Source organism: Bactrocera tryoni, chromosome 4 (genome assembly GCF_016617805.1).
Source record: "Bactrocera tryoni isolate S06 chromosome 4, CSIRO_BtryS06_freeze2, whole genome shotgun sequence".
NCBI classification, from domain to species: domain Eukaryota; kingdom Metazoa; phylum Arthropoda; class Insecta; order Diptera; family Tephritidae; genus Bactrocera; species Bactrocera tryoni.
In genome coordinates, this window is record NC_052502.1 from 45,718,846 (window position 1) to 45,863,024 (window position 144,179).

General features: G+C 35.5%; 3 protein-coding genes across 6 annotated transcripts in view; 1 reads left to right on the forward strand and 2 right to left on the reverse strand.

The window, feature by feature from the left end:
• The first annotated feature begins 28,394 nt into the window (after window positions 1-28,394).
• Window positions 28,395-28,932, forward strand: LOC120774573. Its single transcript, XM_040104306.1, has 3 exons — window positions 28,395-28,477; window positions 28,540-28,707; window positions 28,774-28,932. Exons 1-3 carry the CDS (start codon window positions 28,430-28,432, stop codon window positions 28,930-28,932), a joined length of 375 nt encoding a protein of 124 aa, XP_039960240.1. The 5' UTR covers window positions 28,395-28,429.
• Window positions 28,933-39,937: 11,005 nt separating this feature from the next.
• Window positions 39,938-105,817, reverse strand: LOC120776175 (tumor necrosis factor receptor superfamily member wengen). The gene is made up of 5 exons (XM_040106788.1): window positions 105,515-105,817; window positions 73,144-74,043; window positions 71,137-71,347; window positions 47,973-48,110; window positions 39,938-41,623 (listed from the first exon to the last, which is right to left on the reverse strand). The coding sequence occupies exons 2-5, from the start codon at window positions 74,038-74,040 to the stop codon at window positions 41,535-41,537; spliced, it is 1,335 nt and encodes a 444-aa protein (XP_039962722.1). The 5' UTR covers window positions 74,041-74,043; window positions 105,515-105,817; the 3' UTR covers window positions 39,938-41,534.
• Window positions 105,818-113,663: 7,846 nt separating this feature from the next.
• Window positions 113,664-144,179, reverse strand: part of LOC120776174 (rab11 family-interacting protein 1) — a 47,046-nt gene continuing 16,530 nt past the window's right edge. For 2 of the 4 annotated variants that reach the window (XR_005705398.1, XR_005705399.1), the window contains 6 exons: window positions 122,433-122,577; window positions 120,373-122,339; window positions 119,562-119,707; window positions 119,337-119,497; window positions 114,473-114,599; window positions 113,664-114,149 (listed from right to left, as the gene is read on the reverse strand). Coding sequence is in view for 1 of the 4 variants with exons in the window: in XM_040106787.1 (XP_039962721.1) it covers window positions 114,143-114,149; window positions 119,337-119,497; window positions 119,562-119,707; window positions 120,373-122,339; window positions 122,433-122,577 (2,426 nt within the window). In the remaining 3 variants the exon portion in view is untranslated. The remainder of the gene's footprint in view (window positions 114,150-114,472; window positions 114,600-119,336; window positions 119,498-119,561; window positions 119,708-120,372; window positions 122,340-122,432; window positions 122,578-144,179) is intronic. The other 2 variants (XR_005705400.1, XM_040106787.1) reach the window with 2 other exon arrangements.

Consider the following 144,179-nt stretch of genomic DNA (forward strand, 5'->3'; position numbering starts at 1 on the left):
AATTATATAAACTCACAACAGAAATATGTCTTAATAAAATTATTTAATGCGAAATCGCAAATGAAAATCAAGCACGAAACTGAGATGCAGTAATCTGAAGGGACAATTCCTAAAATAATAACTTAATAAGTAAATGATGAACAAGGATACTCCGTAGTTAAATACCAAGGAAGAAGATAACTGAAATGTAACTAAAAGCTCGACACCTCAACAAAAGTGTAACAAAAACACCAGGCAATGCAATGAGAGATTAAATCCCACTGCTTCTGTCGCATTGCAAAGTAAGGAATTGAGGAAAAGTTATGAAAGCCACCCAAGAGCGTGCTAAATTACAAAAGAATGACACTCTAAAGGCTCCGCTGCGAATGTAAACTCGAAGTATAAAGCCAGAAGAAACAGATAAAAGGAGCGGAGCAGAAGAACCAACCGAAGATAAACTTTTGCAGTCATTCTGCAGATTTGAATCGAGTCTATTGTTCCCGAAGGTGTGTCGCTGAGCACTTTGCACTTCCTTATATTTAAGTGTGTATATTTGTATGTATGTATTCAAGTGGTGTGAGTATTTACACTCTGTTTAGTATATAAATTTGAGTTTTTTGTTGTGCTTTTGTTTTATTTGCTGCTAATTTGGTGGGCTTTGCCGCTGTCAGCGCATTAAATTGGCCGTTAAGATGCTAATGCGCGATTTCTTCGTCATTGTCCTCACACTCGAAGAGAGAAGAGGACAGAGAGAGAGTCTTAATGGTTCTTTGGATGCAGTTAAGCAGTTTATAGTTTGCGCTTAGCTTATACTATTTATGCTGTAGTGAGGGCAGATGGGAGGCCGAGGAGTGGACAGCAGATGATGGGTTTTAAGTGTATGTATTTGTTGTTAAGAAAAGGAGGCGTGATTACTAACTAATTTGCCTATTATCAACAAAAACTGTTCTTAAACATTGGGACAAAAAAGCACCCGGAAATTGTTATTAAATCCCCCGGTTAAATGATATTGTGAAAAAATGTATTTAGCTAAGTTGGTAGGACTGTCCTTAATTACTGTGTCATATATGAGCGCGATCTGTAGACCAGTTTGTTTACAGTAGCTGCTTAAGTCGGTACACCTCAGTGGTGCGTTGCGATTTTTACAATGGATGAAAATGTCGAACAAAGAATTTGTCTCAAATTTTGTATTTCTAATCAAATTTCATTGCGAATATTGGAAAAGGTCTACGGTGATTCTCTTTTATCCACAAAATAAACCTAAAAGTGGTACGAAGCCTTCAAAGTCGGTCGTTGAAGATATACCTCGTTCTGGACGACCTTCGACCTGTTCAACTGATTAAAATATTAAAAAAGTGAATAATATGGTGCTTGAAAATAGTCAGGCAACTGTTAGAAAAATGGCAAGAGAGCCCGACATCTTCCGCGAGTCCGTTCGAATGATTTTGGTGAATATTTTGGGTATTAAAGGCGTTCTTAGTCGACTGGTCCCGATAAAACTAATTTTTTTTCAAAAAGAGTACCCTAAACAGGTCTCTTTTGTCATGCTTGATCGTGCGAATTCCGATTCCACATTCATGGAGAGCATTATAATCGCCGAAGAGACATGGGTTTATGTTTGACATGCAAACAAGGCAACAATAATGGGAATGGAGGGGAAAAACGAGCCGAAACCAAAAAACAAAAACGCCGAAGCGGCTCAAAAGTCACGATCATGCTCATTTTTTTCGATATTCGTGGTTTGGTGCATCTTGAATTTGTTCCGGAGGGACAGACAGTCGATAAGGAGTTCTATTTGGCCGTTTTGAGGCGTTTGGTGAGAACATCCGTCGAAAACGTCCAGAATTATGGAAGAACAATTCATGGATTTTACACGATGATAATGCACCATCGCATCGAACCTGAAATTTAATATATGTATCAACAGGTTGCTGATTAGCTGTTCGTCAAGTGTCACGAATTCCGTGAAGGTCGTCCAAAATCAGCCGTTGTGCCAGAAAACATCGATGCCGTACGTGAACTGATAATGCAAGACCGTCATGTAACATACCTTCAGATAGAGGCATGCCTATGCATTTCTCCCACCAGCATACATTCGATATTGCATGAACACCTGGCCGTAAAAAAGGTTTGTTCTCGTTGGATCCCGCACAATTTGACAATCGCTCAAAAAAAGGCTCGTGTGGATTGGTATAAAGAAATGCTGAAAAAATACGATCGCGGTCAAAAGACGTTTATAAGATCGTCACAGGTGACGAATCATGGATCTATGCGTATGAGCCCGAAACAAAACAGCAATCGACAAAACAAAAAAAAATAAAAAAAAATAAAAAAAAAAAAAAAAAACATTTTCGTTGATAAATATGCCTATTTACATTATTAGGCCAGAAATATATATAGCAACCTACGTATGTACATATGTACATATGTACATATACTTTCTTTTCTAGGTGTTACAAGTATTGTGGCAAATTCAATATACCCTGTTCAAGAAGTTTTCCTTTGCATACCATTTATTTAGTTGTACTAAAACACGATTTTTTCGGTATACGATAAAGGCGAGTACTTTCGCCAGGTTTAGTATGGCACTGCTTGCAGCGACATCTGTGTGTGCACTTTCAAGGATTGCATATATGGTAAGCCATGTTAACAACCAAAGAGTGAAACCGCACATGAGATCGTAAATTAACGACAGAGAACGTATATAATAGACAGAGAACGTTTATAATTTATTATATTTTATTATAAACGTTCTCTGTTCTCTGTTTACGATATAAGTGCTTTATTTTAAACATGCCAACCGTTTGCAATTGAATACTGATCTCGGCACATAATTTAAAAATATTAGCTAAAATTAAAACATGAAAGTTTTATTAATTATGACCCACCGAGCTATGCCCGAAGTAGAAAGAGATGGTTGGCGTAAATCGTAAGTGAGCTGCGCGCAACACCCTAAACATTTATACGGATGGATTGGAAATGTACTATGGAGTCGATGCGAGCATATACTGTCCAGAGTTAAACATAAGCCAGCCTTTTAAGTTGCCGGGCCACTGCAGTATATTTCTAGCTGAGGTCTTTGCTATTGCGAAAGCCGCGGAGTTGTCCTCTAATGCACCTGCAGCCCATTTCAGAGCCAACATTTACGTAGGCCAAGCAGCAATCAAGGCAGTAACCTCGTATCGTATATCGGCCGGAAGTGTCTTGAGAAGCAGGGCAGCAGTGGCAAGTGTTGCCACAAGCAAGCAACTTCGCTTCTACTGGATGCCAGGTCACAAAGGCATCGAGGACAATAAAATAGTGGACGAGTTTGCCAAGAACGGTGTACGGCTAACACCCGGAAACGTGATCAACATTGGAAAACCCATCTATTGTCTATAGGACGATCTGGATAGAAGCATGGGTGCAAAACCCCAAAAGCCATGTGCAAAAAAATAGAGTGAAAGTACACAAAATTCCTATTGGCACTCAATAGAAGATTCTCTAGGAACATAATCGAAGTACTAACTGGACACTGTCTGGGTGGCAACACACGCCCGCAGAATGCGGCTGACAGATCGAGAAACCTGCAGGAAATATCTAGAGCAAGGCACCAGGGATCATCAATGGAGCATCTCTTGTGCACTTTTCACGCATTGGCAAGACTCCACGGTATGATACACTAGAGAAGGTATCGTTAGTGAGGTTACAGAGTCTCTTAAAGTCTTCAAACGCAGGCACTGTAAAGTATGACTACTCCTCATGGACTTAGTAACTGAACTGCATCTGGTATGGGACCTAAACTGGTCTATGCGTGGCTCATTGGCCTGCGAGATTAAACTAACCTTTATTAATTTTTTTAATCAATTTCTTTATCTACCCAAAACCAGTCATATCAACATCTTGTAGAGAAATCTATCTAAGAACGAAGGTTTGTAACCGGCAAGTTTTTTGGGGAGAAAATGACCTCTAAAAATGTTCAGATCGATATCTCAAAAACTGACAGACTAGTTCGCATATATATACAGACAGGCAGACTCGACTCAGCTAGTCATGTTTTTCTTTTATACATACTTATAAGGGTGTTACAAACTCTGTGCTAAACTTAATACGCCCTACTCAGGGTATAACTAGCAACCGAATGACCAATAGATAGAGGAACTCAAACTCTAAAAAATCACTAAAATACGGAAACACAGGAATTTAACAAAACACAGTAAAAATAAAATGTCGATAATATTCAGATATTCCCAAATACACACAAAAAATCTCATTCACTGCACGACCCCCGAATATTGAACTAAATTGATTTCTCAAAGGAGGTTTCGTAAATTTATTGTTGAGAAAATGAAATTTAAAACGCGGCTCAACAGCGGACAACATTTACATAAACATAAAGAGGGTCTGTGTATGTAAGTGGGCACATGTAAAAATTTAGCTTCGAAAGTTCTCTCACATATGCATTTCGTCTTTTCAAAACGAAAGAGGCAATGCAACGAAATGTGGTGAAGAGTCAAAAGCCATACTAATAAATATGCATTTGATAACTGAAATAAATGGGCTTAAAATGCCGCATTAAGCGCCTATTAACTACGAGACTTTAAGAACCTAATTACGAATTCATTAATGTACAGTTTCGAGTCGGCATCTAGACAGGTTTATGGGTTTGCTTGGTGGAAAAGTGAAACTCTCAGGTGCAGACAAGTGGTGCAGCAGGTGTTCAAAAGCCACCTAAACTATTTCGATAATCGAGTGTGTATATGTATGGTACGTTGTATTCGGTTAAATAAAATAACAACTTGCAACATTGTCACCTGCATATGTTGTTGTTAACAATGCAATTTATACAAGGTGTCACAGCGTATTAAGTTGTTATGTTTGAAAATTATTTGAAATCGTTTCAAACAGGAATATTTCTTGGTAGAAATACTAAAATCTATGCCTTTTTATTTACAGACTTCGGAGAAGTTCACATAGAACCGCTTCAACTGTTTAGATTCAGCTCTGACCAATTTAAATTTAGAGCGCACATTTGGCGAGTTAGAAATAGAATGTTAGAATGGAAACTGGATTGTAAGAATTATCAGTTTGTCTTGCACAACTTTTTGAAACCTACCTAACCTTAACAAACTCACCCTGCATTCCTTTCAAAGCACCAGCTGAAATAATGTTGGAAATTATTATATAACCGATACTTTAAAGCATTATCTTCAAAAAGGTATTTCTTAAACCGACGGTGCATTGCGCTAGTGCAAAAACGAATACTTGTCGGCCCATAATTTCGGCCTCTTTTTACGAAAGCTTCGCGCAAACGACGCATAGCACTCAAATAGTATTCCTTGTTGACAGTTTGGACGGTCAGAAGGAATTCGCAGTGCCCGAAAACTCGGTAATCGAAGAAAACTGTCAACATAACATTGATTTTTGAACTGCTTTTTCGTGGTTTTTGCGGCTTCGATTCACCTTTGCTGCGTCTGTTTCTAAGTCGCCAGCATAGATTACATTCCATGAAATCCTGGTAGCATTGTTTCAGGGACGTTAGCGCGACGCTGTTTTTCGAAAAAATTTAGCGATTTTTGAAACAAATCGCGCTTTTACTTTTCTTAGTGCCAAATGATCTTTCAAAATGGTTTTCACTGATCTTTCCGATATTCCAACGATGCCAGTAAGATCTCTGACTATTAATTGTCGATTCTTAAGTACCAATTCCTTTATTTTATTGACGTGTTGATCATCGTCCTAGTCGTGGTGCGTCGTCAACGCATTCTTTGAATAATTTGTACCAATCAAATACACTTGCTCACGACGAACAACTAGCAATGAACGATATGGTGCTTGAAAATCGTGAGGCAAGTGTTAGAGCGATGGCAAGAGAGCTTGACATCGCTCGCGAGTCCGTTCGAATTATTTAGATGGATATTTTAATTATGAAACGCGTTCTTGCTCGATTCGCCCCGATAAAGCTGAATGTCTTTTGCAGCGAGCCACTATTGTTACCAAATATAAAGCCAAAAATGCAATGAATACCATCGATCAACCACCTTATTTACCAGAATTGACACCGTGCGATATTTTCTTGTTCCCCAGACTGAAATTACCGCTCCATGGAACCCGTTCTCAATCGATCGAGGAGTTAAAACAAAATTCGCTGAAGGAGCTGAAGGTCATCCAAAAAATTGCTTATGAAAAGTGTTTCGAGAACTGGTAAAATCGTTGGCATAAGTACATATATTTCATCTGGTGGGGATAACTTTGAATGCAACAAAATAAATATTGATGAATAATAAAATATTTTATTTGGCGAATTAATTTTAAAATTTTCGGAGAATTTATCATACACATATACCATATGTGAAAAATAAATAAATTTTTTATATTTCAAAAGTAATATTAAGCCTTTTTAAACTATTCAGAAGTAGAGAACCTAGAAAAAGATTGACACTATTGATAAGAAAATGAGTGAAGATTAGACTCTTAAACAAAAAATTTCAGAGAAATTGAAACCCAATCAACCAAGCAAGAACCACAGATAACATGGAAGGCCATTATAAAGATTAATGTAAGAATAATCATACTATAATGGAGATATCTATTAGTTTTTCAAAGAAAATCCTCTCTGTAGTGTATGCAAAAAAATTCAACAAAAATTCAGATTCTGGCGCATGGCCGGAAAGCAGAAAAATTAAAAACAAAACTCTGATCTATGAAGAGTCAATATTTATATCAAGCAAAAGCTTTGAAATTCTTCCAGTAATCGTCCCTCTTTCCTTTCAAATTTGCTCATTTTACGCTTAAGAACTTTTTCCTTCGTCACCCTGTGTATAAAGTTACTATTAGATTGAACATTAGAGTTGAAAAAATATGTGCGATCTTAAGATAAGCGAACACCTATACTTTCCGTACATATGTATATACGTATGTACATATGTACATTCATATACTCATATATACGATCGATAAATCGTAATGCTGCGACAGCTACGGCAGAATTTAATTGAATTTGGTGCTTTATGAGCTCCGAGCTCCTGAATAGAAATTACGAGCTTACTTTTAAGTTCGTAAACATTCACGCGCAAATGTTTATGTGCTTTTTATTGACGTCTTTGTATGTACAACGCATATATATGTATAGTATGTATGTAAATCTAAACGTCTACATACATATTTATACATGGAGTAGTTGTTGTGATATTTTTACCTTGAGTTGGCCAGTTTCGGCAAGTTGTTTTATGAATGAATTACGAATTCTCAATTATATAATGCTCGCATGTACTATTTCGTCCGCACTTTTAATGCTAATTTCTTCGTACACACATGAATCCATAGTTACTATATATTATATATGTAGTACCAGCAAGTGTTAAGGTAGTTTTAATTTACATACTATGAATATAAACCTATGCAGCGTCATATCGCACCTAATTCAAGGCGTCTGTTGAAAAATTGTGTCAAAAGAATAGTTGTGAATGAAGATTATTTTGGTTGATTTTCAAGCAAATAAGATTTATTTTTAAAAGGGAACAAGGAATTTCTCTCAAATTTTGTATTTCTTAGTTAGAAAGTTGGTACAAAGACGGTCAACAGATCGTTGAAGACATGCCTCGTTCTGGACGACCTTCGACCTTTTCAACTGATGAAAATATGAAAAAAGTGAAGGATATGGTGCTCAAAAATTGTCAGACAAGTGTTAGAGAGATGGTAAGAGAGCTCGACATCTCTCGCGAATCCGTTCGAATGATTTTGGTGGATATTTTGGGTACGAAACGTGTTCTTGCACAAAGAGTACCGTAAACAGGTCTCTTTGGACATGCTTGACCGTGCGAATTTCGATCCCACATTGATGCAGCGCATTATAACTGCCGATGAGACATGGGTTTATGAGTTTGACAAGCAAACAAGTCAACAATCATAGGAATGGAGAACAAAACACGAGCCGAAACCAAAGAAAAAACACGTCAAAGCCACTCAAAAATCAAAGTGATGCTCGTTGTTTTTATACTCTCGCAACAAAGTTGCTAAGGAGAGTATTATAGTTTTGTTCACGTAACGGTTGTTTGTAAGTCCTACAACTAAAAGAATCAGATATAAGGTTATATATACCAAAGTGATCAGGGTGAACGAGTAAAAATTTTACGGAAGAAAGGTATATAATATTTTCTTAACACCCTGATGACATGTACGAAATATGGGTGAAATCGGTTCACAACCACGCCTTCTTCCAATATAACGCTATTTTGAATTCCTTGTGATGCCTTCTCTGTATAATATATACATACATTAGGAACCAATGATGATAGCGGAATAAAACTTTACACAAATACGGTATTTGAAAAATATATAAATGACGGATAATGAAATCTCGATTATAACTTTATCATGCGAGAGTATAAAATGTTTGGTCACACCCGAACTTAGCCTTTCCTTACTTGTTTTTATTATCCGTGGTTTGGTGCATCATGAATTTGTTCCGAAGTGGCAGACGGTCAATAAGAAATTCTATTTCGTCGTATTGAGGCGTTTGCGTGAGAACATCCGTAAAAACGGCCCGAATTGTGGAAGAACAATTCATGGATTATATGGATGATCGTGCACCATCGCAACGAGACGCGATTGTGACCGAATTCAAACCCAAAAACGCAATGAACATTGATCAACCACCTTATTTACCAGAATTGACCCCGTGTGATTTTTTCTTGTTCCCAAACTGAAATTACCGCTCCGTGGAACCCGTTCTCAATCGATCGAAGAGTTAAAACAAAATTCGCTGAAGGAGCTGTAGGTCATTCCAAAAAGTGCTTATGAAAAGTGTTTCGATAACTGGAAAATCGTTATATGGGGGCCAGGTCGGTAATGGGGATTCTCCCAAAACTGGACAAATTTTACGAACACAGCATTTTTTATTATTATTTACATACAAAACCAGTTCCTATAACCGGACATGAAAACTTTCGGATTGGACACCGACATTCTTCTGGCATTATTTCGTTCAAATTATAACTTGCTGATAACCGGACAAGATTTCATAAAAATTTACAAGAAAATTATGTACAATTTATTGTAGTTTTGCTTTATTTATTGTAGTTAGTTCTTTTCTCCCCAAGGAGCTACTCATTTGTCGTAGTCGCATCACTATAGAATATAGGATATAGCAAACAGATCGGTCGAAATCAGGATGGAGATCTTCATAAAGGGTTTTTGAGGATCGTTTATATTAAATTATGGGGCTAGACATACAGGACGTTTTCAGGTTTAGTTACGCATACTATATATAAGAAATAGGTAGGTAGTTTCGATTTCGACTTATTTTCACAACATTATTACTAGCCACTTGTATGCTCAAGAAGGGCAAAGTCATATTTAATGGTGCTTAAAAGGATCGAAAGCAAATATATGGCCCATACATCTTCTAACTGTACCTTTATCGACACAGAAGTTTGTGACTTCATGAAATTGTATATCAAACTTATTAGTTTAAATCCTTATAGTTCTTAAGATTATTTTTTATATTTGATGGTTTAAGGATGGAGGGAACACTTATTCGGCCTGCTGAATGGCAGTAAAAGAATAACGCCAGGACAAGGCGAACCAGATCCCAATCAATGATGATGGAGTATACGTTTCATTGCCCGAAGATGCAGAAGTTCAAATAGCAATTACCTTCTCCTCAACATCGCTTATAAGGTTTTAGCGAGCATATTGTGTGAAAGATTAAAGCCCATGGTCAACAAACTGATTTGACCTTATCAGTGTTGCTTTAGGCCTGAAAAATCTACAACTGACCAGATATTCACCACGCGCCAAATCTTATAAAAGACACTTGAAAAGAGGATCTACACATACCACCTCTTCGCCGATTTCAAAGGTGCTGTCTTTGTGCCGCTATCAGATGTTGCTATCGCCGAAAAGCTTATATGACAAGTCATATTGTCCGAATGGATTTAAAACACTCCAGCTCTGAAAGTATTCGACTATAACCGCGTAAGCGGTGTCTACGCCAATAAAAAAGAAGATTTTTTTTTGTTTCCGAAGTAGCTATGATGTTTTTGTTTATCTTTTGTGTACTGATGATCATTTATTTGGCCTCTGATAATAGTTTAGAACCTCAACTTAGTTAACTAAAAATAGTTGTAAATTAAACTTAGGAGCAGATGTCTCACTAATGAAGTACAATTCTTAAATGACCGTTACTCATAATACTGGTTGCCTGATTGATAATTACGACCTTTAACTTCCGCCCTTAGCTGAACTCATTACCCTACAACGAGTTACTACAACCAATACAACAACCCAAGATTAGTTAATGTTCCCCGCAAAAGGTCACAAACAGCAAAATGCATTAATGAAAATTATTGGTGGAACTAAGTTAGCATTTTTAAATACGCAAAACTCCTCACATGTTTACTACAAGCAGTGTTTACCCGTAAATTTCGGACAAAATATCATTTTCGACGGCCATAAAAAGGAAATGGCCATTTCCACTTCCGCTCTCTAAACAAGATCGCGAAATTGACACGTAAATAAAAAAATCATGAACTCAACAACAGCAAAAGCGATCGTAAAATAGAAAAACAAAAACAACAATAAATTTAAATATTTATACAAACAACCGAAGTGTGCGACCAATCAGAGCGCGTCCCTGCCAACATACACACAGACAACACACACGAACAACGCTGAAGAGCCACGAGATCCGTGTGACCTCGAAATATGCCGAAATAAGCGAAATTTTTAAAACAGAAACGTTCACCCTAATTAAAAAATTTACTCATACTCGAATGTGTGCATGTGCATACATACACACATATATCTGAAATACAACAATAGCAAAATTAAAATCGGCAAAGGCGAAAACACCTTCAATAAATCGATATGGTTATGGCTATGGAATGGATTGAAGAGGTGGGGTGTAGTGCAGCACTTGGGCGCCGTGATATGTATAAGCAAGTCCACATACGAACATACACATATGACTTGCCTATCTGCCCAATGTGGCAACACTTTTAGCAGTGGAACGCGCTTGGCTCTGACAAGGTGGTAATTGGACAGCAGCGGCGCGACGCAGAGGGCGGCAATTGCGGTGACGACAATTCGAATAGCTTCATTCACTAGTCATGTGTTTATAGATGTGCATGAATGTGAAAACAATTTGCGATTTGATTTCTAATTCCAAATGGTGCGCGTACATTTCCGTTAAAATCGAAAGATATAGACGCGTGCGTTTTTGTAATTACAAAAACAACAAAAAATTTATAAAATTGCGCGTCCAATGCAAAAAATGGGGGGAAGTCGAACACAACGCAACAAACACTTGAGGCCAGAAAAAGCAGCGTTAAGCCAGCAATATTGCAGCAAAGGAACTACTGTGTATGTATGTATATTTGATATTAGTAGAAGTACTGGTGGCACGTTGAGAATCCGCGCTGTCATCGCTAGCGTCATTAGCGTACTAACGGAAATTCAAGTCCATAATCGAAAAACGTGGCTGGGAGTGGCTAATGCCGGTAGCAGAAATGGATGAACAGAAAGGGAGGAAAGTGTTCAAAAGTTACAAATAAGAGGGGTTTAATTAACAAACCGAGCAGGTTTTATGAATAATAAAATAAATAATTATTTTACAAATCGGATGCTATATGTAGGCTTTATGGGGCGGCCAGAGTAACCCGAAGAACTACACGAATCTTATGAAAAATAATCGATTTAACTGGCATATGTGAGTTCGGCAGGAAAATGAAACATTTCAATCCTGCATTAATTCTCAGAGACATATTCAGGATGAAGTCTTTAACTTCGTTATATTTCAGGTAATTCCTCATGAAAAGTATTTATGAAAAACTTCTAAGCCAGTTTGCAGGAACTCTCTATTACTGAAATTATCATTCAATTAATATGATTGAATGAATGGACCCCTGTGTAGTTTGTAGTAAATAGGAAGATAATGACGGAAGGAGACAGAGAGAACACAAATGCACAGAGATCAAAAGAAAGAGAGCGATGATATAGATAGGGCGAGAGCGAGAAGGAGATAAAGATAGTAAGTAAATAAATAGAAGAATAAGGATGGATAGGTATAGAGATGCATACAGATAGAGAGAAATGGCGACAGAAAAAAATGGATATAAAACATTCAAAGTTTTTAGAATTCTTATTATTTTAGTGAATTCAATTAGCATAAATAGAATATAAAATTAATCACTTTTATTAATATCATCACTTCAGTTAATATCATGCGAACACAGGACACCAGCAGTTCAACTCAGATATTTTCTTAATAGAGTAATTTAACGCAATCCGTATCTAGTCCTAGATTTTAATAAGTATACCCTCAGCTTCGCGGATATGATATAAGAGTGTGTAGTAAATAAATCATGTTTTCCAATTTTTGTGAACTCGTTTTGTCGTATTAGAAGTCTCGTTCCGATCATTTGTTGTTTGAAAGTTGCGGATTTTTTAGGTCTAGACATTTTGGCACTATTTCTGTTGTTTTCAGCAATTTAAAATATTCAAATCGTCAAAAAAATGTCTTTGTTTTCACGAACATTCTCACACTATTATTTTTTACAACTTTCGACGTGGATTAACTCAGCAATCGTGCACCGACGAATTTTATTAAATTTTTGGCGATGAAGGTCCATCAAGCAACAGTGTTTTTTGATGGTATGGTGAATCCAATCGAGGTCGTAGATCATTCCAAGACGCATTTGGTGAAGGTCGTCTAAAAATCAGTTATTGCTCCGGAAACTATTCATGCTGTGCGTAAACTGATATTGCAAGATCTTCATGTGATCTATCGTGAGATTAAGACAAATATAGACATTAGAGTGACCAGCATATATTCAATATTGCATGAACACTTGACTGCAAACAATTGTTTTCACGTTGGATCTCACACAATTTGTCGATCCCTCTAAAAGGGTTCGCCTCGATTGGTAGACAGAAATGTTAAACAAATACGGTGCTTCGAAAACGTCAATGTCAATGTGACAGATGATAAATCATGGATTTATACGTATGAACCCGAAAGTAAACAGCAGTCTACTGTATGAGTGTTCCAAAATGTGCCGAATCCAACAAAGATTGTTCGCACATGAAGCATTTCCATGTAAATGGTTGTTTGTTTTTGGAAAAAGCGGATATGTCGCAACCATACCACTCGAATAACGCAAAAAGTGAATATTTAGTGGTACACAACTACTTTTTTATTTCCCAAAAGAAGCACATGACTCGTTTCTTTTAACTTCTTTGGCAAAAGTATTATCAAAATCATACCGTAGGCTTTAAATTAAGACTCCTGATTTTAAAAATTAAAAGTCCGTGATATAACGGATACTTGTTACTATTCAGAAGATTAAGGACATCATAATCGCACACTGACCTCAAGATTAACCTTAAGGCGGTGTCCTAGTCTAGTGTCATGAATGTAACGTAATTTCTGAAGGTTCGTAAAAAAAGCAATTAATATTTTTACAAGAAGACAAACAAAAATCAAAAAAAGTTAAAAATTAAAAAAAATTAAAAAACTAGCATCTAAAGGCGAGAGGGATCTCAAAAAATTGGCACATTACCATACACAAAATTTCAACCCTTCTAGCAATCTGAAAAATAGGATTAATCTAGAAAAGCGTTGCAATGACTGGTTCTACTGTAAAGTTGGATTTTTTTCACGAAATGCGACAGCCATTGAATGTTACTAATTTTTTAAATATAGTAAAAATTTAAATTAGGGATGCGGTTAGCTCCAGACATAAACAAGACCATAAAGAAAACACTCTAAAAATTTCAAGTAAATCGATCCAATAGAACCTCATAAATCGTAGTTATCGGTTTGAAAAGAACCGTTTCGGAAAAAACACGTTTAAAGTTTCGGCAACTGGCCGAACTAGTTTGGAATAGTTAAGCGTTTTTTATTTCTAGACTAGGATACCCCCTTTAATATGCCCAACTTGATGGAAACCGTATTTTCATACATAGTAGCTACTTTCGATATCACTATGGGTAGGCGTTTTTATCCTGTCCTAAGCGGGTTATCTCATTCTTCAAAGAATGCTTATCGAAATTTACATTTATTTGCATAAGGTAGGAAAACTGTTGTAATTGTGTCAACATTTTTTGACCAATTTGAAATCCACTACTTACACTACACCGGCAAAATGTACGAAAAGCCAAACTTGGATTTTTGCAAAAGAAATTTTACGCCAAACTATTTGAGTGAATCATACTGAGGTAAGCCACCAAAGGTGGCAACACAAAAGCAAAAGAAATCGCATTAGTCGGCTAATCAAACAACTATTTAGCAAACAGCAATAATTTGCAATATACCGATTCATAATATTGTACAACATTATATATATGTACATATACATATGTGTACATAATAATTAATATGAAGTTAATTCAGAGGTCTAACAGCTGTGGAACAATTAAAAAGTCATAAACATTTTAACTTTTTTCTCAAAATTTGCTGCAATTTTTTCTGTTCAAAGTACAAATTACAAACATACACTATTACAAACTTCCACACAAATACACCTTTACTTAGGTGCCAACACATTTATGCCCCACCACTTATGGGCGCTTGTGACCATTTGAAGCGATTTGAAGTGCTTGGCAACACTGTGATTGGTGGAATTGAAATCAATTTGTATTGGATTTTTCGTTGGCCATCTTTGGTTGTCGCAATGGACAGTATGTCGAAAACTGCTATAGGTACATATATGAATACATACATACATACATCGTCACATGAGCTTACTTAATCAACAGTTTTTGGGTGGGTACTCACATAAGGCGCGCTGGCACATTCCATTAGTAATCGAATAGAAATTGTCAATGAATTTTTTCATATTTGGCGGGCGCTGACCAAATTCCATATATATACATACATACATATGTACATATATACATATGTATATTGAATATATGTATATATTTGTATCTATGCATAAACTAATGTAATGAAATGTAGGTATGTAGCAATGTACATATATTATTTCACTGTCAAAATATCAATAAATTCGCTCTCGCAATAAATCTACAAATATATACACACACAAAAATACATTATATTTTCTAGTTGAATTTCAATGAGTTGCCAAATTAAAATTCTACAAATTAGCGATTTCAACAATTTGCGTATCAACTAACGTGTGGACATTATACACATCAGGCACATGATGTACATTCGTTTGGGTGTTTATTTTGCCAACTTAATGGGTGGTCGCATTTGAGTGAATTATTAAATGCATATAAATGTCATTAAAAATATACAGTATATATTACGACTTTTATGACTGATATTTATTTGGCAAGGGTGGATCTAAAATTGAAAACTAAATAAATTTTATACGAATATTAAGTTAATTTTCGGAAGCGAAACCAACTAACACTGTAAGTAGATCGGTCGTAATAAAAAACGTAAGATTCGGATGCACAGAACTCGATATCGATCGTACATTTTCTATGGAAGCTGTAGCTAGAGTAATCTGATCTGAATAATTTCTTAGGAGACTTCAATCCACACGTTCATTTTGTATGGTAGCTGTGCTACATTGACCCGACCTAAATAACTTCTTCGAATATTACGCCCCAGCCTTAAATAAAAACAAGAAAAAACGTTTACTTCAGTTGCACCGAAGCTAAATACCCTTCACAGGTGCATTTCTGTTAGTAACTATGTGTACAGTTTGTATGGAAGCTATGTATATGCTATAGTTAACCGATCTAAATATTTTCTTCGGAGATTACATTGTCGCCTTAGAGAAAAATATATACCAAATTTCGTTAATATATCTTATCAAATGTGAAAGTTGTCCATACAGAAACTTGATTCCGATCGTTCAGTTTGTATGGCAGCTATATGCTATAGTTAACCGATCTGAACAATTTCTTCGGAGATTACATTGTCGCCTTAGAAAATAATATATACCAAATTTCGTGAAGATAACACGTCAAATGTGAAAGTTTTCCATACAAGCATTTGATTCCGATCGTTCAGTTTGTATGGCAGCTATATGTTATAGTGGTCCGATATCGGCCGTTCCGACAAATGAACAGCTTCTTGAAGAGAAAATGACGTTTGCAAAATTTCAAAACGATATCTTAAAACTGAGGGACTAGTTCGTATATATACAGACAGACAGACGGACAGACAGACGGACATGGCTAAATCGACTCAGCTCGACATACTGATCATTTATATATATGCTTTATAGGGTCTCCGACGATTCCTTCTGGGTGTTACAAACTTTGTGACAAACTTAATATACCCTGTTCAGGCTATAATGATCTATACAATAAGTTCGCGTCTTGTTCGCATCGACCCAATTATTACAATAAATATGAAAATAAGCATATAAAAATTATAACAATAATAAATTAAATATTTTAATAAAACTCACCAGTTACTTTCTTATCACTTTGTCCACATTTATATAAGCTTTACTCTCATACTTTTAATTCGTAAATTCCAATTGAAATGCACACATCCTAATGTCATTGACACTCTTATGCTTAAAACCAAAAACGAACACACAAACACTCAAACAGTCAAAAAAATGCACCCGAGAACACCTGCAATAAAGAAAACAAAGCATATTTAGTCATATATTAACACAAACATAAATACAACATAAAAGCGAATGCCGAAATAACTCACTTTTTCATTGACTCATTTGACATCGTCTTCCTCTCTTCCCACTCGGCTAATTTACGACGCTTTCAACGCATTCACGAAGATGATCAATCATAAAAAACACTTTTAATGCATTTTATACATAGATAATTAACTAATATTTTACACCGCAATACTCACTATAGTTATTTCACAATTATTATTTGTTATGGTATTTCACTTGTTGGCATATTTTCTAAGTTTATATTGCACTACACACTTTTCTACTCGCTTCTAATTCCCCTCTGCACAACACAATTATTCTTTCACTAAAAGAAATGGAACACTTCTAAACGTCACTGATTAGCATAACTCCCGAATTAACACTGACCTAGTGGCGAAAGTCGCTGTTGGGGTGGGAGTAAGTTGAGTGATTCTGCGTGAACGGTTATTAGCAAAGATTGTCGCCGGTGACGAAAAACGAGTGACATTTATTTCGGATATTTTTCGTCTATACTTCATTGTTAGTTAGTGTTGTTGTAAACACTTGCAGTAAGCTTGTAACATTTTTAGCAAAGTCACGAGTGCCATTGTTTTTTATTATACGTTGTCCGTAGTCACGAAGATGTCAATACATACATACATACGCACAAATATGAATGGCCATTTTAAATAAAATTTTAAGAGCGTAATTACGAAAGCACCAAATTATTCGTTCACACTTTGACCCGCACTTTACAATTATGTTACCTATACACCACTTTTAACATTTTTATTCTTATGAAAATATAAGTAAATCTTTTTAAATATAGAATTAGAACTATTTCACAATTAACATTGACCTCACTGAGCCGTAGTTGGAATGGGAGTAAGATGAGTGATTATGCGTGAATGACTAATGAATGATGAGTGATTAGAAAAGTTCGACACCTCAGCCGACAAAAGTACGAAGGACATTTCACGTACTTACGCTGTTTTGTGATGAGACTAATTTTCGAGTAGGGTTTTTTATACAGCTGCATATGTACATTTTAGCGAGACTAGAAAGTCATCAAAATATTATTTGTGGTAGAAGTGGTAAATTCAAAATAATATAGTACTGATTTTTCACATACATACATATGTATGTATATGTATGTATATATATTAATAAATTTACGTACTTCAAGGTTGTGAATATTTCAATTCAAAAATTTTTAATTAAAAATTAAATTTTCAAGTTTTAGGTCTTTTTATATTTCTATAAAACAGTGTGAAGATAACCGAAATCGGACGACAACCACGCCTATTTTTCATATAAGGCAATTTTAGATTTCATATGATTATTTCGCTTTGCATGAATAGAGCCTTTGAAATAAGTCACCTTATGACCAAAAATTGTCCAAATCGTCCAAAACTGAGCAAGGACCGAATATGTGTACCCTAGTGCCTATAGTTGAATTTTTACCGAAAATATCGATCAATATGTGAGATATACATATGTATACATAATTGAAACGCATAGATAATCCTTTCCTGGTAATAGAATGTCTGAATATCAAAACTTGATTGAAACGGATCAATACTCTCATATACCTAAAATAAAAATTTTCGAATTCCCGGATGACTTTATATCGCATATATCGGCCAATATTTGAAATATCTGAATGAATATGAGAGGGCGTATTTTACTCAAAATAGTGTGCTTGGAATGAATGAAAGCTCGCACTAGATCCGATATACCAAACAAGCCTTATGAACTTGACTGCAAAACCTTTAATCCTTGCAAGTTACGAGGGTATGAAATGTTCGGTTTTACCCTAACTTAGTCTTTCCTTACTTCTTCCTTACTTGTTTCCACAAATATTATTACAATAACACCAAAAACCACAACTCTCAAATTAGCAATGACCTCGTGTGCAGCTTTGATTGGAGTGCGACACGGGTGCATATTGAGTTAAAGTGTGTGCTTGTATGTATACTCTAACATTTTTAATAACAGATATTGAGTAGTGAGTTATTTGCAAAGATCATCTCTTGAGACAAATAAATGCGAAGGTAATTTAATTGATTCGTGCGCATTTTTTGCTCATTCTTATTTCTTTTTGGTGGCTGCCCTCAACGTGGGATGATTTCGCAAGTGTTCGGGTGTCAAGTATTAAGTGCAAAAAAATATGTTTGGTGGTTAAAAATAATATTTAGTACAAAGTAGTGATTGAAATAAAAGTTAAGTAATTAATTAAAATATATGAAAATGAGTGTATTTACTTAATTTGGCGTTTAATGAAAGTTTATTAAAAGTCAATTAATTAGAAAGATTGTTAAATCAGCTAACAAGTGGTGCATGTGATTGCTGCGTATAATTCATTAGGTATATACAAACATATTAGGAAACGGTTTGTGTTGTGCAGAAGTGTTGTTGGAGATTACAAGTTAACTGAAGTGCCGTTTCCCGCATTAAGGTGAGTACACTGATGAATGAATTTTAATAATGATTAATATTTTTATTAAACACTTATACCATATGTTTATTTATTTATTTGTTTATTTGTTATTTATGTTTGTTTATTATACCATACATTATACAAATAGTGTTTTTGTAAATTAAATATTGGTTATATACATATGTATGTATGTATATTTACTTTTTGTGCTGAATTGAGGTGTGAATGTATTTTAAATTGATTTAATCAATTTTTACTAAAACTTAACTAAACATTTGGTCTATAGGTATGTATATCAAATTAGGATACACTCAGACCTCAATTCAGCAGTTTTTATTTCTGGGTCAATACGGGATGCTGTGGAAGGGTTTTTATTGCGGTGGAAAATGTCTTAAAAACTTTATATAATGGTTTTATTTTTGTTGTTTGATTTAATTTACACTTTAAGGTCTTAAAACTTGATTCAATAGATAGAATATCGAAACAAAATTATTTTCTTCTTTTTTCAACTTTAGCACCTAGAGCTTTAACTGCAACTTGTCTCTTTATGAAGAATTTACTGCCAATTGTTTTCCTAAAACATTGTACCTGTATTACAAGTTCGCCATTTTGCGCAGACAATTTTATGTAGACCCAAATCAATTTTTTGAGAAATGTACAGACTAGGTCCCGAAACGAAGGAGACCATGAAAATTATATTTTTTTAATCGTCTAATTTTGACGCAAAGATGGGAACTCCGTGAGCGGAAAGTAAGTTTTTTTCAAAACTGTACTTAAAAAAAACTATGGACACCCCTGTGTTGAACCGACTTGGATTATTTTTTGGAAGCAAGGCTGAAGGCCGCCAGTGCAAAAGAAAGTTTGCAGCGGTTCCCACAAAAGGGAATTCTATAATACCGCATTTGACTCAGATCCAATTCGGCCAAGGACTGTTATTTCGAGGATCTAATCCTGTTTGGATCGGTAATTAATACGTTAGTACTGTCATCACTTTTAGAGCAACACTTAGAAGCAGGGTTGCGCCGTCTCCTCTTGATATGTGCTGACAAAGGGTCATACATTTCGAGGTTCTCTAATTTTTTAAAGAAAAAACACAGACACTTCAAATTTAATGGAGAATGTTTATTGTCATCCGAATGAACATTGTTGGCATTTATTTTTTGAAGATTATCTCTTTCAAATGTTGGCTGTGGCTACGTCTCAGATGATTCATCCGTTGAGCCCAATTTTCGATGAAACGTTCGAGCATTTCGACTAGTAACTGGTGTGATGCTTTGCTTCTGGATCGAAGCGGGATTGTCCACATAGACTTTAAAATTTACATATCCCCTCAGGGAAAAGTCTAACGGTGTAATATTATACGATCTTGGTGACCAATCGACCTTACCAAAACGTGAAATTATCTGCTCACCAAAGTGTTCTTTCAATAAATCCATTGATTGATGCCATGTGTGGGTAGTGGCGACGTCCTGTTGAAACCAAATAACGCCGAGATCACAAGTTTCAATTTCAGGCATCATACATACCCATCGAGCCAAAAATTTACCTCATCGCAGAATAAAATTTGGCTCGAAAACTTCGGATCTTCTTGGAACTTTTCAAGAGCCCCTAGAGCGAAGCGATGTCGCTTGGGAAGGTCGAGCCGCTTCAGTTCTTGTACAAGCTGTATGTCTCAAAAATGTTAAATAAAGCCAAAAAGAAGTTAGCACCTCAACTACAAATTGTCTATCGAGTTTTTTTAATATGTATGTACATTAAGGAGTTTTTTTTTGGAACTATTAATTTTTTTCAGTCCCGTCACGAAATTTCCTTGGAAATACCCTACAAAAAATTCCCTGAAAATTTTAGCCCTTAAAATTAACATTAAGAACTGAACCAAGGCATGTAAAAATTTTCCATTGAAAATACTCTACAATCGTAAGCTTTTATCTTTAAATTCCTACAGATCAGAGGTATTTTATGGCATCGATCTGACTGTAGACGCATTTTTCTCAGAATTGTTCACTCTACAAAAGTGCCCAGTGCAGCAAAGTCGTAACTCACACCGGTGAGGTAGTACGGGGCTCAAAACCTGACTTTTCCACGAAATTTACATTTTTTGCATATACATATCTCGTAAATGACAAGAGATATGGAAAAAATGTACACGACAAACTTGTAGAAAATTTTATTTGCTACAAAAAAGGTCCATGGTCAAAATCGCTTTCATTAATACTTCTCGAGATATTCGACTTTTTAAGTAAGGCTGTATGGGACTTTCATAGATTTTTTATTACATACCATCTATGAAAATTCTATAAAGCCTTACTTAAAAAGCCGAATATGTCGAGAAGTAGCGGTCGGCAAAATCTCCCGCTGAACCCTCCCCGAGGCTGCAGACTGCCAATTGATACCACATTATCAAAAAGTAGACATGGACGGGCTAGCAATAGTTCGCCTCTTTTGCAGTAGTGAGGTATCTAGCTGAATTCAGACTTCATATTCGTTGCTCCTCAATAGCACAAAATCCAAATAGGGAGTCTTGCTGTGGTAAGAGGTAAAACAGGGCTGGATCAAAGCGAGGATCAACCTGGCTGAGTCTCGAATGGAGCTTACGGATACCTGACGCCTAAGATCGCCTTACTTGCGTAGCGCGGACTATGTGGAAGCATACATATCTTCCTCTACACACGTGGATCCAAATATAAGCCAAAGTAATAATAACAACTCTAATTCAAAAAAGTCTGGGTCTCCTGTAAAAAAGTCGGAAGGAGCTAGTTGTTTCCAGAAAAGAGCAGCGTTCGTGACGATCTCGAAAACAACTAGTATAAGGACAGGAGCGAAGCTTGATCCAGGTACAAGGAAGTTCAAGCTAAGGCTGGCTCCCAGAAAGCAACGACACCAAATCCTGCTGCCAAAGTGTGGCTGCCAAGGGGAGGGGGAGGAGGTGCGGGAGCTGCAAAAATTGTTGCTGCTGGTAGTGCATCTGTCAGGGAATAATTTTTTTTTAGCATCGAGCGACATGCAGCCTACTTGCTACAACCGTCAACAAAGGATAAGCTAAGGAAAGAGCTCCAGGAAGCCATTCACTACACCGAAAACTAAGGTCAAAAAACTAAAGTGGCGAAGAGATTGACCATGGATTCACGAAGGTGACGGTCGTAACCTATAAGTCAAACGCCGATGCAGCGTATCACTTATGTAATAGGAAGGTCTAGGATATAAAAATGCGTTCGACAACGATTGAATCTGTCTCCCATAAGTAATGAATGATAATTAGAAAGCTCTTTGCTTTATTTGTTAGCGACGTTTCTTGGATTTGTTTTTGATATAAACATTATTTGAACTCAAAATTTCAACGCGTTCGAGTTCTTGTAATGTAAACTGTATTAGTTGGTTGATACAGTTTTCGTATTAAAATTAAGTCTTCAACCAATTTCCTAGTGTTTTTCATATTATTTCATTGAATTCTAATATTCAAAAGACACTCACTTTCTTGTGAATCTAGTCGGCTTTTAAAAGTAACAGCGATAAGCATCAACTTCTGCCAGTTGTAATCGCACTACACGAATATAATAACATATATGTATGTAATTTGAGTGGATTTTTATCGGCCGCGAACATAAAAGGCCAAACACTCATCTTCATTCCAATCACCGATCTGCACTTCAAGAAAAACTAAATAGCACTTGCACTTCCTTCCGGTTTCCAAAATAAACGTGTTACACATACAACATCTGCGGCCCTGAATATGGTGTGTGTCCACGTGTAAGCACTGCTACAGCTGTGTGACCCTCTTCAAATATTCCAAACACAGGCGCGACAAGCGATCTATGATTTCCTTTGGCACCGAACGGACATCCATTCTATCGTTTGCCGTTGCTGCTTACGCTGTGATCGTCGCTATCAGCAATCTGGAGCAGCCATGAGACGTGCCCCCGGCAATGGCGTCGACACATCTTCAGTGTCTTTTGGCCCCTTTCGATTTCGATTTCCCATTGAGCGTGTCTCAAGCGCAGTCGCGGTGAACACATGCTTCCTGTAAATGTTTGCCTCACGAGATCGGTGCAACTGTGCACATACATACATATGTTTTTTATGTATGTATACGTATGTGTGTGTGTGTAGTGAGTAGGAGTATGCGAGCACGTGTCAATTGCATTCGGAAAATGTGCCATTTACATTGGTGCCACAGCAATTTTTTTAGAGCGTATACAAAATCAGTGGAAAAACAAGAGGAAACGGAAAAGTCAAGCGTACGTATAATTAGAAAAAGAGTATGTGAGGGAAAAAGGCGAAAAAACAACTGATGAAAAAGCGAGATGTTAAAAATAATTTAAATGACTTTGGCATGTGGCAGCAACTGCTACGCCTCCGGCAACAGCAAAACCCGCCGCCTGCGGCCAATGCCACAAGCCTGCTGTGCCGGCGACGACTGCGACTCAGCGGTACAGAGACATGGCGTGGCACCAGCGCTACTGGCACCAAGCATGTGCAACGTGCGCGGCGACATCACGAGCGCAGTCGCTAATGGTTGACTTTATAGACGGACGGAATTCTCTTGACTACAAAAAACATTTTTACTTTCCACTCTGAACTCAAAGCAATTCAACTTCAGTCCGTGCCAATATGTTGCAAGTTCCCAATTTGCATCTGTTGCATGCAGCTCATGCAAATACATTGGCAGGCATTTACTCTTTGTTTACAAACACATCCACACATGCAAGTTCATGTGTATGTATGTTTGTACCATATATGTACACTCATGTGCAATATATCATCTTCAATGTGACAGCGCACAATTAGCATTGCCAGCAACAGCAAGAGGAAACAGAGGAATAACGGCAGCCGAAAATGTTCAGTCGTTCCCAGTTTAGATTGAATGAAATGTGTAATTTATTATAAATTTTAATAAAATACTTCTTAGTGGGTTGAAGTTAGGTTATAGCTACGTTGGGCCTATTAGTTAAGTTCCGTCAAATCTGTTTATTATCCATTCTTCATATTTCAGTCAATATTTGTATGACTTTGAGCGTCTTTCCCAACTATGTTGTTATAATTTTTGGCCGTATAAAACTCCAGGCTCGTTTCGGTTATGTAGATTTACTGCTGTTGGTCTATTGCTAGCTATCGTTCTCTTTAGCTGAATAAGTCTTAACAGTCTGACATGAAGTTTTAGACAAGCAGGGTTGGCGTACTTTATCCCTTCTACCTTTCTACCCTTTCGTCTATCTTGAAACAAGTATTAACATCAACAACAATGTCAACCTCGAAATCCAACGCAGAATAACTCTGTCAAATAAGTGCTATTTCAGATTGAGTAAGCAATTGAGAAGAAAAGTCCTTTTAAGACGAACAAAGACCATGCTCTAAGTCACTCATTATTCCCCTCCTGCTATATGGTGCAGAGGCATGGGCGAAGAAAATATCTGATGAGTCAACGTTACGAGTTTTCAAGAGAAATGTTCTGCGAAAGATTTATGGTCCTTTGCGCAACGACGGATATCAGCGAACAAAGAGACAGCGGCTACACTGGCTTGGTAATGTTGTTCTTATGGATGACAACACTCCAGCTCTGAGAGTATTCGGCTCAGTACTTGCCAGAGGAAGCAGAGGAAGGCGAAGACCTCCACTCCGTTGGAAAGATCAGGTGGAGAAGGACCTGGCTGTATTTGGCATATGGAATTGGCGCCAAATTGCGAATATAAGAACCAACTGACGTGCTGTTGTTAACTTGGCTATAACCCAGACCCATACATGTATTAGACAGGTACTCGTCAATTCTTCGTCCTTGACGTTTACTAGTCTTTTTTTTTTGAAGTTCTGTCTCGTTTAAAGAGTCTGAAAAAAGAGGGTTTGAAAAACATATTTTTATCAATTTGTTTATTCATATACATATGTATATTTGTATACCCTGAACATGGTGTATTAAGCTTGAGAAGTTTGTAACACCAAGAAGGAAGCCTCGAAGACCGCATAAAATATTTATATAAATTATCCCCCGTAAAAAGCTGTTTCAAAGAAATTGTTCTGATCGGACCACTAAGACACATAGCTGATACAAATTTTTTATTTGTGTAGGGTATTCTAGCTTACTTTGTTTATAAAAATTTTACACTTCCTCAGTCAAAACTGGTTCCCACCTGCTTATTATTATCATATATTTTAAGGAAATTTCTATCTAAACGTTCATAAATTCGGACTCTTCTTTCAGTGAAATGACATATTTTATGGTCCATCTGATAATTTTTAGTTATTCTTCTTCTGTTTTACTGGCGTACCAGTCGTTTCTCCTTTTCGCAATTTGGCGCCAATTCGAAATACCAAGCGCAGCCAGGTCCTTCTCCACCTGAGCTCTCCAACGGAGTGGAGGTCTTCCTTTTCCTCTGCTTTCTCCGGCGGGTATTGTGTTGAATACTTTCTAAGCTAGAGTGTTTTCATCCATAAGGATGACATGACCTAGCCAGCGTAGCCGCCGTCCCTTAATTCGCTGAACTAAAAAAACATAAATCTTTCAGAACTTTCTATCGAAAACTCGTAACGTCGATTCATCAGATGTTGTCATCGTCCACATAGTAGGCCGGGAAGAATGAGTGTCTTACAGAGTGTGGTCTTTGTTCGACGTGAGTGTCCGAAAAATAACCTGTTAGCAAGAGTGATTCTGCATTGATTTTCGTGGCTGACATTGTTGTTGGTGTTAATATTGCTGCCATGTTAAATATTTAGTCACTACTGGTAGGTTAAGACCATTTACCACTAATATTGATCACATTGTGAGTTACCTCATTACAATAGTTGATGGGTTTAAATTAGCTAATGAAATTCGGTACTTTACGCTACTGATTTCCATTAGTCCGCTTGACTTTAAAGTAGATAATGTGGATAATTTATTGTAACATTTCGTATTCAAACCTGGCACAAAACCGTTTGGATCGTGTTTATTTATTCACATTTATTTAGTTTTATTTATGTGGTTTGTTTGCACATATTTACTTCTGTATATTGGAAAGCAATTCCAGTAATTGCAGCGCGTTTTAGTTTCGGTTCAATTATGTTCGTAGTGTTTTACACTTTTGTATACATGATTAATCATTTGGCGCTGTGGGCGAACGAGTTACGCATGTGGCTTTTCTGGGTTCAAAGCTCCGGTAAAACAGTATTATAAATATTTTTCATTTATTCGATGAAGAGTCATAATAAAATTGACCACTTTTTCTCCAACTCAATAGAATTTTTTGACATCCTTACGTCGCCATCTAGACTACTTATTAAAACCTTTATTCCTGCCTTTCAACAGTCGATGGAATCGAATCCTAAAATTATTTTCATGCATATATTTTAATCAAACAGGATGGGCTAAACCGGTTAACGTTAGGTAATATATTATTATTCTTTATTGGCGTGGTCATAACCGCAGTCCTTATTCCTTTCCTTTCCATAGATTTTCCGCAGAACATTTCTCTCGAAAACTCGTAACTCCGACTTATCAGACGTTGTCAGCGTCCAAGCCTGTGACTTGTAGAGTTTGATTTTTGGTCGTCGAGAGAGGACTTTATTTCTCAATTGCCTACTCGGTCCGAAGTAGCACCTGTTGGCAAGAGCGTTTCGACGCTGACGTTGTTGGTGTTAATGTTAGTACAAAGTTAGACGAAGTTAGCAACGATTTCGATGTTATGACTGTCAACAGTGACGTGGGAGCCAAGTCGCGAGTGCGACGACTGTTTGATTGATGACAGGAGATATTTCGTCTTGCTCTAGTTCACTACCAGAGTCATCTGTTTCGCTTCCTTATCCAGTCTGTAGAAAGCATAACTAACGGCTCGGTTGTTGAGGCAGTTGATGTCAATATCATCGGCGTACGCCAGAAGTTTTACACTCTTATAAAAGATTGTACCTGTTCGATTATGTTATGCAGCTCGAATTATTTTCTCCAGCGAAAATCTTTATATTAGGTATAAGGGAGCTAAGGGAATTATTAGTCCTATGAAACCTATTTTTGACATACCATTTTAAAAGAAGGATTATCCATTAATTTCAGTTATATATATCATACATTGACCGACATTTTCGATCAAAAGTCAACTATAGGTACCGGGGTCTAAATATCCGGTACCTAGGGGCTTGAACAGTTTTTATGGGACTTAAACAATTTTTGGTTCTCATAAGGGCCTCTCATACTATCTCGGTGGTGAGATTTAAGGAGGTATTCTTGTCTAGGATTTTAAAAAAATCGATTTTTTTTTATTAAGTTTAGACTTTCAAAAATATGACCTAGGAAAGATTTTTCAAAATTCGACTTATTTTCGGAGATACAGCCGATTTTGTGACGTGGCGTCTGTGTTCACTAGAATTGTCTCCTAAACTTTAAACGCGTTCTTTTCAAAACTGACTTTTTCGGAACGATACCCACGATTTCTCAGGTTCTACTGGACCGATTTACTTGAAAATTTTATAGAGTTTTCTTTATAGACTTGTCTATGGTTGGAACTAGCCCCATCCTCAAATTTTTATTTTTAGTTTTTTCTTTTAAATTCGAAATAGTCAGAAAAAGTGATCCAAAAAAACTGTTTTTTCGGTAGTTCCGGCCATTGCGACATTATTCTAGATTAATAATCTTTTTTTTGGCTTCAGATAACTAGGAGGGTTGAAATCATGGGTATGGTCACGTGGAAATTTTTAGAGACCCTCCACTTCGTCAGCTCATAATTTTTGAAATTTTTTACTTTTTTTTTGTTTTTTAACTTTTTTTCTGTACTCTTCTAAAATTAACAAATAACTAATAATAAAGTGGATAGTAAAAATATTAATTGCCTTTTTTTACGACACTTTAAAAATTACCTGAAATTTATGCTTCTAGACCGGAATAGCCCCTTAATGTCTTTGGGGTAATTAGTTATTGATTTATCGCGCTTTTAGTAGCAACTCAGCTCGTCATGCTGATCATTGATGTGTTGTACATATAATGTATGTACATATATAGTATATTATACATACATATACTCTGTTCAGGGTAGTATAAGTTTCCTCGGTGATACTGGACCAGCTTTACTTACAAATCATAGCTAGTCTTTCGCCCTTTGCGCGAGAAGATCGGCCTAATATTTACCAATAACCGTAATCGGCATTTCATAATTTATAACAAATTGTTCGATTACCAAACTACAATTACTATATATAGTATACTAATTATTAAGCACGCATATAAAAGCTTTTTAACCTCTCAATTATTCGAATGAGCTTTTCTGTCGTTTAATCAGCAAGCGCCTCCTTTGCGTGTACAATGTGTAAAATGTTGCGCTTTTCATTGATTTTTGTGATTTATACACTTTTTACGGGACGGTGGCAAAACTTCTTTGTCGATTCGGCCACAAAAATAACAAATATTTATTGCACATCTTTGGATAAGAATTATTCCGATTTCCAGCGATGTCGCCTATTTGTGCCGCGCCGAAACGAAATCTCAATGGATATACATGTGCGGGCCTATCAACTGCCAGTGAATAATATCAGTGTGAGTAAAACAGTTGTTGTTTAGGTTTCAAATTTAACAACGAACAAATTAACAAATTTCAGATAAATTTAAGCCTCTGGCACAGAACTAATTCCTTCCAACCATTTTTGTATAACCAAACGTATGATTATTGCAAATTTATGAAGAATCCAACGCGTATGCCATTTGTAAAGATATTCTTTGATGCCATAAAAAGGACTTCAAACATAAATCATACTTGCCCTTATAATGTAAGTACAGTTATGATGAAAATAATTGAAATTAAATTTCACTATTTTTGTTTGCTTGGCATACAGCATGACCTCATTGTGAAGGGCTTCGTAATGAATGATAGTATGTTTCGGCTGCTGCCTCTACCTGGGGGTACCTACATGTTCAAGTTGCGCGTGGCCACATTAAATGCTTGGAGAGCCGAGGTTGGCGTTCAGTTCTTATTAGACTTGAAGAGCAAATAAATATATTGAAAAGTGCTTGATGTTGTATGGAAAATTCAAAAAAAAATTTTAATTAAAAAATTGTGTACACAAAAAGTGATGCTGCGGATTAATTGATGTTCCACTTCTTTAACCCGTCTAAATATACATTTTCTGGAGACCTGCAACACAGTAGTTTTGTTCTTTTGCAGTAGTCGATGTAAATCTTCTTCTTCTTCTTTAATAGCGTTGACTCCGCTTATGCGGTTATAGCTGATTTAACAACAGCAATTCGAGATACCAAGCGCAGCCAGGTCCTTCTCACCTGATCTCTTCAACGGAGTGAGGGTCTTCCTCTTCTTCTGCTTTCTTCAGTGGCTACTACTTCGGTTCCTCTGCTTTCTTCGGTCTCTTAATTCACCGAACTAAGTATGTCATGTCGTCGTTTATCTAGTACAGCTCATCGTTTCATTGATTGCGGTATTCGCCTTTGCTAATGCACAAAGAGACCATAAATATTCCGCAGCACCTTTCTCTCGAAAACTCGTAACGCCGACTCATCAGATGTCTTCATCGTCCATGCCTCTGCATATAGTAGGACGGGAATATTGTGTGACTTATAGAGTTTGGTCCTTTGTTCGTCGAGGGAGAACTTTACTTCTCAATTGCCTAGTCACCTGTTGGAAAAAGTTTTATCTCGTGGAATTTCAAGTCTGACATTGTTGTTGGTGTTAACACTGGTACCAAGTTAGATGAAGTTATGACTGTACACTCTTATAGAAGATTGTGCCTTGTAGCTTGAATTATTTTCTCCAGCAGTAAACTGAAGAAGTCGCACGATAGGAAGCCGCCTTGTCTGAAACCTCGTTTGGTACCATACGGATCGCAGAGGTTTTTTCCAATACTGACGGAGCTTTTGATTTTGCTCTCTTTTGTTGTCTGCGATGTAGATCACACCTTGTGTATCTCAGAAAATGGTGGCCATCACATTTTCGACCAATGAGACTGTCACCACCATCTCCGGGGAAATTCGCCGCCTGAAGTCCATTGTTTCTACTGTTCCTTTGTCTCTGGTGTGCATACGTGGATTATTTTTTAATAGTGTCCTACAAGCGATTTTAATTTATAAGATGGAGGACGATGAATGTTTTATACAATTTAATCGAAAATATTGAAAAAAAGAAATATGTGTACGACAAGCAAGATGCCTTTTCTTTCAATCGCGTATATAAAAAAAATCGGTGTGTTCAGTCCTCTTCATTTCAAGAAAACGTACTCACTGAACATGATCGAACTCCTTTTTTTTTAATTTAACTAATTTTTGTTAATATGCACATTCCTTTTAAAACAGAAGTAAGCATTTTAATTGTTTTTAAATATTTTAATTTTCCATTAATTTCTGTATTGCAAAACCCAAACTCAATACTCAAATTTGCTCGTCAAGGGTAATAATTTCGAGAATCAACTTTAATGGGGAATGTTTATTATCATTCGAAGGAACATTCTTTGCCGTTTATATTGTGAATATTACACTGTGGAACATTTTTGGGATTATTGTCTGGGGGGTGAGAAATTCCAAGTCAGGGTGATGGTACTAGGGCAGTATAGTAAAACCTTCAAAGGGTTTGGCGTTCGTATGTGTCAGTTTTTTTTATGACCTTTTAAATTTTTTCCTTATCTTGATGTTTTTTCGCTTAGTTGTAACATTTTGGCAAAAACGTAGTTGTTTTTTTTTTTGTTTTTTTTTTTTGGCTTGAATCGAAACGAGATTCTCCGCATAGACTTTAGATTTTACATATCCACACAGGAAAAAGTCGAATGGTGCGATTTCGCATGATCTTGGTGGCCGGCCCAAAACGTAAAATTATCTGTTCAGCGAAGTATTCTCTCAATAAATCCATTAATTAATTGAAGCGATGTGTGGGTGCCGTATTGTTGAAATCAAAATTCGCGGAGCTTCAATTTCAGGTATCAAATAGTCGGTTATCATTGCGCCATAACAGTCAACATTGACGTTTACGTTCTCACCAGCATTATTTTTGAAAAAATATGTACCGATGATTCTAGCGGCCCATAAATACCATCGAACCGCTGTTTTTCTTGCAGAAATGACAGTTCTTAAATGACATCAAGTTGGGCCTAATCGCAGAAATTTGGGTCGAAAACGTCAGATCTTCTTGGGATTCTTCAAGAGCCCAACGAAACGAAACTAAATTTCCATTAAGTAGTACAGGAAAGCTTGTAGACTTTTGATATCTCCACTTTTGAGATTTAGTAAAATCTTAAAATCTTCCGCATAATTTTTCGCATGTTTTCGGTAAAGAGCCTGAGGAGGAGAGAAGAACGCGTGACGTTTACATGCGCGAAACTCTAATCAAGATCGCATATTTTTATTACTAACAATCCGATATTTATCAAAACATTGATTTGTAATTATCTTAAAAACAAGAGCACATTCAACATGAATAAGGTCCTAATCTGGTCAAGTGTAGTAGCATAAAATATCGCTAATATATCCAGAGTTGCTGTGTTGTCCATATTTAGAGTTAGAAGAGATTGTGGTATGTTTTTCCAGGTCTTCTTCAATCCATTAAAAACGGCAAGAAAATCGTTCGAGCTTGACATAAAAATATTGCCATTAAGTCTCAATAGGATTTAATTCAGAGCTTTGGGAAGACCATGGTAGAAACTCTATCTACTTTAATCGAAATATTCTTTCAAAACCCGCTCTGTCTGATTGAGATCATTGTCCTGCTGGTATATAAAAATAAGTTGTATGCTTTTTTTGCGTTATGGAGTCTAAATGTGTATTCCTTACCTGTACGTATGACTCTCGTTGAAGTTGACTTCGACCAGATTTGAAAAACCACTGTAGCTAAAGAAACCCTAAGCTAAAACATTTCCACCTGCAAACCTTATGGTTCTTTGGTTGCACTTAATTTGAAGACTTTAATGACTCTCTTGCAAAACTTTTTCACTGTCTTTCATATTTAAACCTTTGCAACCAGTTGCTACACAGTAAAATAGTTTTGTTCATCTAACGGTTGTATCTATTACTTAAAACTAAACGACATAGATATAGATATATAAATATATAGATATATAGATATATAGATATATAAATGATCAGAATGATGAGACGAGTTAAAATTCGTGTGACTGTCTGACCGTCGGCCCGTGCAAGCTGTAACTTCAGTAAACATGTGGATATCTTGATGTAACTTGGTACGCGGATTCCTTATTACAATTACGAGTTCGTAGATGGGCGTAATCGGACCATTGCCACGCCCACAAATTGCCATTGACCGTTAAAATATAAATCTCTAATTTGGTGCAGAAGATCGCAGTAGCAAGGAGATGTGGGCAAACAAATTTGAAAAATTATTGAATGAATGAATTTAATTATCATATCTCTTGAACCATTTAAGCTTCAATGACCAAATTCGCCTACTGCAAATATTATAAGAACTTCTACAGACGGTTGAAAAACGGATGAAATCGGATGCTAAAACCGCTCACTTTTAATATAACAGTACTTTAAAAATAATACGTTAAAATATGCCAGAAACACTAAATTTTAAAACCGAGCCAGGGTTAAATTGGACGAGAGGGTTGAACCACCCTTGTTTAGGTGAGAACACATATCTCGTGACCCGCCGAACCGATTTGAACAAAATTTGGTATATGACACTCTCCTGACATTGGGCGAAAACTACAGCCACGCCTACTTCCTATATAAAACAATGTTAAATTCTATCTGATTCTTTCCTTTTGTGTGTCTAAAAGCAGAAGCATTAATATAAACGAGATAAAACTTTACACGAATAATGCCTTTAAAGTATTTTATATTATGGTCTAAAATTGTTTAAATCCAACAAAAACTGTTCAAGCGCCTAGCTACCGAATATGTGGACCCTATGGATAAATGACTTTTGAAAATATCGGTCAATATGCCAGATTTAAAATTGAAATGGAGAGAGATTTCTATTATGATAGTATATGTGCTACCAATGGGCTGAATCTGGTTAATACTTCCCTTAGCCCCCACATATCTAATAAGAAGATTTTCGAACGTTCGGATGACTTTTGGATATATCGGCCAATATGTGAGTTAACTTAATACAATTGAGTGAGTTACCTTAATACAATTGAGAGAACGAGTTTTTCTTATAACGGTGCAAATCTAGGTCCGTTTATTATTATGTTATTTTCTCTCATCACAGCAATTACGTTTTTCCAAAAACTTGGCGGCATTTCAGAATACTTTTTGGTAATTTCCAATCGTAAGTCCACCGTTCTTCTTGTAATATTAATCCCTTTTTAATTTTGGCCCTACATCTAGAATAGTTTTCTGTGATTTGAGGTACGCCTGTCTATTTAAATGATCCTGAACCAGGTTTTAGAATCGCATTAACTAATAGCTTAGAAGTATTGACTAAAGCACTTCAGGGGGTATTCTGGTCTAGAAATTTAAAAAAATCGATTTCTTTTTTTATATTTTCAAAGTTTAACTATTCAAGAATATGTGTAGAAGAGGATTTTTCAAAATTTGAATTATTTTCGTAGATATAGGCATTTTTCTGACCCGGCATCCAAACTGGTTCGGCCGGAACTAATCGAACAAAAGACTTTACGCGAAACTTTAAACGTGTTTTTCTCAAAACTGACTTTTTCGGAACGATACCCACGATTTCTCAGGTTCCACTTGACCGATTTACTTGAAATTTTTATAGAGTCTTCTTTATAGGCTTGTCTATGGTTGGAACTAGCCCCATCCCCAAATTTTTATTTTTATTATTTTTAAAAAAATTGGAAATAGTCAGAAAAAGTGATCCAAAAAAAACTTTTTTCAGGCAGTCGCCATTTTGTGAAAAAAATTGTTCCCACATTATTCTAGATTAATAATCTTTTTTTTTTTTGGTTTCAGATAACTAGTAGGGTTGAAATCATGGGTATGGTCACGTGGAAATTTTTAGAGACCCCCCACTTCGTGAGCACATAATTTTTTACCTTTTTTAGTTTTTAATTTTTTTCTGTACTCTTCTAAAATTAACAAATAACTAATAAAAAAGTGGATAGTAAAAATATTAATTGCCTTTTTTTACGACACTTTAAAAATTACCTGAAATTCATGCTTCTAGATCAGAATACCTCCTCAATTGAGATTAAAATGAAATATGACTTTCCTCAAGTTTATTTACCGATATTTATAAAAAAATGTTAAAACACAGAAACGCTACGCACAAATATTTATTTTCCTCTTGGAAAAGTTTTCCTCTCTTACAGTCAAACAACCTTTTTCCGACTTAAGAAAATTTCAAATAGGCGCTCTTTATTCATAACACACTATTGAGATGTGCAAATTTCATGGCCAAATGACAGAATCAACGCTTTGTTGTTTAATCAGCCCACAGAAGCTTCAATGAAATTAGAAAATAAAGAAGAAACTCGGCCACAGCAATGGCAGATATTTCAATGTTAAGTGCGAGTCCGCCGGAGAGCAGAAGCCCGCAGCATGAATGCCAACCGAATGCGTTCCCTAGGAAATCAGCAAAAAAGTTGTCACACATGCAATAGATTGAAGGAGGTAAAGTAGTGCCCACCGTTGCCGATTGCTGCCGAGTTTCGCAGCGGAGACACTTTGGAGGCAATTCGCCTCATTTTTGTCATGCAAAATTTGCCACAGAAATTAGGAATGCAACAGACGTGGCTGCTGACGTGCTGCATATACTTATACTTAGCCGTAAATGCAGATGCTCGTGCAATTGCATCGGAGATTGTAGTTTTTTTACTTCCTTATGCATCCCCTCAGCTGTCTCGTATTATTAAAATGAATTTTGCATTAAATTCAATTTCCTCGCCATTGAAGTGTGTGCAATTTGCGAATAGTCGCTGAAGCACACTTTTGAAATTTTAATTTCTTTGGCTTTGCTTCGCTGCATCGCAGCCACCACAACCAAACACAGCAACAACAACAAAAAAACTACGCTACGATTGCAACTGTTGCTCGTAGTTTGTCGTCCTATCTTGTTGTTGTTGTACTTATTTTTGTTATTGTTGTTTATTATTGCAGTTGCCTGCTATTTATTTTCGTATTTTCATTTGTTGTATTTATTATTATTATTAACCGTGTTGTTTTTGTTGGTACCTCCTCCTTTGGAGACTACCCGGTGCCATTTGTGGCAGCTGTAACGGTGCTGTGATTTGTGGCTTCATCGAAATTTTATGCGATGGATACTCGCGATTGCATGTAAATGTGTGCTGGCAATTGAATGCCAATTGACTGCTTGTCGTGTCGCGCCGAACGCCTTGGCTGGGTCCATACGCGCCGAGCGTAGCGCTACTGTCACATCGGCCTGGCGCTCGCATGGCCTAGGCATTGAATTGTGTTGGGTAGTGATGTAATTGCGCGATTTATAGAAAATATAGAAAATATGCGGTAGGTATTCCGCCTTGACTTGAATGATTTTTTAATGAGTTGACAGTAACTTATTGTCATAGCAGCTAATAAACAAAGCCTTACCTTAAAGCGGTGATTTACGCATGGATTTTATTCATTCCGTCAGTTATATATTTATTACGGTAAAGGGTTCTCCTGGGAGAGTCTATTATGTATCATATATACAAGGGTACATTAGAACGAAAGGTTTTAGAATCGTTCCGAACAACTTTGTTTAAAGGGCTATTCTGGTCTAGAAGCATGAATTTCAAGTAATTTTTAAAGTGTCGTAAAAAAGGCAATTAATATTTTTACCATCCATTTTTTTATTAGTTATTTGTTAATTTTAGAAGAGTCCACGTGACCATACCTATGATTTCGACCCTCCTAGTTATCTGAAACCAAAAAAAAAAAAAGATTATTAATATAGAATAATGTCGCAATGGCCGGAACTATGGAAAAGTGGGAACATTTTTTTTCACAAAATGGCGCCTGCCTCAAAAAAAGTTTTTTTGGATCAATTTTTTTGACTATTTCGAATTTTTTAAAAATAATAAAAATAAAAATTGGGAATGGGGCTAGTTCCAACTATAGACAAGCCTATAAAGAAGACTTTATAAAAATTTTAAGTAAATTGGTCCAGTAGAACGTGAGAAATCGTGGGTATCGTTCCAAAAAAGTCAGTTTTGAGAAAAACGCGTTGAAAGCTTCGCGTAAAGTATTTGTTCGATTAGTTCCGGCCGAACCAGTTTGGATGCCGGGTCAGAAAAATGCCTATATCTCTGAAAATAATTTCAATTTTGAAAAATCCTTCTGTACACATATTCTTGAATAGTTAAACCTTGAAAATATAAAAAAAAAATTTCGATTTTTTTAAATTTCTAGACCAGAATAACCCCTTAAGTGGCTATGGATCTAAGGTTGATATCACAGTTGAATCGAGAAGCGATACGATACGTTTTTCACTTCCACTCTGACATTATCCGAAAACCGGTTTCGAGCCAGTGATCTTTAAGACAAAGTTCTTAAGGGATCATAAAAATTTGTTTGTCAGTTTTTGAGATATCCGAATGAAATTTAAAACTTAGGTAGATTTTGATATTGTATTGATCATTTGTATAAATTTGCCATATTGGGCAACTATGTCACACTTCTCTCTTTCCACCGATTGTTCAGATTTTTTTAACTTCGCCTTAAAAATCGCTGGCTCGAAATCTTGCCACTTCTCTGGATCAAGGTTCTTAATGATCTTTTGGAAAAGCTTGAGGAAGTTTACCTTAGCATCGTATGCAACTAGGCTGCTAAAAATGACAACTCCATAAACACTACCGAACCGTACTGGTTTTATTCACTAGAAAGTACAAAATTACAGAGGCGCATCTACCACAAAGAAGGGGAATGTGTCTTTGGCCTGGTGATAGCGTTAAGTATCATGGGCTCATTCTAGACTGGACACTCTTGTGGAAGCTCAAGGAAAGCCAAAAGAAGGAAACTCTCACCAAAGGTTGTTTGTTGGATTTATGAAACCATAGTAAAGCCTATAATGTTCTACGGAATTTTTGTATTGTTGACGGCGTTGGAAAAGACTACAGAGTTGCCGACAGTTTATCGAGCTGCTCTCATCAGTATCTGTGGTGCACTACGAACCACACCAATCAGAGCTCTAAACACCATGCTGCACATAGATCGTAGGACATAGCCGGAAGGTGGTCTCTAAAACTGCTTTCAGGCTTAGAAATTCTGGGTACTTAGATGACTGCGAGACTGAGCACTCTGAAATCCTCGCACATTTCAATTTCATTCCACGATACTTGGATTACAAGACCGCCGAACCTAGTTCTGGCTGTCATTTTTCTGATCATATACCTTCGAAGATTTCATATTTCTAGTATCAAATTACTTTAGAATTAGATTGGTTAATGAGCTTGCTTGAACAGGTACCTCAGTCTCAGTAACTGCAGAATGGGAACGAATAGGAGCACCGTGGCTTCCTCTGGTTTGCTACTGAACCGCTGGACCTCAAACCAGCTCGGCAAGCGCTGATCAACTACCACCAGTTGTGCAGTGGCAAGGTCCTTATGGCCTGTGGTAAATCAGATGAGGTCTAGGGAGCTTTTCGCTCTTAGCAAAACTCACCTTTCAATGCTTTTAGCTGTACACTGTCACATCGGCATTCTTCCAGTAAGATTGAAGACAGATGTCAGCTGCATCAGCCGTTTGGAATAAGATGAGATGGAAACATCTTAAGACTTTCTGCTCGAAAATCCCGTTTTTGCCAGAACAAGACAAAAACACTTCGGATCTCATACAAATAGACATCCAGGTGATATAGCAAAAAGACATAAAACACCTTAGCAGATTAGTGATAGATTCAGGGCGCTTTGCCGATAGCTAATACAAGGTGCGTTTCAAAGTAAACTGGACTTAAAAACAAACAGAACAAATGGTTTTTCGGCAAATGAATTTATTTTATTCAAAATAGTCTTCTTCTGCTTCAATACAGCTTTTTGCACGGTCCTAAAGCATGTCGAACGAGTGTCTTAGCTCGTTGACCGGTATGGCCGCCAGTATGCCGGTGCCACATCAAGTGAACACGGGGAGTTGTTAATGGTTAGAATGTGATTTTTGGTCAATGTTGGATTCTGAACAATTTTTGATCGTCAGTTAATTTGTGCGGAACAAACCGTGCACAAACTTTTCGTAAGCCCAAATGTTCGGTCGAAATGTGATAAATCGATGTTTTGGAGATGTTCAATTTCGTTTCCATGAATTTCAATGATGATTTCGGCTGATTTTTGATGAACTCACGCACGGTTTCGATAGAATTTCCGATGATCACAGATTTTGATTGGGCCACATGTTGATCGTCATTTATGCCCTCACGACCACTTTCCAAACGTTGAAACCACTCGTGCACTCTGCTACGGGATAGGCAATCATCGCCATAAGCTTGTTTGATCAATTGAAACTTTTCGGTAAAAGTTTTACCAATTTTAAAACAAAATTTAATGTTGGCTCTTTGTTCGAAGCTCATTTTCGCACCGATAACATAAACATACTCACACTTAAAACGCAATAACTTCACTTCCAATCGATAAAATGTCATGAAATTCTCACTGGACAATCGATAAAGATAGCCGATTCTAACTCACAAGTCGACATATAGATGGCGCCACCAGAGGGCGCTAGATTCAAAAAGTCATATTTACTTTGGAAGTCACCTTGTATCTAGCCAATGGAGTTTCTCATCTGGCTTCACAAAGGACCTAACATAACCTAACCTATTTGGTGTTAGGAAGTTCGAATGGATTTGAGTGTTTTTCAAATCAATCACTGCCTTGCGCTGCGCGATTTGTAGCTTTCAAATAAAATAAAACAGTGCATTTTTTTTTGTTTCAAAATATATTTTATTACACACTTTATGCCTTTGACCATTATTAATTACCCGCTCTTACAACTAACAATAACATATGTAGACATACATAGATAGATACGCGCAAACATATGTACACATACAGTTATTTTTCATACATAAATACAATTGACCAAACAAATATATAAGAATATATATAATTTATATAAGTAGATACGTCTGTATGTTTCAATACAATGCAACAACACTAACTTAAATAAGTATTTCGATATACAAATAGAAAAACACACGAAAATATGTATGTATGAATATAACATGTAGTTACATAATCGTATTTTAGCAGATAAAAAATGAAAATAAAATTAAAAAAAAGTTGAAAGAAAAATCGTTTAACGATCAAATCAGTATTTAAACTTAAAACTAAAATAATTTATAAGAATTTTTTTCATTGTTTTCAAATACACAAATGCAGGAGTACGAGTGGAAGTATTGTTGACAGTACTAGCATTTTGTTATTGTTATTTTTTAGTTTAAAGTATTAAATTAGTTTTATTTTTCTTTTTGTTTTAATTATTTTAATTCATTTTTTAATTATTAGATCGTAATTTATTTTTTAATTATTTTATTATTTTTATTAATTTTTTATTTATTTTTTTTTATTTTTTAATATTTTAATTTTTTTGTTCTTCTTTTTGTCTGTTTTTTTTTTGTTGGAAGTAAAATTATAAAGCACTATGCACTGCGTAGCATAAATTACTGTTACTGGATATGTTTGTGATATACTTAGTTTCATTTTGCTATATTTTAAACAATATAAACAATAGTATTTACATTAAGTAAAAATTATACGAAAATTAATTTTGAGCTATCAATATAAATATGGTTATTTTTATATAAAAAAAAATAAATTTTAATGTTAGCGTAATGATACAGTTATATATATATATTAATATTAATTATTTACAGTATTTTTAAATTTTTTTACATACCTACATAGTATATGTATATGTGTGTTAAACCATATTTATAGCCTTTAATAAAAAATAGCAAGTTTAGTTTTTATTTTTTATTTTTTATTGTACTTATGCTTTTATATTCAATTTAATTTTTTTTATTATCTTATTTTTTCTTTTAATTGCTATTACTATTTATTTTTGATTTTACCATTTTTTTCCATAAATTTTATTGTTGCAATTTATTTCAATATTTTTTCATTTTATTTTTTTATAGCCAATTTAGAAAAAATATTTGTTTTTTACTGTTAATTACACAATAATATTTTTACAACAAGTCAACAACAAAGAATGTGGGTAAATATTAGTAGAGCAAAATATTCTAACCACAAATATACCATAACTTGTACATACATATGTACATTAATGTCATGCATATATGTATATATGTACATGTGTTCGCTACTTTTGTGAATAAACGAGTACATAGTTCCGTTATATAAGCCATAAAATTCAAAATGTTCACACTTTAATTGTATATGTACACGTAGTTGCTGTTATACAAGCACACCCTGCGAGAAACGAATTGAGAAATGCGAAATACAACACTGCGTTTTAGATTAGTAGCTTTTCACTGAAAATTTTTTAAGCTAACTTTTGCTTAAATTTCAAATTTTTTAAGACGAATTTTAAGTAAAAAGTTGCTTCAAACGTGGGAAGCACATATATTTTTCCCCCAATTAATTTATCTGCGAACAGCAACTCAAGTTATAGGCTTCCTGACCACTGCAGCGTCTTCCAGGTGGAGGTTGCTGCCATAAAGATAGCAGTAGATCTGGTGGCCCAGAGTGTAGCCTTCTTCAGAATGGCGACTATCCACTCTGTTAGTAGGGCACCGATATTAACCTTGCTGTGCGCTGATTGTATGCTCAAGACTGGTTGGGGAGGGGTTGTCTAAACTCCTTATCTCTATGCTCAAGTTACTTTAGGATTAGATTGGTTTGGGTGCCTGGCCACATGGAGATTGTAGGAAACCGCAGGGCTGATGAGCTTGCTAGGACAGGCAGCTCAATTTCAATAGCTGCCGTATGAGAACAGGTAAAAGCTCCGTTAGCTTTCTGTAGTTTGCTGCTGGACCACTGGGGCGCAGAGCAGCAATAATATTTAGTTTGGTTATTAGTAAAGGAAAAATATTAAAAACTAACAAAGTATTGAAAAAAAATACAAAATTAACTAAAAAAGGTTTTGGAAATCCACGGGTAAGTGTCACATTTTACCTTAAACCAACATTATTACTCAAAATTAACAAGAATAATTTGAAAATTAATGTCTTAATATTAAATATATACCTTGGAACTATTTCTCTCGCTAATATACAATATTTGTTTGCAAACACACAAAAATCCCGTAAAAAAAATTATAATTCCCGTTATGCTCAAAATTTCTCACAGGGTATTGTACGAATGCTATACACTATGATTATATACGAATATTTGTACATTAAAATATAAAAAATAGCGGAAATTATGGTGACTTTATTTTTATTGCTTTTATATTTTCCATTCCATTTTCTTTTGATTTTTATAGTTTTTTATAGCGCATGCCAAATTATACTTCCATTTATAGCATCTAGATAAGTAGTTAAAGTCACATTTTTTACGGTTTGTTTGTTGCTTTAATTACTTGTTAAACATCGTTTTGTTTTCATTTTAATTAAGTGGTATTCACGTTGTTACTTTCACTCAACATATAATTACGTTATTTGAATATTTCGTCCCACTAAAAAAGTGTTTGCGTTGACTTCATTTTCTTATTTCCAATGCTAAATGCTAACGTTCGCCACATTGTTGCAAGAACTTATAGTTGCAGCGTGTCTGCCTCATCCTTTCGAGCCATTTTCCTCAATATAAACATTACCCGGTTGTAATGTTTTTAAGATACGCCGTTCATGATGTTTTGCCGGTTTTTCTACGAGGAGATGGAGAGTAGAAAGAGAGGTTAGATAAAGTACCATAACTAAATTAAGATATAAGTTAGATATACTTAAGATATAAAACTCTAATTTGATACAAGCAATCGCTGTAGTAAGAGACACCTGTGGCAAAAAATATTGAAAAAATAGGCGTGGACTTGCCTTCTAATTGTTTTAATCTCCAAAACCACTTAAGCTACAATAACCAAATTTGCTTACGACAAATCTAATATGTCATAAAATGTTAGATCAGAGATGGTATAAGAGGTATTTATGGGAGCCGGTGTAAAAATTGGTCGATGAGAGTGGCACCTTTAGGTAAAATCCCATATCTCGGGGCCCGATCGAGCGATTTCGACTAAATTCCATGGCATTCTTTTCTCATTCCTTTGTCCCAGTGTGAAAGTGGGCAAAATCGGGCTAAAACCACGCCTACCTCCCATATAACACAATTTTAAATTCCATTTGATTCTTTCGCTTTGCAGCACACAAATCACGAGTATTGCCTTTAGAGTATGCCACTTTTGGTCATAATTGTCCAAATCGTATGACATATACAGTTGAAATTCAGAGAGAATCTTTTCCTGATAATAGTTTCTCTATGTACTAAAAATGGGTTGAATCAGGTCAATGCTTCACTAAGCCCCCACACTCTGTGTGTGTAGAAAGATTTTCAAACTTCCGAATGACTTTATACCGCGTATATCGGCCAATATATGAGCTATCCTAATGAAAATTAGAGAGCTTGTTTTACTCATCTCCATGTATCTTTGTGCCGAAAATATAAAAAATTGGGCGAAAATTTGACTTAGACCCAATATAACAAGCATACTAGGTGCTTTCCAAAGTAAACAGGACTTCAAAAAAAAAACAGAACAAATGGTTTTTTCGGCAAAATCAATATATTTTATTCAAAATAGTTTCCTTCTGCTTCAATACAGCCTTTTGCACGGTCCAAAAGCATGTCGAACGAGTGTTTTAGCCCGTTGGCCGGTATGGCCGCCAGTATGCCGGTGCAAGCCTTTTGAATGGCCTCCACGTTTGTATAACGCTTTCCTTTCATGGGCAAATGCATTTTTCCGAAAAGGAAGAAGTCGCACAGTGCCATATCAGGTAAATACGGGGAGTCGTTAGTGGTTAAAATGTGATTTTTGGTCAAATGAACGGTCACAAGCGTCGAATCGAATGTTGGATTCTGAGCAATTTTTGGTCGTCAGTCAATTTGTACCGAACAAACCGTGCACACACCTTTCGTAAGCCCAAATGTTCGGTCAAAATGCAATAAATCGATGTTTTGGAGATGTTCAATTCCACTTCCAAGAATTTCAATAATGATTTCGTTTGATTTTTGATGAATTCACGCACAGTTTCGATGGAATTTCCCGTGATCATGGATTTTGATTGGCCCACATGTTGATCCTCATTTATGTCCTCACGACCACTTTGAAAACGTTGAAACTCTGCTACGGGATAGGCAATCATCGCCATATACATCAACAATTGAAACGTTTTGGTAAAAGTTTTACCAATTTTCAAACAAAATTTAATATTGGCTCTTCGTTGGAAGCTCATTTTCGCACCGATAACACAAACATACTGACACTTAAAACGCAACAACTTCACTGGACAATCAATGAAATGTCATGAAATTCTCACTGGACAATCGATAAAGACCAGTCGACATATAGATGGCGCCACCAGGGGGCGCTAGATTCAAAAAGTCCTGTTTACTTTGAAACGCACCTTGTATAACATCTGAGTGAGTTTACCCCATATGATTGGTAATGGTATGTGAGGTACGTTGATGAATCTCAGGAAACATTTTAGTTTCATTTTGGTATATGACATATTCATGGTAGACCTTACTTCGAATATGTCGGTCAGTGTTTGAGTTGGATTATTATACATATGTAGTTATATAAAAAATTGCTTGGATTCCGATCATCTGTTTGAGGTTTTACATCTTAAGGTATTTCCCTGGCTTTTATTCTTGTTAGATGCAAGAGTATAGACTATAAAATGTTCGGTTCCACCCTACCTTAAGCCTTCCTTACTTGCTATTTTTAATTTTTTCATATAGCTCGAGTTCCTAGAATCACCGTCGCCAGTAGTGACCTTCTTGAAAAAGTATATTCCAGCTATTGGCGGATATTACCATTTTGTATCACAATACAGTCAAATACATTTATATTTATGTATGAAAAAGAGATATTCAATAACTTTAACCCTACTCTCAGAAAAAATTATTAAAGTTAGGCCTTTTTGAGCACTCTAGATTGGTCTAATCCCTTAACAAAGTTGTGGTCGAAGGTTTCATAGATTATTATTGAAATTTAGAAGTATTATTGTCAGCATAAAGGGTCAGAGAAGCCAATGAAAAATAGACAGTAAACACTGTCCGTCATTTAAAATTTATATATAGACTATATAGAGAAACCAAATGCTAAAAAGGCATTCCCTGTGATGAATGAATTTTTTTTTTTTTTTGGCAGCCGAGCAAGCTCTGTTAAGTTTTTTCGATAATAATAAATCCCATTTGCTGATTCCTCTAACTCAAAATCTTTAAATATTTTGATGAGAAAAGTAGTAGTAATACTAATAAGAATATGGAATTTATTATTAACGAAAACACTTACCCAGAATCATTATAGAAACGCCATCAAACTTTAAGAATTTCTTCGAATGTTTTGCTTAAAACCAAGACTGAGAAATTACTTTTCTACTCGCAATAAGGACCTTCAAACAACAATCTTTAACAGGGAAAATGTCCGAGACCATTAAAAAAACCAACAATTTCCTTTGCGAAATTTTTTTAAAAAATAATTCATTTTCTGCTAGAAAAAATGTAAAATTTAAGCTTTCAAGTAGCAACGGTTGTCTCTAATCATATCACAATAAAAAAAAAACAGTTTTTGGTTGAAAGAATGACACCCTTTCAAAATTTGCTCCAAACTATAAAACATGGCAAATTTGACACTTGAACCACTGCAAATTTCAACGCTTCACAATTGTCAAACTCAAGTGACATATGACTGTCACCAGTTTTAGTACAGAAAGGTGCAACAAAGAATTTTAATGTTCAATTGCAAGATGGTCGAAGAAGACCACGAATTGTGGTGTTATAAATACGCAAGACTATAAAACAAAAAATAAAAATGTCAAACCAAAACAGAATTATTTATGCAACAAATGAAAAAACTGCATTACTTCTTGACTCTTATTTGTGGCACGTCTGTCAGAATGGATCGCACGTGATCGGCAACCAAATAAATTGGCTTCTGACGAAATTAAATTTTTGGGGAAGCAAATTATGGCAAGAACAATGAAAGAAGAAATGCGCTAACGATTCGCGGACAATTAACGCAGACCACAGGATTACACAGCTGATTATTTCGGGGCGGAAGACATGCCGCACTTATGCCAAGAGTTTTTAATTTCTTTTGTTCTTCTTTTCATAACTTTCATAGCATATTGTTTTCCATTTTTTGTTTGCGTATTAAAAATACTTTTCATTAACATGTTGGCGCGTCAACATTTCAATAAATCACACGTAAGAGTTATTCATATTCACACTTGCGCCTCGAAGAGGAGGGTTCATCAGCGTATTTATTTGCGCACGCTGGAAATAAATTACGAAACTCTTTACAATATTGTCGGAAAGCAGTTTACCAATGCTTTTCTTTTCATATTTACTGAAAGATTTTTTAATATTTTTTTTGTATTTCGAATAACATTCAATCGCACTGTGGCTGAGTGAACGGGAAAAAATAGAGCCAAGCAAATATAAATAGGCTGAAAAAGTAAGCTTGCGCCGCTTATGAGTAGCTCTCGCCGCCCAGTCAGTTGTGGCGCATAAATGGATGTGTCTGGCGACGCGTCTCGTATGGCAGCCACACTTCATAATTGTCACTCAATACCACGTCGATATTTATTTATACATTCCTTTAATATATGTATTTGAGCCGTAAAAAGTTGCTTGACTTTTGATTTTTGAACACTTTTTTAATACTTTTTCAAAAAAATTCCTGTTCGACACAAATTTCTATGCAAATTTTCACACTTTCCATGTCGCCACCTTCGTCTTCTCAAATTGCAGGCGTAGCTCGTGCTTGTACCCAACACATGCCTCGTATGAGGCACTCACATAAAGAAAGTGCACACTCTTCAGCATTACAATAACAATTTGAGACAATAGACATACCAGAAAGGATGTCAAATGCGAAACAGCGGGTATTCTGTAACTAATGTCACTCATAAAATAAACAGCAGAAACAATTAATTTCGACAAACGATTTTACTCGCACTTCATACACGCCTGCCTCTTAAACGGTCATGGTACAAGCAAACAAAAAACCAAAAACTATGTACTCTGCTTGAAATAATCCGAATCTCATTGGTTAAACTGCATAGCGCCCAAGGGATAGTCGAAAAAATAGAAGTCAAGAGTCAAGCACTTCAGTCGTTTTTCATTGTCATACTCAAGTGGCGTGTAAATTACTTTTGTATCCACTCTAAGTCATGCTGAAGGCGAGAGAGAGCGGCATAACTGTAAACTACCTGTTTACCGCACAAATATGTGTGTCGACCTTTACATTTTTGAAAACCATATGTTGCACAATTATCGTTTGTACGATCGATAAATTCGAACTTTATTCGTACTTTTATTTGAGATTTTCAAAATAAGCATAAATAAAATCGGTTTTAGACACGAGATATTTACCTTGTTGCCTTCTTAATTTATTGAAGAAGGTTTTAGAATGAAATATTGAAAACCCTTACTTTTAGTTTCTGCGTTTTCATCACTTTTTTAAATGCTCTTAGCGTTGTTTCAGACACAAATTCGCCTTAAGTCCAAAAGTTCTGTGAGCTTTACTGATCTATGTACATATGTTTTTTTTTTCAAACAACTCAAGTTTCGGGTGATGAAATTTCAATTCATACTGTTTTTCAACGCGCTATGATATCCTATGGATACATTATGGACTGCTAAAAATGCGACAAGTTTTCTGATTTACAGATCCAAGAGTAGTCACTAGGAATACCTTCAGAGCGAGTACTACTATGAGCAAAAAATAGTAAGACTTTTTAACTTAAATTTCGCGAGAAATCCCGTTCGTCAAAATAGATTGGTATGACTGTTGGTGACATCTGTGCCAATTGTTCCATCAAAATAATCATTAGCATTTGTAATACGCTTGTCTTTCTGAAGACGATTTTTACTATGAGTGAAATTGTTCAACAAAGAAGTTCCTTTCAATTTTGTGTGCGGAATCAAATTTCTGATGCCGAAAAGTTCAGAATGATAATTGTTGATAGCGAGCAAGTGCTTTTGATTGGTACAAATTATTCAAAGAGGGTCGAGAACACGCTGACGACGAACCACGTCCTGGACGGCCATCAACATCAAGTGATGAACAATATATCAATAACATAAGAGAATTGATGCTGAAGAATCGAGGATTAACAGTCAAAGATCTTAATGACATCGTTTTAATATCGGAAGGATCAGAGAAAGCCATTTTGAAAGATCGTTTGGGCCTTAGAGAAGTATAATCACGATTGGTTGCAAAATCACAAAATTTTTTTCGGAAAACAGCGTTGAGTTAACGTCTGTGAAGCAATGCTTTCCAACTACCTGGAAGTCATAAAAAATATAATTACTGGTATGAATCTTGGATCTATGCTTACGACCCGGAAACAAACGATGGTCGAAGCCGAAAAAAACTACGTCTAAGCAGGTGAAAAATCAAGGTTATGTTGACAGTTTTTTCGATAAAGAAATACCTGATTTATGGTCGACAACTCTTGGTTTTTGCACCACGATAATGCACCATCGCATACTCACCAAACTTTCAACCAACATCATGCCACAACCATATTAAACATTAAACGTCAATCGCTACGCGCATTGAAGGCTTCGGGAAATTGACTTTAACAACTGTTTCGAGCTTGGAAGAACGTTAACACAAGTATATTGGGGCCAGTGGTGATTACTTTGAGGGGACAACATAGATTTGGAAGAATACATTAAGAATTTTAAAATTATAAAAGAAGTCTTACTATTTTTTACTCATAGTGGTGAAATGTATTGATAGGGTCGATATTGGTATAATTTTGGTGAACCAAAATAAGTGATAATTAGCCCTTTTTAATTATTATTTAAACAACTACCGATACTTTTATTCTCCCACGAATTTGACATTAATTGTTATATCTCCCTGCTTCTAAACTTTCATTAAAGTTCTATACGAAAATACCTAAAATTAAATATCAAAAACTAAAGTTATTTGTGTATAATCTCGAAATTATAACTATAATTCGAGTTATTCGACGAAGTCCACTTACCCGGTAATAGCACATGTTGCGGCTGGAAATTCGTTGATACACCTAATGCATCGGCATTGCCAATAAAGAATGTTCCGCCCTCCATACTCTGTACTTCAGCTAATTTCGCCATTAATTTTGTAGATAATTCTTCAACATCTGAAAGATAGAAGAGAAAGCAATTAGAATCACGAAAATAATAAGAGCGTTTATAAAGGGACACTCCAATAATAAACTTATGCCATATAATAGTTAGAATAGCCTTTTCACAAACAACTTTTCTCACTTTGCTTGACAAATCATACTTTCGCAACAAAGCAAAGAGATCAGAGGGGATTTAACGCTTTGCTTTCTGTACATCGTCAATAAAAATTGCACTGTTGCAGGAAAAAGCGTTGAAAAATGAAGGTCTCCAACATTTTACTACACTTTGCGTTCCCTCGATATGAGCGAACTCTCACAAAAGCCTACATCGAATTTTCTGACAAAGCAGAGGTCTGCAACAAAGCGAAGCTAAAGCCAACTGTTTAGTAAGTATTTCTCTCTCTTTTTTTTTTGTAGATTATGGAGTTTAATATTGAAGTTTATTACTGCTTCACTAGAAAATCCCACTGGTCCCCTGTATTGTTAAGGAAGTTGAGATTATATTTTAATAATATTTTATTAAGTATTTTATTATATCGCAGATTATGGCAATTTTTTTGACAGAAAATTTCTAAATAAAAAAAGCTCCGAAATAATCGAAACAGACTTCCAGTTTCGCACTGCGCCCATAGCTCCATCTTAATTTAATTTCCAATATGTGGCAGCGTAAAAAATAAAATTATAAGAAATAAGTAAAAATAAAGACCCACAAAGAAATAAAATCTAAAAGCAAAGAAAAATATTTTATGCATGAGTTCGGTAATCTCCTTCAAAATGTTCTTAAAATCGCACATTATATCTCACAATAAAATCTTCTTCTTCTATAATCCTATTGCGCAGAGCTTTTGCGTTCAATGTTTATTTTTCTTGAGTCTTCTTCTTCTTTTATGTCTAACTTGTGTCGAAATGTAAACAATTCGTTGAAAAAGAGTACATTAAAATAGCCATAAGTCAGAGAAAATAAATTATTTAAAAAATTTATTATATTCGCTGGTTTGTTTTCCAATTTTTTGACGCAGCAATTTGTTTACGCTGAGAATTCTTTGTTAGGTGAAGACTGAAAGGAAGCAGTAACCGCAGATACCATACATGAGAACTGAGCCAGTAGATGGGAGATGGGCGCACAGTGGGAGTGTCGGGGCTATTAATATTTGGCGCACGTATCTGGTTAATACCAAGCAATGCAAATATTTTCATTCATTTTGAAGAAAGTGCAGGAAGTGGAAATGGAGGGAGATTGCGAAAGTTTTGCAAATCTGTGTTTTGCCAATTCGGTAGCAACTTAGTAAATGATTTAGTGCAAAATAAATCGAACCAAAATACAAACTGCAAAACAATGCTAATATCTCTTTATTTATTTAACTTTGCTAGAAATCAAAAATGGTTTAAAATAAATTTTGAAATTTGATTGCCTTCAATCGAAGACATTTTTGGCGCAATACAAATTGTAGGAAAATGGAAAGCTTTTCTGTTTTTTTTTTTCAAAATTAAGAAAAAACTTTTGATGAACTAATGACATCAAAAGAGCTGCAATTATCGAATGACTAGTTTTCACATTTCGTCAAAAATTATAAAATCATTTTAGATTCATTAAATCAAGTATTATTATTAAATTTTTTCAATGTTTTAAGGTTAGATTTGAGATAAGTAAACAAGACCAGTACAAAAGTCAAACATTTTAGCAGATACATTTAAAATGTAAGTATCAGTGATACTCTAACAAATTTAGCGATCAACCATATCAGAAGTCGCTAACTTTGTGTGCTATTTAGACTCCGAAATAATAACCCTCCCACATATATTTTCAACAAATATCTCTGATATTTTCTGAATTAGCAAAAAATGAATCGCCAGGTTCAGATAATATAGGAAATTTATGCCTCAAGGCCCTGCCTCGTAGTGATTTTACTAGATATCAAACCTGCATTCGACTCTGTTTGGCACAATGGGCTCTTGTACAAAATGATGCTCTTGAAATTTCCCCTAGTTTATATTAAAATTATACAGAGTTTTTTAACCAAACGATCATTCACAGTTCACCTGGGCGAAGCACAGTCTCACAAAATGGACATCCATGCGGGTTGTTCCCAGGTTAATGCCCGTTTCTATTGTTCTATAACATTTTAACTTCTTACTTCTCGGCGCTATGGGAGAGCACAGCTTCTGTTCTCGCGGACGACACCGCAATACTCTGCTCAGGGTTCATTGTGGCTGATATCAACAATTCACTCCAAGAGGACTTTAATATCTCTTTCTTTAACAAATGGAAAATACTGGTTAATACTGATAACTCAAGCAATTTTTTCACGAGGAAGCGTAAAGCATCTTCCTCCCAACAAGCAATATTTCACTTAACTGGATCGAAGTCAACTGGGAGAAGAGGGTTCGATATTTAGGACTGACACTAGACCTTATACTTTGGCAAGCCGCATTTTTTATACATTTTGAGTATTATTTCAATCAGTGCGTGAGTTTCAATATATGTAGTAATGATAAAATTGGTTTTATGGATTTGAGATAATTGTGTTAGGCAGAAAAATCTTGCTCCCCGTCAGACTTAAGCAACGATATTTGCTTTTTGCCTTACATACATGATGAAATTTTATCAGTCCTATCTTGGGCACTTGGATGACTCTGAAAACATATTTTCATAAAAACAGAGTCAAGAGTCTCGCGGTAAAACATATTATAAAAGTCAAGTTGGCTCCTTGCTTACTGCTAATATCAAAACATATTATGTCAAATAATGCCTATTCAAGATGTTATGGTCGATATCTAAAATTTGAGTATTTAGTTTTGAGTAATAAGAGAAGAGTTTTTATTTTAGGATAAACGTTTTCCTTTGGATAAAAGCAAAGTATTTGATTTTACTATTAAAGATAGTAGAAAAGTTTCCATCTTGAAAACTTCTATGCAACTTATAAACATTTATATGAAATATAAATATATATACATTCCTTTATGTATAGGTTTTTATAATAGGTGGTCGGTCTAAAGTACATTATTAGGCGCGTGCTACAGCTGCTTTCTATTTCCCAACACATTAGAACATTCTTATACATAATACTCGTATTTCTACTTTCTGATGGGCAATAATTTCACTATCGATAATTTCCACCTCCAACTATTGGCTAACAGCAGTACAAAGCAGAAAATCAGGCAAGCGAGACGAAGGCCCATTCAAGAAAATTTTCTAAACAACGCGCAGTTGTTTTGAAGGTACATGCACACATACATAAATATATGTATGAATATATCCATATATGTATATATATATGTATTTATATGTGGTATATAATATATATATATGTACATATACCAGTGCTTTTGCGAGATTTTGCTAAATAACAAGCCTTTGAAATTCGCATATAATTTTTATACTCTCGCAACAATGTTGCTAAGGAGAGTATTATAGTTTTGTTCACATAACGGTTGTTTGTAAGTCCTAAAACTAAAAGAGTCAGGTATAGGGTTATATATACCAAAGTGATCAGGGTGACGAGTAGAGTCGAAATCCGGATGCCTGTCTGTCCGTCCGTCCGTCCGTCCGTGCAAGCTGTAACTTGAGTAAAAATTGAGATATCATGATGAAACTTGGTACACGTATTTCTTGGCTCCATAAGAAGGTTAAGTTCGAAGATGGGCAAAATCGGCCCTCTGCCACGCCCACAAAATGGCGAAAACCGAAAACCTATAAAGTGTCATAACTAAGCCATAAATGAAGATATTAAAGTGAAATTTGACACAAAGGATCGCATTAGGAAGGGGCATATTTGGACGTAATTTTTTTGGAAAAGTGGACGTGGCCCCGCCCCCTACTAAGTTTTTTGTATATATCTCGGAAACTACTATAGCTATGTCAACCAAACTCTATAGAGTCGTTTCCTTCAGGCATTTCCATATACAGTTCAAAAATGGAAGAAATCGGATAAAAAGCACGCCCACCTCCCATACAAAGGTTATGTTGAAAATCACTAAAAGTGCGTTAACCGACTCATAAAAAACGTCAGAAACACTAAATTTTACGGAAAAAATGACAGAAGGAAGCTGCACCCAGGCTTTTTTTAAAAATTGAAAATGGGCGTGGCGTTGCCCACTTATAGACCAAAAACTATATCTCGGGAACTACTCAACCGATTTCAATGAAATTCGGTATATAATATTTTCTTAACACCCTGATGACATGTACGAAATATGGGTGAAATCGGTTCGCAACCACGCCTTCTTCCAATATAAAGCTATTTTGAATTCCATCTGATGCCTTCTCTGTATAATACGAGTATAAACATTAGGAACCAATGATGATAGCGGAATAAAACTTTACAAAAATACGGTATTTGAAAAATATGTAAATGACGTATTATGAAATCTCGATTATCACTTTACCATGCGAGAGTATAAAATGTTCGGTGACACCCGAACTTAGCCCTTCCTTACTTGTTTAATTTAAATTTCACGCGAAAACGCTTGTTTTCCTAAAGTACATATGTAAATTGCATTCGGCGTTGTTCATGGTAAAATTGTATTCTGTCCTATCTTGGGCACTTGGATAGCTTTGAGAACATACTTTCATAAAAACAGAGTTAATAGTCAGGAGGTAAAGAAAGTTGGCTCCTTCCTTAGTACAAGTATCAAAACAGATTATATCAAATAATGCCTATTCAAGATGTTATGGCCGATATCTAAAATTTGAGTATTTAGTTTTGGGTAATAAGAGAAGGGATTTTATTGTATGATAAACGTTTTCCTATGGATAAATAGAGAGCATTTGATTTTATTATTAAAGAAAACAGAAAAGTTTCCATCTTGAAAACTTCTATGCAACTTATAAACATTTATATGAAATATACATATACTTGTATACATTCTTTTATCTATAGGTTTTTATAATAGGTGGTCGGTCTAAAGTACATTATTAGGCGCGTGCTACAGCTGCTTTCTATTTTCCAACACATTAGAACATTCTTATACATAATACTCGTATTTCTAATATCTGATGGGCAATAATTTCACTACCGATAATTTCCACCTCCAACTCTTGGCTAACAGCAGTACAAAGCAGAAAATCAGGCAAGCGAGACGAAGGCCCATTCAAGAAAATTTTCTAAACAACGCGCAGTTGTTTTGAAGGTACATACACACATACATAAATATATGTATGAATATATCCATATTTACACATATGTATTTATATATACCAGTGCTTTTGCGTGGTTTTGCTAAATAAAATGCCTTTGAAATTCGCACAAAACTTTTTCCTTATTTGTTTGTTTGTTTTTTCGTTCCGGTTAGAACAGAAAATGCGTATGTATATTCTGCAACATTGGAAAAATAAATATTTTTCTGCATACCAACATTGATATTGATGATCATTTGTTGTTCGTGCACATGACCCTCACTTTTGTTTTTCTATGAAGTTTTTTCTAAAATAATTCACTATTACATCATTTTTAAAAATGTGTTACTATGAGCAAAAAGTAATAAGACTTTGTTCGTAATTTGAAGTTCTTAATGTATACATCAAAATCTATGTATGTTGCCCCCTCAAAGTATCCCCTCTGACCACAGTTTGTTTAACTTTTACCTAAAATACAAAATAACGTAACAACACTTTTCATAAGTTTACAGGCGAAGGAAAAACGATATAATAGAAGCCACTTTATTGAATGAAAACTTGAGTTTTGCCTATAAAATGGTTATATATTGGTTATATCTGACAACGGAAAGTTAAAATTTTAAGATACATATAAACATATAGTATAAGCAATATGATGTAGTAAATTGAGGGCAATATGAACCCCAATTTACTTTTTTTATGATACATAGTCTTCTATTTCAGTTGACGATATATGCATTTGAAAAAAAAAATAATAATTTAAGGAAAAATGTATTTGGCTTAGTTCTTAAGCGAATTAACATCTATATTAGTGTTTCTTCACCTTCTTCTGAAACTGAGAAATTTTTTAACGAAATCACAAAAATTTCTCAAGTGTCAACTTTAATCATTAAACATTTTGCAAAATGTAAACAGGATGCATCAAAGTTTCGAGGAAATATAAACAAAATAAAAATTTATAGCACATCAATATTTAAAAATATACCAAAAGTATGATGTCATGACAAATGAGCTTTTCATTGAAAAATATTTTCGTCATTACATATCGTCAGCTGAAATGCAAAATAACGTAACAACATTTTCAGAAATTTACATTGGCTTGAATGAAACACGAAATAAAAGGGTTTATATCTGACCGCAGAACCTGAAAATGTTGAACATACTTACATATGTATTATTATGTATGTAATTTGAAGTAGTGAAGCGTAATCAAGAACACACTCAATTTCGGATTTTTTGATGATACGTTATTTTGCATTTCAGGTGACGATATGTAGATATATCTATATTTTATTCAACAAAAAAAGCTTTCTTTATGGAAAGTTTTTAATCATCTGCCTAAGAAAATCAACATCTTTTTAATAAAATATTATTAACAATTTCCGGGTACTTTTTTTTCACAATATTTCAAAGACTTTAGGCAAGTTTACTGTGGTTGACTTTATAAAGCACAAGTCGAATAAATTTCAGGCCAGACTTTCCTAACAAGTTGTAGCCCTAGTTGTTCCAGAAAGAGCCAGAAATAATCAGGTTAACTCCAGGCAGCAAAGACAAGTATGAAATCTACAACATTTTCGACATTAGTATTTGAATTAGAACCAGATTGGGCTTTTAAGTGCAAATATTATTGTACTGAATTACATATGGTAATTGAATGTCTCGTTTTCATTCTAACCAGCTCAAGAGATTTGAAAGTCCAGCAAGAAACTTATTAAAATTGCGTATAAAATAACAATATTATTTTAAAACTTCATAACGTCACCTGAAATGCAAAACTACTCATCATTAAAAAATCGAAATTGAGTTTTTTCTTGCTTATAATTTACCACATCAAAATGCATACATGTATCATAAAACTTGAGCCACTCGGTGTCAGTTATAACCAATATATAACCAATATATAACCAATACATAACCAATATATAACCAATACATAACCATTTTATAACCAACACTAAAATCTTATTTCAATATGAGAGGTTTCTATTAAAACGATTTTCCCTCGCCTGTAAACTTACGAAAAGTGATTTTACGTTATTTTGCATTTCAGGTAACGATAGAGTCTTCCGGTGTTAGCTTTCATCGCCAATTATTCATTACAATGAAGTATATTCATAAGAATTTATCATTCGAGTACAATTCTGTGAAGCAGCTAACAACGTTGGAAATACGTTACTGCGATCGGAGGGTAAAAAACAGTGAGAGGAAAGCTCTTTTTATCAGAATACATTACTTTCATTTACAATTTGTAATATGCAGAAAAATATTTCAAACCTCTTCCAACAGTATTCTATAATAATCATCTATTATGCCCATCATTTCTCACACCCGCTCTCCCCTTTTTCGCAGCAAACAATTTTGCACGGAAATGATCTTGCAAATATTTTTATAGACGCACACTTTCTTACACACATACAACGGCACGGCATGCCTGAGTATTGGTATTTTAAGTGCTTGCCGCCATTACAATGGCACGTTCCAAGTTGAAGGAAACCATTTGTGGCATCATGGATATGTCGTCAGCAAATTGTTGGCATTCATACGGCGAACGCTTATTAACTATTTCCATTTGCATTTTTGCTTCAATTTATAAATAAATTTTTTGCCACAATTTACTACAAAAACAAAACATAAAATAAAATAAAATTTTGTTGGCAAAATAATTGAAAAGCTTGCATGATCGGTAAAATTAGAATATTTGCGCAATTTCTGGCGGAAAAATGTCTGGTAATAAGTGGCTGCTCGGAAAGTTTTATGCATTTATTTTTGGAAGGAATTTGATTTTTACTATTACAGTCGCGAGAAAATTTTTTGTGAAATTACTTAGCTAATGCATATACTTACATATATAGGATATGTTATATACCTATACAGTCGCATCCATACATATGTATATCGTGGCCTAAAATGCAAAATAACGTAACATCACTTTTCCTAAGTTTACTGGCGTAGGAAAAACGATATAATAAAAAACCACTCATAAAACAAAATTTGAAGTTTGGTTATAAAGTGGTTATATATTGGTTATATAATCGTTATATAACGGTTATATAATGGTTATATATTGGTTATGAAATGGTTATGTTATTATGTTATTTTGCATTTTAAGAATTTTGAATTTTGGTTATAAAGTGGTTATATATTGGTTATATAATCGTTATATAACGGTTATATAATGGTTATGAAATGGTTATGAAATGGTTATGTTATTATGTTATTTTGCATTTTAAGAATTTTGAATTTTGGTTATGAAGTGGTTATATATTGGTTATCGAATGGTTATATATTGGTTATATCTGACAACGGAAGCTGCAAATTTTATGCTGCATATATGCAACATGATGTAGCGAGTCGTAAGCAATAAATAACTCAATTTTGATTTTTTTGATGATACTTTGTTTTGCATTTTAGGCGACGATATATATGTACATATGTATGAATAAGTAAATATATACATAGTATGCAGGTAAAACTCAAATTTCTGTAAACACTTTACCATCTGTTAGGTGTACCGGTTGCTTACTTTCAAACCAATTTATAAACACACACACATACATATATGTACATTTGAATGTTGCATGTGGCATGTTGCATGTAATGAGCATTTCCTTAATTACTCGCTACTCAAGTGGTTTCCTACTTGCGTCGCCACAATCAAGCTGACAATATTTTCATCAGCACCTCGTTGGTGCAACGACATCATCAACATCAACGTCAACGTCATCGTTCGCGCATCAACGGCATTATCATAATGACACGCACTTTATGACGCGCATAAATTTCTATGCCACCAAATGGGATTACAACTTCCGCAAGCGCCTCACTCTACACCACACCACAAACGTGTGTGGGTATGTGTACGCATAGGTGCGTCTACTTGTATAGAACTACTAACAAATACCAGCGACGTAAATTTAGAGAATCTATTTTAGTGTGCCGCTTTTGTTTTTGTTATTTTCCGCTTGTTCTCTAATATGTTTTCGAAATTGTTTCCAAAGTGACATTTGATGTATGTATGTACATACAAGTATGTATGTACTTACGTTCCATAAGCGTTTCGTTGGCGCGCCACTTGATCGTACACCGCAACGCCTTCCCCAACGCCTACGCCACCTCTTAACTGGCCCGACTGCCGTTGCATCGGAATGTTTATTGAAAAATGTTTCGACAGCACATTTGTGACATTATTGAAATTTTTCCATATTTTTCTCTTATTACTTTTCCCTCATTATACATTGAGCATTGTGTGTATTCTTATAGATCCGGCCGTTAGCCGGAAGCCATTTGTTTTTATGTTCCCATGTGGTTTTGTCTTTAGTTCCGTTTGACAGTTTTCTTTCACCTGCGTTTAGTATTTCACTTGTCCTTGGCGCTTATAATTTCCACATTTCATTTTGTTTCATTGGAAATTTCGCTTTTTATGACGGTATTTCAACTTTATAAGCTTTGAAGCACTGAACACTTGTTATATAGATACAGATATGCTATAAGGCATACTTCCTTTATAGATCACAAACTTTCTTTTTGTAATTTTTTCATTTGTTTTCTTATTTCATAAGTATTATTGTCTTTTACTTCACACTCTTAGGTATTTCTTCCTCATTATTTCTATGGTTAGTATTTTTGTGTGAAGTTTTTTCTTCTGTGTTTGAATTATTGATAATTTCCGGTAGTTAGGTCTTAAAATGATTTGATTTATTACTTTTAAAATTATAATTCGTAGCTGTCTTTTAGTTTCTATGTTATATTCCCAAATTGTTAAGGGGGGAGTAAGGTATTTTTGTTTTTTTTACATTTTTTTTTATTATTTTATATTATTGTACAATATCTTAAGATTATTCTGTGAAAATTTGAGAGCAATTAAAGCAAAATTGACCGAGATATACACTTGTAAGTCTCTGCCCTCCGATTTGACAGTGAGCGTCTGTGAAACTTTAAAGCGTTTCTTCCCCATCTCACATTTTCAAATTCGGTGTCCCTCATAACTTCGAAACTACTGCACCGATCCTTTTGAGATTTTAAACACTATTTCTGTACATATTTTACCAGGCAACGCTGGAGAGCTTTTTTTTTGGTCATAATTTTGATTTTGCAATAACAAATTTGCCGATTTTTTCCCATAAAATTATGTTTTTCACTTCAAAGTCTTCAAAAAAATTCAAAAATTGGAGTTTCAAAAAAACCCTTACAGCGTTACCTGGGGAAAACTATTATCTAACGAATGAACTTTCATTTTTTGATTTCAAATGATCCAGCAACGAGTTATGAGGGGCACCGCAATTCAACTTTTTTTTCGAGACCCGTCCGGACAATTGCTGCCATTGCCGTATTTTTTAATATTTCTTTGTAAAAAATTGATAAGACATTTGTCGAATGTCATACTTCAATGTGCCATTGGTTGGATAAATAAATTTTAACTGTGTCGTCAGGAAAAAAATCACAAAACCATGGCTTTTTTCGTATGATTTGACCTTACCCCCCCTTAATTTTACCTCAAATATAATGAGGACTGTTTATTATCAAACGAAAAAAAATTATGGCATTTATTTTTTGGAGATTTTTTCTTTTAAATGTTGGCCGTGGCTCAGATAGTCCATCCGATGAATCCGATTTTCGATGACTCGTGAAATTATCTGCTCCCGGAAGTGTTCTCTCAATAAATCCATTGATTGATGCGATGTGTGGGAAGTGGCGCCGTCTTGTTGAAACCAAATGTAGCCGAGATCATGAGCTTCAATTTCGAGCGGCTTCAGTTCTTGAACAAGCTGTATTTTGTACGCTTTCATTTAAGATCCCGACGTAAAATGCGCCAAGTCGTTCCATACGTCAGTCCGAGTTGTTGCGAACGGCGTCGAATCGACTCTCCCCAGTCTTCGTGTACACTCTCAGCTACGACTGCTATATTTTCTTCACTGCGTGCTGGAGTAGGTCTTCGGTCTGATATTATCCGATAATTACTGCTAGGTCTGAAGCGACGTTGCGAATATTACGCCGATTATGGCCATAATTCCGTCCTCTTTTTACGAATAGCTTCACGTAAACGACGTATAACGGTCAAATAATAGGCCTTGTTGATAGTTTGGCCAGTCAGAGGAATTCGGAGTGCACCACACCACGATAATTGCAGAAAACTGTCAACATAATCTTGGCGTTTGGCCTGCTCTGACTTGTTTTTTTTTTTTTTGGCTGAACCTTTGCCACGTTATTCGGCCTATTGATCGTCTGTTTCCGGTTTTTAAGCATAGACCTAGGACTCATGGCCAGTAATAATACGTTTCATGATATCCTGGTAGTCGGAAAGCGACGTTGTTGTTTCAATACAAATGAGTCATTTTGGAACCAATCGTGCTTTCACTATTCTTAGTCGCAGACGATTTTTCAAAATGGTTTTCTCTGATCCCTCCGATATTCCAACGAAGCGATCGTATATCCTCAAGCACTAATTCCTTTATTTTATTAACGTGTTGATCATCAGTTTATGTTGATGGTCGAAGAATGGGTTTTAAAGTAAAAAATCTGACTATTTTTTGCCGCCAGTAGTACTTTCGTATAAGAGGCAATGTCGTTGGCCAGGTCCTCAGTTTCAAACTAGGTTTGATAGTTGAGTATTCTGATATGTAATTTTAGTAATAAGAACTTTTAACCTAAAATATAAAACCTCTTATAAGTTGAATTTCAGTGTTCATAATTTACCGATATTGGCTCAGTAAGAATCCTATTAGTACCAATTCTCTAACCTATGTACATATTGAAAGTTCACTTTATAATAATAAATTTCAGACACATTTTTGGCAATTTTATTTTTTTAATACATTATTTTAACCAAGACAGCTGTGTTCCCATTAAATATTATCTGTTTGTTTTACGACATTTTTATTGCACACGAAATCACACGCTATTATTCGAAATTTATTAAACTAGCACCATAAATTTTGAAAACAATCAAGCGTATTTGAAAAATGACTAAAATAAAATCCACTTCATCATTTGCCGTTATGCACACACGATATCAATCATCGGCAATGCATTCCACTTGCTGTGAATCAAAGTGAAAAAAGTACGTGGAAAATTATTAGCTGACCCATAAATAAAGCATGCCGTAATTAATATAGTTTTCAACGCCACGCTTTAGCGCCCATGGTGTGAAATGTGACCTCCGACTTCCTGAACACACTGGGGCTCTACAGCCCGTGGCCAGCGCACGTACCGCCGCACAAAATGGGGGCACACATGTTTATTTTCGAATTTCGAAAACTAATTTTAACATTGCTCATTTTCCTAACTTTCAATTCACAATTCTGCACATTGTTGTGTGAATACAAAGAAATTTGGGGAAAAAGGTGAAAGCTCAAAACATAAACAAACGAAAAACATAAATAAGAAATTTCAAAAAAAAAGAAATCGAAAAAAATCAAAAAATTATCTAACATAGTTTTTGAAATTTGAAATCAGAGAAAATGCTATTTTTGTTGTTGTTATGTTTCAGCTTATGTTATGCGCTTGTGGCCAAATATATGTATGTCTGCATATATTTCTTGCTTAATATGCGCGCAGCACATAAGTCACTCGGAACCACCGTCCACGACACGGGACAGCCATTCAGCCTCCTCTAGTTGATCTTGTTAAATCTCCAAATGAGCGAACTACAAATCAAAATAGCTCATAAATTCACAAACAAATAAAATGTTGGAAGGAATGAGCCACAGTGGCAACGCGGCAAAAATACAAAAGCAATAAAATTAAGAAAAATTGCACTGCTGCAGCAGCAAATGCATAATTCACGCCGTATGTATGTGTATGTGTGTGTGTGTTTGCTTGTGTGTGGCAATAAAAAGTAGCGGCGAGATTTTTTATGTTTCCACTTATTTTTTTCACAAGTGTACTTGTGTTTTTCTTGTAGAAATCTTCGCTGAATAAGAATTATTAGTTTTAGTGGGTGGAAGTGGTGCATGCCATTCATCTTTCAGCTGTTGGCAGATGTGCATATGCTATATGCTATATGTATGTATAATATACATTGTATATATGTATACTGTTGTTGTTGTATATCAGCAAATTTGTGCCACGCAAGTGGAAGCTGCAAGACAAGTTGTTTAGAGCAGCTAAAACAACCACTAACACACCCACATGCATATTGTTTGTATGTGTGCAAGCGCTTGCAGCCAAACAACGATCGTGGCTACACAGTAGCCGAATCCGGCATAGAGTCAGAAGTCGAAAGGCAAGCAGTAGCTAAGCAATCTGAATTTACAATTTTAATGAACTACCGTATAAACAAAAAACTAATGAAAGCAACAAAAAAGTAATTACAACAACAAAAGCAACAACAACAATGAACAAGAAAATATATTAACTTCGGTTGCACCGCGGCTATAATACCCTTGACAAGTAAAGAAGTTTTAATGCAAGAACTTTTTTCGATCGTTCTGTTTGTATGGCAGCTATATGCTATAGAGGTCCGATCTGAACAATTTCTTCGGAGATTGAACCATTGTCTTAGACAATAAGGCAAGCCAAGTTTCGTGAAGATATCTTGTCAAATAAAAAAGATTTGCATATAAGATATTTATTTCGATCGTTCAGTTTGTATGGCAGCTATATGTTATAGTGCGCCGATCTGAACAATTTCTTTGGAGATTGTAACATTGTCCTGGATAATAAGGCAAGCCAAGTTTCGTGAAGATATCTTGTCAAATAAGAAAGATTTTCGTATAAGCTATTTATTTCGATCGTTCAGTTTGTATGGCAGCTATATGTTATAGTGCGCCGAACTGAACAATATGTTTTGAGATTATAGTGTTTCCTTAAATAATAATTCTTGTCAAATTTCGTGAAGATATGTTGTCCAATAAAAGAGTCTTCCTCACAAGAACTTTATTTTGATTGCTCAGCTTACATGGGAGTTGTATCATGTAGTGATTCATTATCGGTGGTTTCGACAAATGAGAAATTTCTTGGAGGGAAAAAAACATGTACTAAAATTCAGTTCGATATCTCAAAAACTGGGTCATCGGTGGTTCTGACAAATGAGGAAATTCTTGGAGAGAAAAAAACGTCTGCCCAATTTGAGACCGATACCTCAAAAACTGAGAGACTAGTTCGAGTGTATACAGGCGGGGTCAGACATATGGGCGTAGCTAAATAGACTCAGCTTGCTACGCTGATCATTTAAATATATAATTTTTGCCGTCTCCGATGTTTTCTTTCTGAGTACTACAAATCACATAACACACTTAATACGACTATGCCCCGTTCAAGGTATAAAAAGCAACAGAACGTAGCAACATCGACGAAAACAAGCAACATGTAGCATATGGCTACTGGCTGGCTGCAAGTTTTCAACAAAAACAAAACATCAACAACAATTACAACAACAACTTCTCGCTTCAAAGCACAAGAGTTCATAATTATTTATGAACTGTCAGTGGAAGCTGTGGAAGTGGTAAAGGCTGTGGCGTGTCTTCCGCGCGGAGGAAGCTCACACTGGCAGTCGTGTGGCAGCAACAATAATGCAGTGATCGCACCCACACGCGCATACGGAGGCCTGTAAACAGAACGGTTTGTTTATATTTTAAGGTGAAGCTTTCACCCTTTGCGCCTTTTTCGCGAGTCATTCAGGTGAGGCGGTAGCTGCGCAAATACTTTTATTTACGAGAATGTGTTTACAAATGTAGCTATATTTGTACGTATGAAATGTTTATATGTATGTGTGTATGAAAGTGCGCCAGTGTGCTTAGGAACGCTTAAACTTTAGTCAGAAGTAGCTAGCAGATAAACAGTCGTGGCAGCAAATCGCTGAAGCAATATATTGTTGTAGATATGTTATTGCCTCGCTGGTGGATTAGGTAAACATTTCACAGTTATCCGTGGTTCGCATGCAGTTGGTTTGGGCATATATTAATTCTTGTAGAGTTATAGCCGATCTTACATATATAAGTATATATATATACATATACTATATATAAATTTGCGATATGATATGAGGTCAGGCATTGTAAATATTAATAATAACCGACTGCCAATAGAAATCGTCGGTGCTACTTAATTATGCCTCCGGAATAGAGTAAATTGTTCCCCAAAAATGCATCCTCCGTAAAACGAACTCATATCTGTAGTAAAGATGCAGAAATAATGACGATATGCCTACATAACGAGCAAAACTTCAATAAAGTTCTAAAAGGACTCATCGAATGCTGATAAGACGGCGCGGAAGATAGAGTTCGCCTCAGACAGAAAATATTAAATCCCGTAGCTTCTTTTTGACACAAACAAGCACCTCATGTTGTCCGGGTCGGTTCCGATTATTTAGACCAAACTGTCATGGGAACGGAAAAGCACCTCATAAAACCATCTGCCGTTCGAAAACGACTCGAATCCTGTAAAATCTTCTATGTAGGAGTTCTAGGTTCGGTTTGATGGTCAGAATTGTGGAATAACTAATACTGGATGCAGTTTAATTGAGTATGCTTAATTTTCCATGAGGACATGAAAAAATATCTTTCTTTGACACCGTGCCATCTATCGGCTCTTAAATTTTTCTATTTTTATTGTTCGAACAATAAAACCATAAACTCCCAGTGTATTTCATTCTATCAGCTGAAACACAACGTTACCCAAACTAACTCTTTAATAATAGGAAAATTTTAGTTAAGAAAAACATACTTGTATGGACTCCACCATAAACTCTAAAGTGCTGTTTCAGAACACTATTATTCGCTGAAATTTCAAAGTCTTGCACACACTCAACTTCAGACAGCCCTCTTTGAAGAAAAAGGGAAAGGAAAGTCTTCTTTATTTCGAATTTGTATGGGATACGCTTCGAAACATACTTCGTTTCAACATGCTGTATTCGGGTACTAAAACTACTGCAAAAACTTTAGCCCCTTTACCAAACTGAAACCATATTTTTGATTACCGCAAGTGCTTTTTGTAATTTTTTTCCATATAAGGTCAACATTTTATTTTCAGCATAGACTGTGGGATAAGCGAGCACACATTTTGAGATATTTTGAGGGTGCAACAGTTGTTGAAAACTAACAACGAAGCGATGATACGCGTTTAGGGAGGCAGGAATGTATGTTCTTCAACATAAATATATGTATGCACATATGTATGTACATATATACCAATCTATGGTTGCCATGGTGTATGGGCATCCATAAACAAGCACATATTCGCCTTGGGACTCAGCACTACTACAAAAACTCTGTGGCTTCCGAAGACATCCATACATTACCAAACGCGTTGGCTCATTGAGCGCCACAAAATATTATTTAGTTGCGGCCAAGGTGCCAGTAGACCGTGAACAAGATATTATTTATGTGCACATATGCCATAACCTACAAAGTTTATACAAATTGCTGATATTTCTTAAGCTGCAGACATATGTATGTATGTCTGTATGAGCAGACGATTATTTGGTGGCTCGCTTGGATTTTCTGCTGAAAATCACTGTCAAGGACAATTGAAGTTGAGAGCGCATAAAAACGTCAATGCTTTGTGGGCAGACAAATATGCAAGTTGGAAGGAATTAAGTGGCTGGGAAGCGAAATTTCTTGATATTTATTCTTGTTTTTTGTTATTTTTGTTTTTTAAGAAGTTGAGTGGGTCATAATTTTTGTTCAAAGTTTAGTTCTGCGTATTAATGTTTTTATAAAAAAATGTTCGCTCTTTATTGTAATTATTTGTGATTCCTAAAAATTAAATGATGTATTCTTCACATGCTCACTACTTTGAGTGGTAATGCTCTGGTCGAAGATAGAAGTATAAATTATTTTGAATAAACGATAATCATCATCGATTCAAAGTCAAATTTAAGGCATTTGAGTGACGTGTTATTGAATTTGAGGTTCAAGTTTTGATAGCCAGGTTAAAAAATTATACATTTATACCCTGAACACTGCTTATTTAGTTTTCCACAAAGTTTGTGACTCGGAGTCGGAGACTCTTAAAGTATATGCACCATATATGTATATACATAACCTCGACGAACTGAGTCGATTTAGTCCTGACCACCTGTCTATCCGGCAAAGATTATTTTTCACGGCTACGAAGTGACCGATCCATTAGATTAGATAAAAAAAATGAGAATTGGACCGCGACCTAAAGTCTGTTGTACCCTCTCCTAAGTCACATCGACTCACTTAGCCTCAGCCTACTGATAAATTCCAATAAACTGTAAGGTTCTATTAAAGCGACGAGATCCCTTTTTGGAACATACTCTTCTGGAGTTTCACGCTCCATGTCGCAGAACCGGTAATTTGCATAACAAGCTAAGCCCATGTTATATAAATGCTTCTTAAGCTTATAATGGTTAGTGTAAAATACGACAAGAAGCTCAGTTAGTCCAGGTTGATTACATATTTCAACCTTTAGGGTTGTAACCACAACTTGGCATGGTGCATGCCTTGGATTTGTTGCCAATAACCCTCCCTTCCCACTCATTCATCCTTGCGAAGCAGCTCCTTTGTGAAAGGTTCGGGTCCTACCATGTTGGTGGATGCCAGTAGTGATTCGATCTCGTACACAGAGATCGTTTTAAATGCCGCTTGACTGCCGCTGAGTATGAATATACATATCTTCATTACGATAGTTACGTTGGAGGTTTATCTCTAAGCACCGATTTATAACAAAGGCCTCTGCTTGGAATATGCTCGGAAAACTTCCCATAGACATGGCGAGTTTGATGCTTGGTGCTGGGACAGATTCCCTTTGATGTTTTCGAGCCGTCGGTGTACCACTTGATTGCACTACCTCTAGGCAGTAGCTCGAGAGCGGAATCGAGGGTAGCCTTGAACTTCTTGGCGAAGTTCACGCTTTCGTAATGCTATCGCTTGATAGAAGAGCCTTTAGTATTTCGCCGCTTAAGTCCTTAATGTGCTGGAAAGAGATTAAGTTACCTCTACCAAATCCTTCCAAGGCATTACTCATCTCTATCTCTCTGCCCCCAAGAGGTTCCTGCGGCCGGGCAGGGACCTGCGTCTCGTAAACGGGATGATGGTCATCTTTGAGAGTTCAGTCCAACCCCACATGACCGATCGAAATCAAGATAAGCATATTTTTATAACATTCACAACTATTAGAAGGGTATCTGTGACGGCTCGTTGCTGTCGATATTAACGTTTTTATTTTTTTTATATTCTTAATAATTTCCTAAATTACAGAAACATATTTTATAACCTTTTTCCGGGCAATAAATCAATATTAGAAAGCCTCTGACTGTAATTGAATTCATTTTTTACTATAATTTTTTTGAAAATAAGACATGCTAATTATTTTCACGAGCGCTTAAAAGTGCTAACAGTTGTTAAACATTTTGTAAATCATCATTTTTCAATCACCTCAATTATAAGTGTGTAAGTTGACCGCAAAAACTGGCAACTCATTAACCAATTATGTGGCAAGTGACAACTGTTGCAGCATAAAATAACAAGTGATAGAGCGAATCACGACAACGAAAGTGTATTCATACATACAAATGTACATATATGTATTAATGTATTAGTACATATGTACAACTAGCACTTCCTTAGTCAATAAAAATATTTTTGGCGAAATGTAATTTAACCTGTACTTACAACACTCGTTTCTTGAGAAATCGAAAACGCTTGCCAGTAATGAACGGTAATGTGTAATTAACACGATTAAAAAAATAAATTTCCATTTAAAAAAGCGCACCCAAAGTTGTTTGTGCCAACAAGTAGCGGCAAAATTCCTCAAGCACCCCAGCTCCATTTCTCTTCGCCATACTACTCAGTCAAAGCGTTGCGCCCAAAATTTCTCAAGCCTTCTTCAAGTCACGTGCTTGCTTTCAGCGAAAAGTTTTTCATTCCTTCTCGTAAACGTGTAAGCCTTATAGTAAGCTTTATACGATTTCAATTCATATTGAACGCTTTTGTTGTCACAAATCGTTAGCGGAATTTCGAAGCCGTATTTTGAAAGAAAAAACCTCCAACCATTGAAATAGTAATTGTGGCAATCAAGTATACACAAACTTACAAACACTGTATGTATTTGCCTAAGTATGTTTCGATACTGCTCAATTCGCCGTAACTAATTTATTATGCTGGACAAACAACGCGGTGCGCTGTCTTCCAAGGGCGCGTCAATGTGGGGCCAAGGAAGAACGTGCGAGTCTGAACTGAGGCAACGCCAGGAGTTGCATACTGTAAGTGCAGTTTTCTGAATTTGTGCTAGTGGCAAATACTATATTGTATGTGTGTGCATTCCAACTTTGATTTCACCGCCTTTGGTGTGGTATGTTTTGGGAAATGTTGAAACATTTTTCCAAGTATTTCTTTGTGGAATTTGAGCGCTTGTTTTCGTAAGTATACTAATTTTATATTCTTGAGTGCTGATTTCGGTTTTTATTCATTGAGTAGTTAGATTAGGTTAGGTTAGATGGCTGATCAAAGATCGCACGTGGAGTACTATATAATATTTCTTTCATTGAGTAGTAGTCACCACTCAATCAGTGGATATTTGAATGCTCATAGTATGATCTTCATCCCGTTTGGCCTATTCTACCCATATAAATGAAGCTTTCCTCTTTCCTATGTTACTACCCAACGCAACGGATTCTATTAAAGTAAGAGTGTACGAATGTTTTCGAACAGCAAAATAATTATCATCCTTAACCTTTCCACCTTTCCCGTGTTGGAGGTACTTCACCCCAGTACCGCACACTCATCTTTCACGGAATCGTTCGGACAAACATCAAAGAAACGCTTTTTAGAGTAGTGACATCTTTCATACTTCTATAGCATAGAGGTAAAATAATGAGTATAATAATAGTCCCGAAAGTTTTATTTGACATTAAGAGAAAGTAATAATCCTGTATGACAGCTCTCTTGATATTAAACTGTTCTAAGAGTTCATTTCAATTTTGACGCAAAGACAATGCAAATTACTTCACTTCCAAATAGTAAAACTTGTTATCAATTGCCGTGAGGGATACTCAAAATATATTTCTATTTTTGTTGTTTTGTTGTTTTTGTTGTTGTAACAGCAGTTTCTAAATCCGGTAATGGCGCCTAAGAATTATCCTCATAAGTGAAAGATAAAATATTCCTCTTCTGTACCTTCGAGCTTAAGGTCATCAAATCTCCTGAGAATATCTCCCACTAATATTGAGATCGGCTTCCAATTTAAGGAGTGTGTAGAAATGATTGAAACCAGTTCGGACATATAGATAACTACACTTTTGTTACCAAAATAATGTTTCTTAAAGTTAATAGTGAGTTTGTAGTCGATCGCAGTAATGCTATCTAATTCCGTTACTAAGGCGATCTACTCAGATTCTACTTAGCTAGATCACGTATTATATCTGAAGTAGTATCGCCATTACTAATCTAAAACATATTTTTTATTGGACCAACAACAACAATGACAACCATGATTCGTATTTCCACAACAATCATGTATAACTAACCGAAACGGACCCAAATGATACTCAATTTATATTCTTCGAACAGCTGCCCATTTGGCAGTAGTCCATAACATTATTTGGCGAACATTTTCTGACGTTATAATAACAAACGAAACAAACGAAGACCAATGATTTTGGAGGATATTTTGGGTATGAAACAAGTTCTTGCTCGACTCGTCCCGATAAAGCTGATTTTTTTTTTCTAAAACAGTTTCGTAAACAGGTCTCTTTGGACATGCTGATCGTGCGAATTCCGATCCCACATTTATGGAGTATATTATAACTGCTGACTGACTGCATGGGTTCATGATTTCGGCATGCAAGCAAGTCAAAGATCATCGGAATGGAGAGAAAAAACGAGCAGAAACCAAAAAAACATGCCAAAGTCGCTCAAAAATCAAGGTGATGCTCATTGTTATTTTCGATATTCGTGGTTTGGTGCATCATGAGTTTGTTCCGGAGGGACAGACGGTCAATAAGGAATTCTATTTAGCCCTATTGAGGCATTTACTTGAGAACATCCGTCGAAAACGTCCGAAATTGGGGAAGAACAATTCATGGATTTTACCCAATGATAATGCATCATGGGATCGAGCCACGCTGGTGACCGAATTTAAAGCCAAAAACGCAATGAATACCATCAAACAATCACCGCATTCACCAGATTTGGTTCCGTGTGATTTTTTATTGTTCCCCAAACTGAAACTGCCACTCCGTGGAGAGATAAACCAAAATTCGCTGAAAGAGCTGTAGGCCATCCCAAAAAGTGCTTATGAAAAGAGTTTCGCCGACTGGAAAAATCGTTGGTATAAGTGTATTACATCTGGTGGGAATTTCTTTGAAGGCGACAAAATAAATATTGATGAATAATTAAATATTTTGCGTTTATTTACAATTTCCGGGTAATTTATATAATATATTGTATAAGTAAATAAGCTCCCAACAGAGAATACATTGTGTAACTAGTTTCCAGTACAAGATCGCAAAGAGATTTGTGAAATATCAGATTGCCTCGTCTAACGTTCATTATTTAACTCAACAAACATTTCCGCACGTTCCAACCCTCTTTGAAGATAACATCACCCCACCACTGTCAACAAATGCCAGTAAATAAGTAATAATAGAGAATATAAATATTGTTTACACGGGTACAGTGACTTTAAGTTAACCTCAAAGGCTGCTAGCTGCGGGCACACAAGATCAGTTGAACGCGCTTTAAAGGAATAAACCACCAGCAACAAAAATAGTAAAACGTTAGGTAAACAAAGAGAAGCCTAGAGCAACATCTAGGCAGGAGTATGTGACAGGAATTTTAAGCACTCACTCACAATTCACAAATAAGTGGCAACATTTATGCTTACAAACGAGTTTCTGACGCGCTGACATTAGCCGCTACTGTATAATAATATCCACTGTGGCGTAAGTGGATTGGGCGCGCGTAGTAAATAAGTAGTTCTTTGCCAAAGATCAATGCAAAGATCGCTGCTTACTTAGAACCCCCGCGAGCAAGATCTCATACAGCCATAGCAGCGGTGAACGTGCGCGGAATAAATTATGATTGAATGCAGAGGGAATTATAGTTAGAAAGTTACAAAGAAATTCTTGTTCGTTGGTGGGAACGACGGGCAGGAAGTACGGAGTGAGAATATGGAAAAAAATATAATATATGTATTTATGAGCTGCACGTGCGTAGAGGTCAGTGTCTAAGGATACTTGCTTGAACAATTGAAATTCTACAGTATTTTTCTATGCGCATAATGCAAGAGAGGCTATGTAATTTTCTATATACATTAGGGTGACACTTAAACAAAAAAAAACGAGTTATTTTTCCCAAACTCAACCACTTATTTGTGTGATATCTTCGACTATATCGCTAACGGTATGAGAAATTTGCCAAAAGTTTGTCTCCCTATATTTAAGGATCACCCTAACTTGCAAGCTATGCATATCCGATCCACAGTGTGACTTTGTACATAATTTTATGGTTATAAATTATTAGCCTGCGGTTGGCATAAGCCTATATACACAGCCTGTATGCTGTGCAACTTCGTAAGCTTGCTGCAGAATCGTAAAAAAAAATTCCATGCAGAGTTGCCATGGTGAAGTTACAATGGCAATAAATAAATTTGTATCGCTTTACGGCAGACTCCCCAGCGTGCAGGAAATACGCATTAGATAGTGCCAATTTATGGCCAACATCAAATCAGGCAAAATTTTATGAGCGCAGGTGTGTGGAGTTCATAAAAATGAAACGCGCATGAGTAGAGTGTGGAAGTAGCTGGTAATTAATACGAATGCATTTTGGTTAAGAGTTTTATGCGCCTATTATAGCAATCATAAGCCGGGTGATAGAATTTAATTGCGCACAATGATATCTACTGCTCATAATTTTTTCCCTTCTCACTCTTTAAGATTTTTAATTTTATTTTTTTTTCTATTATTCTACGCAATTAAGCTTGTGTGAAGGAATTTATGCACATTTTCAAGCATTCACTCACCTTGATCGAGACGACGCTCCATACGCCGCCATTGCCGCATATGATGCACCAAAATGCCAGCGGCTATGATGAAGAAGATTAAGCACGCCAATACGGCCATAAAAAGCGCCATTGTCTGCCAATCCATCGGCAGTGAGCCGTCCTGCAATTGCTGTAATTCCTCGTGTGTCAATTGCTGCTCCAAATCATAGTTGTCCTCATCCTTTCGGCGCTAGTGGAGTATTTGAAAATTAAGATTTTTATTTTAGGTTTGACTGTCGAGTCTCTAATGGGGAACTCAGCAGACAGTAAAGGTTTTCGGGGTTTCTACAGGAAATATGCTAAGGTATTACATGTGTTTCTTGAATTTTTCAATAATTTTTTTTTCTCCAAATAACGAAATGACATATTTTAAGTCACTATATAGCTGACTTTGAGCATCTCCAAAACTATTATTCAGATCAACTTAAACATTTGGAACAATATTCTAGACATGTATTAGATAAGGTAATTAAAAATACTAGTTTTATGAAGCCCGAAAACAAATGTAACCCCTTAAGCAAGATACATATCAATAACTAAAACTGTCGAAACTTTCAATAACGGTTTTTTCAATAAGGACACTACAAAAGTAGACCGATAGGGACAGCAAACTACGCCATATTTTTTGCCGCTCTCTTGACATTTCTCTTCAGTAAAATTTGTCATTTCATCATGGAAAGATATACGATCCAACAACTAGTCGAATTTAGTAAAATTTACTACCGAAATTCGGAGTCAGTGAACTCGACTTTAAGAGCACTACGTTCAATTTATGATCGTCATAATCGTCCTGTGAGATCAACAATTGAGCGTCTAGTAGAAAAACTTGAATCCACAGGCTCAGTACAAAATGTTGTTGTGCCAGTGAGACAAAGAAGTACCCGTAGTGTCAAGACTATTGCTGCCGCTAGCGCATCAATTGAGGAAGACCCAAATCAGTCTCTCACACGTCGTTCTCAACCGTTGGGCATCTCTGTAACTTCGTTGTGACGAATTTTGCAAAAAGATTTTGGCCTACATACTTAAAAGATCAAAATGGCGCAAAAACTGAACCCGCTTGACCACCAGAATCGTCGTATGTGCGTGAATTGGAAAAATCATCTTCAGCGATGAGGTTCATTTATGGCTGAATGGCTTCGTCAATAAACAAAATATGCGTTATCGGTCAGGCAGCAATCCACACGCACTCCGTGAGTCACCATTGCATACCGAGAAAAGACGGCTTGGTGTGGCGGCGGTGTCAATGGGCCGTACTTCAAGACCGGCACGTTACTGTTAAAGGGAATCGCTACCGCTTTCACTTTTTAGCCCGATGTGAACTTGAACAATATGTGATCACAATCGATTTATTGCAAACCAAGTTTGGTGAATATCTTATCTCATGAAATGGTCTAGTACTCGGTTGTGCGATTTGACGCAGTTAGACTATTTCCTGTGGCGCTACGTCCAGTCTATGGTCTATGCTAACAAGCCAGCAACGAATGATGAACTTGGTACGAATATCGAACGTGAAATTGCAGCAGTATCGGTCGATTTGTGCTTGAAAACCGTCGAAAATCGGCTTCAGCGTCTGGACTTCTCCAAGCGTTTTTGTTTTATTTCAAAAATACTTTTGTATCGCTCTTATTGAAAAACCCGATACATGTAAGTATTCGTTTATATGTCGCCACCACTCAATCGGCTAGAGGACAACTTCATAGAATTAAAAACAAAATTCTTTGCTTATCGTCATCGAAACTGAGGGGGTTGAGTACGAAATCTGCCCAGAATACCAACGATTCGATTCCCGTTCCCGTCATAAAGTAAGGTTATATAAAAAGTTTATGCTAACTGCGATTATTGATCCTAGATTCGGGCTACAAATGCAATTTTTCGAATAAAAGTGAAGTCATCTGGAATATTCCTTAGCACTAACTAACAATTTTCTCGGCTCAATACATATCTACCAAAATTGAAAATTGATCAGTTGAAACATCAACTACTCACCTCCTTCCAGTTGGGCTCCGTTTTCGCCAGCACCAACCAATCGATCTTCAGATCGTAGATGGAACCGCATATCGTGTCACATTGAAATTGACACGGACGCAACGGTATCAGACCGTCCTCGCACACAGTACACGGAATACATTTGTCCTTTACCGGGTCCCACCAGCTGTTCCGGTCGCAGGGTGAGGCAGCGCAGAAGGAACATAGCGTGGCGAGCAGCAGCAAAGCCGTGATGTAGGTGAACGCCGTGGAAGAACTACTTAAGCTTTGCGCAATCACATTGTACACTTGTATTGCGGGTGAACTTAGCATTGTTGTTGTTGTTGTTGTTTTACTTAAGTTTCTATTATTGCTGCTGCTGCTAGTATTATCATTGTTATTGTTACTCATATAGCTGTTGTTATTGTTGTTGTTATGATCAGCGTCAGGTAGCGCCGCATTCGAAGGTGTGCTATATGCGTAATTGTTATTGTTGTTGCTAATATTATTATTGTTGTTGTTGTTGTTGCTTTCTATGCAATTACTGCTACTGCAATTCGTTGTATAGTTGCTACCGCTGTAATTGGTGTTGCTGTTGTTGTTGTTGTTGTTATTGTTATTATCATCACGCCTTCTTCTTCTTCGTCTGCTATTCGCTGTTATGGCCTCTATGCAATACTGGCGCAAACGCCAACTGATGCTCTCCGCTTGTGTGTACATCGTATTAAGGAGGGTCGTCGTGTGCTGTCGGGTGTTGTTTGTTGTTGGGCGGTTATCATTTACATTACTCGTACTTAAATTAGACATTGCCGCTGTTGTTGCTAAGTGTGTGTGCATAATGTTGTGGGGTGAAGGGGTACGATATGTGGGCGTGGTCGTTGTTGGACAGGCATGTGTCGTCGTGGTTCGAATCGACATTATCTGAAATCAGAAAATGAAAGCTATAAGTATTTTATTTATATTTTTACAATTATATTTAAATTTTTTGCAATTCCTTCCCAGAAGGAATATTTTTAAATAATGTTAACAGATTTTTTTTACCATAATAAAGCGTTTAAATTTAAAATTTTATTAAATTTCGATTTTGAGAGGCCCATCTAATATCATCAAAAATATTTTTTTAATTTTTCGGTAGGATATACCTATACAAATAACATAGTAAAATTGTAAATCGATGCCTCAAAAATATTTAGAGTTACAATCTGCTCAGTGTAACCGCTCAGTTTAATCAACTCCATCAATATAACCTATATATAACCTTATAACCTATATGTAACCATTATATAACCATCAATATAACTATTACATAACCATTTTATAACCAAAACTCAAATTTTGTTACAGTATGAATGGTTTCTATTATAACACTTTTCCTTCGCCTGTCAACTTATGAAAATGTTTATGTTATTTTATATTTTAGGTGACGATATGTAATAGTCCTTTTTTAATTCTCAAAAATACCCTTTAAAGCATGTAAGAGATTTGCACTACAGTACTAATGCAGTGACATTATAATTCTTCATAGTATAAAATTATTTCAGGGTGAAAATTTCCCATGAGAGATACACAAGGTTATACATATTTAGCTATTTCTTTATTTATCTGCTCCAATGTCGGCGAAGTAGTCCTCATCGTATATACTATACACAAAACTATTCCATGCATGTTCATATGTAGTTAATAGTTCCATTCATTAGCGGCGTGCAATTTCAACTCCAATTCTGCTATTACTCACGCGGAGGGTTGTCAATTGCAATGCGTTTAGAATGCGCTGAAAATGGATTTTCCCAGAAGCATTAAACAATTTAGTGTCGGCATGATTTTATATAGAGTTGCTAAGGCAATTGGAAACTCGACAGATTCTTGAGGCGATTTTGAATATTTTAGAGACTATTCTTTTGGAGATTTTAACCTCAAACAATTTTCGAAGAATTAGAGTTGTTTTCTCAGCAAATACTTATATATTTCTTAAAACCTCATTTCTTCTTTTTGCAAGATTCTCTATAAATTTGCCTTTTGCTGCCGAGGGGTGTCCGATGAATAACCGCCTACCCGCCTGAGATCTCCGCTGTCGCAAAAGAGCTATCGACAATATGGTCTTCTAGGCGGCTACTTTCAAAATTTCAGCTTAATTTGACTTGTAGACTTGTTCGGACCGTGTCTGGCACAGGACATGTCTGCGGATTTTATAAAAATGAAAAGGAACAATCTCGGTTGGCCATTCGCGTTTTGTTCTTGGACGACAAATCGCGTAGTGTAAAGGGCGCTTACATGAAATATACGGAGACTGTACTCTTTTGATGACGACCGTCAAGATATAATTTATTAAGGACCGCTTTTCCAAAAATCTTGCTTTTGTTTGTAGACCAAGTACATATCAAACAGATGAAAAGTTTCACCAAATCAGCAAGATATCAGAAGTTTTACCTATAAAAAATTTTGAATATCTAAAATTCAGAATCCATTGGCGAAGTTCCGATAACTCACTGAAGCCACAATTGTAACCTATAACCTTTATCTGACTATAACTAGCTTCTCAAGATTTAGAGCAATTATAACTAAATTCACAGAGTACTAATGAGAACCTACTGATAATATTTCCATGGCAACCACGGAGCTTAACTATCGCAGCCGCTGGAGAGTTTAAGCTTGGAACACTACTTGAAAAAAGAACTGAATTGTATTTGAAGAAATCTTAATTCTTCTTTGTATACAAAAACGACTTTTGGTTTCAAAAATATTTATATTTAACCTTTCTGTGTAAGTTTCTTTAACGTTGACATCGCATACGCGGTTATAGCCGAGTACAGCGCGCCAGTCGTTCTTCCTTTTCACTGCATGGAGCCAATTGAAGATTCCAAGTGTACTTCTCCACCTGGTATTTCAAACGCAGTGGAAGTCTTCCTCTCTCTCTGCTGCCTCTGCTTCCTCCGGCGGATACTGCGTCGAACACTCTGAAGTGTGTTCATCTATTCGGACGACATGATCAACCCAGCGTAGCCGCTATCTTTTAGTTCGCTGAACCATGCCAAAGTCGTTGTTTATCTCATACAGCTCTTCGTTCCACCGACTACGGTATTCGCTATTGGCAATACTTCCGCTAAACCTTCCTATTGAAAACTCGTAACGTCGACTCTTCAGATGCTGTCATCGTCCATGCCTCTGCAACATATAGCACGACGAGAAAGATGTGCGACTTGTAGAGTTTGGTCTTTGTTCGTCGAGAGAGGACTTCACTTCTGAATTGCCTACTCAGTCCGAAGTAGCACCTGTTGGCAAGAGTGATTCTGCGTTGGATTTCGAGACTGACATTGTTGTTGATGTTAACGCTGGTTCCAAATAGGCGAAATTATCTACGACTTCGTTGTTATAACTGCCAACAGTGAGGTGGGAGCCAAGTCGCGAATGCGACGAGTGGTTGTTTGATGACAGGTCTTGCCCTCGTTCACTATCAGACCCATTTGCTTCGCTTCTTTATCCAACCTGGAGAAAGCAGGAACTAACTACGCGGTTGTTATGGACAATGATATCGATATCATTGGCGTACGCCAGCAGTTAAACACTCTTGTAGAAGATTGTACTTTCTCTACTCAGCTCTGCAGCTCAAACTATTTAAAAAAAATCTGCTAATTTACATATTTCATTAGGATTGTTGGCAACTCTGCGCCACTACAAAGTATCAGCGTTTGAATTCACTTTAATTGCTCATTTAATACTTTTGCTGCCTATGGACTGACCGAGGGTCAGCACAGATTTGAACTTCAAGCTAATAAAATTGACTCATGTACACGACACTAAATGTTCACAAGAAACACACGAACTAATCCACTAAATCGAGTATACACATTAGTATATATGTATATAAATCTAATTTTTAATGTCGTGTGTAAATATAACCCCTCTATGTACAATGAATTAGTAAGCATGCTACAATGTAGTAAATATAGGACTTGTAAAAACGTGCAATGTGATTTGACATCTTCTAAATTAAGATCATTCCTCATTCTACGGATTATGCAAAAGTGAACGTCTGCTTGTGATAGAGAAGTGGGTCTGCCGTCATTAGGTCATTTCACTGGATAAGAAACTGTAGGCGGCGCTAGTAAAATTTATATAAGAAATGTGATAAAAGATGTGATCTTCAAAAGAAATTTATGACAAAACGGCGTTTCTCAGAAAGGGTCTGCAAATATTAGCGGTTTTCAAACAAACTCGCAAATATTTATTTTTGAAAATGTAGTACAAATGATAAGTTATAGAATTTTTAGTGTAAATACAAAATGTTTGTATTGAAATAAAAATTTTAAGTTGTTTTGCAACAACAAATTCATGAAAAAAATCACAATATTTTTTTTCTTGTTGTCACCCCAGCTAAAAGTCAGCAATTGCACCAAGCTGACGTACATGCATACGTACATACAAACATGTATGTATATATACATAAGCACCTCCTGTCCATATATTTATTGCACATACTGTATTTGCTTAGGCCGCTTAACGCTGATAAATGCACGAGCGCGCACTCAAACGCGCAAACAAACAAACAACGGCAAACCCGACAAGTTGTGTGCGCTCCGGTCATACGCAATCAAAATTATTTGCATACACATTTATTTGTTTCTCTTTTTGTTTAGCCTCGCATGTTTTTCTAGCATATTCCGTGGCTGTTTTTTTCACGTGTTGTTTTTGCTTTTATCCATTTCCATGCCATTTCCACTGGTGATTGCCGGTCGCGCACGTTGACCAACGCCGATCGCGCGTGAAATTTGTAAAATTCATATTTCTAAGCGCGTAACGTGCGCTAGTGTTCCTGCAGCAGATACAGGTTGGTTCAGAAACAAGTTTTTCATTTGAAATATGCTGGTGAGGTTTAACTAAGAAGCTCTTTTCGTTTTCTGACTTTATATATGGTGGTTAAACAGTCAATACAGTCAAGTCAAGTAGTCAAGAAGGTAAATGGTTAGTGAATTTTTAAAGGCCAAATCGAGCTTTACAACAAGAAGACGTTATAGTTTTTTTACTCGGGGAGGAGAGCATTAGGTCTACAATACTAGTTTTTTAAGGATTTTATGAATTTTTTATCAAGTTAATTTCGGTATAAAATTTAATTTTAATTTTAGATAATTATAATAAATTTTAATTTAAAATTCATATAGCACTTTAATTTTTTACGGTTTATTTTGGTTGTCGTATAATTTTTTTTTTTAATTTTTTCGATTAATTTTCTTTATTTGTTTATGTTACTTAGTATTAAATTTTTTTTCTTTAAATGTTTTATTTTTTCAATGTATTTTGTTTTATTTAACTTTATTTTAAATTATTTTAATTTGTTTTATTTTTTTCATTTGTTTTTTTTCTTTAATATAGTTTATTTTATTTTACCTTTCATTATGTTTTGTTTTAATTTACTTAATTTTTCTTTTTATTCAATTAATTTTATTTTAAAAACAATTTGTAATTTTTTTTTAATAATTTTTTTTTTTTTATATTTTTTTTTTTCAGTTTTTATTTATTTTATTTTATTTATTATTTCATTATTTATTGTATTTGATTTTAATTTACTAAATTGTCATTTCATTTCATTTCATTTTATTTTAATTTTTTTTAATTTATTTTTTTTTTTTATTTTATTTATTTTTATTTTATTAATTTTTTTTTATTTTTTTTTTATTTATTTTATTTTATTTTATTATTTTATTTTATTTTATTTTTATTTTTTTTTATTTTATTTTTTTATTTTATTTTATTTTATTTTATTTTTTATTTTATTTTATTTTATTTTATTTTATTTTATTTTATTTTATTTTATTTATTTTATTTTATATTATATTTTATTTTATTTTATTTTTATTTTATTTTATTTTTTATTTTTTATTTTATTTTATTTTATTTTATTTTATTTTTATTCCATTTTATTTAATTTTATTATATTTTATTTTATTTTATTTTATTTTATTTTATTCCATTTTATTTTATTTTATTTTATTTTATTTTATTTTATTTTATGTTATTTTATTTAATTTATTTGATTCAATTTTACTTAATTTTTATTGACAACTTGTTTTCGAACTACCAATTACATGATCATAGACAAACGTGCGTTTTCGTGCATTAGCGACTTTGTGATTTTACTCGTGTTTATGCCAAACTGTCCACTCGTTGTCTGTTGTCAATATGACAGCATATCATACTTCCGTTTTGTAAAGTGTGCGCACAGTGGCGTTGTTGACACTAAATAAATGGGTGCTTCAACGGTTTTGATGAATATGAATACCCAGAATATTACATGATCAATCAATCAGAAAGTAAACTCGAACTGTGAAATGCGTAGATTGCGGCACGTGTCACAGGCTTTGGGTTTATCTCCCCGAACAAACACCAATAGCGATCATTGGACAAATAAAGCATACATTGTGGCGTAAATATGTATGATAAAATTTTATACATTAATAGAATCGAAAGGAGAGATCTAGCGAGTGAAATCTTTGCAATTCTACGTTGTAAACTTTTGTCCAGCAGTTGAATCGCAAATATATTTTCATGATGTTGCAAACGGAAGAGGTAACGTCTGCTGAATTCTTTGTTTATGTTCTTTACAGTGGAGAACTTTAGATTCCGGTGGAAGGCACCGTTTCTCACATAGAAAGGAGCCCACACTATCGTGTGCAGAACTTTATTTTGAAAAGCTTGAATTCCTTTTATTTATTATTATTCTTCAGACTGAGGCGAAATCTTGGTCTAAGGAACCAGTCTTAGTTGAGCCAACTTTAATCTTGGTTAAGTTCTTTTTATTTTTACGTGATCTTTTCAAGTACGGTTCTTATCAATTGCAATCCTCAAATATGTTTCACATGTGTTTGTTGGTAACAACTGACCATATAAAGCCACTTGAGAGCAAGTTTTGTGCTTGAGTGTATATACTACTTGTACGGACTTTTCGGTGTTGATATCAATGTTCCTTTAGTGAGCCACAGTTCTAAAGCATTCAATTGCATCTGCAGTTTTCTTGAAGCAGTAGTAGGGTTGCCACCTTTTGCTAATAGTGCAGTATCATCAGCATAGGCTTACGTTATTGTAGAGTCGATCACTGGAAGATCTGTGGTATAAAGAATGTAGAGCCCAGGGGCGAGTTCACTGCTTTGGGGCATGAATGAAATAAAAAAAATTTTGTTTATATGAACATTTCGAAAACAATTTTTTTTTGGAAAATATTGAACTGCTTTTTCATATTTTAAGCTTTTCTTACTTTTTTCTCAGCATTGCCATTTTAAAAAAATACGTTTTTGAGATAGATTTACAAAAAATATCGTCACGTCACTGTCTTTACGTTTCCTCAACGAAACTAAAATATAATTTTCCCGCAATTTGAAGTTCCCCAATGACCGGCCATTAGAAACGACAGACCATCAACGTCAACGTCATCGCCATCAACGACGTTAGCGCTGCGGCAAAGGCATTAGTTGCAACATTAGTGACAAAAGGGAAAATATTACCTTCATAAACATTTATATATGTACATACATATGTGCAGAGATATACATATATATTTAGACATACAATGCCCGTCATATTATGCATTTGTACATGTATGTATGTGTGTAGTTGTGGACATAACCTACCGATAGAGTATGTTAAAATGATCGGTCGCTTAGTATTACTAATATAATACAATATACATGCATAAATTTATGGATTCAAACATATCCATATGTATGTAAGGACATATGTAAATGAATATTTATGTGTGTGTGTAAAATTTTTCCAAACTGAAATTCAAAACCCAGCTCAACACTTGATGTTAATGTGGCGCGTTTCATGGTTGGTTGTCGTTACTGCTATGCTGTTATTGTTGTTGTAGTTATAAGTATGTTAGCGCAGAATGGAAAAAAGTATGGTTGAAAACAACAGGAAGAAATATTTAATTAAAATTAGCTATGTACAATAACCACCGGCACCGTAAATTGATGCGACCCAAAGGCAAAGCCGAGCGTAGTTATGCACGGCGCAGAGAATTCAACGATTGTTGTTGGTACTCTTACGATGATCGTAATGTTGTACGGGCATATATACATACATACAATATACTTACATACGATTGGCTACAGTAACAAAATTTTGAGATACATACATAGATACATACATACATATGTATGTACATACGGCCATGTACTATATATTGCATATTCGGCGCTGCGACGTAAACGTTCTGTCATAACTACAAAATAATAGCATCCAAACTTACAGACTTTTAATTTATACGCTGAATTTGACAGCGTGACATTCTTAAGAGTTGAACTCATTTATCTAAAGAGTATGCTGACCCTCTGGAAAATATTAAAAACTAATTATTTGCGCTTCCCGCTTCTGTATTTCGCCTTCTCCTCTTCAAGTACTTAAAAGCAAATTGAGTTGACCGAATCGCGCTGGCGCACCGCCGTCGACCGCACGCAACTTGCCTTCAATTGTGGTCGAAAAGTCGATCGCCAATCAATTGACAGTATAACAATTCATTTAAGTCCTCAACTCATGGCTACACACACGCTTAACGGCGAAAAGTGCAGCAATGCTGCCCAGTCCCATCGTTGCTTTCCCCTTCCTTGCCTTGCTGGCAACACAACTCTGCAGAGCATAACAATGGAAATTCGAAGCACTTGCTGTCCAACTTGGTCACTCGCTTGTCGTAGGCCAAGTACTGTTATTGCTTGAACTTTGTTTTTGGTTTTTACAATTTCCCTTTTGTGGACAACGTTGAAGTGCTTGTTGTTGTTGCATATGCATTTTAATTAATTTTAGTTATTCGTTTTATGTAGTATTGCTACATAGTCCACGCAGTCTACTTGCATTCTTACATACTTTGCGTACTGCATAATTAATTCCAATCGGAAATTGAAATTATGGTTTTCCCCGTCGGCTATGACTTGGTTTTCGTATGCGCCCCGAGTACTAGTAGCTTCCTTTCCGGGTCAACCACGGCTAAGCATAACTATATCTAAATATGAAGGTATATGGCCAAAGGGTTTTGCTATCTCCCATATATAAATTCATGTAGAGGAGACTCCTTATTTGTATGTATATTTGAAATTCAAACACTGATTTTCCGGGCTTGAAGTTCTTGAATGCTTTCTTAGGGTTATTAAATCACTACTCACTGTAGCTCGAAATTACTTAGAGAACTATAGTATTATTCTGAATAGTTCACGGCAACTGATATCCTATCAACAGCGCCTTCCTTTTCCACACCTATTTATGCCTGCAGTTTCCGGTGTTCCATTATATAAGGAGGCATTTCTTATTATTATTTTTTGGTCAAATTGTAAAAAGTCTAAATTCAGAGCGTCCTTCAATTTCTAGTTTTAAGTTCTGAGGAAATTCTGTCACTTAAACGAATATTGTGATCTTGCAATGGCTTTAAATGGATTCGCAAAAAATATCTTTCTTAATTTCTTCCAGTTCGTTGTGATACCTAAAGCTCCAATGTATTGATTACAATGTATTGATTATAAAGGTCCTTGTAATTTGACAAAGTGCCTTCAGCCAACCACCAATTTAATGAGGCGACTATGGTAATACAAGTTATATTTATCTCCTGATTCGCCGAAAGTAGACTGCCGATACTTTTCAACTTCGGTCGTTCAAAGTCGGAAGATGGCGAATTAAAATATTGGATATTTTACCTCACTTTACTAAAAGTGTGCCTGAAGTGTATGAATATCTATCGTTGCGAAAATATGAATCTTGGTACATGCTCGTATTTCAGTGGATCTACAGCGTTCTATTATAGACTAGAAGTATCTCGCAGTCGCACAAGAGCTGGCCCTCTACCAACGCCTGTTAAGTTCACGCGTGGTCTCTTAAGTTCAGTGCTAGACCGGGATGGGACAACCGGTGTAATCGGCTCTAATGTAATTGGGTTCGCCTCTTGCAAGTTCATAAACCCTGCAGTTTCCAGCCAGACACCCAAATGAGTCTGCTAATAATAGTCACCAACTTTCATCGCACAAATATGTATTGCCTCTCTGTTGTCGGAATGAAAACGACTGCACGTTGAGGCAAAACGTTTACTGATACCTTAATGTCTGCCTGAGAAACACCGCTGTGTTCCCGTAGCATCGCATGAAGCTTACCAGACAGCACCTTAAGGGGGGAGCCTGCTTTAGAAGCTTCAAAAAATCGATTTTTTGAGGAGTTTTTTGGGAGGGAAATAAATAAAAACACCGTAAAGTAACGCTGAAAAACCGTCTGCGTTTCTTCTCCAGCGACTTCGTCCCGAGAGAAAATATGTTGTGCATCAAACATTACTAACCAATACATGCCTTTGTCTTCTTAAATTGCTTCCAAAACCTTTTATTACCATTTTAAACTCTAATTGACTCAATTAGTCTCGCATTAAATATGAAATTAGTCTGAAAATCTTTAAATAATCAAGAAATTTATTCGAATTGAAATATGTTTGTATGTCAAGAATTCAAAACTGAACATCAATACTTATTACAAGTCTATTTTTGTAGAGATACTGCACGTTTTTGAACGTCCTTGAAGTCACACAACACAAATAACAAATCTTCCAATTAAAAACACATTCAGACAGATTACAAATTTGCCTCAGCGCAATCACATTAATACTGTGCATAAGTGCTCACAAATATTTATAAATACATTTATACTGTTATTATGTTTGTTTGTATATAAAAGAATACATATCTTGTCCAACGTAGCGCCTACTTTTCAACTTTGATGGACAAGCGTGTTGATTGAGCTAATCCATTTACTTAATGGGGCGGCATATTTTATTGGCAATTCACCAAAACTGAACAAAATTTGACTTGTACAACAATTAAAGCAAACACATACTTCGATAAAAGAAATTCGCAAATCATATATTTTGTCAAATTGCCAAGCAGCGTAGACTGAATACAAATCACTATAAATAAATTTGCGAAATATGTTTTAAAAATATTTAAAAAGGCAATGAAATGAATTTTAAAAATAAAAAAAATTATTTATAATATATAATATATATGTACATATACATATATTAAATGCATATATAAACCTACATGTCTGTACATATGTATATGTAAGCGTTTTGGTACATTGTTATGCAAAATGTTGTTGTAGAAAACTGTCTGCATATTGCGGCACCCAAACACTTGAGTGTTTTCCTCGCTAAATGCACAGCTGTCTGGCAGTAAATACACATGACTCGTGTTCGTAAAAAAAGAAAACGTAGGAAAAACATATTTACCATGGCTTCAGTGTGAAGAGTAATGCTAAGATTAGCATAAAGATGTCTTTCTTATGTTATTTATAATAGAAAAAAGTGAAAATGCCACTGTGTGCTATTTATATCCACATTTCATTATTCTTATACAAACATATGTACATATATATGTCAGTGCGTATGGTTGTGCATATTGTGTGCATAAATGCAAAAGTGTGCGTACGTCAAAGTTGCAAATTTTTTAAAAACAAATACTGTGGTTGCAAACTCACTGCGTTAAAGGTGGATTAAGATATTTTGCTGAGTACATACATATGCGTAAATATCTGATAGTACATTCTGTTAATAATACTGTAAATAAGCGGTTAGTGTTATATGGAAGTGACATGATCTATGCTTCCATATCCAATATCCTCTGCTTTTGGGTGGTCCTCTCTTAGTACAATATTCGAATTGAATACAATCAATATACATACATATTTGCTCATTCATACAGTTATTTTATTGAAATTACTCCGTAAACATAACAAATAGATATCTATAGACATAACCACTACAAGTTTATTGTATTTCAAAATATTCTCCATCAAATCTATAGACTTTCGCAGGCGTTTGACCACTTGTCGCAGCATTTTTGCTACTCTGATTGAGGTATCACCGAAAAATGCGTTCTAAAGGCATCAAAAAAGGTAATTTGATACCATGTCACGACTATGCGGCGGATGGATAGTTGTTTCAGACGATGTGTGAGCGCTCGCATTGTCGCGCCTTCAGTAGTTGGTTTTCCTGCGTTCTTGCAAGACAACTGACAAACAAATGGTTGTGTACCACTCAGAATGTACTATTTTGCGTTGTTCTAGGGGTATGGTTGCGACATGAATAGTTTTTCCAGAAAACATAAGCAACCATTTCCTTCGAAGTGCTTTGTGTAGGTGTTTCCAGATGAGCCAAATCCAATAAAAGCCTCGAACAGCCTCGAACAGCTTTAATTAGATTTGGCTCATCTGGAGACACCCACACAGTCTATTGCTGATTACTTTCGGGCTCATACGCAAAATCCACGATTCATGACCTGTCACGCTGTGGTAGACAACATTTCTATCGACCAGTCATTTTCTATTTTTAGAGCAATTGACAAACCGTGTGGGTCCCAACCTGAACAAATTTATTTTATAGTCAAATAATCATGCAATATTGGATATCTGCTGTTCCACTAATGCCTATAGTTGTTTCAAAGTCACTATTGCAACACTAGGGTTGCCAATCCCGCAATATAAAAGCCATACTACATATACTCTCTCTTAATTGAGTTCTATTTCCAATAGGTTACAAGATTTTTGTCATTCATATTATGCGAAGAAACAGAATCGGAATTCTTTGTTCATTTTTGGCAGCTATGTATGTGTATAGTGGACTTTTCTTTTATGAATTATAGAAATAGTTGCTTTTAAACTTGAGATCCTTATAGAGCCGTTATAAAAGTTTGTAAAATCTTTTGTGGAGACTTACTTCTATGGTTTTTAGAATGCCATATCTCGTACTTAATATAGTGATCCAAGCCAAACATTGATTTTTGAAGTGGTGAAGTAAATAGATTAGGTTAGGTTATGGGTTTGATCGTAGTGACAGAGTTCTCAAGAAACGCACTTGCGCCGTTTAAAAGTCGGTCCTTTGTGCTTCCGAAATCTCTTAATTAGGGGTCATGAAATCTCTTAATTAGGCGTCATGAAACCTCATGTTCGATCGGTTAACTAAGGTATGATCATATTTATGATGTCATTGACACATATTGTGTTGTTGTTGTTGTTTTTGCGGCAGAATTCTGCCGAGTTGACAGTACATTACCGGATAAAAATCCGGGCCCGTTCCGTTTACGTAGACCCGACTTTCGTGGGAACTATATTGTCATCTTGTCCAACGCTTGTGTACTACAAACATTATATTAATTTATTTTTCATCGTAAAATGTTTATAAGTCAATAGTAGATCAATAACTAAATATATTCCCTGAGAAGATAGAGATTCTGCCTTTGAGTACAGTTTATTTATGTAAGGATGTTACAAGCTTCGTGACAAACTTAATTAACCTGTTAAGGGTATACAATTGGTAGTCATTTTAGGGTTCCAGAATCTCTCTCTATATATACATACATACTTATGTTCGTGGATATTATATATACATATATATGTATGTATATCACACCTTCTGCATTTGTATACTCAGCAGCATTTGCATATTTACACACATACATACATACATGTATACCATTCCTAAATGCATGCTTGCCATTATACATTCTTAGATGCGTTGTCTATTAATGTTTGCATAAACATTTTATGTTGCGCGTAATAACTACAAATAGGCACTTGCAGGCCTACCAAGTTCGCGTTAGCGCACTTTAGCAAAATAAAATCAGCATTCAAGCAGCCAGTCACTCAGTCATGTAGTCAAACAGGCTGACACACACATGCACTACCAAGCATACATACATAGATACAAGTGTATTTGTGTCTATACATCTGTTTGTAGTCAAGCCGTCAAGTTGCTGAAGAAGAGCAAACAGTTGACAGTGACAGCAATTTACTGCTTGTTGCCAAAGCAAAAATAATAACAACAGAAACAAATGCAAACAACAACAGAAACAGTGCAAATATAAAATAAAGCAAAAAAAAGTTAGCCTCACGCCACTGACGTCTTTGCCAATCAAACTGAGGCACAATTTGATGAACTGTACAACAACAAATGCACTGCAACTGAATGGCGATAGGAAAAAACGTTTTCTTGGAGATGTCTACATAAATATCATACATATATGTATGTATATGTGCAAATAACCACACAAATATATATGTATGTCTGTGTGCACATGATATTCGTGTGGCTGCTGCAAAAAGTTACAGCAGCTCAGATGAGGCGCTTGCACAATAGCACAGCTATCACACACATATATACATATGCATATGATTATAAAATATGTCCCAGTTGGAAGTACAATAGTCAAGTCGATTATAAAGTACCTATTTAGTAAGAAGCTGCTTACGATTTGCCCAGCTTAGAAGAGAATGGTTTGTCCTGGTTCGCAGAGTGGAGTTTTATATCCCCCTACTATGGGGCCTAGTAGTAGATGAGCTCCTTGAGTTGTTCATAAACAATGAGATTCAGTACCACGGGTACGCAGATGACGTTGTCATAATGGCACGAGGTAAATTTGAGAATACTCTCTGTAACATAGCCCAAAGAGGCTGAAGTATAGCAAAGTGATGGTTTAATACGGTAGGGTTAAATATCAATCCGTCAAAAACAACCGTCGTCCCTTTTACAAAGCGAAGTTCTACTCCGCGCTTGAGGCCCCTAACACTTTGTGGCAGGGAGTTGGAGGTGTCTACAGAGTCAAATTCCTAGGTCTCACATTAGACTCAACCTAACGATGCAATAGGCATATGGAATTAATACTGTCCAGTGCCAACAAAGCAGTTATGATATGCAGACCCTAAGCCGGTAGATTCTGGGGCTGCAAGCCAGGTATTATCTGTATACCATGATCGTAAGGCCTATTATCACTTATTTAGCGGTTGCTTAGGCATCGAAGACAACGCAGCCTTTCAACATCCTTCGCAATGGGATGTTTTCCAACCATTTTTCAAGCAGAAGTCTTTGCTATAAGTCATTGTGTAGAAATCAATCTCTAACACAACTATCGTAGCCAGCGTAACGCTATACCGATATACTCAGCGATAGTAGAGCGGCACTAAAAACGATCTCAGCTTATGAAATCAAATAGCTTTAGTGGAGGAGTGCATAGGAAGGCTGAACCGCCTATCAGTTTGCAACCGTGTACACCTGATCTGTGTGCCAGGGCATAAAGGGGTGGCCGGCAATGCGCTGGCCGACGAACTAGCCCGCTCTGCGGCGTTGCTCCGCACGGAGGAGAGAGTTGGGAGAGAACGGCACTGGCAGCAGGCAATAGGAATATGCCACGCCAAGTTATTATTAGGAGGTTACAACCTAGCAAAGTTTTGAGATATAATCAACATCCCCCAAGACAAATTCCCTCACCTTGTCGTGCTCTGGAGGCTCAAGAAACAGTTATCCAACATGGGCATATTCTCTTGCACAAACTGCCGGTTTTGCGGCATGGAACCGGAAACTTCAAAACAACAGATTCTAGATAATATTGTACATATTTTTTAAAGTCAGTTATATCCAAATAGATACATATGTTTAAAGTTATGCGAGAAATTTGTGGATTCTTTTGTAATGAATTCTGAATTTGTATATTAAGACTCTTTCAAAAATACTGTAGAACAAGCTCAAAATACATACCAATTTTTATTTTTAAAGAGAGAATAGATTTCTAACAACGATTTTTTGTATGTTAGTTTGTTCATTTTAGAAGAAGAAATTGTTAAAGCTGATAATTGTGTGGAGAGTTTTATCCAAATCAATATGCCTTAATATAGCCGACAAATATTAAGGCATATTGATTTGGACAAAACTCTTCACACAATTATCAGCTAGATCGATACAAAAAGAGATGCACACTCCGACCTTATGTTTATAGTAGTACCATCGTCTCTGCAACAATAACTTATGATCTTCCAGTTCCTTATAACGTGGTTTGGAGCCAAAAGTCCTTTTTTTTTTGCATATGAAATCTAAGTCTGCAGTGGCTGTTATACAGCGCTTCAAATGATTTCAATTTGTCTCCTGGGAGGCTGAGAACCTTTGCAGGATGAATTCTCCCAGAAAAGGCTTCACTTCACCAAAGGATTTCAATTTGTGTCTTGTGAAGCTGAGAACCATTACAAGTTGTATCCTACCAGAAAAGGCTTCACTTGGTGAAGTGCAGACAATTTTATCGTGCACCAGTAGACATTTTCCTTCATCTGAAGCTTTTCTTTGCTGGTTTGTGAACCACATATAAAGTTTTCTGCTAAGGGAATAAGGGCTACAAAACCATTTTCTAAAGTAGTACTAAATGTTATACCAAATGAAAGCGTAGATTTTACAAATTATGTTACAATTTTTAATGAAAGATCGTTCTCTTAGACAAATTATCATAATGAAAAAACTTTTTGGTATATGTATTCTAAGTATTTCCTTTAACTTCTATTGGAGCCAAAAAACCGAGAATTGTTAGCTTGTCTCGATAAGAGACTCCTGAGAGCGATGCCGCCGGTAGCTAAGCTAATGGTAGTGCAGATGAGTACGAAAGCTAAAAAAATCTGCAAAACACAATGCTTCTCGGAGGGAGATTGTAGCGTCTGCTTCACATGTTAAAGACGGTTACAGCGGGCGTTCTTATGGAAAAATACTTAATCAAGAACTAATCCTGATTTCTAGCAAGGCAACTTAGCACAATTTTTAACTACTACTTAACCTGACAAGTAGTAGTACGCCAATATAGCGAAAAGGAGTGGAAGACGGCAATAAATCGTAAAATGATGCAGTGCTAAAAAAGATCTGCAGAGAATGAAAGAAACTTAAAGCAGGCGAGCGCGAATTCTACATTATTATCAGCGCAAAATTACTACCGAACAGTGTATTTTCCTGTAGGGTACTATCATATATGTATGTGTAAATGTAGGCACTCTTATGTAGTACGTACGAAAACATTGAGATCGCGCATAGGCATTGCGCTCGAGTCGAAATTCAAGCAAATAAAAAAGCATGTGAAATGAGAAAACGTGAAATAAAAGTGATTTTCATTAATGTTTATAAAAGTGTTCTATCCAACGTCTTTTCGCTGCTTTTTTACTGCTTCCTGATTTGTGTGTGCGCCTGTGTGTGTGTGTGTGTGTTTGTAACTGCACATGTTTGCTTAGACGAGCATTTAAGTTTTTGTTTACAAATCTGTTTTACAATGAAAATAATCAACATCTGGGACATGTGCGCTATTTTTGTTTTTGTATACATATCCAACTGCCAGATTCTGCATTACATACTTAACTAAATACATATATGTAGATGGTGCATATGTATAAAGATATGTGTAGAGAAAGAAGCAGTAAGTCAAGTCGCCGTAAATAGCGCAACTGCAATGTTTCTACGTCCTTCGTTGCATGCCACATATGCTTGCCACAAACGTAGTTGCTTGTATTTATGCACTTGTATGTGCATAAAAGTGTGTATGCTTGCCAGTAGCGCGCAGTAACGCGCAGAGAAACTGCAATTGCAAGCAAGTTGCCTGCAAATGAGCGCAGCGGACTATTTTTACTCGCCAAAGGGCTCACACGGCATTGCCTTCAATTTTGGCTTTTAGCACAGCGATAGGGAACACTGAAGGCAGTCCTGTTTTTTTGTTTTTTTTGTTTTTTTTTTACTTACATAAGCGTAGCTGCCTCAGTTGCCAAATTTCGACACGCTAGATTTGCAGTAGAAAACAGCTGCTGTCAACCAGTGCATTACTTTGACAACAGTTGCGGCTGCTATGTGGCAATGCCAACTCGTAAGTGCGCCACACATACATGCATACATACTTACATACTTAGCTGATAACTCATGCATAGCCGCAGCTTTGGAAAGCAATCTAGCTCAACGCAGCGCCCAGTTTGATGAACAGCGCAGTTGTTGCATCTGTTATCTGCGGACCGCGTGACCGCCCACCTTTCACCCCATTTGCCGCACGATCGTGCACTTATTCCATCGTCCTCAATTAGCATCAAAGTCGCCGCCAAATAAAAGCCATTCAATTGCCGTTATACGAGCGCACACATACACATACAAATACATTTGCTGCCACAGTTTAGAAGGTTTTCATTAAACGTCTATTTATACATATGTATGTGTGCATGTGTGTATGTATATGTAAGTTGATCGCTATATCGATCACGCTTTTCCATTACATTGTCTTTCAGCGTGGCTTTTTGTGCATTTTGCTGCTGTTCTAATTGCTAAGCGACAGTTTGTGGCTGCGATATCGCGTGACCCAAATTGCTGTCGACAGCTGTAATGGCAAGCGGCTACCAGAAGCTTTCACGTCTGCCGCGCATTGGCGTTGAAAGAGTGTTGGTAAGTTCGTACTGATTGCGCGCAACGGTAATAAATTTCAATCAGCACTCAAACGAAAGGCTAGAAGAGCGCCGAGTCAAGCTCTATTTAGGTGAGTAGATAAGGGGCGCACTTAACAATGATTTGTAGAGATTAGAGTGGACTTCGAGGCAGGAAAAGTAGAGGTGAGCTTTAAAAGAAGCTACAAAGTGTCAGTATCAATAGATAACTTTAAGTAAAACTAGTCTTGTATCAAAACTAAATCACTTTGTAGAGAGAGGTGGATATGCTGATTTAGCTGTTTCTCACTTGCTTTCTGATCACCTCATTATTTATGGTACTGTCATTGTCCAAGTCGGTTAAGTAACAGCGCGTAAAAATCATGAAAAAGCTCCATAGCTCTGGATCGTACATTAGCTTTCACATATCACTTTCACGAGCTTTCTATCACATTTGAAGCTTTTCTTGAAATTAATTAAATCTGTGCTTTCACATATCGCTTCCAAGAGTTTTTTATCCAAGCTTCTCTTTAACTTAATTAAATTTATGACTTATTACTTTACAGCACTCTTGAGAAATCAGACACCGAGGTGTTTAGAATGCCGTATATGTGATCTTTCGCAGCTTTTTTGAGAGCTGGAGCTTGAACGCTGGATTTTTTCTTAAAGACTTTAGAGCTTATATTTAATATTGAAAGTTCAACAAGTATGTGAACCATTGACTAGGAAGAAGTAGCCTTTTTTTATTCTTTGTAATCCATCATGTAAGATAAAGCGTGGCTACCAAGTCGACGTAAAAAATTCTCCCCATTAGAGCCTTGATAAGGCGGTTAATTAGGATAGATAGTAGACCAATTACTATTGTAATGTGTTAAGACTCTATACTAATGGTCCCCCAGCGGGTTGGGGGTAGAATTTGTCTGCGGGAAGGTATGCCTGTCGTAACAGGCGACTAAAATCCACTATGAACTATGTCTGTTGTTTGGCTAGACTCGAAATTTCATCTTAACTTGTCTGAAATAGTGCTTTAATACTCAGCTTGTACTGATTTTATAGACCTGGAATGAAATTCCTTCTAATGGAAAGTCGTTTGAAGTTCAAGCACAATTGGTAGTAGCAAAAGCTGCAAGGTCTGACCGGAGACTTGAATCTGGTACCACTGGGAGTAGTTAACGCTTGAAGCTCGCTCTAATCTGTTCCCATTTGGTTTGACCGATGGGGAGATTCGTGGTGGCAGGTAGAATTGAAATTCTGTTCAGTGTGGAGTCGCACTGCGGCCGGCTGCCGGACGCACAGCATGGCAGACGTTTTAGGACTCGAAACCGACCAAAGTGGAAAAGATGTTCCGTCCACCTGACAAATTGGAACCAAATAATACTCGTAAAAGGCAAGTATTATTTGGGGTGCTGATCAACGAAATGTTTTGATCTATGTTTTTTTTAAGCAATTTGGGGTAAGGCTGTATTCGGCAGGTACTCACGTAAAAACACAAGACTGTACTAATGGGTGCAGACTGGAACCCGCGTCATCAAATATTATTTGCTAATCATAATATGCTCGGAAAGTGATCACTATTGGAAAGCAATTATTATTTAATTTCAAGCTGTGTATCGGGCGGAATTTTTAGCCTCGAAACCTAAGCGGTCAGTTTATAATTACTCAGCTGGATTATTACCATATATTTTGATAAAGCTTTCATCTCTACGGAGCCTTCTCTCCATAAATGTAATATATTTAAATCGGGCTGCAAGTGGGTAGAACTTTTTACTGAAGAAACAGTTGTAGTTGCAGGATTATCTTGGTGATACTGAATACTAATAATATATTGAGAACGAAAATCTAATATCTTCTCTAGTAGCAGTCGACGAAAATAGTATATATGTAAAGTATAAAGAGGATTTTTGTGTGAAAAATTGTAGTTCAAATTACTTATCCATACATACATATACCAACTATATGTACATAAGTATACCCAGTTGAAAAAGCTGAAATAAATTAACGAGATAAGTATTTTTGAAAATATTCTCCAGAAATTTCAAGTTGTTCCAACGAAATGTTTCAGAAATATGAGCGTATTTGTGAAAAAAATTTATCATAGTGTAATCGGGTCCAAAAACGCTCTCTTTCGGTGAGTAAAATTTCTTCGAAACGGCCAAATCGATCGATTTGAAATTTTCCCTCGAATAGTGTCGATTTTCGACGGCTAAAACTGCGTAATTGGTGTCTACGCAAATAAAGAAGAAGAATTTCGGTTTTTTTAAAAAGGTGTGAAGAATAAATTTTTTCACTAAATACGACTTTTTTAATGGGGGGGTAAGGTTTGACAACTTTTTTTCCCCATTTTTTTTTATTTTTTTTTTCTGAACCATCAACATCTCAAGAACATTGTGTTAAAGTTTTAGGTCATTCGGAGAAAAACTAACGAGGTTACAGCAGGTTGAATAACGGTACCTCTAACTTAGGTTTGCGCGCCTTCCAGCTACCTGCGCTGAGTGTACAATACTTTGAATCGATTTTCCCAAATATGTCATTTTTAAAGTCGGTGACCAGCCTACAGAAAAAACTACTGAATTGATCGTTTTGAAATTTTGTACAAATATTCTACATATATATAGCTCTCGAATGACGTCGAGTTTTTCCAAAAATTTTAATTTCTAAGAATTTTACAATAACAAATAAGTCGATTTTTTCGTCTAAAATCGTCATTTTGGCTTGAAAATGGTACCAAAAATTGAAAAATTAAAAAAAACTCGACGTCAATTGAAAGATAAACTAATAAACTAAAGAAAGCATTTTGATTTTTTGGTTTCAGATGATCCAGTGATGCTGTAGGCTGGTCACCGCACAAAAACTTTTTTTCGAGGTGCCTGCAGAGATCGCCTATAAATCCGTTATTCCTCGCTATTTTTCGATAAAACTACTTTTTAAGTATCCTTCAAATGTTGTACTTTCATAAAATAATAAGTAAAATAAACCTACAGCAATAATTTTTTTTTTTTTTAAATTCACGAAAAAAGGTATTTTTTCGACGAAACAAACCTTACCCCCCCTTAATTGATCATAACCGGTTTTCATCTTAAGTGATAAGTTTGTGTTTTTGTTTTTGTTTTTAGCTGAAAAAACTTCCTCAGCGCCAGGCAACTTTGTTCGGAAGTCCTCCAGGAGTAACGCTATGCGATCAAGGCAATAAATTCTATTATAAATTTCTAAATGAATCACCGAATTTGTAAGTACAATAAATTCTGTAAATTTGAATTATTATTACTTATGTATTATATAAAATATTTCGTCAATAATGGGCACAGAAAAGGCGTTTTTTGACTTGCAAATAAATATAAGTACGTAACCCCATAATTCAATTTTAGAGAAGAGTGGGCATGCTCCAGCATCTCATTTAGATGACTCACGAAATATCAAATATTATCTGATACAATTTGAGATTTGAAAGCATCAAATTAATGCTTGTGCCAGTTGCTGAAGCTTTTGATGCGTTCGCCCAATATTTTGCCACCCAGCAACTCAAAGCACAGTTATGGGCACTAAAGTTGCTGGACATACAAAGCAAACTATAAAGTTCTGCGCGAGAAATATGCTGTTTCACATGCGTTTATCTATGTATATTTGCTTGCGTGTTTGTATGCGTGTGTGTAAATGCGTTGCAAGTAGCGGCAATGCATTGTTGGCAATAAAAGCGCACTTTTTCCACGCTAAACGACCAAACATAAACAGACGGCATAAAATTATTATAAAAGCGGCACAGAGATGCCAATAAAAGTGTTGGTGTTGCCACTGCTGGTATATTTGTTGTTGCTCTTGCTATAGTTGCCCATTTTGCGCAAAAAACTGCGTACATTGTTACAATAGCAGCAACAAAAGCAACATTATTACATATTTATTAGTGGCGACCGTCGTCTATTGTCATTGCAGCTTATTTTTTTAGTATTTTGCTTACACACACATACATATGTACATAAGCACATGCATATGTATAAATGTATGTGTGCGCATTTCTTATTATAAACGTAGACAATAACAGCAATTGTTGTGATACGCAAAGAATTTGTAGTATTTGCATTTTTTGCTTTAATTATTATTGCCCAAAACAACAATAAAAACATCTACAACAACAAAAATGAAATAGACAACAACAGCAGTTGCAACTGCAGCCATAACAATTAGTTTGTAGCTTTTTGTAAAAAATAAATGCGCTTCTTTAATGTGATTGTTGTTGTTGCGAGTGTTTTTTTTGTTGCAGTTGCTGCCCATTCATTCATTAAAGCAATGCAATTGCAATAAAACGCGGCAATGCGCCACGATTAGCCCAGGCGACCGGGTGTGAGTGCTGTGGGCTGGGGCTTTCTTCATTTGTATTTGTGTGTGTGTATGTGTCGTGGCAGTGCTGTGCGCAGTCGGTTGTCAGTAATCAGCATTCAGTGGATGTGACATTAAATGATGTCTATTTTGCCTGCGCCTCTGTATGCGTGCAGAATATGTACGATTATATTTATTTTATTTATGTCGCATGTTCTATGTGGAACTCGTGCCATAATTGCTGCATAAGCTGCTGTGATTATTCTTAGCGTCCATTAAGATGAATAGACATAATAATAAAAATCGACGATCTTACGAGACAGAGCCGTTAAAGACGGGTTGAAAGTCAATTAAATTATAGTTTGAAATTTTTTATATGCTCTTTAGCTGCTTCTTCGTAAGTTACGTTAGTGGTAAATATGAAAGTTTATAAGTTTAAGTGTCAGTAGTCTTAATAGTTCATATTAGACACCTGAAACAACTACTAAAATTTGCGGTTTTCAGCTAAACATTTCTTTGAAATGGCTGGAGAAAATTTCATATGACCTTCTTAGATATAATATTAGTGATATATTTGTCAGATAATGTTCAAAGAAATCAGATTTTTGTTTAACTACTTTTAAGCCACTTTAAAGTGCAAATTATTTCACCAAAAAAAAACACTTATTATAATTTTAGGCAGCCGGTATATTGTCAAAAAACAAAATTTTTGATTTCCTCTGGTAAAAAACAGCATTTTTTAAAAAAAATTTTTGTCATATAAACAATCAAATATTTTATTAGAATTTTTTATTGTTACGAACAAACACTATTAACAAAGAAATTCTGAAATTTTTGTAAAACAAATTTTTTTAACTCGGACCCCTCGGATAAAAGATGCACCCGAGTTGGCAGGATAATTCCTTACAGAATTATCTAAAGTGAAAAAATACGTGTTTTAGTTAAAATCTTAACTTAGAACTTGAACGAAGGAAAAAAACTGAAAATTGGATTTTTGGCAGTCATTTTTACAAAAAATGAAGGTTTCAGTGAAAACTTCGAAAAATCGAAAAAAAATCCTTCGTCCAGGTCTTTAAGAATTGTAACTCAAAGACTTGTGTAAAATTTCATAAAGTTCGGCTGAGTAGTTCCCGGGAAATTTTGCTAACCGGATTCAAAAACACAGTTTCGAGATAAACGACGCACTTAGCCTAGCTAGCCTTGAGCGCACAAGTTCTCAAAGCTGTATCTCCGAAACTATTACTCGGATCTATTTGAAAAAATATTCTAAAGGTGTTGTAGAATTTAATAGGAAAATAAAAAAGTCGATTTTTGGATGGCGTCTGGTAAGATTCCCGACCTCACAGCATGGATGCCAATAGGGCAATGTTAAAAGCCCCACAACTAGGGAGAGGCTAGCCTTACTGCGGTCAAAATGATCACTATGTAGCACTGGCCAAGTTTCCGCGAAGCCCAGCTATCTAGTAATAAAAGACAAGAGAATACGAGAGCATTTATCACAAGGCACACGATGTTATTAATAGCGAGGTTAGGCCTCCTCGATCAACCCTGAACGCACAGCTATGGAGTTCAAGGATAGTATCGAGGCTCTGCTATCTAAGTGAATGGTCACTTCTCTGAAGGAGGCTACACTCCGGAGCAGTAAATATACTGCCAACTTAATGGCTGCAACCTCGGCCTGGAAAACACTGCAACAGTCATGAAGTCTAAAACTGAAGTTGATAGAGAGCTCCTGATAGTAGACACGTCCACCAACCTTCCTCCCAAGCTTTGACCCAGCCGTGAAAAAGCTCACTGCCGCTCTCCTCCAACGGCTTCTTCCCACTTTTATAAAACTAAATTTTTTCTAATTTTAAAATTTTTTGAGCACTTTGGAATAAAAAAAAATTATTTTTTCTTTAATCCAATCTCCTAATTAATGATTAACAAGAAAAAACGTTAACTTCGGCTCCACCAAAGCTTATATACCCTTCACAGGTGCATTTCTTTTAGTAACTATGTGTTCAGTTTGTATGGAAGCTATATGTTATAGTTAACCGATCTGAACAATTTTTTCGGAGATTATATTATTATCTTAAGCAGTAATCCATGTCAAATGCCAAAGTTTTCCATACAAGAACTTTTTTCCGACCGTTCAGTTTGTTCGGCAGCTATATGTTATAGTGATCCGATATCGGCAGGTCCGACAAATGAGCAGCTTCTTGAAAAGAAAATGACGTTTGCAAAATTTCAAAACGATATCTTAAAAACTGAGGGACTAGTTCGTATATATACAGACAGACAGACAGACAGACAGACGGATATGGTTAAATCGACTCAGCCCAACATACTGATTATTTATATACGATTGTATACTTTATAGGGTCTCCGACGCTTTCTTCTGGGTGTTACAAACTTCGTGACAAACTTAATATACCCTGTTCAGGGTATAAAAAGGGCCTACAATTATTTGTATGAAAGTATTAAGTATATAAAAATATATATACAATATTTCGCCAAAAATCCAAGAAAGAATAATTGCATTCTGAAGGATATCTAAAGAAATTTAACCAAATTTTATTTAAGCCTGAGTATCGAATTCCATTCAGATTTTTCAAAGCTACTCAGCAAACGACAGTCAGATAGATAAACAGTAATGAACATACTGAGATCAGATCGTTTCGGTATTAATTCCAATAACAATATTTTTTCTCACTTGCGGAACAAGGCTAAAATACCATTTCATAATAATTATTTTTTATACCAGACAATTCTTTAGAAGAGGCGAATCGAAAAACAACTGGTATAAACTTGTATATCGAACGGATTAGAATAGTAAGCGGTTATAACACTCTAATGAGACATCGGCATACTTTCTTAAATGTTGCATTCATATTAATTTCTTTGCATGATATCTTTTTGTGCTACTCTCAAACAAATTTACGGGTAAAAGCAAATAAAGAAGAGAATATACTGATAACTCATTAAAGTGGTATAACCGCTAACTTCGATGCTAGCAAGTTTTATTTTACACATTTTAGACCAATTTAACCAAGTTTAATCACTGTGAATGACTCAAATGACAACTTATTATTATATATGCATAGTTATAATAACTGAAATAGGATTTATTCACTAAGTGTAGAAGCGCAACAGTTTTTCAATGCTCCAAACCGATTGAGGTTAGACCATGTCTCTAAGAGTGATCAGAAAAATTTAAAAATCATTGCATATTTGAAGATTTTTAAAAATTTGACTGAAGAATGTAATACAAGATGTCTACAATTAGCCAATCCTTTGAGGGAAGCGATTAGAATATGAAACTAGTATAATTTTTTTAGACTGTCGTGATAAAAAAAAAATATAGTATAGAGAGATATTATACAAGTTTAATTGAAAAATGCAGGTTTTGTTGGAAATATTCAAAATTCTTCGTCAGAGCTATGAATGGCCACATATTAATTGCTGACGGGAAAATTTGTTCAGATCAAATCGGCAGCATTCATACATAATAATTTGAAAACGTTTGCTTTTTTAAATATTTTTGGAGAATACAAATTTGAAAATTTTTTGGCTCTCCTTGTGCATTATTTATTTACATTCACACATTGCATACAAATATATAACTGAAAAAATTTCCATGCTCATTTTCCGCCAGCGAAACGTCGTATATTTTCACACTTGCTACACTTGTCAATATTAATGTCATTTTTCGGTTTCCAAAAAGGGGTGGGTGGACATAAAAACATTTCAAAAGACACAAACAGGCATGGCATGCGTGTGTATGTGTGTATATACATAAATAAAGCGACAAAGTACATGTGTATGCGAACATAAATGTTGACACATGTACAAGAATATATACATATGTACATACACATGCATGTGCGTATGTATGAAGGTATATCACAGACTCTGCTGTATCTTCACTAGGAAGTAATGCTTCACTAGCCAAACCTTGAATGATCGGCGACGATCGATGCGATCGCTCAACAGCGCGCACACACACACAGTCATTTGTGTCTATGTATGTGACTATATAAGCATGTGTGCGTGTTTTTTCGGTGACGCGAAGACGCAAGCTATCAGTGTCATTTGCTACAACGTCAATCAAATCGGGAGTAAAGTTAAAGTCAAACGAAAATAATCTGCAATTATTTTGGTTTCAGAACAAATATGCGTACACAGCTACATTAGGGTGGGTCAAAACAAATTTTAAAATTTTTTCTTAGATAGCCTGAAAATATCGTCCTAAATGACGAACAAAATTGTGTTACAGTTTGAGCTCGTACTTATAATAGCTTCCTTCGAGTCGCCAAATGTTGGAGAGTAGCGAATCGAACAAACATCTGGTATAGTTTTAACACCTGGTATAGTTTGTTCGATTCGCTACTCTCCAACGCTCAAGAAACGAGCAGCACTTGTATTGCAATCATGCGAAAGCATGTCCTCAATGGCGAATCGAAGACATCTATTAATTTTAAGATTCCGCGCGATGTGATTATGATATTCCAAATAAATAGCGAAGAAATATTTTCTTATTTTGTAAAGCATTTAAATAAATTATTGTAAAGTGAAATTAAAAACTTATTCTTATTCAACGAACTATAAAAAAGACGCAATATGATTTTTTGTTAAGTCGACGCGCTCAAAAGTTTTTCGAGGACGAAGTCCAACCTTAAGACGTAAAAGATAGTTTCTGAAATTTTTTGCATTATTTTAAAAAATTATGCCTGGAAATCATAAAATATCTTATTTTTAAGACTTTTGTGGATTTTCCTTATATACATATGTACATAGAAATTGTTTATTAAAAAAATAAAAGTCATTAATTTTATAACATAATAAAAATTTCAAAAATGTTTATTACTTCCAATCATGTTATATAAAATTACTTTTCAATTAATGTTTTAATTAAATTAATTTTTTTTAAATTTAATTAATTTTTTGAATTTAATTAATTTTGTTTAATTTAATTGTTATTTTAATTTAAAAGTAATTTGACATGACTTTTAAATAAATTTTATAAATGTAAATTAATTTTACTTTTCAATTAATGTTTTAATTAAATTAATTTTTTTTAAATTTAATTAATTTTTTGAATTTAATTAATTTTATTTAATTTAATTGTTATTTTAATTTAAAAGTAATTTGACATGACTTTTAAATAAATTTTATAAATTAAATTAAGTTTTTTTAAATAAATTAATTTTTGTTTAATTTAATCAATTTTTTTTAATTTAATTAACTTTGTTTAATTTAGTTTTTTCCGATCTTTTAATTAAGTTAATTTTTTTGATTAATTTTTTTTAAATTAAATTAATTCAATTAATTAATTAATTTAATTAAAATGTCATTTTATATAGCATTATTGGAAGTATTGTATTAAAAATATTTGAAATTGTTATTTTGTTATTCGGTTATGACTTTTATTACTGTTTTTTTGACCCACCCTAAGTTACACACATACATAACTTACATATACATATACATAAAAATGCATAGTGTGTATAAATGCTGATGCTGAGTTAACGTATCCGTAAACACTTTCCCTGCGCGCACTGTGCCACATATGCTGCACGCATGTGTAAAATCACATATACTGCTACAAATCTTATTGCATGTATGTATGTAGAGATAGATTCCTATGTGCGCGCCGCTTAAGACAGCTTTCAACTCGGCAGCCGCTTGATGGATGTATTTCAATCATATTTCTTCAGCGGAGCGTTTATGTTATGAAGTCTTCTACAACAACACATTAGCGCTAATAATGTGTGCCTTAATGAGTTCGAAATAACAAAAATAACAACAACAAACATGTGCATCGGTAAGCTATTAATAAGCAGCTATAGCTATACTTGCAACGCGTTGCGTTTGCTGTGCCGCGTTGGAGTCGCGCTTGGCAGCTAAAGCCTTTCGTTATGTTACTGCGCTTGTTGTTATTTTTGTTATGCGGCGCGTACGTCGTCATGACAGCAAGCGCAACAGTGGCATTCACTGTTTAAACGCGCTGAGCCGCGCGAACCCTAATATGTGAAGAAATTTATATACAAATTTACCATACGTACATATGTATGTTGCGCGCGCCCCTGCTTCCGCCGCGTACAAAACGCTTACATACACCATATTTATGTGCTTTCTACCACGCGCATTTCATATATGCAAACTTAATAACGAATCTGCGCTCCATACGTGTGGCGCGCTGATTCTAGAACTGAGCGCTGTGGCACACACACACACATTTAAGGTTGTTTAATTTAAAGCGGCTGCCGCGCGGCACAAACGCGCGCATTGCTTTTTCAAATTTCATATATTTACCGCGGTTTGTATATATGTGTGTGAGTTGGTATGTGTGCGCGCGCATTATGAATGTTGAATATTTTCACTTGTTTTTATTAGATTTAATTTAATTCCATTCCATTTCATTTCACTGTGCTGCGCTGGTTCCAATGAAAGTCACAGGCGGCGGGTCATCCGCTGACCGCGCGGCAAACAACCCAAACTTATTCAACGCGTTTAAACAAATAACCCCAAGCCGAAAATTCGTAAATATCAGCGATGCAAACACTTTACAATTTTACGAATATTTAACAAATACACACACAAATGCATACGTATATACATGCATCTGTGTACCCAAAATCGCCCCTAAATTATATTTAAAAAAATAAATTCATTACGCGCCACAACGCGCTGGAACAATGACAGCCTCGTCCATTGTCATCGCATCGCATAATTGGCAGCCATGATGTGGCGCGACCGTTTGCTTGCGCTTTGCTTAACGCGCGGCCGCCTAGTCTGACTGACTGACTGACGCCCGGTCTGACTCTGACTCTGATTCAGTTTCAGATTCGGATGCCGAGTCAGACTTGAGCGCGACGGCTTGACAATTTGCCCGAGCGGCTGCTGCGTGCTGAAGTGTATGTGGAAATACCATCATCAAAAATATATCTGAGGTATTACTATACACTGCTAGTTGGGTCGATTAACATGCGCTCGCTATGTGTGTCTCGGCGCGTCCGCAGCGGCGTCAACCGCGGCGGCTTCCGAAACAGTTTTAAATCAGCGCGTAAATAAATCATTTTATTCTGCAAAATCCAATGTAATGTAAAACAAAAACAAGTTACTCTTCTACACAGCCACACACACGCAGACACATGTACTCACACATACACACAAGGCTTTCCTTGCGTATTCGCTCGCTTGTGGCGAAAAAGTTAACTATTAGCATTCTGTTTATAATAATAAAAATGTAGTTTTGTTGTTGCGCGTTGTCACTGAAAGGGCGGCCTTTGTGTCTGTGGCGGCAATATACGCTTTTTGACGAGCGCTGCTTGTTTGGCTTGGCAGCGCGTTTGCAAAATTTTGATTTTATAGTGCAAACCAGAGCAATGATTAATCATAATGACAGAGTTTTTCTTCAAATAAATTTTTCAGAGAGGCATGCTTTTTTAAAAAGTTGGGGTAAACAATTTAAATTGTGAAAAAGTGTGTGTTTGTGTTATGTAATAATTTATTTGTTTTTTTTTATTTTTTAATTTAAACCATATTTTTTATTCATAAATGAACTAAAAATGTACACGTAAAAGCAAAATAACATAACATCACTTTTCAAAATTTTACAGGCGAAGGAAAACTTTATAATTAAAACCACTCATCTTGAAACGTAATTTTAGTTTTGGTTATAAAATGGTTATATGTTGGTTTTTACATCTGACAGCTATTTTAGTTTTTTTTTGATGTTACGTTGTTTTACATGTTAGGTGATGATATGTGCAGTGTACAAAAATATTTCATTTTATTTTGCTTAATGTTTTTCAATTGTATTGTAAAAAATTTATTTTATGATTTTTTTATTGCAAATATTTTTTATTGTATTAAAACACATTAATTTAAGTTTAAATTTTTTAGCTGGCATTTAAATTTATTTTATTTGTTTTATATTAGCAAAAGTTGTTTATAATACCATATAAAAATAAAATGTAGGTTAAAAAATATTTAACTAGTTTTTAAGTTTATTTGAATATTTTTATTAATTAATTTTTTTATTCATGCATATGCACACCCATATACATATGTAAATTTTCAGAAATATGTAATTTCATTTTTATTTTTCTCTTGTACATTTTTTTTAGTTTTAAGAAAAAAATATTAATTTTATGACATTTTTATTGCAAATATTTGTTATTGTATTAAAACACATAAATTTTGGGTAAAAATATTTTTCAACTAATATTTAAATTTTTTTATTATTTAATTTTACTTTTATTTTGTTAATTTTTTTAATTTTATGAAATTTTTTTTTAATTATATGAAAAAAAATAATTTTAAGTTTAAATGTTTTTGGTTTGGTATTTAAATTTTTTTATTAAAATTTTTTTTCCTTTTATTTTATTACAAAATTTTTTTTTTTTGTATTAAAAGATATTAATGTAAATTTTAAATATGTTTTTTTACTGGTATTTAGATGTATTTTAATTATTTTTTTTTATATTTGCAAAAAGTTGTGTATTATACCATATTAAAAACATTAATTTTAGGTTAAACATTTTTTAAACTGTTTTTTATTTTTATTTAAATATTTTAAAATAGCGATAAGTGGTTTTTCAAATCGTATCATATTTTTTAACATTATGAATTAAATTATAATAAAATTGATATATAAAAAATGATTAAATTATTAAAAAAAATTGTGTTATTTTATATAATAATTGTTATTATTAATTTTTTTTGTTTTTGTTTTCTTTAATCTTGAAATACGACAAACTTTTTTTTGCAATTTTAATCTTAATTACCATTTATTTTTCAAAATAAAAATAACAGTTGTAAACTATAAGCTTTTAAAGTTCTAAAAATAATAAATTTCATAAAAAAAATATTAACGTAATATTTTTAAATTTCTTGTTCCCTTATTTTTCTTTAAAATGAAATATAACTTTTTTAATATAAAAAATAGTTTTTTTGTTTTTTTTTTTGTAAACTATAATATATAAAAAAATTAGTTATTAACGGAATATTTTTAAATATTTGTCTTATTTTTTTTAATATGTAAAATAATTTTTATTTAATGTTAATATTATTTTTTTTATTTAATACAAAAGGTTTTTTTTCTCTGAAATGTATTAGAATTAGAAACTTATAAATTAATAGTTATATACATACATACATACGAAATAAGTTCAACCAAATTCGGTGTCATTTCTTTGCTCGGAAAAAGATAAAAAATATTTTTAATATTTAATGGATATATTATTTAATATTTTTTTTTTCGATTTTATTGCTTTTCTGATATTTTTTCGCTTGTATGTTTTGAAAAATTTTTGTTTTGTGTTTTTGTTCCTATAAGATTTGCAATGTTTCGAAATCACTTCAACACTGTTATTCCTCTTCCAAAATTTTGTTGTAAATTTTCTCAAATATATTTTCACTGCTTTTTTTACATATCTTTAATATTTTTTTTTAGTTTTATAAACACTTTTTAGCTTCACTATAATATTTTGTCAAATAGAATTATTTTTTAATAACATTATTTTATAAAAGTATTTTTAAATGTTACAATTGTTATATATGTACATATGTATTTGTTATTCTTTTTAGAATCAGTTCGCACTAAACACGAATTTTTACCACTTTCGAGTTTCCAAACAGAAAAGAAATATTTTCAAGATTTACTTTTTCCAGGAAAAAATTTTGTTTCAACATACATATTTAAAAACAAAAAGAAATAAAAAAAATCCAAATTTTTTTTATATTACATTTTTGTTTTATTAGACATACTGCACACCACAGACTCAAATTAGCACCCGAAAAGTAGTTGTATATTTTTTAAATAATTGATATTATATAATTAATTTTTTTTAATACTCTTAATTTTCCAACACCAACAACTTACGTTATTTAAAACATTTGCTTAAAGGCAAAATTAAAAATACACTTCCAAGACATCTGAAAGATTTAGCTTAATCAACGTTTGCTTCGCTTAAGTCTAGTGCGTTCACTTAGAGAAAAAACTTAAGTAAAAGTTTCTTTCTATTTTACTATTTTTTTGTATTTTCTTTGAACATTCGCCGCCGACGCGTTATTGACTAGCGCGCTTAGTTCGTTACGATTATGAGTTGCGATTTTCGTCGAGTTTGCGTTGAGACTGACGCGTTGCGCGTCGTGCAATCACTGTTTAAACTGAAACGAACGAAACAGCGGTCAGATCGGATCGTGTTGTTGGCTCGCAACTGCATAATCCTCTTCGTATCGAGAGGCAACAACCACCAGACGAGCCAACCAGCGTTGGCGTACAAATGTTGCTTAAGGTCTACAGTAGTCCGTGGATAATTTGAATTGGATGGTAGAAGCGTATTTGTGTGAGAATTATTCAATAATACCTTATTAAAGGTTGTTTTTTAGACATGTGGTTTTCAGGAATAAATATAATTTAATGTTATGATCAGAAATTTCGCTTTATTATAGAGATAAAAAAATAATTTCGTGCAAGTGCTACTGGCGCGAATTATTTCCAGTCGAGAGGCCCGATTTTCAACCACAATTGAGACTACGTTAGCAATAACTCGCCGAATACTCTCTTCCAAGCTGTCAATTGTTTCGGATTCATCTGCATAGGTAAAAGACTTCATATAAATAACCAGTTTCCTTCAAAAACTGTATGTGGCTGTATGGCATATTTCGTCATCTTGTTGGTACCAAAGCTCATCCACATCTACATCCTTCAATTCAGGAACTAACAACTCATTAATCGTTCCTCATTCACTGTAACATTATGACCGTCTTCATTTTTGAAGAAAAATATATCAGTGATTCTGAGGATGTAACGGCATCTCAATAATGGCTTGGGATTATCATTGACAATTTTTTTTATTAACGTACCCACTCAACTAAAAGTGAGCTTCATCGCAGAATAAAATTTTCGTGTGAAAATCGGGACCGAAATTTGGGCCCGAACGTGAACGCGTTTGATGATCCTTCGGCTTCAATTCTTGCACCCATAAGATTTTTTAAGTCCGCAAACCAAGATCCTTCCTTCTCGATGGCGAATGGACTCGTTAGGGTCTTCTTTCTACTCTACTCTACAGCTGCTATAGCGGCTTTCAGAATGCGGACTATCTCCAGCTCGACTGAGAATATTGAATGCAGCGCTCAATGGTTCTCTCAAACCGAAGCTTTATTTTGATAGTAAACTTGCACGATTTGCAAACGTTGTTCCGTACGCTGTTCATTATGAAATGACAAATCAAACTAAGTATAAATCATGTATAAGCTGTCAGGGCCAACTACGAGAAAAGTATTCCGTCATTGAAAACCACAAGCCTAAAAAGCCACCTGTTACTTTGCTAATAAACTAAGTAGTAGGATTTCTGAAACTTATGTTCTGTTCTACTGACTTGTGTCGGTTCTGTTATCAAGAGTATGAGAGACCAGAGCATAAACTTCTTCATCGCCTTGATTACTTCACAATCGCTATCATCGTTAATCGGAGTCAGGCTATAGGGTAAACAAATCCGAGGAGCTTTACTAAACCTATTTGATTCGACTGGGTTAACTGAAGTGTTGTGATAACAGGAGAGGAGAACAGGGCTATAGGTCGTAGTGCATTCACCAACATACGGTCCGCATATTATTTTTAAAACAAAGTTTAGGCTGTTAACGGCAACGTGATTTACTTTTTCGAGATTATTTAAAGGAGTTGGTATCACTTGGATTTTACTGCTCCGCCGAAAACTCCGAAGTCCAAAACAGCTTATGATTTAAAGGTTAACATTCTTTTGTACACTCGTTATAAAGTTTTCTGTCAAAAATTCGTGGGTTCTGAGAGTAACAAAAAAGGAACCTAATAATGTCTTCTTTTCAGCCTTAAGTTAAATGTTTATTGACAATTTAATACAAAACTGACTTAAACTCGAAATCTTCTCTCAAGAGGATTTCTAGTGGTGATTGTGAGTGCAGGAACTCTTGCTTTCTGAGACAATATTAACATAAAAGGGATAGTAGGATAGGTTAATCTGGTCGGCCAATTAGCCATATATAGACCAGTTTGGACCTTTCCGATACCAGATGGACTACACTTGCTAAGTCTAAGAAGAGTAGTCCTCATTTGGGATGCCTGCGCTTGTGGCGAATTTTAACAAACTCCACGGCCTCTTTGTCGATACGTCCTTCAGTTTAACATACTGTAGAGGCTTCAGATGCTTACAGCGTAGTCTTGCCAATGTGGGACAAGTGCACAAGAGATGCTGCATTGTTTCCCTGATGCTGTGCTCTAGGCATTTCCTGCAGTCTTTTTGATCTGTCAGCCCCATCTTGCGGGCGGTTGTCGCCAAGGGATAGTAAAGTGCATATGTTTTTAGTTTTACATAATTTTTTGTAAAAAGGCAGACTTCCAAGAGTATTTCCATTTTAACCGAAGTTAAAAACTTATGGAGGTGCGGCCGATGGTCTGCGATTACCATTGCCGTCCGACTTTAACCTTTTTGGTATTCTACTAATTGGGTAATATTTATTTAATAACAAGGCTAACCTTTCTTATAACTCCTAATCATGTATGTGAGAATATCGTTCAATTGAAAAAATTGTAATAAAAATACTCTTGCAGTTACAAAACATTAGAATATACTAAAATCGTTTAATCGAAGAAACTACTGAAATTTAACCATAACATTTTTTGATCCCACTTATCGAATATTTACTGTACGCACACTATTTTAATGAATATGCCGATGTCTTTGCTCGAAACGAATTAAGCGCATAGTGAACATTCGATGCTGGCAATGCCGCGCACACAACATTAGCGGCTCACTGAATCGAATTTTTGTTCGATCGTAACACTGTGCTCTAAAATGAGAGAGGAGCCAATAAGAGAATATCGTAGTCTAGTGGAAATGCACATTTGGCTCAGAGAACTTGTAAAATGAATGTGAAAGAGCGCTCTGCTTTTAGATTGTTAAATGTGAAGAGCAATTTCTTCTTATACTCGTTTGCAATGCATTTTTGTATTTGTTGTTGAGTAAAAGAAATTGTCTTACTTTCAACTTTGGTAAAACATTTAAGAGGGTATTCTGGTTTAGAAGCATGAATTCCAGGTAATTTTTAAAATGTCGTAAAAAAAGGCAATTAATATTTTTACCATCCATTTTTTTATTAGTTATTTGTTAATTTTAGAAGAGTACAGAAAAAATTAAAAACTAAGAAAAGATAAAAGTATCAAAAATTATTAGCTGACGAAGTGGGGGGTCTCTAAAAATTTCCACGTGACCATACCCATGATTTCAACCGCCTAGTTATTTGAAATCAAAAAAAAAAGATTATTAATCTAGAAAAATGTCGCAACGGCCGGAACTACGGAGAAGTGGGAAATTTTTTTTTTCACAAAATGGCGACTGCCTGAAAAAAAAAGTTTTTTGGATAACTTTTTCTGACGATTTCGAATTTTTTAAAAATATCGGTCCAGTAGAACCTGAGAAATCGTCGGTATCGTTCCGAAAGTCAGTTTTGAGAAAAACACGCTTAAAGTTTCGCGTAAAGTCTTTTGTTCGATTAGTTCCGGCCGAACCAGTTTGGATGCCGGGTCTGAAAAATGCGAAATAGGCATTTGAAAAAAATTTGAATTTTGAAAAATCCTCTTCTACACATATTCTTGATTAGTTAAACTTTGAAAATATAAAAAAAAAAATTTCGATTTTTTTTAATTTCTAGACCAGAATATCCCCTTAAAGGCTTGCAAAATATTTGTAGAATTTTTTTTTTGGTCTCTGCAATTGTCTTTTATATTTCGAACATTTTTCGCTGTAGTCTAATTTGTGTAGAGAATTAAAAACGAATTTTCATCTTCAACACTTTTCAAGTATGGAAAAAGAAAACTTTGGTTTAATATCATTTTTATATATAAAAATCACGTGTCACGTTGTTTGTTCGTGTTGGACTCTTAAACTACTGAACCGATTTTAGCAAAATTTGGCACACTGTGGCCATTTCAAACCAACTTAGATAGGATAGTAAAAACAATTCATAAACGGAAAATAAAGTGAAAGCTCTATTAAATGGACGCTATATTAAGTGGACAATTCTACAAGGTCTGTCGCAAAAGAAACAGAACTTTTTAAACATAACTGTTTCTGGTGTTTGATCTCTTGTTGACATATAGTAAAAATTTGAAGACAATTGGATAACTACAATCGATGTTATCGATCAAAAAGTGACAGCAGCTTTTGGTCATCGTTCGTAAAATGCATTTTGAACAAAGAGCAAATATTAAATTTTGTTTTAAACTTGGGAAAACGTTTACTGAAACATTTCAAATGATGAAAAAAGTTTATGGTGATCAGTGCCTATCCCGTAGTAATGTGCATGAGTGGTTTAAGCGATTCCAAGAAGGTCGTGAGAACCTCTGTGACGATCAGAAGTCGGTCGTCTTCAGAAGTCAAAAATAAAGATAATGCTGATTTGTTTTACGATTCCGAGGGTATCGTACACCGAGAGTTCGTCCCACCTTGCCAAACGATTAATGCTGTGTTTTACCTTGGTGTTATGAAGCGTCTTTTGTCACGCATACGTCGTGCTCGGCCACAATACCGTGAGGCAGGGTCCTGGCGCCTGTTGCACGATAATGCGCCGTGTCATCGGTCGACGCTTGTCACCGATTTTTTGACAAAAAACTCCATATTAACCATTAATCACTCACCCTACTCAACTGATCTGGCACCCTGTGATTTTTACCTATTGGGAAAACTTCTTTTGCCCATGAAAGGACATTGGTTTCAGGACATTTCAGCTATCCAAAAGGCGACGACCGATATTCTCAAGATCATTCCGAAAAATGACCTTAAACACTCATTTGAAATGCTAATTGGCCGGGCTAAACGCTGTATCGAAGCACAAGGAAACTACTTTGAATAAAAAAATATAACTTTTGAAAAATATTAATTTTTTGTTGTTTTTTTTTAACAGTCCTGTTTCGTTTGCGACAGACCTTGTATTAACTGAGCAGAATGGCTGGTAACCAGACATTGAGAAGGCAGCCTTAAATTCTTTATTTTTTCCAATGAAATTTACATACATTACATAACATTTTTGTACAAGTATGAACATATTCAAAATTAAACCTCAAGTTCAATCCCTTGTATTCTTATACCGCCAAAAACGTTTTCGCCTTTATTCGTAAGTAAAATTTTCACTGTATTGAATAGTTTATTATATGAATAATAGTATAAAATATATAACACAGCAACGCTGGGCGGGTCCACTAGTATACATATGTAAATATTTTCAATTTTTTTACTATTATTTATTATTTAGCACAACGAAAATACAACCAAAATTTGTAGAAGACATTTCCGTCGTTTCTTTGCGATCATTTCCCTTTTAGTTTGACTGAACGACGGCTGTGACATATTATATTTACTTACATAATGGTGTTGTTGCATATACCAAGGGGCAGTTCGTTAAATATATCCTCTCCGATTTTCGATATTTTTTCGTGCAATTTAACATTAGCATACTCGCAGGCGCAATTAAATTTAGCCAGGCTATTAAGTTTTCTGGTCTCTTTACCCTGAGCAGGGTATATTAAGTGTTTGCCCGGAAGTTTGATACACCCAAAAGAAAATTTCGGAGACTCTATATGGTAAATATAAATGATCAGCGAAATGAGCTAAGTCGATTTAGTTAGCTCCGTTTGTCTTGTCATTAGTTTTTGTGAAACCGATTTGACATATGTAGATTTTGCACACGGAAAAGCTCTATAGACTCTGCTCATTTGTCCACTATAACATGTATATACAAGATCGGGATGACAAGACGAGTCCGTTACTGTCTATCAGTCTGTCCGTCTGTAGTTCGTGCAAGCGCTAACTTGTGTAAAAATTAATGTATCATGATGAAATTTTGTAAACGTATTCCTTGGCAGCCAGTACTGTAGATGGACGGAATCTCATCTTTACATTTTCACAAAGTTCCAGGGCAGGGAGAAGGGGTTAAAAATTGGACAATGAGAGTAGCAGCGTTTTTTAGTTGAAATCCTACATCCAAATTTAGTGTGAGGTTACCCAGGCATTCTTAGTCAGATGACAACCACACCTACTACCCACTTAAAAATCCTTTAAACTCCATCTGATTCTTTCATTTTACAGTTTACAAACCAAACATCAATAATTTTAAAATACGGATTTTCAAACATCCGCTGTCACTTTATACCTTATACATACATATATTGTTCAATCTGTAAGGTTTCTTAATGAAATTTAAAGGGCGCTTATTTCTGGAAATGATATAACGTAACTTGAAAACCGAATAAAACCGAGCCAAGAAATTCCTTAGCCCCATCTCCCTTATACGGGGTGATCCATTTCGAGGGTTCATTCATTTTCCAAAAAAAAAAAAGTTAATGGAAAATGTTTATTATCATTCGAAGGAATATTCTTTACCACTTTGTTTTTTTTTTTGAAGATTATCTCTTTCAAATATTGGTCGCGGCTTAGATGGTCCATCAGTTGAGTTTCGTGCTCGTTCTAGCATTTCTACTGGTAACTGGCGAATGACCCGCGTGATGTTTTGCTCCAACGCCTGAATCGAAGCGGAATTGTCCGCATAGACTTCACACTTTACATATCCTCACAGGAAAAAGTTTAACGGTGTGATATCACACAATCTTGGTGGCCAATCGATCGGCCCAAAACGTAAAAGTATCGGCTCACCGATAATAAATCTATTCTATCTTGTTGAAACCAAATGTCGCCGAGATCGCGAACTTAAATTTCATGCATCAAAATGTATGAAATGGCAGCTCTTGCATCTCTTCAGGTAGCTCTTCGTACCAAATGCGCCAATTTTGCTTGTTTACATACCCTTCGAGCCATAAATGGACCTCACTGCTGAACAAAATTTGGCTCGAAAACGTCCGATCTTCTTTTCAAGACCCCATTCTAGCACAAGCTGTATTTTGTACGCTTTAAGATCTCGACGTAAAATGCGCCAAGTCGTTCCATCCGCCAGTTTGAGTTGCTGCGAACGGCGCCGAATCGACCCTCCACGGCCTTCGTGTACACTCTTCACTGCGTGCTGGACGTGCTCTATTCGATTGAATATTATTCAATAATAGTTGCTGGATCTCAAGGATGCTGTTGCGAATAGCACGGCCGATTATGTTGAGCATATGCTGAACGAAACCCATTCTTTACAGAACGTGAATTTCCATAATGAAATGCCAAACAATATTGAATAAAAATAACATGACAGCTTGACGCGATCCACACATGATCTGTCAGAAAAGGCTATTGAAAAAGGTACATCCACTTGAATCACTCGTTATTTTCCCACCTTTTCAGCTTTTCAAAGCGACAGCGCTTTCTTACTTGTTTCTTGTTTGTTTTTCACCGAAACAGTTAACTTAATGGTAGAAATTTTGTATATGAATTTATTCAATATTTTTTTTACTTAGATTTAAATTACAATATCGCGACAATTTAGCACATACACATAACAGATATAAATGTCAGAGTTAAAACTATTATATTAATATAATTTTATGCCAGCAACAAAAATTATCCAAACCGAAAAATACAAAAAATATATATGTACTAAATGTAAATAAACATAAAAAATTTAAATGCGTTAACAAAAAGTATTATAAACCTGACTGCAGCAGCAATTAATGCAATAATTAATTTAATGTCGAAATAGTAGTCGAAATATTGTTTTAGTGTAAAAAAACTGCTTAACTTAATTTTACGTCATAATTACAAGTGTTATAAAATTTATTTAAATTAAAATTTATAAAAATTCTAATTTTTCACACAAAAAATGCAGTAGTTGATTAGTGTTTAATATGAGTTTTGTTGTAAATAGTTATGCTTTGTTTTGGACCGTTATTGCATTATTTACAGCCTGTCACTTGCGCATACAAATGTCAAACATTTTATAAACATACGATTTTGTGTTTGAAAATAATATATTTTGCACAAAAATTATTATTTTTTAAATTTTTTTTTAATTATTGATTAATAAATTAACTTAACTTAGCTTGCTTTCCGTTGCTGGGGGTAAAATTTAAAATCATTAAATCTTCAGTTGTGGTGTATACGTTGCTGCAGCACGCTGCATTAAATACCGTTAATTTGTTTAAATACAATTTGTGATTCTTTTACTTAAAAAATATTTTTTTTTTATAATAATTTAACTGTATTAGTAGAAACAAAATAATTTCTAACTAACAAAATGACATTGATTGCAAAATTATGTTTTACTCGCACACATACATATATGTTTGCATACATTGTACATTGCTATAGTTGTTGTTTTTTGTGTAAATTTATATATGTATATAACTAGTCTAAAAAAAGCACTTTGAATTTTCACTCTAAGGCAACTCGGTGATTCGGCTCCGTGTTAACAGCGCTTGTGTCCGTCCTTAGCTGCTTGGAAGGCGCTCAAAGTAATTATGCAACATTTTGTTTTTGTTTTAATTAGCGCGCGTAACTTTACTATTTGCTATAAATAACTGTGATATTTTCATTAATGTTCAGCCGCTGCAAAGAGAAACCAGAGTTTAAAAAAAATGCAAAACAATATTTTTCTTCAACAAAGAATGTTTGGACGGGGTGATTTAGCATTTTCAAGCATAAAAAATTATTTAGTAATAGAAAGATCATACAATTAATAGTCAAAATGTTTGTTAAGGAAAAATCGGTTTGCATTTTTAAGCTAAAATTAATGAGCGATGAAGTTGTCTGTCACCTTATACCCTTTAAACACAACTATGTATGTCATAAAATTATAAAAAATAGTAAATAAATTATAAATACACCACATAACGGTAATTTTGGGTAAAAATTGTAATTGAATTGCTTACTTGTCCTGGCAATGACATGCGAACTGCCAATAGATTGGTAATACATCACGCTTCGCCAACCTTTCTTTCTTTCTTTCACTCTTTCGTTCTTTACAAAAAGTCATTCATATTGATGTAATTTTTAAAACTGAAGAAGAGCATAACAATCAACATAACGGTGTTGCGTTGAATAAAAAATATTAGTAAACAAGAAAAATTGGAAATTACATTCAAAACTTTCAAATAAATAGGACAGACACAGGGAAAAAAATACATAAGGCGAACGAAAAATGTGAAACGGGTGCACATGAGAAACACAGTTACACAGTTGAGTGATAGGATTTCGATTAGTTGCCCAAATTGACTTTTGAAATGACACAGATAAAGGATAAGGTAGAGTTAGTTGCGCAACACAGTGGGAGATTGAGAAAATGTAAGTAATGTGATAGCATGTAAGACACTTTCCTATGAAAATAATGTGCGAAAATCTTATAAATTTAATGCTATTTGAGTAGATGAGTTTCGTTTTCCTAACAGTTGTTTGAAACATCATAAAATAATAAAAAAAATTTAAATTAAATGGATGAGTCCATTAGGATGTGTAGGTTCGTCTGTGTGATGCTCGGAATGTAGGCAAAACATGAAAAAATTAAACTTAAATAATCTGGATAATATGGTGTGTGGAAAGACATTTAAGAGTAGTGTATGGTCGATATAAAACTTAGTAGCCAAAGGCTATAACCGCGTACACGGTGTCTACGCCAGTAAAGAAGAAGAAGCAATAGTTTTATGATGATATTTCATTAACATATATTAAATGGAGTTTAGAATGGTAATCGGTGCTTTAGTAATCTGAGCTTAGAAGAAGAGAAAACCATATGAAATTAATGCTACTGACAACAACTCATTAAATTGAAGCGTCTATTGTGACTTCTGCTGTATCACATATGGTCACGAAGGTCCGACAAGGAGGCGAAATGTGTCCCGCGGAAGGTTGCTCATATCTTTAAACCTTGCTCTGGTTGAACCCCCAGCAGTAGCTTGGTGTGGCGTATTCCTGGCGCCTACTGCCGGTGTCGTTTTCTCCCTCTCCCCAATTCCTTTATAGTGTGGGGCTCCACCGGAATGCACGGTTTCGACTCCATTATCCTGGCGGTCGCAATTGAAAACTGATAGGCGGTTCAGCCTCCCTATACACTCCTCCATTAAAGCGATTTGACCTCATAAGCTGAGATCGCTTTTTGTGCCGCTTGACTATCGCTAAGGATAGCGATATGCCGGATTGCGATAGTTACGATGGAATGAAAAAGAGTCTAATGTGTTAGGGGTCTCAAGCTCGGAAAAGATCTTTGCTTTGTAAAATGTATAGCGGTTGTTTATGACGGTTTAATATTCAACCCTACTATATTGCACCATCCTTTTGCTAGAATTAAGCCCCTTAGAACTACATCGCAGAGAGTGTTCTCAAATTTATCTCGCGCCATTATGACAATATCATCGGCTTTCTGACGCTTTTTTGGTAGAGTTGCCTAATGGTTCGAAAGTAAGAGTTAAATGGCAGATCTGATGCATTTGCATGCATATAGATGCATATATAGGTAAATAACGAAGTATTAAGAACGCTATTGTACAACAATTGAATAGATCTTATTATAGATCGAGGTCCTTTAATTCACAAGACACGGGGAAACATGCACATTTAGATGAATTCTTATGTATTAAATTAAATTAAAAAAAAATGTTTCAATGACAGATGAACTGCTATGCTATATCTATTTTGTAAAGCTAATTTTTTAGTTTTAATAAAGCATGAACGTCAAGAAGTGATAAGAGCAAGCATATTTTTCAGCCAATATCTAAACGAAAAATATCAATACTTATATTATAAATAGTTTATATACTATATGTACATATATAGATATTTACAAATACGTTTATTATTAGCTGTTTTCGATTTGATAGACATTGCAGAGTAGCGAATCGAACAAACTATATCAGATGTTCAAACAAAGGGGTAGTAATTGCGGTGCAACCCTGCGCTAACATGTCTTTTTACGCTTGCGAAATTGTGCTGCGATTCTTGCCTGGTGGAGAAATTCTTTCAGGAGCTAAGAATGCTTTGAAAGCACTTAGTTTTGTTTTCTATAAAAAATTATAATTTATTTCAACACCTTATTTTTACTAATACAAAAAAAAATTAAAAATAAGGTTTAAATTATTTGGCAGTAAAATTAATTTATGTTAAATTATTAAATTTTTTTTAATATTTTACTTTTCTGTTTAATTTTTGAAATTATTATTAAAAACAAAAAAATATTATATTTTTCGACTTTGTGAAAGCTTTCAAAATCTTATCCGTCGAAAACAATATTTTTAACGGAAACACTTCTTTTTTGTTGTTGTAGGCAGGACTGCGTTTTTTAATAGGAAAATAGGAAATTTAATTTTCAATCCCAAAATTGGAATTCAAAAATAAATACTTTATTCATCAAATCAAAAGTTGGATTGAAAAGGGATAAAGAAAGGAAAGATTAACATATTTCTAACTGAAGCAGTATAATTAAGAATAATTAAATGTAAATAAGACAAAAACTGCTAAACTGAGTCGATACTATATTAAAATTATGCTTTCATTACACAAAATTTGAATTGACACTCGGTTGAAAAGACCTTAGGAACATGATCTGAATACTAACTGTTCACTGTCTGGTGGCGACACACGTCCGCAGAATCAGAATCTCATGAACCTAGTAACTGAATTCCATCTGGTATCGCGAAGAACCAAAATTGCTCTATGCGTGGCTCATTGCCCTACTAGACAAACCTAACCTAAACTTTCCTTTGCAAACATAACCAAAATAGTACAACACAAGTACTCAAGAGCGAAATGATTAAAGATTCTAAACATAAATACAAATACATTTATTTTTTTTTTATATTTAACTAAATTTTGGATTAAAATTTATAATCTGATTTTGGGCATTACAAAATAAAATGAAAAATGCAATTCTTTTTATACCCTGAATAGGGTATATTAAATTTGTCACGAAGTTTGTAACACCCAGAAGGAAGCGTCGGAGACCCTACAAAGTATATATATAAATGATCAGTATGCTGAGCTGAGTCGATTTAGCCATGTTCGTCTGTCTGTCTGTCCGTCCGCATATATACGAACTAGTCCCTCAGTTTTTAAGATATCGTTTTGAAATTTTGCAATCGTCATTTTTTCTTCAAGAAGCTGCCGATATCGGACCACTATAACATATAGCTGCCGTATAAACTGAACGATCGGAATCAAGGTCTAGTATGGAAAACTTTCACATTTGAAAGTGTATCTTCACGAAATTTGGTATATATTATTTTCTAAGACAACAATGTAATCTCCGAAGAAATTGTTCAGATCGGTTAACTATAGCTTATAGCTACCATACAACTGAATTGGAATCAAGGGCTTGTATGGAAAACTTTTGAATTTGATGTGATATCTTCACAAAATTTTATGGGTTACTGCTTAAGGGGCTATACCAGTGTGACGCATGAAAAATTAGGCGATTTTCGTGAATTTTTTTAAAAGAAAGTACTAGATTGAATGTTTCGACGTTCTATGGACGTAATAAAGTATATTTTTAGCTATATTAAAAAAAAAAAATTTTCAAAAATATTGAAAAATAACGGAGTAATGTGCTGTCTGCGGAAGTGCCAAAAAAAAAGTGCCTCAACTGCTGGCATGATTCCGGTCGATTGAGTAGCTGAAACAAAAAAATTCAAAATGTTTATTAAACTTAAATATATTTTCTATACAATGAACTACGATCTTTGAAAAATATCAAAAATTAAGAAAATGGCGCCATTTTGAAAAAAAAAAATCGTTTTTTACGAAAAAATTGTCGTTTTTTTAATGCCAAATTGACAATTTTCAGCCAATCAAAAAGATCGTAGTCTATTGTATAGCAAATGTATTCAACTATATCCAGTTTTAATTTGAAGTCGATCGGTTAATTTCTCGTTGAGTTATAATGTCAGCAAATTTGAAAAATGTCGTTTCGAGAAAAACGCGTTTAAAGTTTCACTTATATGTATATGTTTGCACCTCTGAACGGTCGCTATTTAGAACGCTGCCATTCAAAAACTATTTAAAATACGACCTCGCCGATTTCACAGGATATTTTTGAATATATAAGCTATCGAAAAAAGCAAAAAAAAATTTTTTTTTTGAAAGTGTCACACTGGTATAGCCCCTTAAAGTAATAATATAATCTCCGAAAAAATTGTTCAGATCGGATTACTATAGCTTATAGCTTCTATACAAACTGAACACATAGTTACTAACAGAAATGCACCTGTGAAGGGTATATTAGCTTCGCTGCAGCCGAAGTTAACGTTTTTTCTTGTTACTAAATATTTTTGGGTGTATTTCCTCTAGACCGTACTGTTTTTTGAACGGAAGAAATCTTTCCATAATTATATAAATCTATCTAAGACTCATCCCCTGCACATACATACTCGTGACTACACCGATTACATAAACCATAACGACTCCAGTAAACTTTTTTCTTTGAAATTCACTAAGTAAATTATTACATTACATTTATCGATTTAATAGGTAAGGTCTTTAGACGCGGCTTACTTTTCTTTTTATTTTTCTGTGTGGTTATTTGATTTGAATTCGAAGCATGTAATTTCATTAGCGTGTGTAGGTGCATTTAAAATTAAATTAGGCGCTTAGTAATGGAGTGTAATAATATGGAAGTATGAAGTATTAGTCATAGATAAAGAGTGAATGCAGTAAAAGTGTGAGAATTAAAAAAAACATATTGACAGCACAAAACTACTAAAAGTCACACAACAGTTAATTTTGCTAGTTTGCAACTTGAATTGTGTTTACCTCTTTGCCGATGTCGTTCGTGAGTAGGGATTCTGCAATATTTTGGGGTGTGTCTCCATCACGCGCAACAACAAATTATCTAGGTAATCCTCCAGTTCTTTGACACGTTGACGCTGCAGCAACGCTTCATTCTCCATGCCATTCGCGATCAGCATGAGTTCCTAGAATAAAATTTAGATAAATTAGCATGCAATGAGACATTTGGCGAAAATAATTAAGTTGAACCTCTCGTGATTTGCCCTCGTATTTTTTGGCCAGTGCGGCGGATATCTCCGAGCGACGTTCCGCGTGTGATGTGGACTTCTCATGTCCGATTATAATGCGTTCGTTGGCTTTAGGACTTGGTGTGGAGCGATTATCCTCGCTTTTCTCTGTAAGATATGAATAACTTTAATGGAAAACTTTCCAATTCATATGCATGCATGAAATAAAAACACAGTTAATATAATGTAAATAATGATGAAAAGTGCAAATTTAATGCAAATGCTTGATTTTTGTATATACACACACAAAGCGTATATATGTATGTATGTACATATGTATTGCATGTAAGCTCTTGCTAAAACCAATTAAAATATATGCGTATTTAAATAGATAATATATGTATATGAGTATGTGAGTGTGAGTGATGATGAATATTTGCGTTTATGTGTGGACAGCGCACAAATGAAATCCACTGGCGGATTTGCGTTTGATTTTCTTGATTACAAAAGCGTGCATTTAATTTTCACAAATATGTACACTAAAACGAAACAAATCAGGTCAAAGCATTCCATGCCGACATTGCACAACATTTACAGGTGTATGTGTATTGGTTGTGTTTTTATTTTTTTGATAATCATGTCAGCTTTAAAACCCAGATTTATTAGTTAAGACATTATACCGAGCACACATAAAGCTTTCTTTTCGAAGTGTGTATGTGTGTGTGTACGTTTTCACTTTCAATTGCAACAAATCCGCCAGCGTTAGCCGCCACAGCCAACAACAACAACAAACGTTCATCAACCACTGCACACCGTCCCTCTCAAACGCTCACCTCGCTTATTCAGATACTTGAATTTGCCCAAGCGCCTTTCGCGTTTCTCATTCACAATCTCACTGGGCGATTGCTCGGGCGTGCTACTGTAGGGACTTTGTTCGTCTTCGAGCGATGTCGATCGTTTGGCAAAGTTCAATATGCGCTGATCTTCCTCGCGTCGCTTGGCTTCGCGTCGTTTCTCCTCTTCACGCTGCCGCATCTCCTCTTGTAAAGCCTCCTCTTCTTCACGCAAGCGTTGCTCATTTCTGCGTAGCTCCTCCTCGAGACGCGCATCTTCTGCGGCGCGTTTGCGCTCTTCGCGCTCAGCCGCTTCGCGACGGTTACGTTCTACCTCGGCGGCAATTGTAGCCGCTTCAAGTTCGGCTTGGCGCTGGCGCTTAGTTTGTGCCTGCGCTGCGGCCATTGCTTCGGCGTCTGCAGCGGCTTTGGCTGCTGCCGCTGCTTCAGCTTCAGCTGCAGCTTTAGCTTGCGCCTCAGCTTGGCGTTTGAGTTCGAGCTCTCGCTCTTCTTCAGCGCGCTTCAGTTCCGCTTCCCTTTCACGGTTACGTGGCATGGCCTTTGGCACAGGCGGCACTTTGGACTCTGCCTGTATGAAGGACTGTGTGTGCCACTTCTTATCTGTGTCCAAATCAAATAAGTGCGATTTATTGCGTTGCTCGAATTTGGCAAATGAAGCGTTAAGTTCATTGAAATCTTTTGTCTCTTCATCTGGCGACAGTAGACTAATGTTTTGTGTAGCTGCCACGGGTTTGGGGCTTATAATAAGCTCCTGTGGCTTTTTAGCAACGACTTCTTTGACTTCAGTTTTAATCGGTTCAGGCATAGCTTGCTTCTCTTCCTCTTCGGACTCTGAAGAAGATAATGAAGAATCGCTCTCGGAATGCATTTCTGAACTCTTCACGTTAGAGAACCCATTTGCTGGTTTCACAAAACTTTGTTCGTCTTTCTTTTCGGCCACCTTATTTGCATCATCGTTTGCTGCTGGTTGCTGCTCGGCCTCTTCAATGGGTGTTGGTAGGGGCACACGCGATTGCTCCCAGGAGCGTCGTTTCAAGGAATCGGTACTGCCAATCTGCAAGTTTTGTTTATATAATTTAGATTCCCATTCATCTAAGGCCGGTTCCTTCTGCTTCGGCGACGAGGCTATCATGTCGTTGAGTTGTTGTTGTGTGCGTGGTGGTTTCGAGGGCGGCGGCAGTGTTCGAGCACGGACGCTGAAGTCGTTTTCTAACTCCTCTAGTTCGGGATCTACGGCGAGATCCTCCTCCACCAAATCTCTTCTAGACGATAGCTTACCTCCAACTTTGTTCAGCAACGGTGAAGGATTACGTGGCGCGAAATTTTGTGTCGGTGGTTGTAAACTCGACCGTATATTCAACGAACTTGCTGAACTTTTGTGTGACAAGTTGTCAAAAACGAACTCATCTTCGTCCTCACTTATTACACCGGGATCAGCTTCACCAGCACGTTGCCCGTAACGTCGACTTCCGCCATTCGAACTGTTCGGCGTTCCAATGCTTGCAAATGAACCACTAAAATTGGAAACATCATCGCCATCCTTGTTCTTCTTCTTGCTGCTCAAATGCATTTTCGAACCAATCGATTTGGCGAACTTCTTAATGCCTTTACGCTTCTCTATTGTGCCTATCGAGAGCAGGCTGCCACCCACGGAAGAGGCCAGTTGGCCAATGGAAGACTTGTGTTTCTCCTTCTTGCTCAGATCGGTCAATGAGCCGGATTTCACAATGAAGGATATGCGCGCTTCCAGCTCTCCGCGCTCTTTATTCTTTTTCTCCTTCCCGGGTTTACTCTCCAATTTGAACCATTTGGAACGCGGACGGTCGTACACATCCATTTCATTGAGTGGCAAGGTGGCCTGGCCAAGAAACTCATCAATTCCGAGATTATTGCGATGCAGGCAGGTTAGAACGAGTTCAGCACGATTGCCTTGGTCGGGAATTTTACTGTGTATGGTAAATGATATGATCGTTACAATCCAAGCTGTTTTGCAATAGTAGGAAACTTATGAACTCCGCATTATGTCGGAGGTTACTTACAGTTCGCATTCTTCATTCCAGCTGACGTTCATCTCTGCTTTCTCCTTGACAGACGTTTGATACTTCTCCTTGCCCAACGATATTGTGACAAAACAGTTGTTGGTGCCATTTTTGCCTTTTGTTAGCAGACCTTTTGCTCGTTGAACTAAATGGGGAGAAAGGGAAATGAAAATAGTAAATAGACTTTTTATCTGAAACTATGAGTTTGTTACGGATTGAGCTTATATTTGGCCATCCTAAATATATATTGATGATATTATTAATAATAATAGATGAAAACTTTTGGGAAAAAAGGGCATGGCTCCGCCCTCTAATAGGTTTAATGTACATAACTATAATGGATGACAACCCCGCCCACTTCCCATATAACAGTACTGTTAAAAAACCAATCAGGGACATTAAATTTTATATCCAAAATGGTATGAAAGGGCTTTATTTGAGCAGAGGTAAAAATTGGACAATGGATTTCCAATGAGGGATCAAAATAAACCTAGATTTCATATAAAGGTTGTGTAACGTGTGTAATAGCTACTGCTATTAAGTTGAGCCGAAAACGAATTCAGACATATGTATGTCATTTGCTATACCCATGATTTAGACCGAACCAAAGGATCATGTATTTGTTAGTACAAGGACTGTTTCAAAGTAAATAGGACTTTTTGAATCTAGCGCCCTCTGGCTGCGTCTTTTATATGTCGACTGGTGCGTTAGAATCTGCTATCTTTATCGATTATCCAGTGAGACATGACATTTCATCTATTGGAAGTGAAGTTATTGCGTTTTAAGTGTGAATATGTTTGTATTATCGGTGCGAAAATGAATTTCGAACAAAGAGCCAACATTAAATTTTGTTTTAAAATTCATGAAACAAGTTTATGGCGATGATTGCCTATCCCGCAGCAGATTGCACGAGTGGTTTCAACGTTTTCAAAGTGGTCGTGAGGACATAAATGACGATCAACATGTGGGCCAATCAAAATCCGTGATCACCGGAAATTTCATCGAAACTGTGCGTGAATTCATCAAAAATCAGCCGAAATCATCATTGAAATTCATGTAAATGGAATTGAACATCCCCAAAACATCGATGTATCGCCGAACATTTGGGCTTACGAAACGTGTGTGCACGGTTTGTTCGTCACAAATTGACTGACGACCGAAAATTGTTCAGAAACCGTCTCATCGATCGACGCTTGCGACCGATTATTTGACCAAAAATCACATTTTAACCATTAACCACTCCCCGTATTCACCTGGTATGGCACCGTGCGACTTCTTCCTTTTCGGAAAAATACATTTGCCCATGAAAGGAAAGCGTTATGTACACGTAGAGGCCAATCAAAAGGCTTGCACCGGTATACGGGCGGCCATACCGACCAACGAGTTAAGACACTCGTTCGACATGCTTTTGGAGTGTGCAAAAAGCTATATTGAAACAGAAGGAGACTATTTTGAATGAAATAAATTGATTTTGCCGAAAAAACTATTTATTCTGTTTTCTTAAAGTCCTGTTTACTTTGGAACTCACCTTGTATTATGTCACTCAAACAAAATGCATCACAGCCAAGTCTGAAAACACTCCAAACTTATCTTCGGCGAACATACCCATCATACATCATAGTGCCGAACTGCCTCATCATCGATCAAAAAATCAGAAACAGAAATTCTCCAAACTTAGCAGGACAAAAATTAAAGGCAATATTTGTATGTTCACAAATACAACTGATAAAGGATAAGATCTTTAAAAACAACTGAATCATTAGGAAAAACTCCGCTCACAATGTTTTGTGAACGTTGTCCAAAATTTTCCTGGAAATTATAAATCGGAAAATTATAAAGACTTAATAAATGAACTTATAATGTTGTAAAAAGTTGACTCTCATCTGGATTTCAAGCCTGTAAATTTGGTCGCTGTGAGTGACGAACAAGGCAAGAGTTTCCATCAGGACCTTTTTTGTAATGGTGAAGCACTATCAAGGAATTAAAGCCGATTATTGTTGAAGACTTAAAAAAGATATGGTCTGCATCCAACGGGAAATGTTTAGCTAGTTCTCTCTAAGCACATTGTTTGATATAAACAATCTTCTAGTCGAATAAGGAAAAAGGATATTTTATGAAGATCTTTATCTTGACTGTGATCGGTCAGTTTGAATGACAGCGCTATGCCATGGTGCGATCTAAACAATATATTCGGAAGTTGTAGCGTTACTAAACTGAGGTAGAATCGATTCGACGCAGATCGACGCAGATCTTAAATTGAAAGCGTACAAACTATAGTTTGCGCAAGAACTGAAGCCGCTCGGCCTTGCCAAGCGACATCGCTTCGCTCTATGCCAAAATGTTGTTCAGCGATGAGGCACATTTCTGTCTCAATGGCTGCGTAAACAAGCAAAATTGCTGCATTTTGGGCGAAGAGCAACCTGAAGCAATTCAAGATCTGACATTTCATCTAGAAAAACAACGGTTTGCTGTGGTTTGTTGGGCGGTGGAATCTTTGGCTTATATTTCTTCGGAAATGGTGCCGGTTAGAATGTAACCGTCAATGGCGAATGTTATCGCGCCATGATGCTTGAAATTAAAGCTCGCGATCTCGGCAACATTTGGTTTCAACAAGACAGCATCACTTTCCACGAATCGCATCAATAAATGGATTTATTGAGAGAACAATTCGGTGGGCAGATAATTTCACTTTTGGGCCAGTCGATTGATCATCAAGATCAAGTGATATCACACCGTCAGACTTTTTCCTGTGGGGATATGTAAAGCTTTGGAGCAAAACATCACACGTGCCATTCGCCAGTTACCAGTCTCGTTCGAATTACCGAAAATTGGACTCCACGGATGGATCCTATGAGACGCAGCCGCGGCCAACATTTCAAAGAAATAAGCTTCAAAAAATAAATGCCAATGAATGTTCTTTCGAATGATAATAAACATTCCTCATTAACATTCCTCATTAAATTTGAAGTTTCGGTGCTTTTTCTTTAAAAAAAAAGCAGGGAAACTCGAGAGGATCACCCCTTATACATATGTATATATACACATATGTACTTTGTAGGTCAGCGAAGCTTGCATCTCAGATTATAAAAATATACAGCTATAAATTATATAGATACATTTGGCCAAAATACTAGAAGCTACAAAGTTTATTTGATTGAATTCGACCTGGTTTCGCACATTGAACTTTACCAGAAATCTCTGAAAACAAGTGAGACTTAACCTCGACGCAATTATACCAACTATTGTGATTCGTCGTCGAAATTATTGACAGATACTTATGTACATATGTATGTAGCTTTATAGTGAGATATAATTATGAGAAAAATTGTATGAATGTACAATACAAGCAAATTGAGCAAGAGTTCTTGAAGAAACCACAAAATAGAAGTTAAAATAAACTGCAAAAGCAAATAACTGGAAACAAAACAGTAAAGCACGGTAGCTGCTCGTTGCTGGCCGCTGATTCAGCCGCGATATTGGAGGCGACTCAGCTGAAAATGGAGCGCTCCAACCAAATGGCACAAATAATGACCAATAAATATCGCGACATAATGAGGCAAACAAACAGAGCTAATGACTAATAACTGTGCGGAGCGTTAGACAAAGCAAGCAACAAGGCAGTCTATTATAATGCCAGTTAAGCGTAATAGATGAAAGAAAATATTTATACATATGTATGTATGTATACACGCATGCTTTTTGTTTTTGCAATTATGCAAGGCGCACAGGTAATCTTTATACATTTTTATATATTTAGTAAATAAGTAACTTGCGAAAAAAGTGGTGGAAGGCAGGCAAACCGAAGAAACCTAAAATGGTGCGGTGTCTGGTTGTTTTGGTTGTGGGCGGTGCAGACAAGCAGCAGCAACAGCGAAATTAACCACAGACACAAATACCAAACATTTTGTATTTTGTATGCCACAAAAGCAACAGGTGAGCAGCGTGGCATTAATCGAACGAAAACACAACACAAAAATGTTAAAGAAAAGCAAATAAATAGAGAAAATATATAAAAAAAAATGAGAAAAGAAAAATAAATAAATATGAAAAAAGTAAAAAAAAATGCGAAAAGTAAATAGCAGAAAAGAGAAAAGCACACAATATAATTATCTATATGCACCACAAATATGCGCGATCGCTAAAGTGGGTGAGTGGAAGGTGTTGCTGGTGCAAGGTGTGGGCGGTGAATGCGCAACGTGCAATTACTAACGCATTATCGGCATATTTGCGCGCAAACACAACGTCTGCGAAAGCTCACATTTGAATGCGGCGCTTCCCTTTCCTCGCCTTTGCGTCAGCGCTGTCGACAAACGTTTGCATATTTTGCATTTTTTCACGAACTGCTTTCTTTTTGCTTTTGTTTTTGTTGTAATTTTTATTTATATTTTACTTTTGTGCGCTTTTGCCGTTTATTTATCTCACTAATTGCGATTAACTAACCGAAGTAGTTCAACCAAAATTGTAAGCTTTGTAAACACGTATCTTAAACGGTATGTAAGCGTGTTTGGAGCCCACAAAGTACATAAAATTATGCAAAAAGCAGCGAGCCATAGAATATGGGTATGTGTTATAAATGGCGATGCCGATGACGCTAGCGATTTTGGCCAATTTGGTCATGGTTGCGAAAGTTTGGCTGGAAATAGCTAAATAAGTGAAGTATGCCAAAGCAACTAACTCGATTTAGATTTGAAGAATTAAGTTATTACAAAACTACAAACGTTTATGGTAGATAGTGGTTAGAGGTAAATCCTTCCTTCGTTCGAATTCTTTACCTTAATTATTGTTGTCACTTTGCAGGCAATAAAAAACCGACGCGTGTAATTCTGTCAAGAAAGGGCTGGGTGCCTGCATAGTTGATGCTCAAATGTGAGTCGAGCGTAAATGGGAAAATTATTAAGAGATTCTTAGGGGCCCGCCTAATAGACGCTCAAAGCCGGGCCGACCGTAAATGGGGAAATGCGCTCGGCTCGGCTTTAAGCGTTCACCTTGCGAGCACTCTAAGAATCTATTAGCCGTTCACAGTCGCCTTAAAGCTTGTTTTTTTGTCCATTTCGGGGAAATCAAGATTAAAACTACAAATAAGAGATCAGGAGGATAAGCTCAACTATGTAAAGGTTGATCCATTTCGAGGTTCCCTATTTTTCTAAAGAAAAATCACAGAAATTTCAACTTTAATAGAGAATTACCATTCGGAAGAACAATATTTGGCAGTTATTATTTGAAGATTATATCCAGCAAATGTTGCCCGCGGCTACGTCTCAGGTGGTCCACCCTTTGAGTCTAATTTCGACTGGTAACTGTCGAATGACACAGGTGATGTTTTACACCAAGGCCTGACTCGAAGCGGGATTGTCCCCATAGACTTTAAATTTTATATATCCTCACAGAAAAAAGTCTAACGGTGTGATATCACACGATCTTGGAGATCAATCGACCAGCCCAAAACGTGAAATCATCTGCCCACCGAAGTGATCTCTCAATTAATCCATTGGTTGATGCGATGTGCGGGAAATGGCGCCGTCTTGTTGAAGTCATCAAATAGTGGATTGTCATGCCACGATAACGGTCACCAATGACGGTTACATTCTCCCCGGCCCACAAACCACACCAAACCGTTGTTTTTTCTGGATGAAATGGCAGCTCTTGTATCCTTTCAGGTTACTCTTGGTAGTAAATGCGGCAATTTTGCTTGTTTACATACCCATTGAGCCAGAAATGAGCCTCACCACTGAACAAAATTTGGCTCGGAAACGTCGGATCTTCTTGGAATTTTCCAAGAGCCCATAGAGCGAAGCTATGTCGCTTGGGAAGCTCTATCGGCTTCATTCCTTGCACAAGCTGTATTTTGTACGCTTTCAATTTTAGATCTCGACGTAAAATACGCCAAGTCATTCCATGCGTCAGTCCGAGTTGCTGCGAACGGTGCCGAATCGACTCTCCACGGTCTTCGTGTATACTCTTAACTACGGCTACTATATTTTGGGCGTGGTCTATGAAAAAAGTACCTCTACTTGGATCACCAGGTGGGAACTACATATATGTATAACTAAATCTGAAAAAGTTTTTTTAAAAGGTCAATAGAAAAGTCCTTGTCATGGCACATAGATGGCACTACTAGAATTTACAAGAATTTTTGTTAGCTCTAACCTCCTAAAGGCGCGTGTATAAATTAGACAGCCGTCGAATCATTAGTTTGTGAATTATATCATTTTGAGTACAGCAACTTTTGGTATTGTGTGAAAAAATGGACAAAAAGAAATTTCGCTTGTTAATAAAATATAATATATCTTTTTGAAGGGAGCAAATACAGTTGAGGCAAAAACTTGGCTTGATGCCAAGATTCTGGGCACTGCCTCAGTAAAATCAACCACCAATGATTGATATGAACACCGAAAACGGTGAGCGCTGTGAATGTCCAAATGTGGTTGTTATCGACAAAAGTAACAAAAAAGTCCACGAAATAATTTTGGATGACTCAAAAGCGAAGTTGTTTGAGATAGCAGGCACTCTGTCATCATATCATTCATGAATATTTGGGTAATACAGGGTTCTGTGCAAAGTGGGTCCAGACTTTTTCGGAACGATACCCACGATTTCTCAGGTTCGACTGGACCGATTTACTTGAAATTTTTATAGAGTCTTCTTTATAGGCTTGTCTATGGTTGGAACCTAGCCCCATCCCCAAATTTTTATTATTTTTAAAAAATTCGAAATAGTCAGAAAAAATGATCCAAAAAAACTTTTTCTTTCAGGCAGTCGCCATTTTGTGAAAAAAATTGTTCCCACTTTTCCGTAGTTCCGGCCATTGCGACATTATTCTAGATGAATTAATCTTTTTTTTTTGGTTTCAGATAACTAGGAGGGTTGAAATCACGGGTATGGTCACGTGGAAATTTTTAGAGTTGAAGTTGAAGACAAGCCTCGGTCTGGACGATCTGCGACCTCTTCAACTGACGAAAATATTAAGAAAGTGAAGGATATAGTGCTTGAAAATCGTCAGGCAAGTGTTAGAGAGCTGGCAAGAGAGCTCGACATATCTCGAGGTTCGAATGATTTTGATGGCTAGTTTGGGTACGTAACGCGTTTTTGCTCGACTCGTCCCGATAAAGCAGAATTTTTTCCAAAAATAGTACGATTGTGATCGAATATAAAGCCAAAACACGCAATGATCACCATCGACCAACCAGCGTATTCACCATTCCGTATGTTTTTTTCTCGTTTCCCACACTCAAATTGGCACTCCGTGGAGCCCGTTTTCAGTCGATCGAAGAGATAAAACAAAATTCGTTGAAGGAGCTGAAGGCCATTCCAAAAAAGGGTTTATGAAAAGTGTTTCGAGAACTGGAAAAATCGTTGTCATAAGTGTATTACATCTGGTGGGGACTGCTTTGTAGGCCACAAAATAAATATTGATGAATAATTAAATATTCTGCGTTTTATTTACAATTTCCGCGTACTTTTTTGCCACAATGTATCCATACATATGTATGTATATATAAAAATGATGAATACATACAATGTGCTTAAGCTACAAAATCAGCTGTGAAAGGTGCCCCCAAAAAACACTGTTTGTTGTGCAAGAGAGAGTTTTTTCTCAAGTCTACATAAATTTTTCTTTTATAATTTGCTGCGATGGTTATCACCTTTACAATACAAACATATGTATGTATGTATGAATTATATGTGTGTAGTATGTATTCATAAAGCGAGCTCGTAAAGCTTTTATTATCACGCTGTCGGTTTATAGCTCTTTGGACCCGTCGCCACTTCTGTCACTTTCCATTATTTCGATATAAAAAAAGAAAAGCTGATATACAAATTAACAAAGTAAGCTTACAAATTCACACTCAGTTGGGATTTTAAGCATGTATGTATGTGTGTATGCACATACAATTAAAGGTGAAAGAAATTTCAAGTTCAACACGCGTTTTATTGAAATCAAGGCAAAATGCTTTTCTATATACCACACACCCTACTTACATGCATATGTACTTACATTGTATAGATATAACTACATAATTATGTATATACTAGCAGCATGATGTAGCAAGCTTGCGCCGAAACGAATTATTCGACTGGGTTTCGTTCAACATTATCACTTTTTAGCACTTTCCTTAGCTACTTAGCGCCGGAGCACTTATAGTTCCACATGAAAGTGGCTTCCGGCTCGTGAATATTACGCATTTCGCTGCGTTACTTATTTTCGTCTAGCTGCCAATTACTGGTTCAAAATATATACACAATTTTTACTCGGTAAAATAATAATAAACGCGTGTGATTATACAAAGGTAACTATACACCATATGGATGTGTGTGTGTGTGTGGTTGCGCGTCTTTGCCGATGACCTCATTGCGAAGTTTTTACCTTCGCGTGCTAAACTGCTGTTTCTTTTGACTCACTCACTCACTCGTCTCTGTGTTACTCACTGCACCCATGGACTTTTTTCTTTTCCTTTCAGCATTCGCCATTCTATGCGGTTATTTTGTATACATTTTTTATTATTATTTATTTGATTTTGTTGTTGCTTGTTACTCTATATAACATAACAAATGCGTGTTGACTATTCTTGTTGGTGTGCGTCTAACAAATTTGGCAATGCCGCTTCAGTGCACCCCCTCAAATACGCCGGTTCGCCTATTCGTCGTCGTCACACAATGTCATCATCGGCTTTGTGGCGCTTACAAAGCTTTCGCGAAGCCGTTGGTGGTATCTATTGTAATATAATATTATAGCAAATGTTTGGTTTCGATTCCAGGTTTTTTTGTGTTTGTTTTTTGTAACATTTTTCACATAAACTATTTTATGTGGAGCGTGATTGTGGATTTTTATTTTTAAACTGGGTAAAAGTTTATAGTATGTGTATATAAACATGGAAGTAGGTAACATAGTATAATGCTTGTAATACCCTGAATAGCATGACGGGCTGAGTCGATTTAGCCATGTATCACCATGTTTTACCTCATCGATCGTCTAAAAACGAGTTCTATAGAGTGCCAATTTCAGTTTGGGGAACAAGAAAAAATCACACGCAGCCAAATCTGGTGAATACCGTGGTTAATCGGTGATATTCACTGCGTTTTTGGCTTTAAATTCAGTCATATTGCGGCTCGATGCAAAAAAAAAATCGGAAGAGTCGAACAAGAACGCTTTTAAACCCAAACTATCCACCAGAATCATTCGAACGGACTTGCGAGATACATATGTCGAGCTCTTTTCCGATCTCTCTAACACTTGGCGGACGACTTTCAAGCACCATATCCTTCACTTTTTTAATATTTTCATCAGTTGAAGTGCTTGTATGGAAAGCTTTTCCATCTGACGAGATATTTGCACGAAACAGATCGAGCAAACAATACCGAACAATATCAAGAGCTACCTACCAAACTGGCCTATCAAAATTTTTCCAAGCGATCTTTTCTGTTTGAGAAATTATAGCTTCGGTGGAACCGAATGTTAATTTTTTTTTCTTGTTCTATGAGAATTTCAGAATTTGTGGAAGAAAATACATATACTCGACGTTTCCGTAGTAGTATTAATTAAAATAAAAGCGGATAGTTTCATATTTAATAAGCAAAACTTTTGTCTTCCAGAGTGGTCAAAACGGTTTGCTGCCTATTGGGTTTCTTACATTTATGGTGTGATAGAAATCACTTAAGGCAAGTTTCGGAACAGCGAAAGGTCGGACAAGTTTCGCATTCGCCGCATATTGATGAATAATTAAACATTCTGAATACAGTAAGAAAAAAATGGTTCTCACCTTAACATTTTTCCTGAAAAACGATTGTCAATTTATGAAGGTATTTTTAATCCATATATGGTAGTTGGTGGCATAACAAGAGACCAGCATTCTTAGATGTCTAAGTGCGATTCTTCGTGACGCTTGTCACAAAGATTAACCGTATTATCTGACTTCATATAAGCTACGTGGATCAAACACCACCAATCCGTTACTAAGACAGTTTGGTCTACGTACCCCGAACAGTGAGTTTTTATCTAACAATGGGTTGTAAACTCGGCATAATTCCTCGAAAGGCAACAATATTCAGTAATAATAATCATAATGAAATTTTGGAATACCCTTGGAAAGTTCCAAGGCAGAATCAGCTTCAGTAATATGAGATACAGCAAATGTAAGAGGAGAATTGCGAAATCACGGCGATCTTATTGAATGAGAAAACATGATGAGAAGAATGATGACAGGGCGCTGTGTACTATCTAAGAAATATAAAGCTGGAAAAATATGTACACCCAAAATTTTAAAATATTTTGTGTTATTGGCTGTCACATTTTTACTTATTTGTGGTCGATATTCTCCACTTGTAAGGGGATTTATTGAAATTAATTGTTAATTGTAGGAGGAAATTGAAGTTATGAAATCTATAAACCATCAGATCATTTATGTATATAGTTATCCTCTGCTACGCTGCAAATTAATATGGAGTGCCAAACCTGCCTCCCCGATTAATTATTGTTTTGACCATTATCTTTAATGATAATACTATCTTTACCTTAATTTTTTTATCTGAAATGGATTTTTTAGGAATAATCTTATGCACTCTTGTTTTATTATTGCATTTTGTTAAAATTTTCTTTTTTCATTTCAACCACAATTTAATTTGTTTAAACTATATTTAAATATAAGATAAGATAGATTATCTTAAACAAGATTGTCATCAACTGTGAATTCACTTTTTATAAAAACATTCATACATACACATGTACTAAAAGCAATAAGAGGAGTGATGTACGCTGGCAGTCACAAAAAGAGGCTTGTAATTCAACTTACATAGTACAATACATATACTAGGTACATACATATGTATTAGGGTGAGTCAAAAATATGGAAAAATATTTCAGCAAGTAAAAATATTTAGCTTAACATTAAAAGGTGTCGGTGCGGTGGAGAGTGTAGAAACATTTGCATTAAAAATACCATAACTTTTGAAGGTTTTAGAATAAGAAAAATTACAAGGAAGTGAAAAAAGTATGAAAGCTTTTAAATATAAGATTATTTAAATATAGAACAATAGATTTTCAAACAAAATTGTGTGCTCTAGTAGAAATCGAGATGTAGACGATTGTATCTTAAATGGTTTAAGGGATCGTCTCAGTATGACCCTCCGGAAAATCACTGATTTTCGTATAGTTGAATAAATGTTGAAATGACACGTAAAAAAACGATGTCACGAATTGCGGCCGCAATTTTGATCTAAAAGAAAAATTTCGAAAAGATTACTAATCTATAGGAAAAGTCGCTATTCCGCTATGGAGAGTTTTTTTGGTTGATATTTGACAAAATGGAAAAAGTTTCGAATTTTGGCCATTTTTCCGACAATTTTTCGTAGAAAAAATAAAAAGATTTCAACAAAAAAAAGTTGACATATCGCGATAGAGAATGACGTTAAAAATGTTTTCTCCAAATTGGAACTAGATATCTTCAAAACTCTTACTTTGAGAATGGAAACCGAGAGAAACGCGTTTAATGACTGGAGTAGAAATGCTGTAGCGACCGTAATAATTTGAATTTCGATTTCAAAATTTGAGAGAGTATTTATTACAGTGTATACTATCCTATAATGCAACAAAAAAATCGATTTTGTTGAAAATTTCACACTGAGACGATCCCTTAAAATTATGGTACTTTCCAAAAGTTTTTTGTGTGATTTTTATATAGGGAACTTTGAATATTCACTACTTTCGAAATTAAGAAAACCATTTTTCCTTGTAGGGAAATTTTTTATATACATTAGAGGTACTTATAACAAGGTCAGTTTTTGGCTCATCCTAATATTAATTTATTATCTACACTTCACATGCAAACTAGTTTAGCAAATGACTGCACCTTTTTAATTAAACACATACACATACATATATTTTTATGGTCGCATTTCGCACGAAAAATTGCAAAAATTACAATAAAAAGGCAAAAGGCTAACTAAATATTGTAATATCAATGTCCCATAGACGCGACAGATACCCTACCATTTGGCCGGGATGACATTTTGGCCTTTTGGCGAGGTCAGCAAGTGGGTTAATTAATTTAAATGAAAGCATTTTGGGGCGCCCCAACAGCAACAACAACAGCAGACAGACACGAAGCAATGTGTGGCCGAGATAAAAATCTGGCGACATACCTAAATACATTTGACAATGCTTGCACAGCTCATTTTCACTTGATTCTTTTGCACTCGCCGTTTATGGAGCAAAAACAACAACAAGAAAAAAAGCAAGAATTGAATTTAGCTCAAACGAATTTACGCTGTGCGCGCTTTGCACAAATGCACTTCACAAAGCAGATGTCAACATTGTGTAAACGTTGCGCCGAAAGTCTGTTGACATTACATCATCAGCAATTACAATTACAATTACCATTACGTTTAAGCATGAGTGTAATTACACACACATAAAAAAAGTAAATAGATATCTGATCGTGTGCGAGAAAACGGACGGATGTTTAATGTGGGTTGCAAAAGCATGCCACCAAACGCAGCAACAACAACAACAAAAATGCTTACTAATGAAAAACTACTGAAACATCTGTTTCACAAATGCTCATTTTGGCTTTGTAACGCTTTCATTGCGAAGTACATACATACATACATACATACATATATACATATATGTATATGTAAGTATAACAAAATGATTGCAAGTTCGATAATTGACAGCCAATTCAACCACGCCATTGACAATATGCAGCCATCAACGTCAACAACAAATGGCGCTAATGCCACTAGAAATCGTGTAATTACTTTCGTTTTAGCTAAAAAGTTGTGGGGGTTTTCACGCTCGGCCGTTTGAGGAAATTTCACCGGAGTGGGCTGCTATGTAGCAATCAAATCACGTCATTTGAAAGTGAAAATGCGACGCTGTTTCGAAACACAAATTAGCGTCATTTTCTGCGTTTTCAAATGAAGATATTGTTAAGATTTATTGCTGCTGAGCGGTGGTAAATACTTGCATAATTAACGCCGATAAATGTTGGCAGCACCACCAAAGAGCAATAAACATTAATTTTTATTTGCAAAATTTAACATTAAATACCTATTTTATTCATCGGATGCGAATGCAATTACAGTTAAATATCTTATTTATGATTAATATAATACGATAATTATACTAATAGAGCGATAAAATGAGCCAAGTGGCTATACATTTAAATAGATGTACTGTACACTCGCATATTAAGAAATACAGAGTTTCGACGACGAACAATTTTAAATGTCTTTGAGAGAAAAAAATAAAACTGATCGGAGATGACTTCCAAATTGAAGGCGGATCAAACATCTAAAAGTTCCGTCAGGATTGGGAAGGACCTCTTCGATCTGCTCGATACTAAGCTAGGTTTCAGACAAGGAGGGAGTCGTGTGAATTCTTCAATCCACTCTGGAGAAAATAATACGAACTGCAGAGCTAATTAGAGAAGGTACAATCATTTATAAGAGTGAATAGCTTCTGGCTTACGCCGATGATATTCATATCATCATCATTGATCATTGGCATCAACAACCGACTACATATATGTATGTATAAGAAAGCGATGCGTATGGGTATGGTAGTGAACGAGGGCAAGACGAAATATCTCCTGCCATCAAACAAGCAGTCGACGTGACAGTCATAACCTCGAACTCAGAAAATTTCGTCTATCTTGAAATCAGTATTAACATCAACAACAATTTCAGCCTCGAAATCCAACAAAGAATAACTAATAGATGGTAATTCGGACTAAGTAGGCAATTGAGAAGTAAAGTCCTCTCTCGAACATAACACCAACCTCTACAAGTCACTCATTATTCCCGTTTTGCCATATGGTGCATAGGCATAGACGATGACAACATCTGATGAGTCGGCGTTACGAGTTTTCGAGAGAATGGGTCTGCGGAATCATTGACATAGTGCAACATTGGTTATACGCAGTTGCGAGGTTCAAAAATAACGTTTTTTTTACGATTTTTTTGTGGAAACAGCTTTTATTTATTAAGTGCAAGTGATAGTAATTCTGAAAGAGCGCACTTTGAAGAATATAACTGTGTATTACTCGTGTCAAAATATTGATGTGCACCGCCTCTGCAGATGATGTCCATAACGTCCTCCAAAAAAGGGGCTCGGCGGTGAGCACGATTTCCTCGGTTTGGATTATCAGAAATAAAAAAAGGTGAATTATTTTAAAGGATAGATAAATGCAGGTATTGAACAAAGGAATAAACAAAATTTTCATTTTTGACAAAATGGCGGCAATTTGAAAAAAATTTTTCGTTTCGATGAAAATTTTCGCTCTAAATTGTCAAAAAAAAAAATCAAATTTTTACATATTATTCCTTCGTTCAATACCTGTAGAATGTAACTAAAAAAAATGTGTTAAAATTTCAACCCGATTAGTTAAGCCATCTCTGAGAAATCTTGCTCACCGGCTCTGAATTGACAGTTTTAAGATAAACGCCGAAGAAAGCAGAGGAAGAGGAAGACGTCCACTCCGATATAAAGTCCAAGAAGAGAAGGAATCTTCAATTGTCGCCAAACAGCAAAAAGTAAGAAGGACTAGCGCTCTGTTGTAAACACGGCTATAACCGCGAAAGCGACGTCTATACCAATAAGGAAGAATAATCTGCTTTTTACTTCAAAATAGAGCTCAATAGCTTTTATCGTTGCAAAATATTTTTTTTTTTACAGAAACTTTAACAGAAAATCAGGTAGTGATTCTAGGTAATTTACCAGTAATTTAACAGAAACTTAACTTTAAAGGTAGTCGATAAAATTCGGACATTTATTATATGGGGACAAAGCTGCTACGTATAATTTTCCTTCTAATATTTTCAGATAAAAGAAACTATTGGACGTTGAAAAAATTAATCCACACGTCCACCTATTCTGATTTAAAAAACGAAGATAGGAGGAATGTAGGAGGTAATTAATACGTAGGTTGCCTTTTATGTTCTGGGATTTGGCATTTCTAGTGTTGCAATCTGGCAACTCACAACTTTATGGTAAAGTTTTACATTTTTGATGAAATACATACTTAATGCTTTATGTTGTTTACAGTAACTGAAAATATTCATCTAATATTTAATAAATTAAATCGTGAAAATTTATTTTTTGCAACTTTCGACCTGGTTTAACTCAGCAATCGATGCATCGATGAACTTAATTATATTTTTGGCGATAAAGCTCCATCAGGGACCAGTGTTTAACAATAGTGTGTTGGATCCAATTGAGATCGTAGATCAAAATGCCAAGACGTATATTGTAAAGGTAGTACAGGCAGTTGTTGTCCCGGAAACTATTGAAGCTGTACACAAACTGATAATGCAAGATCGTCATGTCGCTTACAGTGAGATTAAAACAACTGTAGGCATTAGTGGGACCAGCATATATTCAATATTGTATGAACATTTGATTGTAGAATTTTTTTTTTACGGTAAACATAACAATTAAATTTGTGAATCGCTCAAAAAAGAACTCGTGTTGTTTGGTCGAGATAAATGTTACCAAAATACGATAGCGTGACAAATGATAAATCGTGGATTTACGCGTATTAGCCCGAAAGTAAACAGCAGTATACTGCATGGGTGTTTCAAAATATGTCGAATGCAACAAAGATTGTTCGCGCACGAAGCAATTTCAAGTAAATGGTTTGCCTCTTTTTTAGAAAAATTGGACATGTCTCAGACATACTACTAGAAAAACGCAGAAAAAAAATTCTGACATGTACACGACCACTTCTTTGCCAGTTGTCTTTCGAGAAATCAGGAAAACCAACCGCCGAAGACGGATCGATCACATATCGACTGAAACAACTATATTTTTGAGCACTCAAAACATTGATTTGATAAGTAATTCACCGAAAAGTCTTCAATTGCCACTGACTCTGTTTTTTCCCGTACGAAAAAAATAAACTATGAAGTCAACGACACCTGAAGAGGTTAATATGCTTCAAGAATTGGTTCAAACGCATGAAAAGTGTACAGATCTTTGTGAATATTTTGAAAAACAATAATAAATATAAAAGCCAACCACGTACAAACATTTCTAATAATTTTTTTCTTCCGATGGAATTTAAATTGATTTCGGATTTAAAATTATTAATTACTATTTGATTTAATTATTTGAGTTTTATCTGTTTCCTTAAAACTAAATTTCACATCTAAAAATGTTTTTGGCCAGTTCGGTACTAATAAATTTCAATTAAACCTTTTCAGAAGCACGTGCCAACATGGAGCGTATGAAGGTATCGAAGGAAGAACGCTTAAAATGGAGTGAGAACATAGATAATATTTACAAGTGATAATGGAAGCACTGGAAGATCGAACGAATATTATTATTGTTGAAAAATCACGTTCTATGAACGAAATACACTAACCGCCGGGCTTTAACCCTACTGTACAAAAAATATTGTATTAAAAAAGGTTATTTTATTAGGTATGAACAACTTATTGCGGAAATCATATATATCATTTTATATTGAGTATACAAACGGTATAATAAATAAAGCTTAAGCACCATAATTGACCTTCAATTAAAAATCAATAGCAAGGGCAGTGGAATTGACAATGATCAATATGAAAATAAAATAAATGTGCACAGAGAAATAAAAGATAATCAGAAGTAGCGTCAATTAGGCAGAAAGGTCTCAAATAAGTGTATAAAAAATAGAAATAAATGGCATCAGATTATAGAAAACTGGTTCAGAATTGGATAAGCGAATTATAGGTAATTGTCATTCGAAAAAGGAAAGTTTCAGCGTTTATTTATTAATAATTGAAAGAGTGAAATTAATTTAATAAAATACACTTTTTATACGAAGAATTGTTGTGGGGATATTGAAATTCAAAATGTATACAATTTTCAATGAAAAAATATCCATTTCAGCAAGTTTTGAAACCAAAAAGTAATAGTATAATGAAGGAGAAGGAAGATAAATTAACTAAATTAAAGGATTAGTACTTTACAAGTCGGTAGGAGGAAAAGGAGGGAATAGATGTGTAAGGCTTAAATTGTTGTATCTCCATTGCTGTCAAAACTATGAATCCTATGAAAAAAAGGAAATGGCAAATAACCAAGTTTTAGATAGATCAACTTTTTTATGTTCCAAAAACACCGTAGTTTTTTTTGATTTAAAATATTTATTTTTTCACTTTGTTTTGACTAAATATCGGACACAATTTTTAATCGAAAATTTGTGTGTCAAAATATCTATTATACTTGTCAGTCCTTTCGTTCTTATAAAAAAATTTGCACTGCCGTATTAAATATTGTATTTTCAAAATTTCGAGAATAACAAAAAACACCAGAAAAATAACGACTGATCCAAGTAGAGGTACTTTTTTCAATAGCCTTTTTTTGACAGATCACGCGTAAGCCTTGTCAAATTATCATCTTATAGACCTATGCCTTAACTACGTTTAAAAATCGTTCAACTTTATTACGAAAATTCACGTGCGTAAAGAATGTGTTTCGTGCGCTACGCCCAACTTATGGTCAACATAATCATAATCTGCCTACTGACCGTACTATTTGCAACACCATCACCCATATTGAGAGCCAGCATTCATTATTGGATAATATTAGACCAAATAGACCATGTCCAGCGCGCAGTGAAGAAAATATAACAGCCGTAGCGGAGAGTCGATTCGACGCCGTTCGCAACATCTCACACTGACGTATGGAACGACTTAACGCATTTTACGTCGATATCTTAAATTAAAATACAGCTTGTGCAAGGAATGAAGCCGATCTATCTTCCCAAGCGACATAGCTTCTTTCTATGGGCTCTTGAAAAGACAAATTTTGTTCAGCGACGAGGCTCAATTTTGGCTCAATGCGTATGTAAACAAGCAAACTTTCCGCATTTGGGACGAAGAGCAACCTGAACAGATTCAAGTGCTGTCATTTCATCTAGAAATGACAACGGTTTGGTGTGGTTTGTGGGTCGGTGGAATCAATGGTCCATATTTATTCAAAAACGATGACGGTGTGAAAATAATCGTCAATGGCTACCGTTATCGCGCCATAATAACCGATTATTTGATGACTCAAATTGAAGTTTGTGATCTCAGCGTCATTTGGTTTTAATAAAACGACGCCACTTCCTACACATCCCATCAATCAATGGATTTATTGATAGAACATTTCGGTGAGCAGATAATTTCACGTTTTGGGCCGGTCAATTGGCAAACAAGATCGTGTGATATTACACCGTTAGACTTTTTCCTGTGGGGATATGTAAAGTCTAAATGCGGACAATCCCGCTTCGATTCAGACCTTGGAGCAAAACATCACGCTTATCTTTCGCCAGTTACCAGTCGAAATGCTCGAACGAGTGTCATCGAAAATTGAACTCAACGTATGGGGCATGAAAAAGAGATAATCTTAAAAAAATAAAAAATAAATACAAAAGAATGTTCTTTCGAATGATAATCAACTTTCCTAATTAAAATTTGTAGTTTCTGTGTTTTTTATGTAAAAGTAGGGAACCTCGAAATGGATCATCCTTTATATGGTAAATAAGGTAAGCCAAAACAGAATAGACAACAGTTTTAATGTAAGATTTTGCACTCTAAAGGAAATTTAATCAATACAATCGAAATATCGTAAACTATGAACAAAAATTGTTAGCATTTGATGGGAGTAATTTTTAGCACGGAATACATTACAATGTTCTCGAGAGAAGTAGCTACAATAAAATTGAGTCACTAATATGTACAAATTTTTTAAATGTGGTTTAGTCCTCCAGCTGCACCATATAAATTGTCTATAATTATAGCTTTCAATTTTTGTCTCATTTTAGCTAATTTGAATATAAACTAAGTAATTTTCAAAGAGTATCCCCTCGCTAAATGTACATAATTTCAGAAAGTGACAGTCTTGCAGAGAGATCAGAAGAGAGACAAATCGCCACATCTTATTAACTGTGATAAAATTATTTTCGAACAATAATCCGCAACCAGAGTGACGTTGAGCAAGCGGATTAAAAAGTTTCATCTACGAAGTTCAAGGGCCTCAATTCAGAATGGAAAATTTAAATCAAACGCAAAAAATATAATTTCGTGGCAGCTGTATAAATAGTACAATTCAGACTATCCTCATAAAAATACTAGTGCGTGTTGAGGTGAAGGAAATTCCAGCGAAGCAACAAATGCATTGACCCCAACATTCAGACTGCACAGCTACTGAAATGCACACGTACGAATGTGCAACTTTATTTATACGCATTTTCGCAATTGTTTGCAAATGGGAAAAATAAGACAACTGAGAAAAATAAAACTGCATTTTCATATGGAGACACAACTCTAACGAAGCAAGTTGCAATAAAAGACAAAAACTTGACAGACAACTGAACAAAACCACACAACAACAAATAACATTTAATGAGCGCCTCAAGTGTGCCACAATTGCAACAACGACAACGGCAACACCAACAGCAACGTGCACCTTGTGCGTGAAGGCATTTCCACTTTGCACGATTGTTGCAATTCGAGAGCCATCAACTCAACTCAACTATAATAGCAGAAACAGTAGCAATTTTTTTCGTAAAAGAATTAGGAGCAAAAACAAACAAGCAATTGCTTGCGAGCTGCAATGTTAGCAGCCGCAAACAGTTCACACAAGGTGAATTCCACAGTAATCCGACCTGCTTGGCAAAAATTATTTTTGGAGATATCCTCTGTTGGCAAAATGAGATTTTTAAATCACATGTACTATATATTGACTTTGCAATTATATTCCTTACGATATATATGTACATATTTTTAAGGCATTAAGACGTTTTAGGTCCTAATCAAAATAAATACTTTACTAAGTAAGTAAATACTGAGATCACTAAATGGTTTAAAAATCTTCGTTAATGTGAATGTTGTTCTATTTTAAATTATTTTCTGAAAACAAAAAACATTTCTCGAAAGGAGTAACACTCTGCCGCTGATATTAAACAGAACTGTGTGTGTGTATTTGGAGCAATTGCGACCATGGTATCCACCACCGAATCCCAGCAGAGTTTTGGGTAATATATTTAATATTTGTGAGCTCAGAATAATGAGTTACTAAGGAATCTATTCAGATCAATCATATCAGAAAATCAGATAGTAAGAAATCTATTCTAACTAAAGTTGAATTCAACCGAAAACCGAACTTAGTAACACAATGGTCGAAACTCATATATGGTAACTTCTCTGTCGAATAAACGTTCTTGATATAGTTTATTTTCCTTGAAAACTTCTCACTAGAGCGTGGTGCCTCAAAAAGGGTTCGCCGTCTCACATGGTCTAGGCCTGTACAGTAGAAATAATATTTCTAATATCGAATATAGGCAGACAATTTCCAAATGGAGAATATATGAGTAAAGTAGATTTAGTCTTCTTCAGATTAGAAGTCACTGTTTTGATTGCTCCAGCAAGCAAGTCTGAAATGTTCAGTTGTCAAAACTACAGTAAAAGTAAACTACAACTACGAAGAACAGTAAGAATTTGTTCATGATTTTAAGATTTTTAATTAATTCTTCTAGGTCGTCCATCTCAAAGTAATCCCCCTTGGTACGAATACACTATAATACTTGAAACAGTTGTTAAATTCAATTTCCAGAATAGCTTTCAATGCGCATAGCGATTACCGTTTAATGTCTTCAATTGACTCAAAACGGTTTCCCCGGGGCGGACGTTTGAGTTTGCTGAATAGCTAGAAGTCACACGGAGTTAAATCAGGCTAATACGGTGTTCGTGGCAAGACATTGGTGAAAACTTACGAGTAACCAATACAGTATGCTAAAGCACAAATCGAGGTGCGAAAATCAAGAGTTGTCGGCCAATAATTCCGTCCTCTCTTTAAGCATAGCTTCACGCCTTGTTGCAAGTTTGGACAATCGGAAGGAATTCAGAGTGCACCACACCCCGATAATCGAAGAAAACTGTCAACATAACCTCGATTTTTGACTGCTTCGACGTGGTTTTTTCGGTTTCGGCTCACTTTTGCCACAATATTCGGCCGATTGATCGTCTGTTTCCGGATCGTAAGCATAGATTCAGTAATAATACGTTTCATGACATCCTGGTAGTCGGAAAGCATTGTTTTACAGACGTTAGCTGTTTTTCAAACAAATTTAGAGATTTTGGAACCAGTTGTGCTTTCACTTTTATTAGACCCAATTATCTTTCAAAATGGTTTTCACTGATCCTTCCGATATTCCGACGATGCCAGTAAGATCTCCGACTCTTAGTCGCCGATTCCGAAGCAATAGTTCTTTTATTTTACTGATCATCAGTATAAAAAAGTCTTATTATTTTTTGCCCACAGTCGAATAAATGACATTCTTGCATTGCTCGGCATACGTTAGGTTAACAACTCTACTTACTTTGGAACACACGATCGCCTTGCTAGTCAAAATAATGGGAGTTTCTTTTGAATGCCGTCTCAAATTGACTTGCCCTGCTTCTAGTCGGCGCGCAGTTCTTATAATAATATAATGAGATGTGAAATTAAAGTAATGAGGTTAATTTTTTAAAACTTTGGGGCCAACAGCACTAACAAGAGCAGGCAATTCTGCGATACATAGCCAAAGGCATCATGCGGACGCAATTACACATTTGATGCGTTTTAAATTAACACTAGGGTAACTTGTATGTTTACTTATTTAACATATTAAACATGTAACTTCGCAGACATAAAAATATTTTCTTGAAAGTGTATGATGCTTTGGGGCTCGCTTGAAATTTCGCAACGAATAAACATAATGAGGAAATTGTTATTTACGAGAGTGG

Excerpts from the sequence above, each read along its gene's own strand:
- LOC120774573 (XM_040104306.1), top strand. The coding sequence starts at position 28,430 with ATGGATATACATGTGCGGGCCTATCAACTGCCAGTGAATAATATCAGT. Across the intron at positions 28,478-28,539 it reads TGCCAGTGAATAATATCAGT|ATAAATTTAAGCCTCTGGCA; the intron begins GTGAGTAAAACA and ends AACAAATTTCAG. Across the intron at positions 28,708-28,773 it reads ATCATACTTGCCCTTATAAT|CATGACCTCATTGTGAAGGG; the intron begins GTAAGTACAGTT and ends CTTGGCATACAG.
- LOC120776175 (XM_040106788.1), bottom strand. The coding sequence starts at position 74,040 with ATGTCGATTCGAACCACGACGACACATGCCTGTCCAACAACGACCACG. Across the intron at positions 71,348-73,143 it reads CGGAGCCCAACTGGAAGGAG|CGCCGAAAGGATGAGGACAA; the intron begins GTGAGTAGTTGA and ends ATACTCCACTAG. Across the intron at positions 41,624-47,972 it reads GCAACATGTGCTATTACCGG|AAAAACCGGCAAAACATCAT; the intron begins GTAAGTGGACTT and ends ATCTCCTCGTAG.